Source organism: Natrix helvetica (genome assembly GCF_964273705.1).
Source record: "Natrix helvetica genome assembly, chromosome: 3".
Lineage (NCBI taxonomy): Eukaryota > Metazoa > Chordata > Lepidosauria > Squamata > Natricidae > Natrix > Natrix helvetica.
Window position 1 is genome coordinate 133,792,225 of NC_138549.1, and position 144,179 is coordinate 133,936,403.

A 144,179-nucleotide genomic window follows, 5' to 3' on the forward strand; every position below is an offset into this window, starting at 1 on the left:
AAATCAGAATCATATTGATGTGCCATCTAATCATAATTAATCAAATAGGCAAATTAGTAACATACAGGCACATGATGCAAAAATCACTCTCCAAATATTGCCAGATCCTCACATAAGTTCCTCTTTCATTTCCTATTCTGGTGCCACAGATCCAAAGAAACCTATAGATTAAATTACTAAACCAATTTGTCAGAAAGCTGGAGATTCATCCAGGAACAGAACAGCTGCTGAGGAAAGGATAGTCACAATAGATTCTTCTGATTAGCTATGACTTCTAGAATACTCCCACCTGGCACTTTGGCACCAATGCTGGATCACCTGTGGTCCTGACAATTACACCATTGTCACAAGTGAGCAACCAAGTCAACTTACTTCCAGCTTGATTGCTGGATAATGTGATTGCAGTCACATGATTGCAACTCCAGAGGAATTGCAAAATCCTCTTTTGAAATTAACAGTAGAATTTTATAGAAGTCTGTTTTCCCATTGGCAGGAGTGATTGCTTCATCCTGCTTTCCTGGCTTCTCTTTCAAAATTGCCATCATATGAAAGTGAAGGAATAGCTTTCGTGCTTTCCTCTCTCACTGACCATTTTGCTGCACTCCTTCAAAGCAAGTGTATTGTGGGAAAAAGCTTTGTATGTCACAGAATGCTGCAGCCATAGTGGACAAAGAATTTTTGGTTCCATTTCCTTCAAAAAATGATAACACACCAATAAGATGCTACTTCTCTTAGATGAAGTCATGATGGGCTGAATAATCACACCTCAAGCAGGCTCCTTAAGGGCTCCATCTCAGCTTGGAGGGAGGTATCAAGTGGAATTATCAGGAACTTGGATGAAGGAGTTGGGGTGATAGTATAAAGTTTGCAGATGACACAAAGTTAGATGACTTTAGATAAAAATGAGAAGGTTCCACAGGATATAGATATGTTTTAGCAGTGACCAGACATTAACAGGGTGAAATTTTAAAGAAACAAATATAAAATTCTGGACTTGGGATGAAAAAAATGCAAGTATAGTTAACAGTATCCTCATTGTGCCACAAATTAAACAAGAGATTGCAATTTGATGCAATTATTAAAAATATAAAATTTATCTTCAAGTATATTAACAAAAGCACAGAGTTTGGATCCAGTCAGAGACACCAGTTAAAAAAAAAGAATAGGGACAAATTGGAACAAGAAGGCACCAAGAGTGTAGAGATGTTGTCCTGCACAGAAGGGAGCTGGAAAGCAGGTTAGTGGGGTATGGAGGGAATGAGGATTTTATAGTATCCTTCCCCCAGGAGTGGTGTGGAAATGGATATTTTACAATTTCCTTCCCCTGGAGTGGAGAAGGAATGGAGATTTTACAGTAGACTTCCCCTGGAGTGGGGTGGAAATTGGGATTTTGCAGTATTGTTCCCCAGACACACCCACCAAGCCATGCCATGCCCACCAAGCCACGCTCACAGAACCAGAAGTAAAAAAAAAAAAGAATCCTACCACTGCACCACTTGTACAAGTTGATAACCAATAGAATAGGCTATCACATCATTTAGAGAGTTATCTTTCACTATAGAGAGATCTTTAAAGAATAGCTAGATGGTCATCTCTCAGAGATATTCAGTGGTTCCTGGTGTAGCAGGGGGCTGGACTAAATAATTCTGAAGTCACTCCCAATTCTACAATTCTCTGATTCTAAAAAGAGAAGGACAAAAAAGCAGTGAGTAGATGTTGATTTTTGTACCCCCATTGTGCTGCTTGGTCATCTGGAGTTCTCAGCAGCTACAGTGAGACAAGTCTAGGCTATCATGAAATTGCTTCACAGAGTTTGGGAAAGATTTAATGAATGACAACCAGGCTGTGAATATGCCCTTAGAGTTTTTAAATTGTTTGTTTTTAGTTTGCTTTTTTAATTATAGTTATTCTATAAACTGCCAGCAGTTGTAATAGATTGAGGCAGCCTGCAAATCCCTAAACAAACACATGTAAGTTTGTTTGATCTTAAGTCTGATCTGTGAATTCATAAAGCACTATTTAGTGAAATTATCTGTTGTTCCCTGTGCTAAGAAGTTTCTGAAGATTGGTCCAGTTGCAAAATAGCATCTTTCAAAGATTGATTATCTGTATCCAAATTCACAAATCTGAACAATGCAGAAGTCAGTGTATAATTATTAGCTCTCAGACCATTTTGCTGGAAGATGTTGTATAGACGATCTCTTTCCTTTTCCTGATTTCAGAGCTGCTGCAGTGGTTTTCATATTTGTCTAAACAGTATTCTTACACAGATTCTCTTCTGGAAGGTTAGGTTGTTACTTTGCTAGTGGAACACTTGGTTACATGGATGGTTTTATGATAAACTTATGTTTTTAATTTGCCATCATTGTCTCTGCTGATATAGATATCCAGGAAGGGTAGTGTATATTTTTGCTTCATTGTGAATTTTATTCCTTTGAAGAAGTTGTTGGTTGTTTCATGTGTCTTCTCCTGTTTATTTATTATTATGACAGATGTCATCTACATACCAGATTAATATTTTGGGTTGTATGTGTGGGAGAGCTATAGTTCCTAGACATTGCATGGAGTCTCTGCTATGAGACCTGAAAGTGGTGACCCCATGGGTGTTTCTCTGATTTGTTCATATGTTTGTCCATCAAACTTAAATATACTTGCAAAATTCTCCTTGCAGTTGGAACAATGCTTAAAATAAAATTTACATTCTGATTGACAGTTCAGTCAGGTTTACAAGAAGTAATGGCCATTTGGATATAAATGGAGCTTAAACCCCCAAATTCTAAGTGTTTCAAGTAGTCCTGGTAAATTATGGTTGCAAGAAAAAGCTGTAAGCATATGAAACATTTCTCAACGTTGCATCTTAAACAGCAGGTAATATTTCATAAATATTTAATGTCTCATGAAATTAATCCTTTAGCTTGTTAATTTACTAAAATATGCAGCATGACAGCATGTTTTGGTTAACAGATGTCTTTCATATTGATGTACTTTCTGCTGATGAAGTGAAGTGGAAGGGAATTGACCTCATAGCTGCATAAACATATTTTTTTCTTTAAGAACTATAACTACTATAGTCTCATAATTTAGCTTTTATAAACAAACACCCGATTTTAAGAGATAAATGTAACTAATCCATTGTAAATGATCATTCTTGCTTAAATACGTTTAGTGCTTTTTTAGGACTGGTCCAAATTAAATCTAATCTAGAATTTCTCATCCTTCTGTAGTTTATACATATTCCTTGGTTTCCAAATTAGCACGCCTAGTCCAGTGATGGCGAACTGTTTTCGCACCATGTGCCCAAACCGGAACTCACGCACCAGAAACCTAAAGACTGGCCCGTGTGCACATGCCTGTTTTTTGGCCGTTTTGAGGGCCGTTTTCAGGTTGTTTTGGGGGCTGTTTTCAGGTCATTTTCCAGTACTCCTGCACCCACAAAGATCAGCTGGCTGGCACACATGTGCGTACCGGAAATAACAGAACAGCTGACGATAGTGCACATGCCCACAGAGAGGACTCTGCGTTCCACCCCTGACACGTGTGCCATAGGTTCGTCATCACAGGCCAAGTCCATCTCACTGACCCTTCTGTAGGACTTTGGGGGAGGGGCTGTTGCTTTAATCAAGCATTCTACATAAAAGTCTCCAAAGAAGAAAGGTGGACAGAAACCTTTGGAAATAGACAAATTGGGAATCATCACCTACTTCTGCTTAGCTCTCTATTTAATAACTGAAAAATGCTAAAATAGTAAAATTTATAATCTCAAATTAAAGCAGCTTTTGTCTGTTATATTTTGATATAGATAGATAGATAGATAGATAGATAGATAGATAGATAGATAGATAGATAGATAGATGGGTGGGTGGGTGGGTGGGTGGGTGGGTGGGTGGGTGGGTGGGTGGGTGGGTGGGTGGGTGGGTGGGTGGGTGGGTGGGTAGGTAGGTAGGTAGGTAGGTAGGTAGGTAGGTAGGTAGGTAGGTACCGTAGGTAGGTACCGTAGGTAGGTAGGTAGGTAGGTAGGTAGGTATATTGAATTCAAGAAGAATGATTTCTTCTGTGCATATTTAACGGGCAGTTTAAATGATGAGTAATGTTTTTCAGTCCACATGGAAATAGGCATTGGAAACTAAAATCTCAATCAATCAGAATAGAGCTGGAAAAGACCTTGAAGGTCTTCTAGTCTCATCTCTCCAAGTCTTCTTCTCAGCATGGGATATGATCAGGCCAAAATGCTCATTAAATTGTGTGTAGCAAACACAAAATGTCAATGAATCCAACAGGTACTTTACTTCCCCTATGGCATACTTAAATACCAGAGACCCTTTACTCTGGCACAATGTCTAGAAGGCTGATTTAGGAACATTCCTTACCCCTTGCTCCTTTGCCTCTGGACACCAAAACAACAGAACTTGTGTTTTTCCAGTGATTGTATTACAGAAAAATTCATACTAACCTCAGCTCACCAGTATTTCACAAATACCTAGAGACCAAGGACAATTTTACACTTCCTTGCTGCTTTCAGATATCAACCCTGTTACAAAATACAGTGTTGCCAGGTTCTGAACAGTAGCACTTAAAATTCATCAGATGATGACTGGCCCATAAACTAGACATCATGAGCATCACCTTTGTCTTTCTAGAATGGTCTCTAATTTGATACTCTTCCACATACTAATCTTTATGCTCTGCTCTCCTATATGCATTTAATGCCTCCACCCCTCCTTTTAGAGTAGGTAGGTAGGTAGGTATGTATGTATGTATGTATGTATGTATGTATATAATTTTTATACCTTCTAGTTTTTCATAATGTTTATTTTAATGGATGAATCTTCTATTCTTTTTAATTGACTGTACCGCTTTCTTGAGCTGGTCTATGACCATAATAGAGATTTGCTTTGGTGCATTATATTTTCTCTCTAAATGGAAAGAGAATCTGTATATCCTTTTGGGGTTTCAGGAATGGTTATTTCATTCTAATTTGGGCATATGTAATAGGAAGTTTTAAATCTCTACTTTTGTTTTTAAAACTCTACTTTTTATTCTGAAAAGATGTGTTCAACTGTCACAAAATGACCATATCAGTATATTTGAGAAATTAACCCTATTTGTGTTTTTAAAGTGGCCCATACAATTGTTCCTTTGAAGGGCAACGAGGCTGAGGCCTTCACAGTCAGCTCAGTCTTCTAGAGCTGAGTTCATATTTCCACACTAGATTTTTCTGATAAATATGTGACAATTTTTCTTGTTTCAACTATGTTTCTTAACCATCCAAAATGTCCTGTAAATAGGCTTAATTAAAATTTTAAAACCCTATCTAATATCTTCTCAAAGGCCAGGGGAAAAAGAAAACTGTGGAGCCACTGATGTATACTGTATAGCAGGGCTGTATAACTCGCGGCCCACAGTCCGGATGTGTCACATGCTGACCACGCCCATGCTCAGTTTAGTAAAAAGGTCCCGATATGTCACATGATGCCGCCATGCCGCCATGAATGTGACACCCCTGTTGTATAGGGCTCCGTCCTTTTTTTACCATCATTGCCTTGTCTCTGCAGCTTTTGGCTCAAATTGTTAATGGTGTCCCCTGACCAAAAATCTGTGGGCAACGACAGTAAAATGATAAAACATGTATTATCACATAGATCACAATACAACTCCACCCCTTGCATATTTGTGTGACACATCCTGATACAAGTACAAAAATGTGCATCAGAGTGTAATCACAATGTAATGAACTATTCCCCCGCCCAAATCTTCATTCCCTGCAGCTGACTGAGCCACAGATGTCCGCAGAGGGGAAGGGGGTAGCAATGACATCACTTCACAAATGCTTCAACTTAATATTTACCTCAGACTCCAGGGTAAAAATATGCAAAGGTGTCATGTAGTGACGATGTTGTATTATGCATGTAGTCCTTTTGGCATGAATCCAGTTTGCTGCTGTTCCTCCTGTCTCTGCCGCAGATTAATCTTTATGATAGTATCATTGTCCAACTGGAGTGAAATCCGGAATTTCAGTACCAACTACTGAATTCTCACATCTATCTTAATGTCACATTTTCACACCATATTTGCACTTTACTGAGGTAATTTAAAAGCTGAGTAAAAATATCCTTCAATGGAATTTTCCAGATTTTTTTTTAGAGAAGACACTCACCATTGGATGTAATAGCCTCACAGTTTATTCCATTGGTTTGTTAGCATTTCAAGACAGCAATACGTATTTTGGCAATCTAGGTGCCATTTATCTTCTCCACATTGTCATGGATCTAACAATGTTTGGGATCTGTGTTTCTTAAACATTTTGCTCTCAGGATCCTTCTTCCTTTTAGAAATTATGGAGGCTCACCAAAGGGTTTTTGTTTTTATGGATTATATTTACAATATCTACAATTTTAAAAATTTTAATTCCTAGAGTATGCATTCCTACAATAATATTTAATCATGTAAAATATTTATTAAACCTATTAGATATTAATATATAAAAATATTCTTCATAAAAACCCTCTTTTAAAAAAAAAGGAAATACAGATAATCCTCAACATATCACAATAATTGAGCCCAAAATTTCTGCTGATAAGTAAGACAGTTGTTAAGTGGATTTTGCCCATTTTATGACTTTTCTTGCCACAGTTGTTAAGTGAATCACTGCAGTTGTTAAATTAGTAACATAGTTGTTAAATGAATCTGAATTCCCCATTGACTTTGCTTGGCAGAAGGTCACAAAAGATGATCACATGACCCAGGAACACTGCAACCGTCGTAAATATGAACCACTTGCCAAGCATGCAAATGACCATGGGGATGCTGCAACAGTCATAAGTGTGAAAAGGGTCATGAGTCACTTTTTTCATTGCTATTGTAACTTTGAACGGTCAGTAAATAAAATGTTCTAAATCGAGGACTACTTATAATAATAAAATTAACATTATTTTAAATTTTCTGAAATATCTTCAATATCAAATAATTATCAAATAATGTTAATATTGGGGACCCCTGAGAAGATCTTGGGGACTCCAGGGATTCTCAAATCCCACTTTAAGAAACACTGTTCTACATAATGTGTCATATCTATGTGTGCATGACATATCTGACGTTTGCATGATAAGCATATGTCAAAGTCAGGACATTAAATATAAAGTTTCATAATAAGGATTAAGTCATTTCCTGCTTGAAAAGGAGATTATCTTTCATCCCTATATTTCAGCCTGGAAACTTCTTTCAGGATCATTTCTAGATTCCTTCACACATAAAATTTTTCAGCTGCCCTGCAAAATTTGAATGGGATCAGGTCAACAAAATTTGATTTCACTTATTGGCCCCAGTTTGTGTGAGTTGGAAGAAAAGGTTCCAATTTCATCTCCTTGAGTACAGGTTCCCCATAGGATTGTGTCTTGAGTCCAATACTGTTCACCTTGATGACCCATGACTGCTGTGTCAAGACTGCTATGAATCATATTGTGGTGTGTGGATAACACAGCAATGGTGGGTCTTATCCAGGATGGCAGTGAAGATTCTTATAGGGAAGAGGTAAAGATTTGGTGGACTGGTGCAATAAAAATAACCTGGTTTTGAATAAAACAATACAAGATCATTGTTGATTTTAGAAAGTCAGCATAATCATACTCCACTTTGTATCAAGGTTGCAGTGGTAGAGGTGGTCAACAGTATTAAGTATCTGGGGGTGTAGTTGCTACAAATGTAATGGTCTCTTCCTACGTTACCTTTGGTGAAGCATATTGTGGTGTGTGGACAGTGTTTGCATTTCTTGCATCAAATGAGAAGAGCACAACTTTCTCCTTCTGCCCTGGCCACTTTTTACAGTGGCGCGATTGAGGTTTCAAAGTATTTATAGCAACACTACTAGGTTCTGTAACAGTTTTGTTCCTTATGCCATCTGTCTTGTAAATTTGCAGGATTCTTTTTTTCCCCAGCATGTATATGGCAAAACACCATGTACATTCAAACTAGATTGTGATGTTTCTCTACATACGTAAATGGGAATACGCATAATGGTCATCCTTTGAGAGATGAATGCAATGATGAATGCAATGATAATTTATTTTAATGCATGCTGATTTCTGTACATTTAAAGTGATAATAAAGTTGTATTCTATTCTATGCTGGATGTTCCGCTCCTACCTCTCTGGCCGGACGCAATGTGTGTTGGCAGGAGAGGAGAGGTCGACCGCGAGGCCCCTTATCTGTGGGGTCCCACAGGGCTCGATCCTCTCGCCTCTCCTGTTCAACATATATATGAAGCCGCTGGGTGAGATCATCCGTGGTTTTGGGGTGGGATACCATCTGTATGCTGATGACACTCAGCTGTACATTTCCACCCCAAACCACCCCAACGAGGCTGTTGAAGTGATGTCCCGATGTCTGGAAGCCGTACGGGTCTGGATGGATGACAACAGGCTCAGGCTCAACCCCTCCAAGACAGAGTGGCTGTGGCTTCCGGCTTCCCGGTTCAACCAGCATATGCCATCGCTGACCATCGGAGATGATCAATTAGCCCCGGTGGAAGGGGCACGCAATTTGGGCGTCCTCCTTGATGCCCGGCTGTCTATGGAAGATCATGTGACAGCCGTGGCGAGAGGGGCGTTCCACCAGGTTCGCCTGGTGCGCCAGTTGCGGCCCCTTTTGGACCGGGAGGCCTTGCGTACAGTCACTCACGCGCTGGTGACGTCTCGCCTGGACTACTGTAATGCTCTCTACATGGGGCTCCCCTTGAGGTGCACCCGGAGACTGCAGTTGGTCCAGAATGCAGCCGCGCGGGTAATTATGGGGAGATCGAGGTTCTCCCATATAACACCTATCCTGCGCGAGCTGCACTGGCTTCCTGTGGTCTACCGGGTGCGCTTCAAGGTACTGGTTACCACCTTCAAAGCGCTCCATGGCACAGGGCCTAGTTACCTGCGGGATCGCGTCCTGCCCCATACATCCCTGCGACCCGTCCACTCACACAGAGAGGGACTACTCCGGGTGCCGTCCTCCAGAGAGTGCCAGAGGGCAGTGCCCAGAAGTAGGGCCTTCTCTGTAGTGGGCCCCACCCTTTGGAATGACCTCCCCCCAGACATCAGAACTACAACCGACCTTCGCTCCTTCTGTATGAAACTGAAAACCTACCTGTTTCGACTAGCTGACCTGTTATAACTCTACAACCTCCCCAGCCCAGGGCATTTTTAATTGTAATTTTAGTTTTTAAGGGTTAATTTCACTGGGGTTTTAACTTTTTAAGTATTGTAACTTATTTATTTATTCTTACCTCCTCTATACGCTATATAATACCTTTGTACGTCGCCCCGAGTCCCTGTGGGGAGAGGGGGCGACTAATAAGTTCAAGTAATAAATAAATAATAAATAAATAATAAATGTCCAGCACAGGTGGCATGCGGACCCATTTGTCAGGGCACGCGAGGCGCTGCCCTGTCAGCTGGCCAGCGCATGTGCACACGCTGGCCAGCTGAGTTCACCCTTTTTTAAAGCCATTTTTCGCCCTCCCCAGGCTCCAGAGGCTTTATAGGAGCCTGGGGAGGGCGAAAAGAGCCTCCCTGCCACCCACCCTGAGGCCCTCCGGAGGCTTCATGAGCTTCCATGAAGCCTCCGGAGCACAAAAACCCCGGCCCTACGGGCAAACTGGAAGTTCGGGAACGGACTTCCGGTTTGCTCGGAGGGTCATTTTGACTGCTCCAGAGGCTTCAGGGAAGCCTCCGGAAGCCTCCGGAAGGCGTCTGGGGGGGGGAGGCTGTTTTCGCCCTTCCAGGCTCCTATAAAGCCTCTGGAGCCTGGGGAGGGTGAAAAAAGCATGTAAAAATGGGGGGAGCACCTGTAGTGCGTGCATGTGCACTGGGGGGTCACGCATTGCATTATGAGTGCGGCACGCCCACATACAACCCCCCTGCGCTCCCCCCACTTATGGCACGCGAGCCAAAAAAGGTTCGCCATCGCTGCTATATGTTGTGCTGTGCTGTGCTGTGCTGTGCTGTGCTGTGCTGTGCTGTGCTGTGCTGTGCTGTGCTATGCTATGCTGTGCTGTGCTGTGCTGTGCTATGCTATGCTATGCTATGCTATTCACATGTCATGCCACAAAGTGCTTTGGAATGTTTGGAGGTGTTCATGTAAGCACCTGTCTAAAGCTCTTTGATGCAACTGTTGCTCTCCCCTTGACTGTGTGATTACTTTCTGCAGCTGCACTGTGCTCTCACAAAAAGACACGTTTGCTTTAGGTCATTCCTACAAATAGTACCTATGCTTGTGTACCCTGAAGCACTTGCTCCGGCATCTCTAGTATATATTATATTCATCATTTTTCCTTTCAATGACATTAAACATGACAATTTGGTGATAATCTTTGGATGACACATGGTGGTCACATTTCAGATTTTCAGAGGCTCTTGAAGGTCTTAAGACCTTGGCTTCTGGACCTCTGCTATGGCTGAGTTCTTGTGCATGCATGAAACTTACTTAAAAAGAAAATACAGCCATTTTTCTTTTAAAACGCACATTTAGAAATGTTGCTTCTGAACCTTTAACAAACAGACAAGGTTATAAAGTTAAATAAATATTGACCTGGCAGGCTGGAGAATCTGTGTTGCTAACAAATACATACATGTTTACTTGGTTTTAACCTGAACATACGAACGGACGGTGTGCTTTTTTTTCCCCGGGGAAGCACTGTAGAGCTTATAGTTATATTTGGGACGTGGCACTGCCCTGGAGAAGACCTTCATCGGTTCAGAGGTAAAGAACTGTTTTGGGCTTAACAATGACTTATTGTAGCAGCAAGGAAAGAATGTGACGGAAGGAATGCTGTGGGGTGTGGCCAGGCAATAGCAGCCAGCCCTCTTACCTGCTCAGGTGGTTTAGCTTTAAAGCAGCTGAAAAGAGAGTTCCTCAGACTAACACCTGCTGGAGCTCTGTGTGCTAGGTGATAAGCGAGCAAACTGGAAATATGTTTTGCTAAACGGAGGAGCTAAGAAACATTAGGGAAAGCAGGAATAAGGATGAAGAAGCATAATTCGGTTCAGGGAACTTTTAGCCGACTCTTTGGGAAAAAGCATGCCTCCAACAATTCCACCAGCTCCCTCTTTGTCACCAACCCTCCTTGGATCTTCACACAAGAGATCAACTCTGACAGCCTGAAAAGCTCAGGTCAGTATGGCTTATTTGAGTTTTCAAGGGAGAGTGGGAAGGAAAAGGAGAACAGATGTATACTTTAGCTGTGGTCTTTCACCTAAAAGGGCTCTGTATTGTAGCAATGATCCAACCATCAGAGCTTTTACTGGGGTGGCAGTGCTGTGCACATTTAATTTGTACTCCGAGAGGTCTATATTAAGCAACAATTCAGCTAGAAATCTACACTTAAGTATTTGGTAAGAATGACTGGATGAAATAGAAACATGTTGTAACCTGTAAAATCTGGATCCTTGCGCCGTCTCAAATAATTAAACATAAGAATGAGTACAGCAGATTCCAATTGTAGCTCCTGCAAAAACACTGTTTAAAGAGCAGAATGAGAAGTTGATTTCCTGAGTCAATTTAATAAAATGTTTGTCATTTCATATGGGATTAGAATTGTTCTGATTGCAGCCATCAAGAGGCCTTTAGATGCCTATGCGCTAGTGGCCTCTGGTAATGACAGCAAAAGACTTGTTCTGTAGGTGGTAATTCTCTCTTGCAGCCTGTAATTGTGGTACAATAGCCTTCAGGCTCAGATGGGTGGGTACTAACTCTGAATTCACTTGGAATGCAGAGTGTCCATGATATAGAATTAATCTTGCAAATTTAAGATCTCTTCCATCAACATAGCCACGCAACACTTATTTGCTTCAGCTAGGGGTTGTCCAGACAAATTGAATGCAAATGCCAATGGAATAGATGGAAACTGCATATTGAAATTCTTCATAAGTGGTGTCTTTAAAGGTCACCAAATTATGCAACTTGTGCCCATATGTTAGCTCCAGAAACAAAATGTTTTGCTTCCATAGCATATATACTGTAAGTATTTCAGGATCCAGGAGTGCTGCTTCTTGGTCAGGGTGTAAGTATTTCAGGATCCAGGAGTCCTGCTTCTTGTTTAAGGCTTTTGCTTCTGAGATGCAAAAATTTGGACAACCACCAGATGGCAGCAAAGAGTTAGAGGTTTCTTGGCCACTTTCCTGATTTTTGCAGCCCAGATCTGAGACAAAACACCACCACCCCGCCGCCGCTTTTTTGGGGGGTCAAAAAGAGAGAGAGAAAGAGCAAACCCTATGAAATTAAAGAAATTGGAAATTTTATCCTTTGGCTTGTTCCTATTTAAGTAAAGTAGAGCTTGCTAATTAAAGACTTAAAACTATTTCAGTTTGAGATAGTATCTGTTGACATTTGATCTATTCTAGGTATGACTGTTAGAGATATGTGTTTTGAGATGCCCCGATTACATTCAGATATTCTTTCTTTGGTGGGCTGGTAAGCTGTCAAGATTGAATAAGTGTGCATATTTTGATTGAAAAGCTAAAGAATTAAATCTACAAAGGACATATTTGTTGCTATTCTTCACATTCCGTATTGGTAGTTATTACTCCTGTCCACATACACTTTCAACCCTCAGGCGTAAGGTATACCTATGATAATATGTCTGTAAAAATGAAAACACAGTTGAATTATGAGAGGCTTCAGTATAACCTATAACTTTGAACAGCCTAAGGGGCAATGCAATGCCCAAGAGGAAGGACATCTGACTGCTTACCATGCAGCCTAATTATGGAATTAGTCCTGAAAAAATAGAGGCCTCTGCTTCCTTCTTACACTTAATTTTCAGCCCAGGATTCCCTCTTCTGTGTCATTCCAAAATAAGCTCAAGAAGAAATGGGGATGACTGGATCAATGTTTGTTTTCATTCTTTGTTGCACAAATATCTCAAACTGGTTCCATGCTCTGTTTGTAATATATACAAAGCTGAGCAATCTGTCCCCTACACAACATGTTTCTTTCTCTCTTGTGTCAAGATAATTCAGGCTATGCGATATCAGATCTTCCCTGTGGAAGGAAGAAGAGCCGAATGAAGGGAAATATAAATGTATCAATGCATAGATTAATGCACTGTTTTTCACAAAGGGGAACTATAGCTGTCACAGGGAAATGAAATTTTAAAAGGCAGTATCTAGGATGTGGCTCAATGGAGGCAAAATTGCTAACGTGATTTTATGTTCATATCAAGGATGGAATAAACAGGGGACCCCTAAAAAATTATTTTACGTTAGGTTCCTTTGTAAATATTTAAGAGACAATTTTTGCTCACAAGATTTCTAATTGTTTACCTGAGACCTTGTTAATCTTAAAATAGAAGTGAACATTTATTTATTTTTTTGCCAGCAAGGACCGTGTATGGTGTGGATAATGAGTTGAGTAAGTCTGTGCCCACTGGGCAAGGTTGACAAAGGGAATCAAATTTAACGTCTCCTTCTTCTCTATCACATACAAAAATGCACAAAGCATGCAGTTTGAGCTCTCTCTTAAGGGAGATGAGGCAATAATACTCAGCTGGAAGAATAATAGCATCCCGTTTTTAACTTTTCCGTTTGAGTCCTGTAAAGCCATAGAAACATAGAAAATTAATGGCAGAGAAAGACCTAGTGGTTCATTGAGTCTGCCCTTTAGGTTTGGGTTTTTTTTTCTATATTATATATACAGATGATAGATGATAGATAGATAGATAGATAGATAGATAGATAGATAGATAGATAGATAGATAGATAGATGATAGATAGATAGATGAATAGATGATAGATAGATAGATGAATAGATGATAGATAGATAGATAGATAGATAGATAGATAGATAGATAGATAGATAGATGATAGATAGATAGATAGATAGATAGATAGATAGATAGATAGATGATAGATAGATAGATAGATAGATAGATAGATAGATAGATATTGTTTTCAATTGTTTTTTTTAATTGTCAGATGATGGCCATTTGTTTTTCCCAAGAATGTTTAAGCTCAGTTATTGATGATCTACTACCTCTGCTGGAAGCTGGTTCCAAGCTTCCACTATTCTTTCTGAGAAGCAATACTTTCTAATATTACTTTGTCCTTTCTGTCAGCCTGAGTTTATGTCATGGGTATCCACAGATATGTATATGATACATAGACTGCCCTGCATGCCTTCAGCAAATCTTCTGCCTTAGCTACAGTATATTAGTCCAATACAGGTATAGAAATAAAATTCAGTTAGAGTGCCATAGGTTCGCCATCACAGCTCTATATGATGTAACATTGCTCTGGTCCATCCATGCTTGTGATTAGCATGGAGTACTGTGGAAAATTACATCCAAAGCTTTAGTGCTTTCTTTGAGAAAGCTGTTTATTTGAGGTAAATGAATAGCTAAGCATAACACAGAAGATGCTCCATGCCTATATATTAAACAGCTCCTTGAATGAAATGTTTACAACATTTTTATGCTGCATGGACTAAAAAAGTTGAATTCAGCTTGAACCTCACCTTAGTTTTGCATAAATGAATTGCAAAGTAAACACAAGTTACCCAACTTGCAATGGGTGCGGACTTGTGGGTGTCACTGACTCAAAGATTTTTGGATCTAGTCTCTGGCCCTTCCCTCTTTCCTATACTTCCCTTAAAGCTATGGATGTACTCAACATAAAATACAGCTACACCTCTCATGTGTAATGCAGGAAAATGACACAACAGTGTTTTACATATCTGAAAAATATCCCTTATCTATCAAATTAATTATATAGTGATTAGGAAGATGTTGTCATTTTTTGTAAATACAACCCAATCTTCAAGAATGTTCAATTTTGTAAAAAGTTCCCTGCAAGTTCTCAGCAGATTTAATTTTTCTTCCATCTTACCTCTGAGAAACTTCGTGAAATATAGTCAAGTTTATCACTGATGAATTATTTCCACAAATGTTCCTGGGATATAAACCATTCTGTTGGTTGGTGCAATGTGCCTCAAAGTCGTCAACTTTGACATGTTTGGACTTCAATTCCTAGAACTCTGCCACCATGCTTACTGGGGAATTTTAAAAGTTGACAAACTTCTTAAAGATTTCAAGTTTCTGAAACACTAATTTAGTGTTTAATTTTTAACCTTGACAGCACACTGAGGGGAAAATTGGGTTTTCATTTTACAGTTTAACTCCAATAGTATAATAATCCTGAATGTTTTGAACTGACTTGAAAAAAATATTGTAAGAATAACTGAGAAATTCTCTTAACTAACAAATTCTATTTGTCCTTTTGCATTCCAAGTCAAATAAGCCTTCAAATGAGCCATTTAGGCAGCTCTGAATTTATATACAGGGTATATCTATCTCCTAATACTCATCTTCACTTGTGGAGTTATTCTCATTGATTCCTTATTTACTGCTTTCATTCTGCATAATGCTTAGAGTTAGAGGTTACGATTAGCGAGTTCTTTGGAAGATGTTGATCACATATGGGATATAAACATTAGAATTCAAGATTGTTTCCCAACTAAATACTGCTACCAATGAATCTAGAGCACTAGGCATATACATTTATTTACTTTTATTTAAAAAACACATGCACAGCATTTTCAGTGCCAATCACAACCAGAGGCTTGCCTAATTAATGACATCTCAAAGTGTAGCATGGCTAGGAATTCTGAGAGCTGACTACATTTGTTTCTAATATACCTGGCTACCTTTTAGCAAAAAGTGGTATAAGCTATATCATGCTAAGAGTTAGTAGAGGCACAAGTCCATTCTGATACATTTGTATGAAATGAGATGATGCACTTCAACATTGTTGACTACAAATCAGCAAATCACATCTTAAATTAGGCTTTTGCTTTTACACCTGGTGCAAGAATTATTTTTCATAATGATAAGAGGAAGAACAAATAGCAAAATGATGGTCATAGATACAGATTGTCCCAGCTTCACAAAAAGATTGATCTCCACGTGTCAACTTTTTAAAAACAAAAGTATAAAGAGATGGACAACATTTTTACTGCCTATAAATGAGCATCTCATTGGAATTTATTGGAATTCTTTTGTTATATACCGTATTAAATAAATTATTTTTATTTTAGAGCTCTGGGGTTCTTGTTCTTTGAGTTAACTGTTTCCTGCTAAATTGTAAAGGGAAAAGTCTAATATATGATTAAATTCATATAAAAGAGGCATATTTTTGTCTTTCCAATATTTCATCTCAACCTCAAGAAGATGGCTTAAAAATCTCTAAAGAAGGCTGTGAATCCTTGCTTTAAATAAAGATTAATTGACTTGAATTAATTGTGCTGCCACATTCCTGGTACATTAATTCTCTTCATGAGCCTATTAATGTTAAAGATACTACTATTTACTGCTCTAAAAATTAGGAAAGGATGAAAAATTCCATTTCTGAAATAAGATCATCACATCGCCATCATAACATCTGCATCTTCTTGATCACTGAAAGAAATCTATTAAATGCTATACTCTCTGGATGCAAAAATATTCTATATTACCCTCTGCTTTATACTAAGTAGACCAAACTGTTGCAATCAGATGAAGTTTGAGGAAATGAGGTTGCCTCATAGAAGATAGGGCTGACAGGGATTCTTGCTTCTTTTCAGTGTAAGCACATTTCATAGTTTTGGCAGTCTTTGGGTGAGAGATTTACAGACTGTCTACAATGTACATAATGTCCAAAACCCAAGAAAAAAAGCCAACCGAATTATTTCATGTTCTTCCATTTGAATAATCAGCTGATTAACAATATGGAACTTCGCCATGCCAATATTGCTGTCAAATTCTGCAAACATCATAGTCTTTGGTTTACTGCAGTATTTTAATCCAATCTCTCAGATTTTCAGCCTTCTTATTCTTTGCTACCTGATAAGGAAGAGGTCTCCCAGACATTCTTATTTTAAATTATAACAAGGGGATATACTTAGTTTAGTAAATCATGGGGGCAGATCAGCCTTCCTCAACCTGGTGCCTTGCAAATGTGTTTTGTAATCAACATACACAACTATCTTGGTTAAATAGAAGTTGTTGTACAGTTCATCTTCAAGACACCAGATTGAAAATGCTAAAGTCTTCATGTGTGGGAAAATCCATTCCTTTTCTTCAACTTCTAATTCCAAATATCCTTTAATCCCATTTAAAATTCATCTTTATCTTTGCTAGGTTTTATTTTGCATTCCTAGCATGAAAAAGCCATTGATAATAATAGATGGAGAAAAGCATTGGGGCTGTTCTCTTTCCAAAGTTTTCTATTTTGAATTCTTCTCAGAGATATGTTGCTTTCAGTAAAATCAGGTATTGAACATCATTAAATATAAAACTGTATTATATATTTAGCAATCTCATTTGTGGATATACAGTATATATTCCACATGTTTGTTTAATTGCCTGTTCATTAAATAAAATCATATTACATTCTTTATATACTGATCTGGCATTCTGTGACTTCCCCAACTCCCCCTATCATTTGTAGATGCATCACGATTTCCAAGATGTATTGTAACTACTCAGAGACTTTTTAAAATTACACAATTGACATAGATGCTGTCTTCCAATAAATGAACAAAGCTATATTCAATGGCTGGCTACTTTAGACTATCTTAAGCAGAGATGGGAACGGATTGGTGAATATAATTTGTGCCTGACTTCCTTGGAGCACTATGTAGCTAGCTGTGGTTAATAAATTGCAATACAGAAGTGATATAGAAGTTACCTGAATAAAATCTATGTGGGCAGAGGAGATTGAATGCTAGGCGAAAGGGGAAAAAACAGCTCTCGGGGTGGGGATTGTTACACCTGGGAAATCTTTTGATTATGCAAGGAAGAGATAAGGAATGCTTTGTAGTGTGTGGCATGTACAAATTTCCATCTACAATTAGCGCACTTAATTAAACTGAGTGTGAATCTAGTCCTAGATGTAGGCTGGACAATAGATGTATTGCATTGCTATAGGCAAGTCTGTTTTCTTCACATTTAGTTCTTCAAATGTAATGGCTATTGACAGTGGTCCTATGCATGTTTGCTTACAAAGAAATCCCATCATAGGACTCAATAATATGATGCAGGTAAACCTGAGGAATACACATAATAGGTACAGGTAGTCCTCAACTTATGACAACAACTGAGCCCGAAATTTCTGTTGATTAGTGAGACAGTCGTGGGCCTCCCCACTGACTTTATTCATCAGAATGTCACAAAAGGTGATCACATGACCCCAGGACACTGCAACCATCATAAATATGAATCAGTTGCCAAGCATCTGAATTTTGATCACCTGACTGGGAATGCTACAAGAGTTATAAGTATGAACAAAGATCATAGGTCATTTTTTTCAATGCTGTGTAACTTTGAACTGTCACTAAATGAACTGTTGCAAGTCAAAGTTTACATGTAGGGCCTCAGTACAATTTCCCTCTTACAGTGTCTTATTGCTGTGTTTTTTCCTCTGGAGGACTCTAATAAGATATATTTTCTGGTTTGGTAAAATTAGCCATTGTGTGGCAAGCTAGCAACTACCTATGATTTATTGGTTGTAAGCTAGATGAAATGGACATCCAAATGAAAACTTGCCAAAGTTTTAGAAAATTTCCAAAAATAAATAAAGGATGTGATGAATTGCAATTTGTGGGGGAGGGTATTGAAAGTATCATAAAGTCATCTCATTCCATGTCAGTTTGGGTTGACTGACTTCTTAGAATGCAGTTAATTTGGACAACTATTTTGAAAATGTATCTATTTTGGTTGTATATTTATTCTTTCTCAAATATCTTGTGTTATTTTTCGGGCCACTGAAGCCTTCTTAATTTTGTCCAATCCATATCAATAACTAGTTAAATCCTAATATTTTCTTGGTGCATTTGGTGCAACTTGATACACATAGCAGAATTCTCTGTATAGAATAGCCACCTTGAGAATCCACCTTTAGAAAATATTAAACAATTTGTGACCCTTTGGATCATTGTTTCAAGATATTACCTGACCAGATTCCTTAGTGCCTTTAGCAGTAGAAGAGCTTCTTATGGTCTTGGAAAGCTCTTGAAAATTCAGGGAAATAGTCAGAGATGTATCTGCCTTGAAAGTAGTCCATAATGGGAAATTGGATATAAATTGTAAACAATGATTAAGAAAAGAGGTCTAATTTTTTTGTTATTAAAAATAATTAATTTTTATTTTGAATGTGTTATAAAGGTATAATGTGGTTGGATGATATTGAAAATAGATAAGGGAATGCCACTATGTGGTTTTGTTTTAAATTTTGGAATGTTTATTATAAAGGGACGTTAAAACAACTATAGTCATATGAAGGATAAGGTATGATGATAGCAATATATATAAATATATGTGATGTAAAATATATAATTTGATATGAATCATAGATGTTGACTGTGGAAGGGATGCACAAAAGTTCTTTGTAACCAATTGACACACTTTTTACAATTTGTAGTGGAAGATGATTTTAAGGTGTTTGTTTGTGTTTATTCAAATATATATATATATATATTAGCCCATAATGAACTGTCTAGCACAGTCAAACACCAGGAGTGTTGACCTCAGGAAGTGTTTTATGGCATTTTGTGTTATGTCATAAAAAAGCTTCATGATAATCTTATGCTATAAAATGTTTAATAAAATTTGCCAAGTTTCAATTCCATGGGAATTGTCCTATGGTGCACCATTTTAATCTGTTTAAATTTACAGACATAAGACTTTTAGTAGTATATAGATGACTGCCAGGTATCAATAGACAATTAAAATAACTGGCACTTAACTTGGTTTATCTTTATCTTCCCTACCCTCTTCCTACCATTTCATCATTCCTTATCATTCCCAGAAATTAATATTTATTTTGAATTGAAAGGATCTTTCAAATGCTTTGCATTTCTGCTATTTGTGAGTCTACCCTGTTGCTTGTCCTTGCTATGAAATACTAAACTTAGTTTTGGACTGTAAGAAAAGACTGGAACAATGCCAGTTAAGATATTAGTTAAATGAGATTAATATATATATATATTACTCATGAGAAAAGAATAATACTTTATATAAGAAATACGGTGTCAATTGTGCTACAAACTTCTTGCTGGTTTTCAAAGCTTATTTTGACTATCTAGATGGAAAGTTGATCCAAGAATTCATAAAAGGAATGAATTTAGTGCATATAATCTTTATTGACATGACAATCCAGAAGAACAGGTATCTGAAGAATTTCAGGTGCATGCTCATTGTTATAGAAGAAATATTTAGATATGTATTCCATAAGAAATACATTTCTTCCATCTCTTTCCTAATTAGAAAGGGAATTAATGGGCTACATCTGCTAAAACCACATATGGTAGAGACAAGTATTTTGCAGTTGTTTTGCCCTCTTTTGCACATCTGTATAAGTCTGTGCAAATCATAACTTTTCTATTTATATCATGACCCAGATGCCTAAAATGGGCAGAGCTTAAAATGGTGCAGTGGTGCTTTAATTTATCTGACAAAAACAGCAAGAGCATAGAGATTTGCAGGTGGGTGGAGAGGGAGAGAAAGTACACATATGCAGATGCCCTTTATGTAATGAAATTAGGTTTAATTCCTTGTTTATTTCTGACTCTGAATCAGTAATGGAATTGCAGTGGGCAAGGATTTTTCTGCTTCTTTTACTGCTGATCATGCATACTCTATATGACTCCCTTCTTTTAATGTGCTTTAATGTTTACTTTCTTTGCAGCAACTTCCTGCAGAGCTTTCCAACAGAGGTGGGGCTTATAGATTTTGAGTGTGTCTGCTGATCATACTTGTTAATTCATGCTGTTCACCTGAGAATGTTGTTAAAGTAAATTATGGGCTGTATTAACTACTAGAAAACACAGCTTAGAGAGGTGTGATTATGTGGCAAGAATGTGAGGGTGGAAGCTAAGATGTCCACAGGTTCTGATTCGAGAATGTTCCAACATGGCCAAGATTTCTTCCCTGCTGTTTTAATAGGCCTTTAGTTGTGTTTAGATCCCAATTGTCATTGCAAAAAAACATCTGGAAAATATGAGGTCTGGATAATAAATATGGCCTAATCTCTATTATTGTCTTTCTGAACATGTTTTTGTAGTAATTTTGAATGATCATGATGATGCTAGCAACAGGATCATAATGTTTCCCAAACATTCCCTTTCTGTGAAACAATAAGCCACATCACACAGCTGTGTATACCAAACTGAAGTATACTTCAGTTCAATAAACTGTAAGTCTGAGGACAGGTAGTAAAAGAGAAAGAGCAAAAGGGCCGCCTGTCTTTCAGGAAACTGGTAAAATACAAGAAGTTTGTCCTTGGTTTTATATTGGTTCAGGACAGTCTATGCCATTAATCCTCATCTGTCAGGCCCAAACCCAAGAATGATGTGTGGTCATTCTTCTAAGCTTAGTTCTTTATTGTTTTAACACCTGTAGACAAAACCTTACCAGACTAAGGACTCTGCTATCTTCATCTACAATATACTTTGTGAACTATTAGGAAGGAGCTGGCTTCATCCTCTTTCTCACTTGATATCTGAGCTGAGTTGCCCTTTAGTCCTCTGAAATATACCACGTCCTTCCTGGGAGTCCACCTTCTTACTATAATCCAGGGGTGTCCAAACTTGGCAACTTTAAGACTTGTGGACTTCAACTCCCAGAATTCCCCAGCTCTCAGCAGAGCTGGCTGGGGAATTCTGGGAGTTGAAGTCCACAAGTCTTAAAGTTGCCAAGTTTGGACACCCCTGCTATAATCCATCACATTTTCTTAATTCTCATTCCTCCCATTTCCACTTTTTGTCATTCCTCCCAGTCCCACTTTTTTTCTTAATTCCCATTCCTCCCGTTCCCAACTTTATTTTCCTCCATGCATATTTTGGGCCCTGTAGTTTTGGCTACAGAAAAATAGATAAATTTGAGAGTTGAAAAAGGAAACAACAATGGAATATTTTGGTTCCTGCAGTCTTTCTTCCATTCTGCTAAGTCCTCCCTTGTGATTTCCTTCCCTTCTCCCTCAAGAATCATGAGCTTGCCTCATTCTAGGAGCATGTCAGCCCCCACTGAGCTATTTTGGGATGCCCTCCAAGAGCAGTTTTTCTAAATATTTATCAGGTGATAGAGATTTCTGTAAATCTTAGATTCCTGTCATGTCTTCAAAGTGGGCTGGGTCAAAACACAGACACCACAGAGTTTCCAGGAATGTTATTTTATTGTTGCAGTGTATAAATAACAGAATCTTGTCCAGGTTTCTCTCTGTCTCATCTTATACTAAACAAGAGTAAGGCGGGGTTATTTTGAGTTTCATACTTCCTTCTGCCTCTGGTCTTTCCAAGACCCCTTTTAATGGCTTGCTTATACCTTTCCTGAGGTCAGATTTAAATTCTTTTATATTTCCCAAATATTGTTCTAGGAGGTATGCAGAAAGATAATGAATAAGAGTGGCTTCTCCAAAACTTCAAGATATTTATATTATCCAATTAGCACTATTAGTTTGGATATATAATCAATTGTAAAAGAAAGGGAGAGATGCTAAAATTTAGGTTGCTAATGTTTGATAGGTTAAACAAACTGGACCAAGGAGCTGCCATCCAGATATACCAAATTTCCACCATCTAATTTAAGATGCTGGCTAGAGAATTTTGGGAAGTAGAAATCGCTGTCTTAAAATTGCTGAAGTTTAGAAACTCTAATCTAGAATACCAACCCAATATAATCAAATACTATGCTAGCATGGCATTCTGGAAGCCATAATTCCAATCCACTTCATCTTCAGAGGAACCAGGTTGTAAAAGTTTGATTTAAATCAACATTTAATTTATAATTTAATTAAAATGATAAAATATATCATTTATGTTTCTGATTAAACATGTATGTGTTTTCAATGTCTTTTTATGGGACTATTGGAATAAACAGATATTAATTCATTATAAGCTATGCAATCTAATACATATTAATTTGAAAGTATTATTTATTTTAAGGAAAGTCCTAATTATGCACGTGTAAAATTGTAGCCAAATAAGTAACTAAGGTATCCCAATTTTCAAAATGCATAAATAGAACTTCTTATAAAATGGTAGGTGGCAAACCTAGCTTTACATTTTTCATTTCCTCGTTGGTTTTGCAGACAAATGAATTTATCTTCTAAAGTAGTACCTATTTATATTTACATGCTAGGATTGTTTGAAAAAAAATACATATATTTAAGTACGCAGACATACATATTCAGAAATAGGCTTGGTTTACTCATTTGCAAATATAGAAACATGTAACTGAATTAATCAATCTATTAAATGGTTAAATCACATACATTAAGACTATAAATCTTTATAGAATTTCTTGTAAATAAAGTCCTGAAGTCTACTTGTAGATTTACACATGATTATAGTTCCTTTAGTTAAAGTTCCTTGAGTAATTTAACAGATTTAAATCTGTATTTTTTTCTGTCAAACTTCTATCAAGCCAATTTTGAACTCCAGTTGAGAACTTAAGATGAGATACTACAGTGTAAAAATAGATCTAATTATTTTTTTTTAAAAAAGGTACCAATTTAGAAGGAGACCGTTTAAGGTGAAAACTAAGGAACTAAGGGCTAAATATTTTGGTAGAATATTAAAGACAAGTCTATTCTTTGATGTGCTGTTATATTTTTATGATTGTAAAAACTCTCAGTCCTGATACTAAAATATGACTGCCTCTGGTCTGCATCCTCTGAGCTGTTTGCTATACTGCTAAAAGTTTTGTATCTGTAACTGGGCAAAATAGTGCATCATAGGGCAAAATATTCTCAATTAAGGTACATAAATGAACTAACTTACATAATGCATGCAAAATCTGGGATCCATAACTCCTGGGTAATTGAAATTTGCCAAACTTTGTAAAGCATGTTATGACATAAAAATACAATAAAGCATTTTGTGACATAACACAAGTGTCATAAAACCTTTCCTCTGGTTAACTCCTGATATTTGACTGTGCTACACAGTTCAACATGGGCTACTTTCAAGACGGATACATCTCTGAATATCTCCCTGCATGTTTTAAGAACCTTTCATGTCCTTTAGAAGTTCTGCCATTATTGAAGGCATTGAGAAATCTGGTCAGGAAATGTCTGAAATAATGATCCAAGGGGTCATAGGTTGTCAAATTGTATCAGACATGAATAACCAGACCTATACATGCAGAAGTCAAGTTAAGTATTTTATTAAGTTCTGCCTATAATACAAGAATGCCCTCAGTGTAGGAGATTGTTGGAACTTAATGGAGATAGGTCAGTTCTAACCCTTTGGTGGTTGTGCAGGGATTCTAGGCTAACTCCATGCTTGATCCCTCCTCTCTGGCAGGCTGGGTGTTCCCGGCAAGTTGCTTCTTATTCCCAAGAAATAGGAAACATTTCATCTATGTGCTCAATTCATCTTGAAATTGGTCTTCATGGGATATTATTATTGGGATAATGCATTTATTTTATCCAGCGAATGAACCAAGGTGAGCATTTCAGGTATTTATACATATTGTTGTTGTGACTATGAAATATTGTCTTCTAATTCTTATTGTTCCTCAATGCCTTACTTAGTAAAAAATGAAACATCAAGATAAAGAGCAAGTCTCTTTCAGTGAAGTCTCATCCTTTGAATGTATATGTATGATCCTGCTTGATGTTTCCTTCAAAGACACCAGACCAAAAGCACTATGGTGGATGCAGGTTGTAAATTTGCAAAACTGAAAAACATTAAGGATGTTTTGTCCTTCAGTCTTCTGAGCATAATTAAATGACCAAGATCTGTTGAGATGATAAAAGCAACTAAAGCACTTGGGTATGAGAATAGAGTCCCTGTCTCTGGGATTCTGCACTATCAATGGAAGAACATAAAGGAAATGTTGAAGCTTGGGTTTTGGGAATAGCAGGTTGGGAAGAGCAGGTTGTTGCTTGTTCTTTGACACCACAGTTTGATTGGTTGGTCTGTCAAAACCTGTCAGATAAGATCACGGGTAAAAAGAGGCTGAGTTATCAGTAGGATTAGCTACTCCACTTTAGATAGAAGGCTGATAAGAATAGGAAAACATGTTTTCACCACACTTGAAAAAGCTTTCTTGATTTCATTCTTTTTTCTGTTGCCACTAGGGATTCATCTGTACTCCATACTGCAAATAGCATTAAACTGAAAGTCTTATAGCTTAAAATGTCTATTCTCATTTTTTCCAACTTTCTTGCTTCTTCTGTACCCCCTGTTTTTATATCATCTTTCCTGCTGGGACACTGTGAAAAATTCAAATTTGCATACGTTCTTGCTATTTTTGTTAATCGTATTGGAAATATTACCCAAATTAACTTTTGGATTTTTTTTCATACACCAAAAGGGCCTACAATGGTTTTTCAGAAACAAGAGATACTTTGAAATTGTAATGCAGTGGCTGATACTTCTGACTGAGATGCAATTGCAAACACCCACTTTCCCAGCCAGCCAGCTAGCTAGGTAGAACTGTAAATAAGGGTGTGTTATCTTGATTGGGATATATTGATTGCATCTCTTTTAACTCACAAATCTTTATCGGTGCTTATAAGGAAGTAACCAACTTCGGTTTTATTTTCTTTCACAAGGATTAATTTAGAAATAATATGCTTTGATCTTTAAGCAAGAGCTGAATATCCAAATAAGACAGAAGTATGATGTGTAGGAGTTACAGAAACTCTTCATCCACAAATATAAAAATTGTGCTATTGTGAATAATAGTTCCAAAAGTAAGTGTCCATTAGAATATCTATATACTTCTAAAACTCTCATATTGTTTGGTTGTAATGGTGCCTCAAAGGGCAATGATTTTTAAACCAATAATTTATAAAATGTGTCTTAAATCCTGGACCTATGACACCCATGGGAGCGAAATTTGGGGAAGTTGTAGCCTCTTCAGCACTGCTGTGCTACTGCTGCGTCAGTTCTGCTGCCACATTGCCTTGGTCAGCCACAGTCATGTGATCTTCATTTCCAATGTTTCCTGATAGCTTCCTGATAGCAAAGTCTTTGTTTAGGGAAGCGCATAGGGTGAAAGTCAATGAGGATGTAGGCAGGTAAAGTTGCAAACTGTTTGAGTAAGTTTACTCCACCAGTGAACTTTTTCCCAGTTCCTCTGCACTTATGCTACACTGGCTATTCATGCATCCCTTTGCTCCCTCCCCTACTCACCTGGTGTAAAGTAAAGTAAACTGTAAAGTCAATTGTGATTGCTGAAACTCCCTGCCCCCTGCCCATTAGCAAGGGAAATTGGTTGCCAAAAGGAAGCACAAAAATGAATACTCCAATCAGTCCACACTCTTCTATTTGTTTCCCTCCTACTTTTCTTCTAGTAATAGCAAGCAGAAATGCCATCAATAAGTTCTGGAAGCAGAAAAACTCCCTGTCCAGTTGCTTATGCAGAACAAAAGTTGGTGTTATGGTGACCAGGCACATGGCAACAGGGTACTTTTGGCAATGGAAACAGTTCCACGCCATAGCCCAAGAGGAAGTCTTTACAGTCTTTTCTTTGGATCAGGAATTGAGCTCATCGTTAACCAACTCAGTTTTTAATTCCCACACAAGTTCTACAATGGTTGTAAGGATGCAAGGCTAAGAATGAAAGGATTTACACATTTGCTGGTTCATCTTGTGTCGTATTGATATAATCATGGAGAAGCTTCTGAGTACACGTTGAGGTTGTATTTTATGGCAAGTTTAGACTGCATCTTTAGAAGGATTCTAATGATTTTTAGATTCTATGCATAATGTAATTTGAAGTGGCTTCCAAGTGTTTGTGCTTCTGTTTTTAATGCCCATTACTTAAGGCCCTCTGTCAAAGGAATCTGATACATCTCATGGATAAATATTACTACAAACTATTTAGATGGTAGGATTGGTTTGAAAAAATACAAGAGTGGAATAATGAGGAAATTTATAACTCATCTCAAAAACAACATTTGGCCTTCATTCCTTTGCTTATTTATTATCTCCTTTGTTTTGTTTTAGGTGAAGTGGATGGCATTTATTATGGCGGCAATCGCTTTGGGTCAATGACAGATTCTGGAACAGCCACACTTAAACCACGTCCAAGAGTCCGCCCTCTGCTCACTTTTTTGCCTCTGGTGAGTATTTGCTACACATTACATGATGTCGGATTATATCCATCCATCTAACAATCTTATTGTTCTTGTAAGGGAAGATAGAGGACAAATTTATTTGTTTCAGTTTAATATAGCTGCTTTGAAAATAAGATGGGGAGGGGTTACTGGAGGAGAAGGGGGAAGTGAGAAAATTCCAAAGTTTTCATATATCAAACACATGTTTATAAGTGAAATTTTATATACTGGTTTTATGTGGATGAAGGAATAATCACAATCAACATAAAATATAAGTTGATATTATGGAAACTGAAAAGGGCTTCAGGTCTCATATTATATACATGCTGAAAATTGCAATTTGAACATATGGTTCATAGGAATGTTGAAGGGATCATTATTAGATACATCACTACTTGATAATCTAGTTTTCAAAATGAATCAGATAAATGATGAAAGCTGTGGCAAGAAAAAAACAAAAGGTCCCCCCCCCGACTCTTCTTTATAACAATTTTATGAAGATAATCAAGTGATTTTGAGTTGTATTATCTTCAGTGTATTTAGTTTTGCTAGAAAACGATTACTATTAGATAGTAAGCCTATAAACAACTTTGACCAATGCATTTACATTTGGAAACAAGCAGAGATGAAACAGAGAGATTCTGATACCATTAATGTTAACGGTACATGTATTTATAGAGTAAAAAAAATAACTTTTTTTTCAAGAGAGATTTGACAGGCAGATTTCCCTTTTCAAACCAGACTGGCACAGCTATCTGACTTCCATTTTGTGACAGGTCTATATAATTGATACATCCTTTTAACCTTGTCACAAAGATGTGTCAGTAACTATTTTTAAAAGACATATCTGTCCTTCATCTCACTCACTACTAAACATGGAGGTGGCTTATGGTTATCATAGTTCTTTGGATGTTAAGATAGTGTTCTTCTTTTCCTGATATAAGCCTTGTAGTATGAGTGAATTTGGCCTTGGAGAATTTACTAAAGGAACTTGGAATATTCAGTGTAGAGACAAAAAAGATAAGGAAAGGCATGATAGCCATGTACAGGGCCATAAAAGGAAACTTCAGTGAAAATGATCAAAAAGTGCTTTCAATGATCACATAAAATAATGTCAGAAATAATTATTAAAATAACTATAAACTGCATCCATCTAGATTTCATTTAAATATAAAGAAAAAGTTACTAAGAAATTCGCACTAGCAGAAAAATGTACCTGTGAAGGTTATTGGTTTTAAAGAAAAGGCTGGTCAGTTTTCTTTTGTGGTTGGTTTATTTCAGGGTCAATGAAGGGACGAGAAGGATCAACCTCTCTCATGTGCAAACTTGAGAACTTTAAGACTTGTGGACTTCAATTCCCAGAATTCCCCAGCCATGGCTGGCTAGGGAATTCTGGGAGTTGAAGTCCACAAGTCTTAAAGTTCTCAAGTTTGGACACCCCTGGTTTATTTGATTTTCCTGCACATGAGAGAGGTTGATCCTTCTCATCCCTTCATTGACAATGTGGTCAATGATACAATCAGATTTGTCTACCTTTCATTGGCTATTTTATGCCCTTGAATATACTTCATGCCTGCTGCTTGTCCATTCCCTGGGCAGTTTTTATTCAGGACTATTTTGATTTTGTCAGCAGGAGAGCCTGGTCCTTTTTCTCTCAACTCAAAAGCTATCTCTCCTCACTCTTACAGATAGGATAGCATGTAGAGTGGGAAGGAGGAGAGAAGAGGAACTGATATTTTCCATCCATGGACATCTGATGGCATGGCAATCTGGTGGTGAAAGAGTTTGCTGCGTGCAACTAGGACCTATGAACTAGCTTGAGAAGCAGCTGACTAGCACTGTTGGGTTACCATGAAGTAGGAAATCCTGCTTCATTACATGGTTTCCATTACACCCATCAGACTGTTTTAGACACAAGGAATGTAGTTTCTCTTCCTGAAGTGGGAAAGCACCTTCCTACTATAGCTACAATCCCAGATCTGCAGGATGGGTTGGGCACCCTGGTAAAGCAGTTGACAAGGGAGAATTGCAAAGTGGGGGGAGGGTTACCCTTATAACTGCCACCCCTCGCTCTATAAGATTTGGGTGTATCCTTTTGGAGAATGATTTAGTGCTTTTCCAAAATAGGGCTATTCATAAATCAGTTTGATCCTTGTCTAAAAGAAGCCACAGTATTGGCTGCACACCTGTACAAAAACACTGAAGTAAAACCAGAGCAAGCCTTAACAAGTCTAAACACCTGTCAAAGCTCACCTCCTGTCCAGATACAATCCATGTCAAAGAAAATGATTGATGGATGTCTCTCCCCCACCTCCAACAGCTGATGAGATGTGACGGAAAATAAACAGGGGTAGGAGAATCCACCAGTTGCTTTCTTTAACTTTTTCTGCATTAAAACTATAAGGACCGCACCCCTCCCCTTGCCTCATTACTAAAGCAAAACAGGACTCAGAATTGAAGGTAGTGCAAAGTCTGCAACCACACTTTACTATCAGCTTAAGGATTAGAGACATGACAGATGTAACATCATTGCTGACAGATGTAACTATCAGAATATCGGTATTCTAGGAATAAGACTACCTAGAAAGAAAATCTTGTGGAAGGTAGTGATACAGACCTAGTGAGATGTACATTAAGTTAAAGGAAATGACTTGGTTCACATACATAATTAATTTAATCAACAACCTTTCCTGGTTTGTACATAACTACACTAAAAGCCTGCTCTGGCAATATCAAATTTTCTACTATGACTGCATGATATTGGCCCCTTTTTTCCATTCCTGGTCAATTGTAGACTTGAATCATCCTTTGCTCTATCTAAAGCAATGTTTTCCTCTTTATTCATCATCCAAGAGAAGCCCCAAAATGCTATAAATCTGTTGGGCTTTGTCAATTATTATGTGAGAGAAAATGAGATGACTGTGGTTGATCAGGAAAAGAGGAATCAGCAATATGGACAATGAATTACATGTCAATATCATTTTCTGCCAACTCAAGGTTAAATAGTGCTAAGCCAGCAACAGAGAAAAAAAGCTTAATTGCAGGTTTCAAACTTTTTCTGACTTTCATAGACAGACTGTACTTTTGTGCCTAAGCCTACAGTATATACAGAGCAGCCTGCAAGTTTTGCAATGTTCAAATAACACAATGTGTCCAAACAAATCAATTATGTTATTGCTTAGCATGATGATCTGGTTCACAAAATGTAGATATGCAGATTGGAAGTGACTGGTACTTATTAACTTAAGGATGGAGGCACTTAAGGAGATGTGAGGTATGTGCACAAATAATGCAAATTATGTACTTGAGGCAAATTACAAAATACACATTTGAACGATGAAGTTACATCTGTGTGACATTATAGGCTCCAAGTGACCAGGCTCCAATTATCATACTTCAGACACATTATACAAAGATTTAGCTCTCTGGAGAATTCAATAATATTGCAAAACGTGCAAGGAAAAAAGAATATAATAACCAACTGCAAAGTGGATGGAGTAGATGGACTCAATTAGGTAGTTAAGGGAGCACCATGAAAGCACCATAAAAGACCTGAAGGACAATGCTGGGGACAGATCCGTCTGTAGAATATTTATCTGTACGGTTGCTAGGAATTGACACCTTGCTCTAATTTTTGACACCAATAAACTCCTGAATTTACCTACTCTCAGATTTTGACAGGCTCTGAACTTCAATCTCAGTCACATAGCTTCTTTCCTATCTTCTCACATGTTTACTGGACAATATTAGGCATTAAATAAGAGAGGAGATATTTGCTTGCCTTACTTGTTGTCTCTGGTTCCTGATGTCTATTGTTTTCTACTCCAACTTTTTTTACCCTTGCCCAGTGAAATTTACAATCAAATGTTTCTAATAAAGAAACAGCATTTGAAAAATTTGGAAGAGCTTCTTTTTGGGGAATAGCAGGAAAAAAATATGTTTCTTTTCTTTTTACTACTAATTTTTCAGAGAATTGCTTTTCTCTGATGTACACATGCTTCAGAATGTGTACATCATGCTTCAGATGTACACATGTTTCAGAAATATCAATGGATATGTGTAGAGTGAATTTAAAAAGTCAAAATGGTAGCTGTGAACCTATGATCAAAGTCCTGCCTGCTTTTTATTTCTATTGCAAGCTATCTTGACTGTTTTACACACACACATACACACAACAAATGCTCCCCGACCTGGTGTCTTGCAACTTAGGAGCAGGATTCTGAAGAGGAAATGGCTCATAATAAATATTTTTTCATTCCTTTCTGCTGTTTCTTCTACTCAAACATATTTGGATACTTTTAACTTTAAAAAATCAGCACTTCACTATATGTACGCATATTTACCTCTCAATTCATGTAATTCTACAAGAGGAAGCATACAGTGTTTTCTTTTTGATGTTACTTAACAAATATAAAAATATTCTTATCTTTTTCCTTATGCATTTGCTTTGTATGTAGTATGCATAGCAGATGAGCAGCTTTCTAGACTGAGGTGTGGATATATCTGGTACTACCCTCTTTTTTTAAACAGGTCTGACTGGGCGTTAGTTTTGGCTTTACCTTTATTATTAGTCAATGGGCATTAAAAATACAGATTTGAATGAGTCAGCAACAAATTAGTTATTTTCTCTTGTCAGTGTCTACTTCTTTACATAAAGCTAATATTAATTCAGTATGCTATACATGGGATATTGTTTGATTTAGAACATAGCAGGAACAATGATAAACTATTAAAAATAAATAAACAAACTTGCACCACCTGCCAATTATTTTCTAGCTATACTTCATAACTTGCCTTTTAAAACTCTGAATAGCATTGGCTACTGAAAGTTTGAACTCCTTTTCCTGGGCTTTATATATGCAAGGGAGCAAAGTTTCCTACATTGAGGTTCCATATGTAAAGTTTCTTCCCAAAATATTTTTCCAGGCTTCCAATTCTTTTCTCTACAGAAGTGTATTTATTTGTATTTGTATTTATTAGTTTGTAAAAAATGTACAAGATAGCAGGTATAAATATAATCATGGATATAAATGAAAGAAATGAATACAAATATATGGGGACAGTAGGACAGGGACGTTAGGCATGCTGGTGCGCTTATGCATGCCCACTTTATGGACCTCTTAGGAATGGGGTGAGGTCCATGGTAGAAAGTTTAAGATTGAAGCTGTGAGGGTTAGATGATGTAACAATGGAGTCAGGTAGAGCATTCCAGGCATTGAACCACTCTGTTGCTGAAGTCATATTTTCTGCAATTGAGTTTGGAGCAGTTTACCTTGAGTTTGTATCAATTGTTTGCCCATATATTATTGAGGTTGAAGCTGAAGAAGTCATTGACAGGTAAAACGTTGTAGCAGACAATTTTGTGTACTGTGCTTAGGTCATACAGCAGGCAGCGCAGTTCCAGATTGTCCAAGGCCAAAATTTCAAATCTGGTGGCATAGGGAATTCTATTATGAGTAGAGGAGTGGAGTACTCTTCTCATGAAGTACCTCTGGATCCGCTCAATTGTATTAATGTCCAATGTACAGAAGTGTTTCTCAATCTTGGCAGCTTTAAGAGGTGTGGACTTCAACTTCCAGAATTCCCCAACCAGGTATTTTTTTGTATATTTTCAATGTCATGGTAAGATATACATCACTTAACTAAGCAAAGAGAGCTATGACAGGAATTTGCTTACTGAAACAAGGAATTATCTAAAGGAAGTTAGTATCTCTCAGAAGACAGGAAATGCCTTTGAAACGTTATTTGGTAAGAAAACCCCAAAATCACAGCTCTACCCAATTTGACATCACCACAAAGAAAAGAGGTCACATTGGGTATAGCTGTAGTTTCTGTGTTTACTTGGCATGTTTACATGTATTAAGACTTTCACATTTGTTTTCTATTTTCTATTTTAAAAGTGGCAGGAAACTAGGAGACAGAGATCTAATCCTCCCTTAGGTATGAAAGCTTGCTGGATGATTTTGGACCAGTTGTTTTCTCTCAGACCAATCTACCTTACAACATTGTTGATATGAGGAAATAGGAGCATTAGACATGTCTGCCATTTTGAGGTGTCCCAAAAAATAAGGCTGGGATAAAAGTCTAATCAATGAATATATTCTGGGGCAATTCACTTTCAAATTATGGCAGCTTTGGAATCCCCCAAAAGCATCAGTGACTACATATATACAAATCATATGCACATACCTGCCAGGGGTGAAATCAACTTACCTTTGCTACCAGTTCGTAAATGTGAGCGCGTGCATGAGCGCTCTCTCTCTCTCGCTCTCTCGCTCTCTTTCTCTTTCTCTCTTTCTCTCTCTCTCTCTCTCTCTCTCTCTCTCTCTCTCTCTCTCTCTCTCTCTCTCTCTCTCTCTGTGTGTGTGTGTGTTTAAAGCCAAACTTCCCAAAGGTTAATCTATGATGTTCTTGATCTATTTCCTTTGGAATTTCATGGACAATTACTTTTTCATTAGAAGTACACTAAGAACAATTAAATGATCGGGAAAGGGGGAAAGAGCTAAGAAAAGAGTTGACATTCCCTCTATCCTGTACAATGCATTTTTCTGCCCCCCTCCCCACCAATTCATCAGAACCTACTTCTTCCCACCTACTCCCAAAACAAAAATCCAAGGACAAGAGATCAGTATGGCTTCGTGTCATGCATTTTTAGCTAATGCACAGGTAAGCTCTTAAATGATGAGTACATTTAATAAATGCATTTAAACAATGAAGCATGTGAATCTCAGCCCATGCTTTAACTGTACATTCTTGAAAATGACTGGCATTGAGACTTTCTCCTAATGAAGGCCTTAACCCCTGTACAATTCTACCCTAGAAAGGAATGAAGGTTTGACCAGCCACCTTGAATGTAGGAGTGAGTCAATATTTGAAATTGCACAGGAGCTGTGTACACCCAACATTGGAGAGAAGCCCATTTGTATTATTGTACAGTACTCTGAAAATACCCAATAAGAATGAAGCTTTCTGGCCCTACCCTTAGTCAAACTTGGCATCTGCCTTACTGGCTCACAATTTAGAATCTAAGAAGCCTGTTTTAAATTTGTTTTGGAAGCACTTGTTATGGTTTAGCCTTATGTGTGAATCAGACCATTATAATTGATTAAACCCTGGTTTAGAGACATGGCTTTGTGTTATACAAAAAAAAGTATATTTACTTATAGCTGTGGGCTTCTTACTTTTTTTTCTTTAAAAAAGAGAAAAGTTCAAAGCAATTATGAAAAAAAATGTATTATTGACGTAATAAACTTTTTCAAACTTGTGCTATACAGCCAGCCTCCCCAGTTATCAATCTAGCAGCTAAAGCAACAGCTCCAAAACCCATTAGTACAAATCAAATTTCATAACTATCAATTATTACATAAACAGCAATGTAGCCAGAGGGATCTCCTTTAGGATAAACAGGATGAAATCATGATCTTGGAGCTTAGCAGAAAAGGTCCTCTCCCTCATATCCTTTCAGAGCCTCATCAGATGTAATGACGAATGTCTTATGTTATCAGGGATACAAATTCAACCTCCAACATAGCATAATGAAAATCTGACTGAAAAGATGACTGATACATTCAAATGGTTGATTTAGACTCCACAAACCTGAAATACTAGTTTTGCTGACCTTTTTTATTCTTTCCAACCCGACAGAGTGTTGGAAATAAATTACGTTCTGTCTGCCTGCCCATCTTTTTTCATCAGTAGGATAATAGAACAAAAAAGGATGAAATCTAATGTAGCAGGAGAATCCAGCAAAAGAAAGACAGAGTTCCAAACTAGGTTGGATCAAATCAAGGAGGGGTAGAGAATTCCCCCACCCAAAAAATCATCCTCCTGGAAAAGCAATTGGGCAGTAGCTTGTAATGCTTTCAGAATTAAATTGTCTTTCTGGCAATTGACCCCAAAAGGACCATATGGAGACCACTTTGTGCAAACATATGGTAGTATGTAAAGACAAAGACAGTACATATGGACCCATCTTTATTAGACCCACACATATTAAAAATATTAAGAGATATAGCCAGCCACCCATATCTCTCTCTCTCTCTCTCTCTCCCTCCCTCCCTCCCTCCCCTCTCTCTCTTACACACACACACCAAGTTGTTAAGCAAAGATTTAAACACCACTGATAAATATATATGTTTCAATGAATCCCTAAAGAAATAAACACTAATATAATGTCTATATTGTACTGAATTAACACAATATATGTATTGATGAAGTAGAGTCATCTTAGGTCATAGTATTTTTGCAAAATAAAAAATAGTAAAGTTTTAGAATAAAGGTTAGTCTCTTAACATACACATTTCATCCAAATAACTATATAATAGTTGCATCACATTTTTGCTGAAAATAGGAACGTAACCAGTGGTGGGATTCAGCCAGTTCGCACCACTTCAGGAGAATCGGTTGTTAACTTTCTGAGCAGTTTGGTGAACTGGTTGTTGGAAGAAATCATTAGGGCAGAGAACCGGTTGTTAAATCATCACACCACTGAATGTAACTGTTTGTTAAAAACTAAGTGCAATTTGCAAAAAGTGGGGCTGAATTTGCCAAGTACAATTAGCATAGAAGAAAATAATGAGGCACGAGGGCTATGGGTTTGTTGTTTTCCCAGGCTGCATCTGGAGGGCAAGATTATTATTCAGTTTTCTAAACCCTCAAATGAGCACAGAAGCCCTTCAATGGATAAAATATTGAGCAATACTGTATAGGGCAGAAGCAGTTAAAAGCTGGAGCCAGCTCCTACTGACTCACAAGAGCTGATTATTAAATTTTCTGGAATTTTATGAGCTGAACTGAACCATCATGATTGTTGCGTCAATCCGTTGTTCAGTGGCTAAATGGGACAGTGCTGGCAAGGGAGGCAGCATTATCAATAGATGTTGGGATTTTTTTCCCAGACAGCCAGTTCTTAAAGATTTACCCGCACAGGATTGGCTATAAAAAATTTGGAGGCCATAAAGCTTTGCTTGATTCATATAGAACAAGGGTGTCAAACACATGGCCCGTGGGCCAGATGCATCATGTACTAGCCACCCCCACCCTCAGTTTACCAAAGGGGGAAAAAGTCATGATATCTCATGTGAAGACAATGTGATATCGCGAATTTGATCCCCCTGGTATAGAGGGATGAAATTTCAAAGGTCCAAATGCCTTTGAGTGAGCTGCTTGAAACCATGCTTAACAAAAGTCGTGTTTGAAGCCAGAACTAAACTTAGAGTTGATTCATTTTGTTTTGTTTTACATTTCAAATTAATTAAAATAAAATATGTGTCAGCCCTACAAGGTAGACCATATCACAGAGCAGACACCACATAGGCCTAACGTTACTTTTATTATAGTGGCTGTATTAACACAGTCTTGCAAATCTAAATGTGCTTCCCTTCCTCCCTCTTTTATTTTCATGTTAACTGGGAGAAAGTGCCTGTTTGAGATGTTTTCATAAATTCGTCTCTTTGTGTGGGCTTAAGCCACATTTATCTGATCATTGCCTTGTCAAGATCATCCTCTAAACTCTCCACAATATGGTTAGTACTCTCTGTTCCTAAATGGAATACTTTTCTCTTTTCTCAGTGCACCTGGAGGTGGTAGGTATAAAAACATCAAAATAGCAACCGTGACACTAGAATTGAGGTTACCATCTTAAATGTTTAAAGTGTCTCACTCTCCACTGAAAGCTAATACTTGTGTCATGTTAAAAAATATACTGTAATTTGGTAACAACCTTTGAAATTTGTCAAGCCTCCATTCAAGTCTTTTGGAGCATTCATAAACTTTTAATGCTTCAGGCTCCATGCCTCCTTTTTTGCACTTAATTCTGACATAGACTAGAGCAGAACAGAGTCCTAAACTTTTCTCCACTACTCCTCCTTTTAGTGTAATCTTAATGTACATACCTTCCCTAAAAAATCCAAACAAGAAGATGAATACAAATCAACAATGGAAACAATGTAAGGGAAAGGTGGAATTTTTTTTGTAACAATATAACTAACTGTAAAAGGTTCTTCACACTTCCCCTGAACGTGTATTGGTTTATTGAAATTAGTTTATTGGGGTGTGTGTCTCCGCCCCCCTTTGTTTTTTAACTCTTTATTTGCCCTTCATCATTTTGAGTTGAGCATTTTCATGTTCTGCTGAGTTCAGAAGACTTTGGCCTTTTGTTTCAGATAGCAAATGCTCATTAGAAAGCCCAGCCTTTGTTTAATCATTATCCAACCTTGTATTCAGAACAGTGCAGAAATATTCAGACAGAAAGAACACCACATTCCAGCAAGATGTTTCATTTCCTAGTTACTCCTTAAAGTTAACCCTTTTAGTCTCAGCATGTCTGTGGCTTATTAGTCCCTTTCCGCCACCTGTAGCTGACAGTAGAATGTTGTACTGATTTGCACTTCACTGATTTCCTGAATCCCTTCAGATGAACCTAGGCCAAGATATGAACGAAACAATAGATCACACCCATGTAATCCTTTCTTATGAACTGTGGTTAAAGTTGAAGGTTCCTAGCGAATTACATTCACTCTGAAACAGGAATCTAATACTAGAATAACACTAGGATAACAATACCAGTTTAGCAGAGATCCCATTTGGTGTAGTAATAGAGTAGTACCCTGTTTCCCTGAAAATAAGATATCCTCGGATAATAAGTCGAATCGGACTTTTGAGAGCATGAGCTAAAATAAGGCCTCCCCTGAAAATAAGCCCTCCCTGAAAATATTACAACGCAGCAGCAGCCATGAGGTGACCACGCTCGCCACCTCCTGCACCTCAAAAATAATAAGACCTGCACAAAAATAAGGCCGAAAGCTTATTTCGGGGGTCAAAAGAAAATAAGACCCTGTCTTACTTTTGGGGAAAGATGGTAGTATGTACAATAGTAGTTAGAATGCTGGCCTAGAAAGCAGGAGACTGTGAATTCTAGGCCTTCTTTGGACATGAAAGACGGCTGGGTGACTTTGGGCCTCTTTCACTCCCAGCATCAGGAAGTTGTTATTGTAAAGAAAACAGGAAGCAGGAATATTCAGTAGGTTTGCTGCCTTGAGTTATATATATTAAAAGGTGGGATAAAAATCTAAACATCATCATCATTATTATCATAATAGTGAATGTGAGTCTTATTTTATAACGTTGTGTCTGTCATCTTGCCTTTCCATACTTATGCCTACAAGGGGGGGGGGGTTTACTTCTTTATATTTCTTTTCTTTTTCTTTGCTATAGTTTTTTTTTTTAGTTTTCTTTCTATATTAATGTTTTCCCTTTTTTTCCACTTTCATTTTTTTCTTTTTTCTTTTCTTTTTTTATATATAATTTGAATTAGTTCTTAACCTGTGAACGCTAAGGTTTAATACAACTATTATAAAAAAACAGAATTAAACCTTTTCTTAGAACTCAATAAAACCTTAAATAGAGTTATGAGAAGACATTTTTACTTCTAGCAGAGAATAACGACAACATCTAGCCATAATAATTAATTGATTGCAGGTTAATGAGAGAGAGTAAAACTAATTATAAAGGAGTGTGACTGCTCTGTTTCTAGATTTCTGTTTCTGTATGGTGGAGAATCATATTCTTTATTTTTCTAGTTAACTTTGGAACAAGCCCTATAATTCTGGGACTTTCTTATGGGCTTCTATTTTAGTATTAAGCATGCTTAACCAAACATAACTTTTGGGAATCAACCAAAGTTGAATTGAAGCTGTCATTTGGTATAATTTTGCTAAATAGCTAGGAGAATACTCGTGTTGATCATTTGGATTTACCACAACGTATGGGCCATTTTGTTTCATGGGGGGACTGAGACATAATATATGCAATAAGAGTCTGAGAGGGTTGGTCTCTGATGTGGGTCAGTTGGATTTGGGTGAAGCTGAAATGTACTGCTACTAAGTAACTCTGAGTTTACTTAGGGACATAAGAAATGCAAGGTTGATTCAGCTCTAATTTAGATGTTGAAAGAACAGCAGACGCACCAACTTCAATTTTGTGGGATAAGTTCAAGAGTAAGTTTCAAGTTGTGGAGTGACAAATAGACTTTTTCTCTGAGGCTATATTGTGGCAGAAGCCCATTTCACCATTCCAAGCTATTAAGAGATATTTCAACTATTGGTGATATTAGCTGAAGTTTAAAACATGTAGCAGGGAAGGTGAGCATCTAAAATGATCCCAGATTGCCTTTTCATAACCATTGAATCTATATCCTCAGGCTTAGAATCACAGGATGAACTATAAACTTGCTACTAATGTTGACTATAAACTAGAAGTAACCTTTAAAATGGTAGGTAATTCATCTCCCAGCCAATTTGGCCATCATCTCTGTAATCTGTCTGCCTCACCTATTTCCTCTTTGTTGTTTCTTATCCTGACAAAACACCCTCAACTCATGTCAACCTTCCTTCATACTATTATTAATGCATTTGTTTTAACAGTATATATTATTATTATCATTATAGTTGGCTACACAGTCAGCCAAATGTTTAGACAGGATTTGGCACTTTTATCCCCTAGGAGTCCTCCCAAGGACCTGGGACAGGCAGATTGTGGTTTCATGGTGTGTTAAAAGTATCATCACAGGATGTAAATTGTTCCAAATAAAGCTGCCTTTTGCAAGTGACTGATGGTAATTTTTGTCAATGTAGGTAGCATTTAAATGGCACTCTAGATATTTTGGAATTGCATGCAAGGTACCTATTCGTAGTAGTACTATCTTTTGCCACAGTCGTTCTATTTCTATCTCCAGGTCTTTGTGTTTTGTTAGTTTTCTCCAGTTCTTTGATTCTGCTCTCTTCAGGTACTACAGCATTCTCTATTCAGACTTTATGTCTTTCTTACCAACAGTTGTTAAGTCTATGTGCCAGATGCTTATTATTATTGCTGTGGTATTAATACATAAAAATTATAAACTTAGTTTCCTGGTTTTAAAAAATGAGGAAGTTGAAATACCAACTATCTGCAAGGTGTGCTTTGAGTTTTGCAATAGTTTAAACAAAAATGTTGCCACTGGTGCTTGTCTTATTATGCAAAATGTTGTATAACTGCATTGAAAGCCAGGGCTGTCAATGACAGTCCACATCATTGTTCTTGTGAATATCATTTGCTTAAATACACCATGGGCCAGGACAAAAGAGGTGCATACTTCAAATGGATTGTAGGATTTGGATATCCCTAAACTGAATGATCTCTTTGCCTTGATTAGTATATCCAAACCATGACATACATTTTTGAAATGTTCAGATTTCAAAAACTATTTTATACGTGACACTAGAGAACGATAACTTGAAAAATGCTAGTCTAGAGTTTCTTGAACCCGTAGAAATAATTGCATAATTTATTGGATTCTATCCAAAATATTGTTGTATGCCATCCAATGTCACTTTCTATGAGATGGATGAATGGATGAATAAATATCCTTAACCTTCTTATTTGAATGGCTATAGAGACAATTATCAGGCAGACTTTGTAACTGGTAGATTCCAAGTCAGGATGAAATGAAACATATTATTTCTGCATTTTCTAGATTGCTTCCATAATTATGTGTGTGGATGCTTCCTGAAGTTTCCCTAGTTATAACATTTGGGGAAAGTTTAAAAGATTGCATTTTGTGAATTCCACTAATGTGAGTTAGCAATGTAGCAGAGTTGATTTATAAACTGAATTTGCATTTTCACTACAGTTTAAATAATATTTATCTTGTTCTTGAGCAATGATATAAACAATAAGTAATTTACAAATATTGCAGGAAAAATATTTTGGAATATTTAGAAAAATATTTTAAAAATGGAATAAGTAATAGTAAAGTTTGTCTCTCTGTGTGTGTTTATGTGTATGTATCTGTGTGTGTGGGGGTTGCATGCGTGCATCTGTGCATGTGTGTATTAATTAGATTTGTCTAATGAGCCATTTATGTTTACCACTTTTATAGAATGTTAATATTTTTCAACCTTTTTAGGATGCTCAAGAAGCACATGGGGTAGCTGTACCAACACCATCTGTTCCAGACAGCTTTGAGGGCAAGCTACCTGCAGGTAAAATGATAATTGAGATGGGTGATCACCATATCTATTATCTGCATATCATTAGCTATCTTTCATTATCTTATTTGACAGTGAAATCATAAATTTTGCTTTGGCATCAGTATATCATCTTGCAATGTTAGCACAATGTAGTTTTTTGTGGTGTTTCTGAACTTTTGTGAAACTGTATAATCTATCATTCCCATTAAGGACTGAAACAAAAGGCAACATATTTAGATGTTGACCACATTTTATGGAAAGGGTCTTTAGGTGGCATAAGGAAGGAAACCATCTACCAGGAGAATAGAAAGATCATTTCTGATTTCAGGGTCTATTATTCCTCTTAAGGTAAGTCAACCATGTGGTGGCTATAGACCTTATGGCAACTATGATTACTTTTAAGTAGTGACCATGAAAAAGCATATTTTTAAAAAAGTAATTGTTTTAAGCTTACTGTTGTTTTTGGTTTGGTACTGCTTTTATTGTTGTTATTTATGCTGTCTTGTAGTTTTAGATGATACCATGGATGTTTTAAATCATTCTTTTATAGTTTATACAGTGGCATGCTAGAAAACATTGAAGACCTGGCACCACTGGCACATCTGTCCTGGTAGCCACAGAGCAGTGTGCTAGGCATGTGGCTCATCTTTGTTCTCACCCAGCTTGCAAAATTCCAGAAAATGTATCAGTTTTTGTGAGCTCGCTTCAGCGCACTACTGAGTCTGCAAGCCACCAAAAGTGAGAGCGAGACCTGAAGCTTTGCAGAGGTTTACATGGATATTTCAAATTGTTCTTTTTATAGTTTATATAGTAGCATGCTGGTAAATGTTGAAGAAGTGCCTCCATTGCTGCCTTTGCCCTGGAGCAGATGGAAGGATCTCCAGCTAGGAGAGCTGGGAGTCTGGAGCTGGGAGGGAAGAGTAAAGAAGGTCAACACATTGGTTTATTGATGGTAGTGGTGACAGCATGGAATGTTTTGATGGGAGACAGAGGGAGGTCCATTTGTGGGTAAGGACTTCCTCATGTTTAGTACTGATGATGGGTTCTAGCCATCTGAGTTTTAGCCCAGGTCTGGTCAGTAGACTTACAGAAGCCTGGATCTTTGGCTGTTGCTGCTTAATATCAGATTGAGTAATAATAACGCTTCCTTAGTTGTGATCTTATCAGGGAGGAGTAGGACAACTTGGCAGGTGTTACTGAAACCTGGCTGAGACTTTAAGGGGGGAGTTCCCCTTTCTGAAATGTGTCTAGCTGGGTTCAGAGTATGGCACCAGGCAGGGGAAGGGGGGAAATAGTTGTCATTTTCTATTGATGTTTGGAGATGCTGTTGCCCCAAGTTGCCAGATGTTAGACACACACACACACACACACACACACACACACGTGTGTGTGTGTGTGTGTGTGTGTGTTGTATTTGTACTGATAAATAAATAAAGGGAGACTAGTATAGATCTATTTCAAGCTAATTAGCTCTCATCAGCTAGCCATAGCTCGAAATAGATCTATACTAGTCTCCCTTTATTTATTTATCAGTACAAATACAACACAAATATAAAAGGCAACATTAAAAATAAGAATATGGTTTTCTGCCTGCATGGTCTTCTGTGATGAAGCCGAAGGACAGAAAGAGGGAGTAGTGACCTTCCTCCCATATTTAGGCATACCATGGGTTGTAACATATATATATATATATATATGCAAATATGCTTGGGAGATCATTGGGATTATTTTGTTATTGTAACAGCCTCCCTGTGGCAGAGCAATTCCACTACATAAATAAATAATCTGTATATTTAATTACTATGTGACATTATCTGCTTAAAAAAGAACTGATTGGGTTTGAGTCAAGAAGGATCTGAATATCAGTGTTTCAGTTGATATCCTAGCCTTTGGCAGTTTTAATCAATCAAGAAGAATTCTACTACCTATATTCCATAACTAACAACCTACTAGATTTTTTAAAAAAATCTGAATTTAAATTTAGTGACAAATATGCAGCACTACAGTGCTCAGTTAAGCTTGGCATACCTATTGCACAGGATGCCAGTCATTTAAAGAAATGTCTTTAACCATTCCCTTTATAGCTAAGTACAATCTTCCTCTAGCCAGAACTTTTGAGTTGCATGAAGCTTACAAATCTGCTTCTCTGTCATATGTCATTTTTGCTTCTCTGTTTGATTGATTATATGCCATAAATCAGTGTCAACTCTTAATTATTATAAAGTTCCTTGGTCACACTGGGGCTTTTAGTGCAGAGCCATTATCCATGCATTTGGGATACGAGTTTTGCTCAACAAAACTGTAGGGTATAAAGGAAGATAACTTTAAAGACAACCAAGATTTTTAATGTGCTATCTGATAACATTTCAATACCCCCACATTATGTTATCATATTTTATTTTCAAATAAACACTTACTATTTATCTTTAAGTTCATGAACTTAGTTTTAATTTTCTGGCCTTCTTATTCTGAGATCTTTCAAAACATTTACTACAAATGGAAAATATTTAGCATTGCTAGCAGGAAGGCTTGGCACAGAGTTGAGGGGAGCTATCATTAACTTAAATCAGCCTCTTAAAAGCAAGTTCAGCTAGTTTCTGTAGTCAGGTAGCCATGGCATTAGCAAACTTTTTAAAACATACACAGTTACTTCCTTGTTAAAGAGCAGATCTATTTTGGCACGGTTCCTGTTTGCTGAGAATCAGAAAAAAATGTATTTTGTTTGTTCTTCTTTATAGCAACTCCTTATAGGCTTTCCAGCCTCTAAAGGTCTATTATCTGTGCCATCTCTGGAAGGAACATTTCCTGGATACCAAATAAGTGGGGTGCTGTGTGTAATTTCATACAACAGCTTCTAAAAATAATTATGCTGTTCCTTTTACATATTTTTTGTAGATCATTCAAGCAGCACTAAATGTCCTACTTACATTGCTAGAATAATATATCTGACTTGGTTTGCCATTGAACTGAACTGATCTGAATTGATTTGGGGCTATGTTGATCTGAATTGATTTGGGGCTTTTCTGTTGTGTGGGGGGGTTCCTTTTCTTATTTTTCTTTCTCTCCTCAAAACTAATGTTATCTTATTAGCTGAGAAAGTTGGGCTTCTTATCTGTAAGCACGAACTATTGCTTCCCATGGGAGCAGAAGCTCTTTGCTTTTAGCTTGGCTCTTATGCAATGGCAGCTTCCCCAACATAAGGTTCTACAGATGTTTAGGGATGCAGCTCAAAGTTCATCATCCATAATGTCCTCCAGTCGTGTTGGGATTTTGCCTTCTACATTTTGCAATCCTGATTCATTTGGAGGAAGACAGGTTACAGAAATCTACTCTCCTGCATCAAAAAGAACAGATTCAATTGCAAATTATAGACATGCCTCCTATTACAGGAATAGACCTTTTTATTGTTCAATAGAGATTCCAGTCACCATGTGAGCACACACTGCTCTCTTAAGTATGATAGAAAAATTTGATGTGGTTGCTGTAGTAATTATGTCCTTTCATAATTTGTCTCTTATGGCCCAAATGAACTTCCCCTAAAGAACGTGCCACTTGTTAAATTAGAAAAAGCATCAGTGACTGAAACTTCCATTTCCATTATAAAAACATCACTTAATTTACTGCAGCATCTTAAAGAAAATCAATTGAAAGCCAAAAATTGAAGGCATTATAAATGGATTTGTACTTGTTGTTTTTCTGAGTTTTCATCACCGGGGCATGGGGGTGGGGGGTGGAGAACTATTTTCTCTTATTCCCTTCAAAACCTTTTGAATGTATTTCTCAACATGGTTCAACAGAAAATATTCACTTAGATAAATTTACACTTTCAGATGTAAAATGAGAGTAATGCAATATATTTATGTTTCTATGTATGTATTTCTTCCTAGGTTCACAAATCAATGGCAGTTATAGAAAGTACAATTCAGTCATTGACCTGAGGACAAAGCCATTTGGGGATGATTATTTGGATGATGACTACATTCCTCCACCACCTTCAATTCCTCCTCCTTTACCACCACCGCTTTCAGTTGATTTACCACCAGTTTCACCTTCTGTGGTAGTTCTACCTCCACCACCAATGACTCCTCCACCTCCACCACCAATGACTCCTCCACCTCCACCACCAATGACTCCTCCACCTCCACCTCCACCAGCATTGCCAGCTCCATGTCTTTCAACTCTGGCTCCATCTTCATTCCCATATTCCGATGTGTCTTCTCCCAGTACTCCAACTCCACCAGACTTCATTCCTCCTCCCCCTCCTCCCCCACTTCCTCCTCCAGAGTTTATGGATACTGCAGTATCTTCTATTCCTCCAGTTTCATTACCAGTTCATACACAATTCTTCCCAAATGGTGTGTCCAAATGGAAATCAGAGACTTCTCTCAATTCTCCAGCAATACCTATTCACAAGGAGACACAGTTACTACAGTCAAGCCCAGAGCCTCATCTCACTTTCCCCAAATCATTAAAAGTACCCCCTCCAACTCCCATGAGAACCTCATCTATTTCTTCAGGAGAAAAAGACTCTAGTCCCAAAGAATATTTTCCTGCAATGGCACCTGACAGTCACATTCTTCTGTTACCTACTGTACAATCTGCTACCATAGTTTACTCAGAAGCAGAAGCTAGAGCCAAAACTACTACCGAAAAGCATTCTGCTTTAGTCACAGAATCTGAAACATCAGATTCCAAAAGTCGCCCACGGAAAAAAAAACAGAATTTATCTTGGTCCACCGAAGAAAGAACAGAATTTTCATCTCCAGATCGTGCATCATCTGATGATGATATCTGGAAAGAACGTGGCAATTTAGATAAGTTGAAGAATGAACTGTCAACCCTACTGTCCTCAACTTGCAGAAAGGATGAGCGGCCAACTGAAAGAATTACAGTTTCTAAAGCTAAAGGCTCAGATATTGATAACAACAATATTACTACAGATGAATTAAAATTAGTTAAGCATGATGTGAAAAAAACACATTTATCACAAGGAGCGGAGAATGAGAAGAAAGAAAAGAAATGTGCCAATAATCCCCTAGCCAAATCTTCCACCAAAGATGCTTTCTCAACTACAGACAAATTTCCCACCACTCAAGCAAATTGTGCTATGAAACTGAAAGAGGAGTTGGAAGCTTTATTGTCTCCAGTCAAGGAAGGAGGCCCACCTTTGGCACTTGCAAACCTGAGACATAATCCAGAAACAAGAAAACAAGTTACTCTTCAGTTTTCCAGCAATAAAGTCAATAATGGTGAGTTAAAATTTTCAACAGGAAAACTGGAAGGTAGAGAGAAAGAACCAACAATGCCTAATGATTCTGTCCACACATGCAAGTCACCAGTTCCATCTTTAAAACCCAAAAGTGAACTTTTGGCTCCAGCTACATCTTCCTCTCCTAATTCTGAGGCTACCTTAGTCACACAAACTGCTTCTCCTATCAAGGATATCTCTGTGCAATATAAGACTCATAGGTCAAGATTGGAAACTGTTGACAGCCTTGTCTCTGCAATGTCTTCCCAGGCTACATATGATGGACTCAGCAGCCCAAGGAATAATGAAAACCAAAGATATTCTACTGGAAACATGCCCTCAACATCCAAATTATCTAGGAATGCAGAGCAATTGAGCAGTGATATTCTGTTTCATCCTGTTACAGGAGAAAAAGTAGAGAAAGGCTCTCCAATGGCTCTTCTTCTGGCTGCACAATTACGAGCCAATAGAGTCAAGTCTTCTGTTCCTGCCTCTCAAAACAATAGTTCTGTTTTGGAGAAAACTCAGCTCAAGTTGAACAATAGCTGCCAATCAGAGAATGGGTTATCCAGCATTCATTACAGCAATTCAAAACCCAACACTATCAAGGTTGTCCCAAAGTCCCCACACAATGACTTATTGGCAGTCTCTGAAAGTAAGCAGTGTAATGGAGCAAGTGCATCCAACAACAATATCAGGAGTTTGTCAGGACAAAGTGAAAATATGCCACAAATATTCTCCAATGCTACCGAACAATGCAGGAGTACAGTGAAATTCAGGGAGATAAATGAGTCTCCGAGTCTTTCATCAAATAAGTGTGGTTCTTCTATTTTGCTTCAAAACTCAAACTCCAGTCACTTGAAGCAGCAAGGTCCACAGAGCACATCTGAAAGTCCCTTTCATTTTTTCTCTCCACCCCAAAACCATACAGTTAAAAATGATCAGGTGGAGGAAGGATTCAATTATGAAATAATTCCTCCACCACCAGAGTTCAGCAATGATACCTCTGAAATCCCAAAGTTTCCTTCAGATACTCAGGTCTCAGATATGCAACTTGACTTCAACAACTCAAGCTACAACTATGGCAATAGTTACTCTCTGACATCAGCAGTCCAAAGGCCAAGTGACTATAGTCACCATTATCCAGGTGGCAGCTACACCTCCAATTACTTTAGTAGCTGTCCCAATAGCCGCCCCCTAATTAAAAAACGCCTTTATCTATCAGAGACTGATGACTTATATAGTAGGACATCTATGTCTGCTCGCAGTATGAGCACACCTAACTCCTATGGCTACAACTCTTCAGCTATGGAAGGGATTCATCGAGCCAATCATCCTCACAGAAATGTTCCCAATGGTACACAGGGTCGAAGGGTATCCTTGGAATTACCTGGAAAAATTATAACTTACAATACTTCTGTCAATGATGCCCAGTATAAAAGCCAAAATGGAGACTATTCCACCAATGCCTCTGGCAGGTATGTTTCCTTTGTCATAAATATAGGAGTTGTAATGTGAGTAGGAACTGCATGGAAATGTTTTGGCCAGAAGTCAGCATGTAGGTTGACATTCTGCAGTTACTTTTGTCCAGTATAATGTAAGCAATCTGTTTCCCCCCCTCCTTTTTAGAGTTACAATGCTCTAGGTCAGGGGTGTCCAAACTTGGCAACTTTAAGACTTGTGGACTTCAACTCCCAGAATTCCCCAGCCAGAGCTGGCTGGGGAATTCTGGGAGTTGAAGTCCACAAGTCTTAAAGTTGCCAAGTTTGGACACCCCTGCTCTAGGTAGAGTATTTTCCATTTAAAATCAAGTTATTATTCAGTCAGGTGACCAGATGACTACCGCTTGAGCAAAATGCCTGATTCTTCCACACTTGTTCCTACAGCTAAGATCACTTCAAATTATATTTAGAGAGAAGACATGGGTACCAAGAAACTTACATAATTCAACAGAATCATTGTTTCCAGGTAGACTGGCACTTTAATTATTTTTGAAACAGAAGCAAAAATATTCAAACCACCCAGATTATGATTTATACTGGTAAAATAATCTTATTAGAATTTAGCTTAGAAAGCCATTACGCCCCACCCACCCACCCCAAAAAACCTGTATTAAGTATTTCATATTCGCTGTTCATGTTTCTGGCAATCAAAGGCTATCTCACTAACAAAATATCAAACAATATTGATTTGAAAAGTTTCTTCCTTTAACATTTTGATCTTGTACTTAGAATGAAATATACCTCTTAATTGAATCACAGGTCTTTATTTATTGCTAATAATTTCTATTGAGCTAATGATATTTTTTTATATTTCTTCTGTTTAGGCCTTTCCACGTTAGTCCACAATATGGAACTCTAAATACATTTACTGTCAGGCCTGGCACAAGGCAACCCATTTCTTATTCCTACCAAGGCCTTAATTAAGATCATTCTGTCAGAAGCTCTGCATCTGTACACAGCTTGTTACTACTCAACCTGGACCTCATTCTTTGTTCTGTATTATAACTCGCCTCTGTAGGGCCTGTATCTTTTTGTAAACGTATTAGTTTTAAGTTATTCAGACAATGTTATGAATCAGTCTTATGAAGCTATCTTGGTAACAAGTTTCTTTGCATAATGTAAGAATAGCTATGTAAGTGTCTTCATTCTAGGGCACCTTTGACTAATAGGTGTCTGCTTTGAAAGAACAGGCATGGAGTTTACCTTACTAGCACCGTCTTTACAAACATGCATTGGTCATTCAGAAAAAGCAAGTAAAGGAGGAAGAAGGCAACAGAAAGGTGAAGCAAAGAACCTATGATCCAAGACGAAGAATGCAGTTCAGTAACTCACTCATGGCTGCTCTAGATCAGGCATGCATGGCCTAGAAAGCCCGCTGTTAGCTAGAAGAAAATGGCACAGTTGTGGGAAAAGAAAGGAAGAGTTTAGAGGAATAAAGGATGAGCAAGAGAGAAGGATTAAATTTTTGTGATACTTGCAGTTTCAATAGTGCTAGCACCAAAGAAAATTGACAGGAACTTTTGTCTATGGAGATTCTCATTCATCCAGGTCATGGTTATCTCGAAGGTGTTTTTGAAGAAGTAACTGGACTGTCTGGTTTTTCTTTGAAGACTTTTTGCTTGTCATCCAGGAAGCTTCAGCTCTGAGCCTCTTTAAAAAGCACCTTTGGGATGACGAGCTTTTCTTAGCAGTGCCTCTCTAAGTTGTACCCACTAATTTTTTGTTTATCACACCATTGTTAGAATCCTGAATAGAAAAAAAGAGAGAGAAATCCAGGAGCCCTTGTCAAATATTCTTAGTTCTTGCGAAATATTTGAGACTGAACTGATAAAAATGATTTTTTAGAGACACAAATTTAATTCTTGCAGTTCCCTTTAAAAACACACAGCTGAATTTAATTTGGGAGCCATTTTTAATTAAAAACGGTACAATATTTAAATGAATCAAACAATATATAGCTGCTGGGATAACCTGGCAATTCATTGCTGCATTGTTTTAATTTTCAAGAATGCAATTGTTCTGTCTACAACCTTGCTTTTCTTTGTGGTTTCTTATTTTGGTTTAGGAGTTAAAAAATATTTAATGGATATGAGAGGTGTTTAGTACAACAGGTGCCGGCATGAAATTAAACCAAATTATAATTCTGTAATTGAAGGGGAAAGCAATGCATGCTTAAGGGTTACCTTGGAAAATGTCAAATAAGTTTGTTTGGAGATAAATCTTATTCAGTGGGATTTACTGCTTAAGTAGAAGAAAAGAGTTATAATCCATTTTGGCTTGTACTGGTTATATATGAGAATTACATGTAGTCTTTGAATTATAGCCATTTGTTGAGCAATTGTTCAAAATTACAGCACTGAAAAAGTGTCTTACAAATGATCCTCACACTTGGGACTGTTGCAGCATCCCTATGGTCATGCGATCCAAATTCACCTGCTTGATCACTGGCATGAGTTTATGACGGTTGCAACATCCTGAGGTCATGTGATTGACATTTGCAACTTCTCCAGCTGATAAGCAAATCAATGGAAAAACCACCTGATTTGCTTAATGATCACATGATTCAACTTAACAACTTCAACAGTTAACAACCATGGGCAAAAAGATCATAAAAGTGGACAAAGTTCATTAAACAGCCACCTTGCTTAACAATAGAAATTCTGCTTCCAGTTATGGTTTGTAATTAATGGGTTACCTATAGTCCAATTGTCTATGGATTGAATTCTAGTTTTTAGAACTGAGTGGGAAAATGGGCTTCTCAAATTATTTCTGTAGATTTTGCAAAGGAACAAGATTATAGCCATTATTTTTATATATTTAATAGATAATTTAGTTTAAATTATAAAGCATTCACGAAAGAGACCTAAAACCAAGTGGATTGACAACATCAGCAAGTATTGCAGGCCCAATTGGCAAAACAAAGCTCAGGACCATATTGGTTGGAAACAGGCGGAAGAGGCCTTCATCCTGCAGTGGATAGACAATGGCTAAAATGATGATGATGATGATGACAATGACAATGATGATGATGACATTATAAAGGATGTACATTCATGCTGAGTTTGCCTGGCAGCAGATTCATTTTTGGAAAAAACATTTTGGCAGAATTACGGTGTAGTTTGAGTTCAGTTTAAATCACTTATCAAAGGAGATGGTTATCTGTGCCCTCGGGAAGCTTCCCATTTAAAGCCATCAAATGTTTCCAAACATTTAAATCAAAAATGGCTGAAATAGGTGTCGTTTGCAAACCACCTTCTATATTGTATGTATGCACTCTATTTACATATTATTTTATTTCTTGTTTGTACATATCTCCGTGAATCTAGAGTAAAGCCACCTCTATCAAGAGTCGGAGTGAATCTACTTTAAACAGAAGAGGGGTGGAATGAAAGGAAGTAAACTGTTACTTATTTCATTTATATATTTTTTCCTTTGATTTTTTTTTCTGTATTTTTACTGCCTGGGTGGAAAGACGTACTTCTGTGATTTTTGCGTCAGAAGAACTTCCCTGCCATGATTAAGTATCCATTTGCTGCTCTGCTTCAGGCAAGGGAACAACTTGGACTAGCCCTGATTATAACCTTTGATACTAAGATAAACTGATTGGGAAAAAAAAGTCCTAACCCTCTTGTCTATAAGATCTAGGAGGCTTCTGACCTTCAGTAGAAGCAGGAGTCTGTCCACATGTCTAATAGTGAGAGATTCTGTTCAGGAAACTCCCCTTGCCTGCATTATGTTTTAAAATAGATACATTGAATATTTCCAGTATGCAAATTATGTAGCATTTTCAGTAATTCAGCGTACATGAAATTGTCTTAGATTTTACCTATATTGATCATTCATATGATTAGTTTTGACCAAACTCAAAGAATTAATAATTTTGATTGTAGCTCATTTTGGTAGGAAACATAAAAGCCATTTATTTGTATTCTCAGCATCTTTTCAAAGTTCTGAAATTCATTTCAGACTGCATGTTTGTAAACAATCATTGAGATACACTACAACATCAGCCAATTGCAAAACATTGTGTATTTTAAAGCCAATCATTATTTCTGCACTGTTTTTAAGAACCATCTGGCCTTCTCAAATGATTTATGCATTATGTCTATGGAGATTCTCAATCATCCAGGTCATGGTTGTCCCAAAAGTACTTTTTCAAGAGCCAACTGGACTTTCTAGTTTTTCTTTAAAGACGTTTCGCTTCTCACCCAAGAAGCTTCTTCAAAAACGTATTCAAAGAAAAACCAGAAAGTCCAGTTGCCTCTTGAAAAAACAACTTTGGGATTTCTGCATGATCTTTTATATGCTGGTTAATCTGTAGTTCAGAATGGTCATTCAGATAATAATTGCTTATTCTAAATTGGTCGACATCTGACTGCATAGAATGTCAGTCAATGAGGGGTCCTTCTGTCTCAAACTGGTTATCTGCTAAGTGTACGGATTCAGGGCTTCCAATGTTTAGTTAATTAACAAACTGACTTTTCCCCTTTCCATTCTAGAAGAAGCAGAAGTTTCTAATTTTTCTTGCCCCCAATAAAAGCAGTCTGGGTATTTGTCCTCATGAATTTGTATACAATTGTCTGTTTTTGTCTGTTTTTGTTTTGCTTTATTTTAAATAATTTAAAGTATCCTATGAGGTGGTTTGAAGGCAAGTTCAAATTGTAATATAATAGTATTGCTATAATTTTTAAATATATTTTATTGCTTTTAAAATAATGACAGCAAAAGGAAAAAAGCAAAGCACAAAAATACATTATCAAAAAATACACAAGTGCTTGTAAAATAAATGAAACAAATGCAGCAAAAAGAATAATGTATAGAGTATAAGTTCTTAGAACAATAAAGTTACAATTCTATATAGAATGATCAAATGCAAACATGTAAGTGTGTGTGCGTGTCTGTATGATTATCATGCTTTTCAACCTACTGTATTTTGTATAAATTGCTCCGCTTTTTCCTTGCATTTATCCATACAAAAGAGTCACGGTGGCTCAGTGGCTTAAAATTGCAATAAAAGGTTTATGGTCCTGCAATTCGAGTCTCACCACTGCACAATGAAATGAGCTCCCATCACTAGCCCCAGTTCTTGCCAACCTAGTAGTCTGAAAGCATGTAAATGCAAGTAGATACATAGGTACCACTTCAGTAGGAAGGTAACAGCATTCCTTGTTTTGCTATATGCTTTATGCTGTGTGGCATGATGTCATGCTGGCCAGATGACCACGGAAACATCTTCAGACAGCCTGGCTCAATGGCTTAAAGAAACGCAGATGAGCACCGCCTCTTAAAGTGGGCTATGACTAGCGGAGTAAAACCGGCAGGGACTCCTTTACCTTTTTTTATCCATACAAAGTCTGCACTTATAGACAATCTGCTCACAAATGGTGTAATCAGCCTTCAATCCATTGAGTAAGTGGAGCCTTATATTCATCTTTCCAATGTTGCAATATGAGTCTATCTATAATGACACAGAAAAACCACTTATGTTGTCCAATGCCATGCACAGGTATGTAATTCAAGAGAATATTATCCTCTGAAAATTTTAGCTCTTGTTGCACACTCACATTTATATACGGTAGTCTATTACTTTCTCCCAAAACTTAGGATTGGGTAAAAAAATCCTTACAATATAGGATATTGTAAAAAATATGTTTCAGAGAAGCATTGTCCTTATTACATCTTCAACAAAATGTTGTTCTAGAATTTTTCTTTTTCTATACAAATGCAATGGAGTCCAATAAATTCTAAATATTTTTTGTTGCATAACTCATAGGTGAAGGTCAATTGGCACTTTAGATGTAGAAGTTAAAACACTTTTTCGTTGTCTAGGCAATGTAGAAACCTCTAATTCTTTATTCCACTAATCTCTTAACATCTGCATGTCGAAGTGATTATTGATAACAAATATCTAAAGAAACTAATACATTAGTATGTGTTTTAGTTTTAAAAATTTAACCACTTGTTCTAGTATCCCAGGTGTCTTAGAAACTTGAATGTTGCTGGTCGAAACAATGTTGTTAACAGAAGTTGTACTGTAAATATTACCACTGAGCTATATCTGATATTTGTCTATTACTACAATTTATGTTTAATTTCATCCACACCATCAATTGATTAAAAGTGAATATTCCTGCTTCCATTCAATTTTTCCATATCAGCATCGTTCCCCCAATTTTTATTTTCTCCATAAAGTCAATTTTGCATAGCAAAAAGGATCAATTATTTTTATTCCATTCCATAACTTTCTGATGTTTCCAGAAATATTAGAGTTCTATTGTATTAGATCCTAATACTGTCCATGCAGTCAAAGGTACTATATATGTATATTCCAAAGTTGTTGGAATATTAACACCAATTGTTGGCTATCAGTGTTGAACATTTGACAGTAGGTAAGCCTGATGATAGCATTCCAGATTTGGGAAACCAAATCCTCGTATTAATTGGTAACAGCATTTTCTGTAAAGATATTTTCAGAATTGAACAACCAAATTAACATTTGCATCAACAGTGGAATAGTAGCATGAAGTTCAGAAATAAAGAATGCTATCTGCAGATAAAACCAAAGTGATGCACTACTCTGTAAATCTTCTTAGGTTGCCTAATAGCATAAGCCAACAATTCCACACAAACAACAAAAAGCAAGGGAGAAAGTGGGCATTTGAGGTTGGTTCCTCTAAAAATATAGGAGAGTAGCAGAAAATATATACTAATTTCAAAGGAAATACAAATCCATTTAATGCAGCAAACTTATACCACTTACATATTTTGTCAAAAACGTTTAGCAGATTGGTCTTCATTTTTATTCATACTACAGACACAAGGCCATGTTTCAGGGTTTTCAAGGAAATGCTCAATTTTTTAAATTAGACTTGCCTCTCTTATTGTCTTTCCTATCAATACTCAAGGAGTCATCTGAAATGGAGTGGCATAGCTGATGGAGCAACAAGGGCAGGGAATCTTGCTTTACTACTTTTACTGAGTCATACAATAAGCAGAAGACATATTTTACAAGCAACCTGTGCAACTCCTTTCAGCAAGCCCTAACCAGAGTGCCTTTTGAAATAGCAAATACATTAATCCTCCTCTGCAATCAAAGCAAAACTTTGGGAAGCTTGAAACAAGCCAGTTATGCCATAAAAACCCATAAAAACAGGAATCTTATGCACACAGCTCACACTTTTGCAGCACTTCTTTTAAAATAGTGGCAAAAGCATCAGAAATACAAGACACGTAGTAAAAAGAAGGCAGAATACAATCAAATCTACTGGATCAGCTACCTTGAGAATTTTCAGGCACTGATCTGAGTACCTATGCATTGATCTTTGTTAGATGCCATATTTTTTTAAAAAAATGTTTTTATTTAAACCTCAGCAAGGAAGGTTAGTCTTCCGCTTGGCATGGAGTCTACCGTGTGAAATCTCTGGTGCTGATAGATTTCCTCTCATGCAGTTTATTTTCATCTTTTGGGTTATGGTCCCCACAATTTCCTAACCTTGGCTATGCAAGCTGTTGGATTTGAAGTCTTAAATATATTTTATATCTTTCCTTTTTTAGTCCTTGGAAACTACAGCAACTCCTATAAAATTGCAGAAGTGCTCTAGATTTCTTCTTCTTCTTTGGTCCTAAATATACTAACTGCATGCCTTCAGAAACAAGTTTAAGAGTTTTTTTTCACAGATTTTCTCACACCCAAGTTTCTTGTTAATGGGAGATTCTAGAGGGAATTATTGTAGGGATTGCTAGAATTTATCAAATACAAGGATAAATCCAAATCTATTGACCTGTAGCCATGCCAAGTGTCTAGTTCACACACTGCACTAAATTATAATTTGGTTTGTTTGAAGTGAACAAAATTCAACCACTGTGGTTTATAGATCATAATATAGAGCTTAATGTATGATGTAAATACAGACATGTTTTATTTATTCAACAAAATAGTTAAACAATTCTTATGAGAATTGTCTCCATGACATAGACCTATTACTGTGAACAGGGGCAGTTGACAGAAGAAAGACTGGGTCACTGAAATATAGTTTGCCAGGGTTTAGTTTACCACCGGTGTGAATCTAGACCTGGGATGGCGAACCTATGGCACACATGCCACAGGTGGCACACTGAGCCATTTGTCAGGGCATGTGAGGCGTTGCTCTGTCAGCTGGCCAGCGTGCATGTACGCATTGGCCAGCTGAGTTCAGCCTTTTTTAAAGCCATTTTTCGTCCTCCCCAGGCTCCAGAAGCTTTATAGGAGCCTGGAAAGGGTGAAAAGCGCCCCCCCCCCCGAGGCCCTCCGGAGGCTTCAGGAGCTTCCCCGAAGCCTCCAGAGCACAAAAAAGCACCCCTATGGGCAAACCGGAAGTTTGGGAACTGACTTCCGGTTTGCTTGTAGGGTCAGTTTAAGCCCTCTGGAGGCTTAGGGTCATTTTTAGTACTCTGAAGGTCCCTGAAGCCTTTGAAGGGCTTAAACCAGTGCTTCTCAATTATTTTCTGTCATGCCCCCCCTAGGAAGAAGAAAACATTTCGCGCGCCCCCCCCCGCGCGACTGTAAATAGTATAATTTGTCTATAAAATTGTTATAAGTACACCTCTGCATAACATAGCACACCGGTCTTTCCTCGTCTCCCACCGTAGTCACATGCTTTCTTTCCTCTTTCCCTCTTACTTGTCTATCCTTCCTTCCACCCTCCCTTCCTCCTTCCCTTCCTTCCTGCCTCCCTTCCAGTTCCCTCCTTCCTCTTTCCCCCTGCCTGCCTGCCTTCTTTCCTCTTTCCCTATCCTCCTATCCTTCCTTTCTCCCTCCCTCCTTCCCTGCCTCCCTTCCAGTTCCATTCTTCCCTCCTTCCTTCTGCCTCCTTCCTGCCTGCTTGCCTTCTTTCCTCTTTCCCTCTTGCTTGTCTATCCTTCCTTCCACCCTCCCTTCCTCCTTCCCTTCCTTCCTGCCTCCCTTCCAGTTCCCTCCTTCCTCTTTCCCCCTGCCTGCCTGCCTTCTTTCCTCTTTCCCTATCCTCCTATCCTTCCTTTCTCCCCCCCTCCTTCCCTGCCTCCCTTCCAGTTCCACTCTTCCCTCCTTCCTTCTGCCTCCTTCCTGCCTGCTTGCCTTCTTTCCTCTTTCCCTCTTGCTTGTCTATCCTTACTCCCTCCTCCCTTTCTTCCCTCCCTCCCTGCCAGCAGCTCCTCCAGCATCCCAGCTGGAAGCAGCAGCACAACAGTCACCGTTACCAGGGGCGAAGGGGTGGCGGTGGCAAGATCGGGCGACCGCCGCCCCTTTGTCCCTTCCCCAACAGCGGCTGTTGCGCTTCCGCTTCCAGACGGAATCCTGGCGGTGGAGCTGCTGGCGGGGAGGCGAGCTACCTGCATAAAGACGCCGCCGAGGGCATGGCAGAATATATCCCGGCTTGAAGTGGCAGCGCCGGGGACTGCTCAGAGACTCATCAGAGCCGCGGGCTGGAGCTGTGCAAAAAGTCTGCTTGGGCTGGGAGGGGGGGAAGGGAGGGAAGCCTGGGACAGCCATGCTTCCCTCCCTCCCACCCTCGCCCGAGCAGGCTTCTTGCACAGCTCCAGCCTGCGGCTCCAATGAAAATCCGCAGTCCGAAGTGCTGCCACTTCCAGGCGGGATATATTATGCCTCGCCCACGCCGCCGCCGTTGCACCCAGATGGAAAGGGAGCCTTCGCGCCCCCCTTTACGGGGGCGCACCCCACTATTTGAGAACCGCTGGCTTAAACCGACCCTACGAGGAAACCAGAAGTGACTTCAGGTTTGCTCGTAGGGTCCTTTCTAGTCCTCCAGAGGCTTCATGGAAACCTCCTGAAGTTCCTTGAAGCCATGAAGGGCCCTCCGGTGGGCAGGGAGGCTGTTTTCACCCTCCTCAGGCTCCTATAAAGCCTCTGGAGCCTGGGGAGGGCGAAAAAAGCATGCAAAAATGGGAGGGGCACCTCTCATGCACGCATGTGCACTGGAAGGGGTCACACATTGCATTATGGATGCGGCATGGCCACGCACAACCCCCCTGTGCTCCCCTCCCTTATGGCACGTGAGCCAAAAGAGGTTCACTATTGCTGATCTAAACCAATGGTTCCTAACATGGGACCCGGGCCCCACAGGGAGGCAATTAGATTTTGAATAGGGAGAATTTGAACCTCGTCTAAACCAAGTTAATGGACTTTTAGGCTTCCTCCGCATGATCAGAGTTTAGTTTTTGAGTAAAATAAGAATTATATGTCACCTGGGGGGAGGGCAGGATTTTAGAGGTGCTTAGGTGGAGCAGGGGCAAAAAAGGTTGGGAACTACTGATCTAGACACAGTGGATTTATGGATCATTCAAACAGGCATGGAGCCCGTGGTGATGGAGATCTTAATTACATATAGATTTATTGAATGACAAATCCCTGCCAAGTATAGTCCTGGAAATATCTCACTTGTCATATTGATTTTCCCTCTAGAAGACCCTTTATCCTCTAGAAGATACAAGAGATACAAGAAGCTACAAAAAGTTAGCTATTCTTGGTGAGGTATTAACACGAAAGGAACATATACTTAGGGGAAAGTGAACATATAATTTGGGAAATATTTTAGTGAGACTTCGAGGTGAGGCCATTTGAATACTTTGAACTTCCCAAAAAAAAAAAAAAACCAGATTTCTCGAGCAGAACATAAGTAGGATTCTATACCAAGAGGTTAATGGGAAATAAAGCTCAAGAGGAGTAAAATGCAAGTCTCCTATGAGTTGAGAAAAAAACAAAAATTATCTTATTAGGCAAACAAGATGGCAAAATTCTTGCTTGTAAATTATATGGGCACAAGAATTTTGAACAGGAATCAGTTTGTGATATGCTTCATGAACAGTACATGTTTTAGACTGTATCAATATGATCTTCAAAACCATGGAAAATAATTATTTCTCTCTGCATAATATTGGCCAGAATGAAATATTTTTTAAAAAATTAAAAACAAATATTCTATGTATTTAAAGAAACATTTTCCGTTTCCTGAAGAATCAACAAAATACCTGAAGATGTATGAAGAAAGCCTTCACCTATCCTCTATTGTACTAGGATTCCTGCTATGGAATAATGACTTTAACATTTTTTTCCAGGTTCAAGTGGGAGTCTGAAAGACATAGTTTACTTTACTTAGCTGCAGAGATATCCTCTGACTGCACAAGGTCCATAGTTCCCCTTTGAAATAAAGAATGAATATCCCTGATACATAGGGCAAATTGCAGTAAAGTACTATATATTCAGCAAAGCTACATAACAACTATCTGCCTCCTTGTGGTACAACAGTAGAAACAGTAGACCATATTCATGTAGCAGAATGAATATTAGCACTCACCAAACAGTTTTGTTGTTTGATCTTATATTTCATGGGAACAAAGTAGCATTTGGATCTTGATCATTTGCAATGCAAACTTAATCAGTTTTAACCATGGGCTGTGGTTAAGTGACAAAATTTATGTGCAATTTGAAAAGTAATACAGGTACTGAAAAATGTGACTTATGACCATTTTTCACACTTATGAACTTGGAACATCCTCATGGTCACGTGATTTGCATTTGGATGCTTAACAAGTGACTCATATTTATGAGAGTTGAAGTGTCCTGGGATCATGTTTTGCGACCTTCTGACAAGCAAAGTCAATGGGGAACCTAGATTCGCTTAACAGCCGTGTTAGTAATTTAACAGCCAGAGTGATTTACTTAACAAACATGTCAAGAAAAGTCGTAAAATGGGGCAAAACTCATTTAACAAATTTCTCATTGGGCTCAATAGTGGCGGTTAAGTTGAGGACTGCCTGTAGTCCCCAATTTTATTAAAACCTGCAGACATCAAAAAGACAAGACTCAAACAAAAGTCACAAATTTAAAAATGAAGTCTATTTTAAAAATTGCCTTCCATTTGAGTATGGTTGTTATGCTTTTCAGATTTCACAAGTCATGGGACAGTACTCAATAGCTAAAAACATCAAATAACTATGTTTCTCTACCTTCTCCAGAACTTCTCCTAGCATTTCATTACAAAAGCATTATGTGCCACATCAATATGCTTATAACTTTTTTATTCCAGAATGAAATTAGGGGTTGAATATAGTGAATAAAATATAACATTTATAAAAGCTTAGATACATGCTTAGAAATCAACGGTGGACAACCCCCAACAACACATTTTACACCAAACTTGTTTCTATGCCTTTCCCAAAAATGTGGAAGTTCATACGGAAGACAGGAGTTTGCAAGATTTCAGACTTTTTAGACTCAAGGAATCCTGGAATGTTCGATAACTTCAGAATAGATTCCCTTTTCCATTTATATGCACGTCTATCTGGATCTGTTATACAATCTAAATTAAAGCCATTAGATTCAAAGTGTCTCCCTCCTCCCTCCATGCATACCTAAATGCTGAGCCAAAATAGGAGAATTCATAATGTAAACATATTCAAAGTCTTCTTGCCAAGGAGCAAACAAGGGAATCTGCAGAATAGTGTCTAGGATGCCCTGTAATTCCCAGAATTCTTAGCCAGCATATCCTATGGGAAGAGCAATCCCAATGTCTTTTGAGAAAGCCCATTTTGGAAGGCTTTTCTAATGATGATTGTACGACAACTTAAAGGCAAACTGCACTTTAAGGTGCATAGAACTTACAATACCATTTTTGTTATATTACTTATCAAAGACGGGGGGAGGGGAGTAGGGTGAAATAGTAAGTATCTGCTAAAAAAAGCCTACATACAGTCGCTTTTTTTATCTTTAGGAAAAGATGTGGAAACTTGGAAGGCTGAGTCAGGTCCAACAAGATACGCTATGCAAAACATTTTTCCCAACTATTGTCTCCGGCCTTTTTTAAACAGCACATCCTAAAGTTAAGATAAAAATTATTTTGCATGCATCTTGCTATTGTTACAAGTGAGGTTTTTTCTGCAATGTATGCTAGAGAACCGTGGAAAGAGTTGCTGTTCAAGAATCAGAAATCCAAGAAAACTATTAGATTTTATTACTGTACAGTTGAATGTATTAAGAAATTCTGTATCAGTAAACTGGAGAAAGATTTTTTTTTACTTCACACTAGAAGATTCCCCAACTGCAATATGTCAAATTGAAGCATTCAGCCTCACAACTAAACTGATGTATATGCACAGAATATATTACATTATAAATTCCGCCAAAATCTGGCAGGCAAATCCAGAAAGGCCTGTAAGATTTATTCCATAGTAAAAAAAAATACACAAAGAAAAATACGCATCTGCAACATTTTTGAGGTTGTATAAAAGTATTGCCAAATTTTTTTTGAATGAAACCAATTATTTTGTATTATTGTCCAAATCACTATAAAACTTCAGTTTCTTGCAGAATGTGACTGGCTGTAATAAGCAGCTGGAAGGCATCTCCCATTCATTTAACTTGAAATTGTTATCAGACCACTCTTTGCTGCATGGAACATTATTTAGCCCCATTACTTCTCCCCACAAAAAGACCCATTCCAGAGGAAAGGACCCCAGAAGTACAAATTATGCAGTGATAATATCATTTTTTCCAGAACGGTGGTTATTCTGCACTGGGATTGTGTGATGTAGAACTTGATGGTCCCATCCAACTGTTGTCAATGAGTTTTTATTCAAGGGAGACCATGATAAGCCTGTTACAAAATCTCGATGAGACCGATTCCTAAAACTGGGAAAGATAGGAGACATTTCTGCTGTTAGTTTAGAAATCCACAGGTGAGTTCATAAATAAATAATTATTAATACCAGACTACCTGCAAATTGCTAGAAAGATGTGAATTGCTAAAATGAGGAAGAACTAATGTTTCTAAGCACTCCACATGGGGTTTTCTGTAAACATTGACTATGTTCCTTCGAAAATAAGCCAATTAGCAAAAACTGTTTTGCTCTGTTCACAAAGGGCCATTCTCCATGTAGCAAAAGGTAGGACATTATTATTTGCCTCATACGCAGGAGAAACAAACCAATGAAAGAGCTTCTGGGGGGAAAACAAGGCTCCTCCTCACTAAAGTCCAACCCATTTCTCCCAAGATATTCAGCCACTAGAGTGACATCAATCCAGCTTTCAGTCTGCATTCAATTTCCCAATTTTAGATAAACCCTTATTAGTGAAAGCTACAGGAATGCGCTCTTGATTTATTTAAAATATTTATAGCCCACACATTATCTATTGGGATCTTCAGATGGTGGAGATAATGTTGGTGTTCCACCATTTGAAGATCCTAGTGGATAGTGGGTGGGCTATAAATATTTCAAATAATATAATGGCTCCAGAGAAGGGAATACTCAACCATTTCTGAAGCATCAATGTAAGCAAGTTTCTAATTTTCTCTTCTTGTCTAGAACAGAGGTGGTAGCTATTCTGAACAGAGTCTACAGACGTACTACCTCCCTGCAATGCAGCGTCAAATTTCCTACTGAGGAAAATGCACTGTATGGAATTCTTCATTTTACCGTATTATCCTACATGCAAGCTGCTTTCATTGGGCAAAGATCTGGATAAATAAACTCTGGATAAACTCTGTTCTACTCTTGCATGGATCCACTAATCTGGTAGACCAATTATGAGACTCAGGTGATTTGCCTTTGGCAGCAAGATCCACCAGGATAAAAATGGGCATGCTTTGTTCTGATCATCACTTTAACCAGAGGGGGCAATTTGAGTATGAACTGTGGTACACAATTATTTTTATATAAATATATGCAACTTTTAACCAAGATGGCAATCATATCACTGAGAGCCTAAGTGACTATATGGCACAGAAATCTAGAGAATTGCAAGAGAGAAGTGGATTGAACTCTTTTGTAACTCACATTTCTGAAAAACTGGAATCAAGAACAACGACAGAACAATCTTCACTGATAGAAGCCAGCTGAGATGAACTAGAAGAAAAAGCTTCTATTAACACATACGATATTTTTTTCTGTTTGTTTAAATGTGACAAACAAATATGAGAGCTTATTAATGACATAAATAAACATGTCATAGCAAAGAAAACCTTATAATCTGTATGTTAAAACTGGAGAAGAAACAGAAATAATTATCAGATTAATGCATGTGAGCAAACACAAAGATGTGCTTATGACTGATATAGGATAGACTAAGGCAGTAATGGCGAACCTATGGCACGCGTGCCACAAGTAGAACGTGGAGCCATTTGTCAGGGCACGCGAGGCGCTGCCCTGTCAGCTGGCCAGCGCGCAAGTGCACGCTGGCCAGCTGAGTTCACCCTTTTTAAAGCTATTTTTCACCCTTCCCAGGCTCCAGAGGCTTTATAGGAGCCTGGGGAGGGCGAAAAGAGCCTCCCCTGACCCCCACCCCCACCCCCGGAGGCTTCATGAGCTTCCCTGAAGCCTCCGGAGCGCAAAAAACCATCCCTATGGGCAAACCGGAAGTTTAAGAACGGACTTCCGGTTTGCTCGGAGGTTCGTTTTGACTGCTCCGGAGGCTTCAGGGAAGCGTCCTGAAGGTCCCTGAAGCCTTCGGAGCACTCAAAACGACCCTCCGAGCAAACCGGAAGTGACTTCCGGTTTGCTTGGAGGGTCGTTTTGACTGCTCCGGAGGCTTCAGGGAAGCTCTGGAGGCTTCAGGGAAGCGTCCTGAAGGTCCCTGAAGCCTTCGGAGCGCTCAAAATGACCCTCCGAGCAAACCGGAAGTGACTTCCGGTTTGCTCAGAGGTTCGTTTTGACTGCTCCGGAGGCTTTGGGGAAGTGTCCTGAAGGTCCCTGAAGCCTCCGGAGGGCTTCTGGGGGGCGGGGGAGGCTGTTTTCACTCTCCCCAGGCTCCTATAAACCCTCTGGAGCCTGGGGAGGGCGAAAAAAAGCATGCAAAAAATAGGGTGTCGCGCCTGTAGTGTGCACATACACACTGGGGGGTGTTGCGCATTGCATTATGGGTGCGGCACACCCGCACACGACCCCCCTGCGCTCCCCCCACTTATGGCATGCGAGCCAAAAAATGTTCGCCATCGCTGGACTAAGGGATAAAGCAAACAATGTCATCCAAGAGGAGAGGTATAAGAGATTGCCTGAAGTGAAAAAAAAATACACTATATATTTAGTGAGTTCCAGAGAGAATGAATGGATTAGCTTTACATACAAGAATATTTTTTGTAACAACACAACACAAAATGAGCAAAGATAAAGTAGCTTTTGTAGTTTAAAACTGAAATTAAAAGATTAACAATATCTTAGTAAAAGCCAAATGTGGTTAGGTAAAATCACTGTTGTATTTTAATTTTAGCCAAGCGTACCAATCAAGTCCTTTTTTGTTACAAAATAGCATCAACTGAGAATAACGATACCAAATCAAATTTATAGAAAAAGAAATTATTGTGCAGAATCTAGAAGAATTTGTAACTTTTTAGCTTTCATTGTTTCAAACGAAAATCTAAAGTTGAACGACAAATTTCTAAAGACGACTGTAAACTTGAAAAAGACTTTCTGTAGCGATTTCCCTTTCTGTTGATGACTGAAGCAGAATAATCTTCCAGGTCCCAAGTGATGACAACCTATAGCCAAAGCCATATACTTCTGAATTATATAGATATTTGTAAATTGAAATGGCCATGGGAAAATCCTTCTGGATGTAGTAATTTTAGAAAACATCAGGGAAGAAGCTTTTATCACCTTTAGCAGGTAAACCATTTTTACATCCACTTGGAAGAGAAAAAGCTGTAGCGCTTTTATAGTGTTTGTAATTGCAAGGCAGGATTAGTAGACCTTTTATATATCATGCTGCTGTTTGTACAGTTTTTAGAAAGCTTTTCTTTCTCTGCTGAGTGTACATGTAATTATTAAGAGACTGAATCAGCCCGCTGCAGGATGAAGTCCTGTTCATTAAGATTATAGATTAGAAATCAATAGATTGGTAGACATTTTTTACTTATTTAATTAATTTGTAAAATTTCTTGGCTACCCAACTTACCGCAGGATAATTCTGGGTGGCTTACAATCTTAAAGCGATAAAAACTATATAGGGACATATATTCACTGAGCCACCTTCCATGACTAGAACCCAACTCTCCACATTCCCAGTCCAGCCCCTTAGCAATTACCTAACATTGGTTCTCATACGATTATGAGATAATGTACACGTACACATGAATGAGTTGACATCCAAGAGTGATGGCACATACATTTGTATATAAAAATAACAAACTGCATATAGTTCTTTCTTTTTTTTTGACACTGCAGTCCTACCTGTGTGCAGAAAAAGCAAATCCTGTGATACTACGGGAATGCACAGTTGAACTGATGACGGTATCTGGATTCTTTGTATCTATAAGTGCAATCATCCCACTTTCATCACCTTTGAAATAACAATGGAGAACAAACAGCTGGAGGTAAATGGGCATTTAATATGTAAAAAGGATTTTTTTAAAAAAAATATTCCTTACCCAAAACAAAAGTGTCATTTTGATGTGGATGCCACGCCAGTGAGGTAGCAAGATTACAAGAGGCATTGCAGGCTGAATATATGTAATGGCAGAAAAAAATATAATTAGGTTCACAAGCCTATATCAGAGAAGACAATTGATTACTAGCAAATATTCAAAAGAAAACACACACAAGTAGACATTTCCTCCTTTAAACACGTTTAGTTAGCTTATTTCTAAAAAAAAAAAGCAGTTTAAGACTTTACTCATCTATCTAAAAATACATGATTTTTACCTATAACAAAAATACATTGAGAGAAGTTTTACATATTTATTGATTTATTGCATTAATATTCTGCTTTTTCTTTGGGATCTAAGGGCAGAATTAGAATTGCGAATTCCCCTAATTTTATTTCCAAAGCTACCATGGAAGGTTGGTTAGTTTGAGAATGCTTCACTGATCAAATTTAAGAGGAAATGTGAATCAGTCCTATATTTTATGCTACACTATTTCTATTTTATATCTTTTGATTTTCCTTTTAGAAGGCCAATATCTAAGAAAAAAGACGGATATAAAGGAGGGGGGGGGAACACTTAAATCTGCTGTTCAGAAGTAACTTGAGGACTTAATTAGATTACTTGTTACAATACTTCTGGATCATGCATGCATTTCTACAAGAAGGACAATTTAACATAAAGATTTTTAGAATTCATAATTGGATTTCCTTCTTGAATTACATGATTCAAGTGACTCCATCTGCTGCAAATAACTAAGTACTAGGGTGTGAGCTGGCTTTTAGACATACTGATAAACCACTATAGCCTTGAACGTATTAATATCTCCATCTGATTACATCATGCTCAGTGAGCCCCTCTGACCAAATCCCACCTCAAATCCATTTTTCTTTTTTTACTTACTTGGAATAATGTTATATTTCTGCATTCCACATCCAATAATTAAAGCCAGGTTTTAACTCGAAGTGAGAGTGCAAACCACAACTTAGTGATCATTAATATCCACTCTGTGTATCTATAAAACTGCTCTAATGACTGGATTAAAGCATTCCTACCATGAACTATACTTTGTGATTATAATTTTTACACAGGGCAGTGATTCAATCAATGTTAAGAATGTATGGTTAGAAAAATTCATTTCAGGGGAACAACCACGTTTCTCTCTAACCTTTATCATAAAGATCTTTAACAGCTCCTGCTGGAAAGTATAGTTCACTGACATTTGAAAGTTACAGGCTGCAGTCACTTGATCCTTTGAGCTGTTCTCCTGAAATGTATCATTCCCCCCCCCCCCCCGAGACTGGAAGGAGGGGGTCTGACCCTAAACAGGCAAAATCTTACATGTCTCCATTCCCTGCTAAAAAGGCCATCATGCAGACTAGGCATTATCCTAGGCACAGACTAGCTTTGGAATCAAAGACTTAAAACTTTTCCAACTTTTTGCCACATCCAACTGTCCAAAAAAATAAACAAACACTAATGTTTATTTAGGCCTTTTTCTGATGGAAATAGATGAAATACTCTATCCACCTCCACCCAGAAGTGGGTGTGCAGGAGTATATTATTTATTTATTAAATTTGTTAGCCGCTCCCTCTCCACAAATAATAAATATGAGAGTATGAGTATATAAAAAATGGTATTTTAGGACTTTCCAACTGGCTACTGTTCTGTCCCGTGATTCCAATGAATATGCAGACACTGGCTTGGCTGTCTGCCACGACTAATTACGTAGATAAAGCCACCCCTTGGCTAGGAGCCTAGAAAGCTATCTTCAAGAAACCAAGATTAAACTTACGGAATGCTTTCTCAACGGCTAGAAAAATGGACTGTTGTTTCCTGCAAATATTCCACTCCCGTCACTACACCTATAAACTCTTTGGGAGGGGCCACAACCTTAGCCAGCTGTCCCTACTTCCTTCTATGACGTCTTCTCCACAGCTGTTCCTTTCTCCTCTCAGCTCTACGTACACGCACATCAGGGACAACCTCCCTCTGTTCCTTCTCACTGCTCCCTGACTCAGATGCCACCTGGTGGCCAACAGGCCTCTCTAGTTCCTGCTCTGACTCCAAACACCCTCCAGAGTCTTCCTCATCCTCCAGATGGTCTGAGCTGTCAGAGTCCACCAACAGCTCAGCCGACCGCTGCTGGGCCACAACAGCTACTGAATAACCCACTCAAAGGTTATATTGGAGGAGAAAGAACCAACATTTTTTCTACTTAAAGGAGAAACATTTCCAAAACTATCAAGCATGAGACATACCAATTCGAGATGCTGGCTTTGGAGATCTGGTATCCCAGAGTAAAACCCTGCTGTCCTAAAGAAGTACAAAATTAATAAAACAGAATTAAAAGTGAAATTGTCGACCAAAATATACATTCTAGCATTCCAATTTTGCCACATTTTCCCCATTTCTTTGCAATACTGTGCTATTATTTTTCATCCCTTTGATTATTTCTAACATTCCATTGACTTTGGCCTTGAGAATACAGAGGTCAAGTCTGAACCTATATCTACGGTAATTCAGAAATAGAAAATGGAGTTTACCTCAGCGCAGGACAGGAACATTGTATCCTTTCCAGGGCAGGAGGCCACACAGGCCACTTGACCAGTATGAGCTAGCCCAAACCAAAACAAAAATTATCATATATCCCATTCATAGAGTTTGCTTATGATTTAAATCAACGATACTCCAGAAAACATCATTGGATTCACACAAGACAAAAACCTTTCTACACAAATTCAATTCAAAAGCATTAGTGCTGCTCAGAAGGTGAAAATAATAACATTATATGTACATATGTGTGTGTATGTGCTACAAACAAAAGTTCAAACTCCATTGATTGTGAAGTTCAGCAGATAACATTACTCAGCCCAATCTACTCCTTAAATGTATGAAGCCACAATGGAATGAATATGTCTGTGCATATGTGTGTATGCATATAATAAATAAATACATAATGGGAATAAATAGTCATAAACAGGATTATTTAATGAATGAGAATACTTCCAATTCAGACATAAAACCATAAAACTCCTAGAGATGAAAAAATACATTTAGATCCACATTTCCTAAAACATTGCATTCAGTTTAAAGAAGGCATACTAAAAAGTTTTAAAATGCATATAAAAAGTTTTAAATGTCTATATTTAAATGTTTAAATGTTTATATCTATTCATCAGCGGCCCTGCCCGAGCTCCTCGAGCTGATCGCGGAGACGGCAGTTGATACCCCCAAACTTGTGGTTATGGGGGATTTCAATCTGCCGTCGACAGGTGAAGTATCCGAGGTGGCTCGGGAGTTCATGGCTTCCATGACAGCCATGGACCTGTCCCAATTAATTCAGGGCCCCACACACGAGGGTGGACACACACTGGACCTTGTTTTTGTATCTGGACAGTGGCCGAGTGATCTGGGAATAGGGGATCTAGTTATCACACCCCTGTCATGGTCAGATCACTCTTCTCTCTGGCTCGACTTCCCCGGCGCTACCCCCCACCGCGGGGAGGCGGAACCTGATTGTCCCAGATGGTTCCGCCCCAAGCGACTGATGGAACCGGATAGGTTCCAGACGGAGCTTGGGCCACTTCCTGTAGCCCTGACCCGCTCCCGGACGGAGGACCTAGTGGCCGCTTGGAATAAGGCGGATGCGGGGGCCTTGGACCGGGTAGCGCCTTTGCGGCCTCTCTTGCGGCAACGAACCACCCTGGCTCCTTGGTTTACCGAGGAGCTGAGGGTGATGAAACGCCACAAGAGACGCCTAGAAAGCAGGTGGAGGTTCTCACGCTCCGAATCTGACCGAACACAGGTAAGAGCCTATTTACGGACCTACCTTGTGGCTCTAAGAGCGGCCAAACGTAGACACTGTGCCGCTCTTATTGCGTCCGCGGATAACCGCCCTGCCGCCCTGTTTCGGGTGACCCGCTCTCTCTTATTTCAGAGGTCGCGGGAAGCCCCTTTGCAGGGTAGAGCAGAGGAGTTTGGGGAATATCTGCAGGACAAAATTGATCAGATCCGGAGTGGATGGGCCCCCTTCAGTGGACCAGGGGAGACGTCGGAAGCAAGTCTTGAGACACCATGCTGGGAGGAGTTTGACTCTGTTGCCCCCAAGGACTTGGACAGGTTATGTGGGCGACTGCGAGCCACCTCATGTTTACTGGACCCGTGTCCCTCCTGGCTTGTACTGGCATCCTGGGAGGTTACACGAGGCTGGCTCCTGGGTCTGGTAAATGCTTCACTGGAGGTGGGGTCCTTGCCGACCGCCTTGAAAGAGGCGGTGGTGAGGCCCCTGCTTAAGAGGCCTTCCCTGGATCCGGAGGAACTAGCTAATTACCGTCCTGTCTCCAACCTTCCCTTTTTAGCGAAGGTTGTAGAGAGTGTGGTGGCGCAACAGTTCCCACGTCACCTGGAGGAAGTAGTCTATCTTGACCCGCGCCAGTCCGGCTTTCGACCCGGTCACAGCACGGAGACAGCCTTGGTCGCGTTGGTAGATGATCTATGGAGGGCCAGAGATAGGGGTTGTTCCTCTATCCTGGTCCTATTAGATCTATCAGCGGCTTTCGATACCATCGACCATGGTATCTTACTGTGCCGGCTGGAAGAGATGGGCGTGGGGGGCACCGTTTTGCGGTGGTTCCGCTCCTATCTCCCCAACCGGACGCAGTGTGTGTTGGCAGGGGAGCAGAGGTCGACCCTGAGGCCACTCACTTGTGGGGTGCCTCAGGGTTCGGTCCTCTCGCCCCTCCTGTTCAACACATACATGAAGCCGCTGGGTGAGATCATCCGTGGTTTTGGGGTTGGATACCATCTGTACGCTGATGATACACAGCTGTACATTTCCACCCCAAACCACCCCAACGAGGCCGTCGAAATGCTGTCCCGGTGTTTGGAAGCCGTGCGGGTCTGGATGGGGGACAACAGACTTAAACTCAACCCTTCCAAGACTGAGTGGCTGTGGCTACCGGCGCCCCGATTTAACCAGTTGACGCCATCACTGGCCATAGGGAGCGAATTATTGCCCCCCGTGGAACGGGCGCGCAATCTGGGCATCCTCCTTGATGCCCGGCTGTTGATGGATGACCATCTGACAGCTGTGGCGAGGGGGGCGTTCCACCAGGTTCGCCTGGTGCGTCAATTGCGCCCCCTATTGGATCGGGACGCCGTACGCACAGTCACTCATGCGCTGGTGACGTCTCGCCTGGACTACTGCAATGCTCTCTACATGGGGCTCCCCTTGAGATGCACCCGAAGACTACAGCTAGTTCAGAATGCGGCCGCGCGGGTTATCATGGGAGGATCAAGATACTCCCATATAACACCATTCCTGCGCGAGCTGCACTGGCTGCCTGTGATTTTTCGGGTGCGTTTCAAGGTGTTGGTTACTATCTTCAAAGTGCTCCATGACATGGGACCTAGTTACCTGCGGGACCGCATCTCACCTCATACATCTCTACGACCTATCCGCTCTCACAGGGAGGGACTCCTCTAGGTGCCATCCGCCAAGCAGTGCCAGCGGGTGACGCCTAGGAGTAGAGCCTTCTCTGTGATGGGCCCAACCCTCTGGAATGACCTCCCTCCCGATATTAGAACTACTAATGACCTCCGCTCCTTCCGACAGAAGCTCAAGACTCACCTGTTCCGACTAGCTGGCTTAGCCGATTGATAGTTCCATCTTCCACCTCCTGGCAAACATTTTATTGGGGAATTTTTTAAGGGAATTTTAATTGTATTTGTAGTTTAACTAAGAATTGTACAGTATATTTTTACCTCCTCCGTCCACGTCCATGTCTATGTTCATGTCTATGTATTTGTATATGGTTTTAACATGACTGTACACCGCCCCGAGTCCTGCCTAGGAAAGGGAGCGGTCTAGAAATAAAAGTTTATTATTATTATTATTATTATTATTATTATTATTATTATTATTATTATTATTATTATTATTATTATTATTATTATTATTATTATTATTATTATTATTATATAATTTTAAAATTTAAAAGCTTGTATTTTTAAAGCTTTAAATATTTATGTCAAGCATTGGATCTTTAGGCCTGCCACATTTAGTCTATGGAAAACTGGGAGAGGGGGTTGTATGGAGCTGGGGAAGATATATAGTCATAACAACAATCCTTTCTCCGAGAGTCAAAGACATTCTGCCAGGCACCTGGTGTGACTGGGAGGCATCTCCAGTTGGGACGGTGCTTTGATTGGACCATATGATGGACATGTGGGTTCTGATTAGGTGCTTGGACTTCTTTTGGGTGGGGAAAACCTGGAGACTTTCAGATTCTTATTTTCCCAGATGTGCCAATATGACATCTCTAATTAAAAAAAATCACATCAAGTTGTTTTGCAGTTAATTTTAAATACGGTGCCTGAACAATTCAAAAAATTCATATAACTTTCTGTCTCCAATCCATGCTGGACAGAACTTGAAACATGCTTCAGACAAAGGAAAAGCAGCAGCTACATGACTACTTCTTTCAAACTCCCTGTACAATGAAGCAAATCAGTCCTGTCCAGCATGGATGGCAGTCTTCACCCCACTGAGATGATTTCAGCTAAAAAAAAATGGATGGATAAGACCAATTGAAAAACATAACAAAAAATGATTTTTGAAAACTACTGGGTGTGTGAAAGCACATCGATCTTCTGTCAAAGTATGTACAAAGTATGACAAAACTCAGATGCACTGACTGTAAATAGAGAAAAGAAAGTAACTGGACACCACCAGTGAGTTGAAGGTAGGCATTTTGATTAAACTCTGCTCATTCATGAAGTTTATTAGATCAGATTGCGATAACTGTCCTCAAACCTCCCATATGAGAATATACTGTGACAAAGGTGAATCGCTTGCAATTTACTTGGGAAGAAAGGCAGGATGAAATAATTGAGTAAGGAAATATTTGGCAAGTTTGGCTCTTACCTCTATATGTGCTGAGTACTGTTTGTTGAGGGATATCCCAGATCTTCACACTAGACATAAAAGTCAGATCAGGTTCATGATTCAAAAACATAAGATGTTTTTATATAAAGCAGAAAAACAACAGCACAAGAGTCACCTGAAATCTTTGCTGCCACTGATGGCCTGTGTGTTGTTGGAAACAACACTCACAGTTGTCACAATGTCGTCATGCTCATATTTACAGAATTTGTTCACTATCAAAGTCTCATTCTCATCCAGCTCCCAAAATTCCAGAGCACCTGAGCAATAGGGGAGAAGAAAGTCAAATTCATACACTGCAGCTTGCATTATTTCAGTGTTTCTCAACCTTGGCAACTTGAAAATGTCCGGACTTCAACTCCCAGAATTCCCCAGCCAGCTGGCTGGGGAATTCTGGGAGTTGAAGTCCGGACATCTTCAAGTTGCCAAGGTTGAGAAACACTGCATTATTTGATTGTCTTACTCCAAAAACTTCAGTTTGTATATAACTTGGCAGCTAGGCTTGTCCTGGTAAGAATGTAAAAAGCCCATATTACACCTGAGCTTAAAGCACTCCAGTTGACAATTTTAAAGCCCTTCAAGACTTAGATCCAGTCTATCTGACAGAACCATCTTGTTTCATACGAACATCCATGCTTTTATAGATTGTCTACCTTTGTGTGGCTAAAGTTGCTAAGAGTTTGTCTGATTTGGAACCAAGCCTTCTCTTTTACAGTCTCAGCTCTTTAGACCACATTTCCTATAGAGATGGGTCTAATATTTCCATTAGCCTTTTAAAAAACCCATTAAAACGCGTATGTTTCTGTCAACCTTTAAAAGTCGATTTTCAAATTATTTTAAAATATGTTTAAGTGTGCTATGTTCAATGTTTCTAATTTTTTCATTTAAAACAATATTCAATTTAAGTCCCTGAAAGATTTCAGTACTGAGCAGTGTGTTGAAATTAAATCATAACCAAGTTGCTCAGCTGTGATATGTGGTATTTTGATTTGTTCCATCAAATGTTCATTGAAATATGGAATACCCTAAACTACAATAAAACACAGCTTCATTACAAAAAGGAAGAGAAATTACTCAAGCACTCACAAGATCCTTCAATAATTTTTACATCATTGATTGTTTGGCTAAATCACACATATGGAACAGGTAAGGCAGAGAGAAACAGACACTTTTAATTTGTCACCGGCTTTAAAAAAGAAATAAAGCAAAATCCCAAGTTTGCATTTTGTATCCAAACTCCATTGTCCAGTTTCTCCAGAATATTCGGATTTTCTATACGATCATTCTGCTATTTTCTGGAAGTGATTCTTCCAATATTGGAAGTAGTTTTCAGCATTCTTGAATCACCATGTTCTAGGAAATTTCATTCTATCTTTGATACTATCTTTAAACTCTAACAGGTTTTAGGAGGCAAATATCTTTTGACACTCACCTGAATCTGATGCTACCAAAATTCCTTTGTCTGCTACCCACTTCAGATCTGCTATTCCTGCTTCAGTTTGAACACCCGCAGAGCAAAAGCCTTCATTAGGAGCTCTTGATGTATCTTTGAATACCCAAATGGAACCAACCCAGCAACGTCCACTCAAACTGGATGCCCCCAGGAGCAGAGAACCATCTGAAAAGCAAAATTAAAACAGATTAGTATAATAAAATATTTTAATGTATAATGAATGAAGCATACAAAAAACTTGAGTTTTGCATTTTACCCAGGACCTTTGTTCTTCAGCAGAGAACTGTTCCAATAAAAAAAATGTAGCTTTGTCTTGAATGACGTTCTTAAATTCTTAGTCCAGTTTTGGATTCTACTCATAGTGAGAGAGGGAAGTATAGGCTTTTTTTTTTGGCATATACTCTCAATTTACCAAAATGAGTAAAATGAGTATATGTTTAAAGTATAAAAATATGAAGCAGCTAATGGAATGCTGAGGACAAAGGTATATTTCATGACAGCACTAAAATATCTGAGTAATAGAAGGGAATTCATTCAAAGATGATCTAGCTGATTGCCAAGGTGAACATTTAGACTCAGAGTTCACCAAACTGTTATTTAAGTTTTTTTTATAACTAAAAAAAGATCACAGGACTGTTCAACTCAGGTAAGGTTTGAATCTGATTTTTAAATGACAAAAGTTTATCCATCTTTAAATGATGATAAAATTGCTTCCTGAGCATAAGAGGTGCCTTTCAATCAACATTCACATGGATGGGTGTGTATGTGTGTGTGTGTACCTTCACATATGGAGAAAATCTGTCTTTCCTGACTGGTGTCCAGGTTTACAAATAATGCTTTACCCATGAATACTTCAATACACAACTATAGAAGCAGACCAAAGCACAGTGATTGCTACTAGCAGTATGTATTCCTAAAAGTGATTGATAACCTCAAAAAACTTTCAATAGCCAGGTGATGTCTATATTTACTGTATTCAAAACTGAAACAGAGAGTTTAAAGTATTGTTTGGGAATCACACTTTGAAATCGACTGATTTAGACTAGAGCACCCTTGCTTACATCAGACTAGGATATCTGCAACTGCTACTGTCGATCCTCATCACTTGCTATGAAGGATGGGGATTGTAGGCAAGGATAGCTGGAGTTTGAAGTGTGGGAAGACTGATCCAACAGTAAAAGTTTTATACTCTGTAGTGCAGAGGTCTTCAAACTTGGCAACTTTAAGACTTGTGGACTTCAACTCCCAGAATTCTGGGAATTCAAGTCCACAAGTCTTAAAGTTGCCAAGTTTGGGGACCCCTGTTATAGCGATTCAGAACATCGCAGCATAATTGTTAAGTTTCTGCCGTTTTTTAAAAAAACGAGTAAAAATTATAAACACATCAAAAGGCGGCAGATTTAAATTGCGTATGAGTACTATATAAAATATATCAACAGAATGAAACTCGGCTCACATGGCAGAAATGGCCAATTTAAGAGAGGCTCCAGCTAACAGCGGAATTCACGAGAAAGATAACGTGGGCAGGGCACCCACAAGGCATACGACATCCTCGGATCCCCAGCCACGAGAACCCCGCAAAAGATCGCAAGATCTCTGAAATGCAGGCTGCAGGATTCCGCAGCTTGCTGCCTTTCAGACGTTCGGGGCTACACCTGTCATTATTCCCAGGCAGCGATGGTGATGAGTTGTAACGAAGGGCGCCTGGGGACACCAACTTGGTAAACACTCAAGGGGTACCTGTTCGGTAATGGGCCCCGTCCAGGTGGCGCTCCATGCAGGCGGGAGCGTTGGGAGGAATATTCCACTCGGGTCCGGCTTCTGCCTCCACTGCATGGCCGGGACTCGCCTTGGCTTCTTCCATAGGTGCAGCAGTGAAATGCTTTCCAGCAACTCCAAAAATGCCCGCGTGTTCCAAAAAAGACACTCTTACCGCTCCGATAGTAGTCTCCCTTATCTCGCGAGAGCTTCCAAAATACCCTCAAGGCGGAATTCAAGAGTGTGCCTGCTTTTCTCGCGATATTTGCCTAGACCGTATATAATCGAATTCTATAGAGCTAGAACCAAGTGTTTCTGAATCGTAGCCATTTAAACCGTATGGACTTCAACTCCCAGAATTCCGCAGCCAGTATCTCGCGAGAACTTCCAAGATTCCCTTCCAGGGAAGGAGTCAAGGCAGTAAAAGATTTTCTTGCGAGATTCTCCGAGACTACAGAATTAAACTCTATAGAACAGAATAGGAATCAATGTTTCTCAACCTCAATAACTTAAGTTGTGTGGACCAACTCCCAGAATTTTCCGGTTAGAGAAAATTTCCCATGGTGGCTAGGGAATTCTGAGAGTTAAAGTTCATTCTTAAATTGCTGAGATTCAGAAACATTGAAATAGAAGACACTTTGAATAATCAAGACAAGACAATTTACGTTATGGAGCTTAACTTTTTCCTTAGTGCAGAAATGCAGATGGGTACCATGTCTGCACTTGAGCATATCATGGAGAATGCTATTAAAATTAAGTCATATTTTAATATTCATATAGACTTGGCCCTTTTCTTATATAAATGCATGGCTTTATAGCTATATTTTGGAATGATGGAGAACAGGACTATAGGTAGCTATTATGAATCTTGATGTCAAAATGATCAAAGTTGTCATATCACAATGCAAACTTTCCCTTTTTGTAGCTGTATACTACTACTGTATTATAAAAATATGCAATCAACTACTATTCCAAGATACTTTTCATTATAACTTTTGCCAGGCCAGGGATCCCCCAATCCAAAGTCTAAGTGAAAATGTTAAACTCCATTCTGTCTGTAGTATTCATCTCCAATCTATCAATGTAATTTGAACTGACATTTATCAGGTATGATTGCTGTAAAACCGGAAGATGGATTAAATGGCTGCAATCATGTTGAATTCTGGAATCCTACTATATGGTTCTAAATAGCTGTATTTTGAGACTTCCTAGTACATTACTTTACCAAGTGCTCATAAATAAAATTTCACCTTCAGCTGTGCAATGCATGCACAGCTGTGTTTTTATTTTACATAATTGCTCATTTATTTTGGTTTCATTGTTAACAATTTTGGAGATTCGTTTTAGAGGTGAAAAATGATATAGACATGTTTTATAAATGAATGAATGAATGAATGAATGAATGAATGAATGAATGAATGAATGAATGAATAATAGTGACATTGCCTTGCCTTGAAGTAATCTCAGCTACAGCCTGGAAAAATGAGAACAATGATACATTTAAATTGTGGGGTGATACGAACCACTGCCAGTTTACCAATTGTTTAAAAGGGTCTTATCAGATTTCCCCACAAACTCAAGCTTGAAAAAGAGCATAATATTTCAGCATCAAAGAAACACAGTCCTGCATTCACCAATAGATATCCCTGTCGAACTTTTTTTTAAGCTCCGCGGGTATTCCCCCCACCCCTTTAGCTTTTTAACTACTCTCCCTTGCCTTGCCGTAGCTCTATGGTGATAGCCCTTGAGTCGGAGGCGGCGCTAAGAGGACACAGCGCGAGGCCGGTTTTCTCGCGAGACTCTAGTGACGGAGGCGGCCATTTTAGTGCTGTGACCGGGGGGTCACAGGGACGTTGGGCAGTGCGGGGGAAGGCAGGATGTTCTCTCGGTTGGCGTTGCGTGCCCTGGGTGAGTAAATTGAGAGAGGGGTGGCCCAGGAGGCGCGAAGCCGGGGAAGGGGGGGGGGGTTGCACTGTGACCTGATATTTATTTATTTTTTTTGCTCTCTGCAGCCCCGGCCGCCCTGAAGAGCTCGGTGGCTCTACCCTCCCTGTCATCGGGGTGAGTATAGTTGGATCAGAGGGAAAGGGAATGAGACGCGCTGATGGCCTTGAAAGCTGGGGCTGGGCACCTGGGGCTTCTCTGTTAAGAACACCGGTTTGTTCCTGCCTCGAGTGAACCCACACGCCATTTGTCCTAAAAGGTGCTTTTTTTCAGGAGGCAACTGGACTTCCTTGTTTTCTCTTTGAGGACGTTTCGCTTCTCATCCAAGAAGCTTCTTCAGCTCTGACTGGATAGTGGAAGGAATGGAAGGATTTATATTCCCTGCAGACAAGCTGGTCATTTGCATCCTTTTAGAAGGTCATTGAAGCACCTGAAAAGTGCTCCTGGTTCCTGTAGCCTGCAATTTTTCCTCTGGAAACCCATTCCGTCTCCCATACCATTCAAAGGATGTTTATCCCAAATTGTATAGCTAAAAGTCTGAACAGATTCTCAGTCATCCAGGTCATGGTTGTCCCAAAGGTGATTTTTCAGGAGGCAACTGGGCTTTCTTGTTTTTTTCTTTTGAAGATGTTTTGCTTCTCATCCAAGAAGCTTCTTCAGCTCTCACAGGATAGTGGAAGGAATGGAAGGATTTATATTCTTTGCAGACAGCTTGTCACTTGCATCTTTTTAGAGGGCTGTGGGAGGCTTATCTGAGTAGGGCTCCTGGTTCCTGTAGTCTGAAATTTTTCCTCTGGAAAAGGACCCTCTAAAAGGATGCAAATGACCAGCTGTCTGCAAGGGATATAAAGCCTTCCATTCCCCACTATCCTGTCAGAGCTGAAGAAGCTTCTTGGATGAGAAGTGAAACATCTTCAAAAGGAGAAAACAAGAAAGTCCAGTTGCCTTCTGAAAAAGCACCATTGGGACAACCATGACCTAGATGACTGAGAATCTCTACAGATACATGCCAGGTGAATATCATCATCATTTGGATGGCAAAGGCCTTTTGATTGAAAGCCTTAGATCAGGGGTGTCCAAACTTGGGAACTTTAAGACTTGTGGACTTCCAACTCCCAGAATTCCCCAGCCAGCCATGCTGGCTGGGGAATTCTGGGAATTGAAATCCACAAGTCTTAAAAGTTCTCAAGTTTGGACACCCCTGCCTTAGATGAAATTAAGGAAATTGCAATGAACCCTGCGGTTGGTCAGCGACTCTTGGCCACATTTACTGTGGTTTATACGTTGATGCGGATTTATTATCACAAAAGATGGGAAACAAAACCTGCTTTCTCTACTTAGGTGGAATTGAAAGGTGTAGTGAATTGCCTGGCTACAAGTAATCCAGCTCTGAAAAATGTAACTGTGAAGGAGGATACATTTATTGAAGTCTGATCTGCATTAGCTATAGGAAAGATGGTCTTTGTAATACATGTTCTTGCGTGGACATAACACATTCATAGTGATAATGAATTGATTAAAACATTTGTGTTTCTCCTTAAGATTGTATCTGTATTCATAGTATTCAATATGCAAGGTTTTTTATTTGCATTTTATGTCCCTTGAAAATTATTGCCTGGTTATTTTTAGAAAAAAATATGGAACATGAAGTCAATATTGTATTTCCTTTGTAAAAGTTCAGTTGGGAGGTGAAGAATTTGGGAAGTTATGTTTATATTTGCATAACCTGGCAAGATGCAATGTACTTACAAAGGTTAGAAAATATGCTGACTTCTCCCATGGCAAAGAATGGCTAACAAATAATGAATGATATATTATGCTATGCGAATTAGAAAGCCAGATTTTCTTTTAATAATAGATGTACTTTTGAACATTGTCAAGAAAACAATTTAAACTAAAATAATTGGATTTATTTAGCAAAATTATTAAATGACTTTTTTAAATTACAGCATCATTCATGTATCAAGATCACTTCACACAAGTCAGCAACACTTGGCTCCGGTGCCATCTCTTCCAGAGAAAGGTGGAAAAGTTCGCCATGGAATAATCCCTGAAGAATTTTTCCAATTTTTGTATCCTAAAACAGGAGTCACAGGTATTCTAGTGTTAACACTTAATTACTGATTTTTCAAAGTATTTTATATATGCATTAGGGAATATTGAAGTTCTGTCATTAACAGAGGGATATTCTATTATACTAATTAGTGGCAGTGAAATGATAAATATTGTGAACTTATGATTTTATTTTTAAATTATGCATTTAAACATATTTGTGGCAAATGCAGGCTTGTGCAATACATTTTTAAAGGCATGTATTTACTGTTAGGAAATAGTCAGATAATCACAATAAAAACTGACAGTCTGGGGCGACACATTCCCACTTATCCGCCTTCTACATTTCTGGGTTTTAACTTTGTTCTACTCCAGCATTTGCAGAAGTGCCAAGACCTTTTGGGTTTTTGAGTGAATGGTGTTTGACTGGCAGAAGCAGAAAAGGAGAAGAAATGGTTTCTAGGTCCCACTATATGACAATAATTAAGGAATGGGACCTGGGACACACTCACCCTGTCTGACATGGTGGGATGGTTAGATATCCTGACGAAGAAACAGTCCTGTAATTTTTCTTTAAAAATTGACAAACATTTTTGTAGTTAGACCTGTGCATTTATCAACTCATTTCAAAGTTAATATAACGCAGCCCCTCTATCATGTGGGAAAGCCCTATTACAAGTTGACTCTATTACTATTACAGAGACAGGTTGATGTAGTGATTTAGTGATTTTTGTTCAATTTTACCCCCCAGCCCCCAGGAGCATTCTATAAGCCTCCTAAAAGCTATGCATGCCCTTTTTTTTTTTTTTTTTTTTTTGGACAAAAAAGGGCCTGTCTTCTTGAAAAATGGGCCATTTTTTGCTTGTTCTTTGGGGGGGGCACCTCCTAGGACAGTGATGGTGAACGTATGGCACATGTGCCACAGGTGGCACGCGGAGCCATTTATCAGGGCACGCAAGTTCACCCTTTTTTAAAGCCATTTTTCACCGTCCCCAGGGTCCAGAGGCTTTATAGGAGCCTGGGGAGGGCGAAAAGAGTCTCCCCCGCCCCCCTGGAGGCCTTCCGGAGGCTTCATGAGCTTCCCTGAAGCCTCCAGAGTGCAAAAAAACAGCCCTACAGGCAAACCGGATGTTCAGGAACGGACTTCCTGTTTGCTCGGAGGCTCGCTTTCACTGCTCTGGAGGCTTCAGGGAAGCTTCCTGAAGGTCCCTGAAGCCTTCAGAGCGCTTAAGACGACCCTCTGAGCAAACCGGAAGTGACTTCCGGTTTGCTCGGAGAGTTGTTTTGATTGCTTCGGAGGCTTCAGGGAAGCCTCCTGAAGGTCCCTGAAGCTTCCAGAAGGCTTCAGGGGGGGCGGGGGAGGCTGTTTTCACCCTCCCCATGCTCCTATAAAACCTCTGGAGCCTGGGGAGGGCGGAAAAAGCATGCAAAAATGGGGGGGTCATACCTGTAGTGCGTGCATGCACACTGGGGGGGGGGGTGTCGTGCATTGCATTATGGGTGCGGCACGCCTGCAAACGACCCCCCTATGCTCCCCCCACTTATGGCACGTGAGCCAAAAAAGGTTCGCCATCACTGTCCTAGGAGCACTCTACAAGCCTCCTAAAGGCTATTCATGCTCTTTTTGAAAAAAAACGGGCCCTTTTTGGGAGGTCTGCAGAGTGCAAAAACTTTTTTTTTAATTTGCCTCTTCAAAATCTTGGTGGGTCTTATACTCTGAAAAATACAGTACCTTAGGCAAAAGCACAGTAAATAACCTTGAAGTATTCACACTCTTGCAGTCCTAGAAAGCAGGCAATAGAAAATCCCTTCTGAAATCTTGTCCTGAAAACTACAGAGGCTAGCCCAGGCAATCTCCAGGAGTCAAAACTGATTCATATAATCAGTAGCATTTTAGAGAAATTTGTGAAGTGATAAGGTCCCTGAAATATTACTTTAACCTTTGAAAGGAATGTTAATTAAACTTGCTTAACTGCTATAGCTTGATGAAATTTTGTAAGAAAAAACCAACAAATTAAGGTTTGCACTTCTTTCAGATTTATGTGGCCTGCCTCAAGAGCAATAGCTTTTGCCTCTTGCAGTTTACATACAGGGGGAAAGATAATGTGCATAATATTCTCGAGAATTATGTTTGCTCCTTTCTATTATATTCAGTATTTCTGCCCTCTGTATAATATTATATTTTGCTTATTATTAGGTCCATATATGCTTGCAACTGGACTGACACTCTACTTGCTGTCTAAGGAAATTTATGTAATAAATCATGAAACAATAGTTGGTATTACTGTTTTGGGTGTAATAATCTATGGAATTAAGAAGTATGGTCCTCTCGTAGCAGCTTTTCTTGACAAAAAAATGGACGTAAGTACAGTGCTTCAGTTGTATTATACTTTGTTGAATAGCTTATTTTGTTGCAGGTACAGTATATTCCCAAGAATATTATAACTTAATATATTCTGCATAATGTGAAGCATTTTAAAGTGATCTTTAGAATACAGAATACTTTTTGGTATTTGCAAGCACTATTGTTGTAATAAATAGCTCCCAATTTGACTTTGGCCTTTCTAATTCCTATTTTAATTATTTATTACTGAGATTTCTAGTTGCTGTAGGCTGGTTGTGAATCTTTTGCAGGAAAATACAGTGCATTAATAGCAACAAAAAAGACAAAAACAATAGAATAAAAAATAATATCCATCATGGGGAAGACCCAAACTAACATCTTCCCAAAGCTTACAAAATATCCATGTTTGTACAGCCCTGGAAAGCCCAGATTTATAAGGGCAAGCAGTTTGACAAAAAATATCATACGTGTGTTTACATAGGTTAATTCCATGATTTTCATACAGGCTGCCCCTAAATATACATTTATAGGATTGTAACAATCCTAATTTTTATGTTATTCAAAATCACCTTGCAGATAGTCCTTGGATTGTAGCCCTAATTGGAACTGGAATTTGCATCACTAAGAACAGCACTTGTTAAGCAAAGCATCACATGGCTACAATGCTTAGTGATAGCAGTCCTTGCAATCCAGATTGTAGTCATTAGGCCACAACTGTGTGGTTGTTAAACAAGGACTTCATTCTTCTCCTGTTCTGATTGAACCTCCTCTGCTTCACTTCTCCCTGCTTGCCTCTTTTGACTGCCTGTACTCTACTGCCACCTCTGCTGTTACAGTTGACTTTCATCATTCTTTTCCTCTCAATGCTGGCCTGGAATCCAGGTGCTGGGAAAGGACATAGCCTTGGTGGTGCATCAGAAACATCTGCTGAGGAAGCTTGTCAGACTGGGTTAGGGAGGTAGCAAGACAGAGCTGGCAGATGAGCAGTGAGGTAGTGTGACTTGAGGAGCCCCATTTTGCAACACAAAGAACAAGCCCTCAGATTGTAAAGAGCGCAGTGAATCAGGCCAGCAAAGTACAGCATACTCTGGCTGGGTGGGGCAGGAGAGGCAGAGGTGGTTCCCGGGGCAAAGATAGCTACTGTGCAGGAGGAAGGTACTATTCGATGTGGTGGAACAGTAAGAAGCAAGTAGGCTCTTTTGATGCTTGGCTCACCTCTACCCTTGCTGATGCCTACATGCTAGTTTCCTGCATATGCTCCACAGCATGCATTGGAAGCTGCTGGCCCTTTACAAGGCTTTGCAAGAGTAATGCTGGACTGAATGAGCAGAGGGTGTGTAGGTAGCCTCTTTGGGTTCATGTCCATCCCTCATTGAAGCTCTCAGGCTGGTTCTTTATGAGCAGTTCAAGATCTGGAGACAATGCTCTGTGCCTCTGGGAAGCCTTCAACCCTCTGCTTCCTCTGGTTCCTGTGCCATCCTGAACAGGACTTCCGGTAGAATCACCATCTTTGCCCAGGGATCTCCTGCTTTGCTCAGCAATGGAGGCTGCAAACTGTCCTGCAGGTGAAGGGAATCCCCTGCCCACAAATGCCATCTTGCCTATTCCCAGCTGGGTCTGGCAAGCTTTCTTTGGCACATAAGATTCTGCTGCTCTGCTCACAGTACATATCCTTGGGCTGTATCCTCATTCAGTGCCTAGACCCGGAAGAGCAGGAGAAGAAAGGAAGGAAGGTCAGCTCAGAATAGGAGTGGCAGAGTCTAGGGTGGCTGAAAGGACAGAGATGTGTGTGGAGAGAGAGAGATAGAACTGGCTGGCCCATTGGCAGACAAGGCTCTCTCACATTGCCACACATGTCCAGGGATGCATCCTTACAAAGCACATGGATCCCAGACCAGCGGTGGGAGGAAGAGATGGTTAAAGTCAAGTTGGGGTGACAATGGCATAGCATGTGGTGAGTGAAAGGTGTCCAAATGGGCAGAGATTGGGGGGGGGGGGAATAGATGGGTGTTGAAACTGAAGCAAAGGTGCTTCTCACATGGTAGGAGAAGATGACTGGGTGCTATGATGAAAATCCAGATTGGTTGCCTAGTGCTCATTTTGATCACGTGACACTTCAAAGATAAGTTGTAACTAGCACCATCCTAATTTCATATGTGAAATGTCAAGAATTTCAAGGAGGTAATAAAGCTACCCAGTAAAACAACTTACAGAATTTAACGTACCTGAATATTCTACGTGTGTGTGTTATTACTAGAACTGTTGTCCAGAGTTAAGAGATGCCATTGCAGTGTTATTATCTGAGTCAGGATGATAGGCCCAGACATTACTTATCTGTTCAAGTAGAGAAAAATAAATGAAAACTGATATAATAGGTTGTTTAATTATAAGCAACCAGCATTCTTTGCTGTTTAACTAATGGGAGAGGCAATACTGTCTCCTGCGTTATTCAACATTATATGAACTGGAAAGTCTGTCATGGTTGTCTCATAAACAGATGTTAATGATTCCAGCTTCTTCTAACAAACTACGGTTCTGTGTATCATATAAATGAAACAGAAGTAACCATCTTTATGTGCTTGGCTATTTTTACTAGTAGAAGGAACCAAATGAGAAGTGACCACCTGTATTCTGGTTGTAAACTGTTAAACCAGAATTCAATCTGAATGCAGCCTATGATGTTAAATTGCTAATGTTTTCCAACGTTTATCTATAACTTCATATTTTTTCAGACTAATAATTATACTTTATTTTGCCAATAGTATTGTGTTAAGGTAAAATTGGCATGTAGCAAAATACTGAACATTTTGATTTTTTTTAGGATTAAACTGGCTTATACTTCTTTCATTGTAGGATGAACTTGCTACTTACGAGGACTTTAAAACTGCTTGTATAAATATATGCCAGGAGGGAATTGAGGGGGAGAAGAAAGAACAATGGAGACTTGATGGTCGCCACTATCTCTTTGATGCCAAGCGGGTAAAGTAGGAAATGGGACAGTTCTAAAAAATGCTTGGAAACAACTCTCACAAACACTTTGCTTGTCCAAACCAGCTAGGGCTAACAGAAATTAAAATCCAATCTTCTGGATGTTATCAAGTTATCTTCCCTCACTCTAGAACACAGCCTTCTGGTAACTATTACAATAATGAGTACATGGTTTCATTTTTATGATCATACTTGTGATTTATGAGAGTAGTACTCAGTTTGTTCATACCTTAGTCATGTTATGGCTGGATTGTTCTGACATACTGTACATGGATTGAGTACTAAAAAGTACAACTGGCACAGAACGGTTCATCCAGGTACCCTCTTCTCTGTGAACTGCACTTAATCATCTTATACTTTTTCATACAAGATTCATATGTCTCGCTGTCCCATTTTCACACTTATTTTTCCATTGTCTTCATTTCTTTGTGTAATTTTCTATGCTTGCTTTGACATCATCAGAACATTGCCTATCACTACTTGTGTTTTTTTCACTAGCTGTATCATTTTCCTTATAAATAATTAAATCAGCTATGCTTTTTTATTTACATTCATTCCTTTGCATCTGTATGCATGAACATATTTGTTTCAACCACATACTCATTCTTATACATCACATAAATAATATAATATAATAAGGGATCTCATGTAATAAGGAATCTCATCCAAAATAATAAGGAATCTCATGTTTTCTTGTGACTCTAGAACAATATTGCTATGCTCCTGGAGGCCAACTATAGAGAAAGGCTTCTCACTGTATCCAGGGAGGTGAAAAAGAGGCTAGACTATCAAATTGCATTACAGCAGCTCAAACGGAGTATGGAACGAGATCATATGATCAACTGGATAGAACAAAGCGTTTGGCAGAGTGTTACAACCCAACAGGTACTTAGCAAGTATTCCCTTACAGGTGGCTTGTGGACATTTTACTGCTGCAAAAGCCACTAGTTTTCCCTTCCTTTACTCCATAGTGAAAAAAATAATATTCAATTAGGTGATAGATGCATCTTCTTGATCGAAGAATTAATGTTTCATTGTATTGGTATTACACTTTTGTATTTTGTTGATGAACCATTTTAATCAAAATCTATTTATGTTCATGTGTACTATATTGTTTCATAGTGTGTGGTGTAGATACATGTAATAAGTATATGCTACATATTTTTAATGTTGCATATTCTTTGAAGAGGTTTTGAGAATATATGCTGGACTTGCAGACTCTTCAGCTCATCAACCTCTTCATGAAGTTCCAAATCGATATTTGGAGATCGATTGTTAATTGATCCCCAAATATATATGGAAATAATTTAATAACTATTGCTTTAATTAATATTAGTACTACACTAATAACCCAATATTTACCTTTGGGAGTTAGTATTGATCACATTGGGGGATGCTCCTGTAAGGCAACCATGTCTTTTTTGAAACTTCCACAGACTGAAAAGAGAACACTGCTGCATTCATGGCCACACAGAAATCTAAAAAAATGTGGCTTGGCTGCTCTAAAGATATCCCACAGTTCTGAATTCCAGCGTAGAATTAATTTCACAGCATACAGAGTCTCTTTGTACATCTTTTTTGAAGTATACAAGACATAAAAACAAAAGCAACTCTTAGATATTACCTATTAATACTTATTGAGGAATGAGCAATATTTTGGGGCTAGTGGGAACTACTGTAATTTTAAGGGGAAGTTGTGAGTGTCACAAATGGTTGTCGTGGGCTACAAATAGTAGCTTATAGATAAGTGCTATTTTACTTTCAAAGTTGCTGTGTGATGTGATGTTCTTACAAATAACATATCAAATTTCTTTTTTTTTAGGAATTTTTTTATTGTTTTAATTAAACAAAAACACAAAAAAACAATTCTTCATTACATCTTGTAGAAAGCATGTCGATTGGTTACAAATAAATTTTGTGTGTTACTATACATCCCTCATATTTTTAATTTACATTTTAAAATCGAAAATCTTTATGTATTTTGCCATCAATGTACCATCATTCTCATTTAGCTATAATTATTTAAACATGCTTTTATCTAGAATCATTTGTATTTAAAGACACAACCACCTACTGGCATTCATTAGCTATTCCTATAAACCTCCAATAATTACCCTTTTATAGCATATTACCCTTTTTTTTTCCAACTCACTATTTAAGGCTTATATCTGATTGCTTTTACCAATGCCAAGACATGTAAAAATCATTAAATATTATCCATTAACATTTTCTTATTATTATTATAGATATCTAAAGAAAAAAAAATTTTTTTTGCCATTTATATCACATCTCCTCCCCTCCGACCCAAGAAAAATTACATCTTTATAATAAAAATCTAAGCAAAAGTTTGTTAAAGTTTATAAATGCCCAAGAGAAATTACATCTTTATAACAAGATTTAAACAAAAATGTATTAGTGAAATTGATAAATCTTTTCCCCAGGTCCCAATTTACAGTTTATAACCCAATTATTTTTACTAATTAAGATTATTATTCCATTATTATAATGAGTTAACAATTATAACAACTTTCCATTTTGAAACTAATGGTCAGGCAGGAAAGAAACTACCGTATTTTTCAGAGTATAAGACACACTTTTTTCCCTCAAAAAAAAGGGTGAAAATCTGGGTGCATCTTATACACTGAATACAACATTTTCGGCCTCCCGAAACCCCACCTCATCACCAAAATGGCAGTGCATAGCTTTTAGGGGGCTTCCAGAGTGCTCCCGGGGGCTGGGGAGGGTAGAAATGAGCGAAAAATGGGCCATTTTTTGCTCGTCTTTGTCCCTCCACCCTCAGGCCCCAGAAGCACTCTCTAAGCCGCCTAAAAGCTATGCATGCCCTTTTGTTTTGACGAAAAACGGACCCGTTTTTGCGAAAAATGGGCTGTTTTGGGGAGGTCTGCAGAGTGCAAAAACTTTAAAAAAAAATATTTTTTTTCAAAATCTTGGTGCGTCTTATATTCTGAAAAATAGGGTAGATGCCAGACTCCTTTCTCAATCTTGGTTCTTTTATTTTATTTTAAATATAGCAAGCTGTAAAACGAAGTACATACTTCTTTACTGGATTCTCCATAGCAGCTGGGCTCTTCAAAATCATGATTACAAAGTGATGGATGACAGTCCGGTATTTTATTTGGAAGGGAGTAAAGACAAACAAATTGAGATTCTCATTCTTTAAAAGTAAAGGAAGCATGGGAAAAAGTTTCCTTTCTAATAATATGTGTGTCATGGTGACCATGCCCACCATGGCAGCTATTTTCGGAGAGCCCCTAATAACATACCTCAAAATCTTCACCAATCTCCACCCTGTAGAGATTGGGAACTTCACTGTCATTCATTGTTAGAATGACAACTATTACTTTTTAACTTATTTGTTAAATCACTCAATTGATGCTAAGAACCTCAATTAAGTGAAACTGCTTTGTTTTGTTCTTTATTTTGCAAGTTTGGCAAAACATGGCTTACAGACTCAGCCAAGTATGAGCTATTCAACAAATCATGGTTAAGCATATATAAAAGTATGTGGAACTCCATTGGAATTTGGAATGGGAAGTTTTTAAAAAATATTTCTATATAAAATTAATAGATTTCAATTATTTCTCTAGAGGTCTAAACCAGATTTTACTTTAAATGCATAGTTATCAACCATAACTTCTGTTTTTCTTAGCTTTTTTTAAATGAGATTAATCACTGTATTTGGAGATAATTTTTCATTATAATTGTGATGGAAAGGCATGATTAATTATGTCTTTTTCCTTAGCTCAAAATGCAGAAATCACTGAAAATATGATATGGCACTCTTTTTCCTCATCAGATTGTCTTTTTTCATATCAGTCCATGCTAAAAAGATTACTTCATATACCAACATTTTAACAAAATGTTTTTATTCTAAATACAGGGAAATTGGTCTAGGGTAGTCTTCATAAATCTTATATCTCTACATTCTAAGATAGCAGAAGTTTTCATTGAGAGATTGGGTAAAGAGTTAAATATTTTTCATGATGCCAATTGGATTCTCTATGAATGGGTTTCTTTAAGTTACATTTTTCCTTCATGGACCTGAATACTTTATTTAAGAACCATGTATGTTCTTATTTTTTGTGTAGTTTTATATCTGATCAGTAGATGATTTTTTTAATACTGGTTTTTGGAAAGGTCAAATGCAGTTTAAGTAACTTCATTCTTGGATCTTAGTTGACTAGCCATTGGGCCATATCAAAGTGCAAAGTTCCCAAAACAAATTATTACTAAAATTTGATAAAAAGCAATTTAAAATGAAATTGGAATAAAATATGATTTAAAATGAAATTGGAATAAAATATAGTCTAAAATGAAATTGGAATAGAATGCAATAATTTAAGATATGGATAGAAGATGATAAAATTATATTTCGGTGTCACCCCTGTAATCTACTCCAATTAGTCCCACATATGCAGATCTCAACTGAACCATTTTGCTTAAGTATTGTGCTGTGTTAAATGTATTTTTAGATTCTGACCGCACATAAGTTATTTTGGTATGGGGATCCCAATGGATCATTTGTTTGGTATATAGACCGAGGTACCTGTCTCTCACCCTCTTGTATAGGCAACAATCAAATAGGATGTGAACCAGATCTTCTGCCTCTGCCGCTCTGCAAATGCAGAGATGTTCATTGTAGGGTAGAGAATGAATTTCCCATATCTGACCATTGTGTCGAGCTGTTCGAATATCATTCGCGTAAATATCTTCCTCAGATATTTTGGCAGTTGTAACTTCAAATAGCTGTCTATTTGAAAAGTACATTTGTATTTGTTCAGCCATTTCAGGTTACCCACCTTACTAAGGATAGCTATGTCATTTTGTGTTTCTATATCCTTAATTCTTTGGGCAGTTCTTTTTTTAAATTAAATTCTTAATTTCAGTCAAGACTAAATGTTTTAAAGTTTGTGTACATTTAATAGCATGTAATTTGTTTTTGTACAGAAGTCAGTTGTGTAGAATCATAAAGCTGCAGTGAACTTCCAGATCTTGAATATTTTCTGTAGGTTCTTTAAACTTAAAATGTTAATTTCTTTTCTATATTATAGGAGAAGGAAAACATTGCCAAATGCCTTTTGGACCTGAAAGCATTATCAACAACTGCCCAAGCATCTCTTTAAGTCAAACGTTACTGAAACTTCCAAAATTGTACAATTGCTATCTTTAATTAAAACATATGTATCATGGTTTGGTTTACTCTGAAAGTTCCTTGAATGTGTTCCTCTCCTTATATTTTCACATCATAGTATTCAGAAAAGAGATACTTTTGAAAATGTAACCACAAAATAATGTAAATGAAATTCATATTTGTCTTCTCTTAATATGGCTAATACGTTTCACATACAAATAATTCAGAAGTGTTTTATCAGGCCTCTTCACAAACTTGGAGAAAGATTTTCCTGTTTTAAGAAATCGACTTATTGTAGTTAATGCTACTCTTAAAATAGTAGCACACTGGTAGCATAGGATCAGAATTTATCAGGTTGCGATTTTACGAAATAACAGTAACAGCTTGATATTCAGTTGATCGGCAAATAGCACTTTTTAAAGATTTAACACTGGTCTAGTAATATCTGTTAACTGCTATTCTTCAAATGAAGTAAGTGTCTAGTGCAACCTTGTGTGGTGGAATGTAGTAAGGATGTGGATTCCCAGAAGGAAGAGGTGCATTTCAAGGGAGTAAGAGGCAACTCAGTCCAGATATGTGTGAGAGAAAATGAAAATGTTTCCTAATAGTTCACAATGTATATTGTAAATGAAGATAGTAGAATGCTCAGTTTAGCAAGATTTTGTCTATTGTAAAACAAAGAACATCTTAAAAGAATCACATGTGTCAGTCTTGGTTTGGGACTGACACCTTAGTACTTGGCAGTGTATGTTCATAGTAATCTAACAGCATTTATACTTCGTGGCTGAACAAGTATTCACATGTGTATTTAATAGAGATTAAAATCTAAAATACAGGATTCATTTCTGTATATAAGTAACAGATAACAGTAACACAGTGATATCAAATGGAAAAGGTAATTGAAAGTAATTACAACTACCTACTACATATTCGCCAGGCATTTCTATACATTTCTAAATCCATTACTTAACATTAAATATTAATTGTGTTCATATATATGAATGGAATTTCTCTTATGATCTGATTCTGAATAAATAGCTACACTATGAAATGTGGAAGATTTCCTTAGATGTGCAGTTCCCTGGGCATTTTTATTCTGCTCTAAATCAAAGGCTCATACTCTAGATACAGATTTTGTTTTAGAGCAGTGGTGGCATGATCTGGAAATTTTCTTTTGCATTGGACAGGTCACTTCCTGTTAACCGTGAAGTTTTGTGTGGGATTCCTTCGCTGCAAGCAAGAACATGTTAGATTGATCCAATCAAATACCTAATAGTCCCCATTGGTTTTGAGAGGATATTGGGTTGTCCAAGAGTGCTTATGCATAGTTTGACTGAAGGAGTTGTTATTGAAAATAGGCAGGCAACTGCATCATTGGATCAGATCATGCCTATGCAGTCTCTATATGAATTCCAGGGAGCCCTTTTTCAAAGGTACTTCAGGAGATGAAATTACAAGAGGCGCATAGAACGGGGGACCCCAACCCCAGGTCTGGACCAGCACCAGTTTGAGGCATACCAGAAACCGGGCTGTGCAAACAAGTGGAGCTCCATCTGCGGAATGCAGGCAGCACATGAAACCAAACCCCCTCCAGTCCACAGAAAAACCTCTCCACGGAACTGGTCCCTGGTGGCCAAAGAAGAGAAGCCTTGTTGGCCTTTTATTCATTATAGCCTGCCTAACTAAATGTTCACAAAGTTACTGCATGATAATCTGTTGAAAGACTGTTCGATTCCCAGTAAAGGTATGGCTAGCTGATGAGAGCTAAATAGCTTGAAATAGATCTATACTAGTCTCCCTTTATTTATTTATCAGCACAAATGCAACACAAATGTAACAAAGGCAACATAAAAGATGGTTTTCTGCCTGGATGGTCTCCTGGAGTGAGCCGAAAGACAGAAAAGGGAAGCAGTGTGTCCCTCCCATATTTGGGCATACCAGGGGTTGTGACACAATACATACCTATTTCCCTGGCTTATCTGATAAAGGAGAGAGCCTGTGGCTTAGTGGCTAATACAACTGCCTAATGTGTAATACAGCCCAGGTTCGATTCCCAGTAAGGGTGTGGCTAGCTGATGAGAGCTAAATAGCTTGAAATGCTTGATGGTTGACAATAAAAGGCAGAAGCCAACCACTGGGATCTTGCCAATTCTAAGGCATCTCTAAAATCACATCATGCCACAGTGAAAAGAAAAGCAGATATAAATGACCACAAGGTGGCAACAATGTCCCATAGGAACATTCTCCTGTAAACTATACTTGACCTGTTAAGGAAATCCAATGTGCTGATTTCTCAGCCAAGTGGTAACAAGGGTGTGTCCAGCCTATATCCTCCCACACCGTTTTTCTAGTGGTAGAAAAAAAATATTGTCTTCTGAGTTGCTTCTACATGCTCTAAAAATCTATACCACAATTGCTTGCTTGTTCAGTTACTCTTTAAATTGCCTCACTATTGGATATTGAATAATATAATGTCTTTGTTCTTATTTGTGTACATAATCATTGAACTAAATAATTGTGGATTTGGAAAGGATCGTAAGTATGTGCAATGTACAGGAAAACCTATTAAATCATCCTTGAGAGCTGGCCATTTAGCATCTTAAAATTTCCCAAGATGAAGAACCCACAGCTTCCAAAATAGAGTATTCTGGTGACAATAAGACATCTTATTGTCAGGAATTTTTTCTTTATGTACTGTATAAGCAAAATATAGAAAGCTGCAATTTCATCCATTATTTCTGGACTTAATTTCTGCGGTATTAGAAAATAATTCTTGATCATTTTCTCTATGCCATCCTTGTATCTGTCTCAGATCTTCCCACATTCTCTCTGTGTTTCATATCCAATTTACATTAACCCAACAGACCTCATGAGTGAACTGAACTACATCAATTGTCAGAGTAATTGGGTCCATTGCTAGGAGAAAGTGGCAAGAAGGTGACAAGCAACAGGGAGAAAGCAGAACTATTTAACTCATGTTTTGCATCTGTCTTTACACAAAGGGATAAAACAGTCCAATCTGTCAAAAGCAGCACCACAAAAATCAGATTAGGAACACAAATTGAAATAGGGAAGAAAATGGTAAGTGAGCACCTGTCTACCCTAGATGAGTTCAAATCACCAGGACTGGATGGATTACACCCCAGGGTTCTGAAGGAACTAGAAGACGACATCTCAGAACCACTGAATTATATCTTTCAGAGATCCTGGAACACCGGGGAACTACCAGAGGACTGGAAAAGAGCTGATGTGGTTCCCATCTTCAAAAAAGGGAAAAAATTAGATCCAGGAAACTACAGACCTATCAGCCTGACCTCAATACCAGGAAAGATTCTGGAAAAAATAATCAAGCAACGAATTTGCGAACACCTAGAAGCAAACAAAGTAATAGCCAAAAGTCAACATGGATTTGTCAAAAACAGATCATGCCAGACTAATCTTATTGCATTCTTTGATAATGTGACAAAATTAGTGGACCAGAGGAATGCCGTTGATATAGTTTACTTGGACTTCAGTAAGGCATTTAATACTACTAGATAAAGTAGAAGAATGTGGGTTAGACAGCATCACCACCAGATGGATTCGTAACTGGCTGATCAACCGCACTCAACGTGTAGTCCTCAATGGAACTGCATCTACATGGAGGGAAGTATGCAGTGGAGTACCCCAAGGCTCTGTTTTAGGCCCAGGACTCTTCAACATCTTCATCAATGATTTGGATGAGGGAATAAATGGGGAACTCATCAAATTTGCAGATGACACCAAGCTGGCAGGAATAGCCAACACTCCAGAAGATAGGCTTAAGATACAGAAGGATCTTGACAAACTTGAACATTGGGCACTATCTAATAAAATGAAATTCAATGGTGAAAAGAGTAAGGTTCTACATTTAGGCAACAAAAACGGAATGCACAGGTACAGTATAGGTGGTACCTTGCTCAGTAGTAGTAACTGTGAGAGGGATCTTGGAGTTCTAGTGGACAATCATTTAAATATGAGCCAGTAGTGTGCAGCAGCTGCCAAAAAAGCCAACACAGTTCTAGGCTGCATCAACAGAGGGATAGAATCAAGATCACGTGAAGTGTTAATACCACTTTATAATGCCTTGGTAAGGCCACACTTGGAATACTGCATTCAGTTCTGGTCGCCACGATGTAAAAAAGATGTGGAGACTCTAGAAAGAGTGCAGAGAAGAGCAACAAAGATGATTAGGGGACTGGAGACTAAAACATATGAAGAACGGTTGCAGGAACTAGGTATGCCTAGCTTAAGAGAAAGAAGGACTAGGGGAGACATGATAGCAGTGTTCCAATATCTCAGGGGTTGCCATAAAGAAGAGGGAGTCAAGCTATTCTCCAAGGCACCTGAGGACAGAACAAGAAGCAATGGGTAGAAACTAATCAAGGAGAGAAGCAACTTAGAATTGAGGAGAAACTTCCTGACAGAACAATTAATCAGTGGAACAGCTTGCCTCCAGAAGTTGTGAATGCCCCAACACTGGAAGTCTTTAAGAAGATGTTGGATAGCCATTTGTCTGAAATGGTATAGGGTTTCCTGCCTAGGCAGGGGGTTGGACTAGAAGACCTCCAAGGTCCCTTCCAACTCTACTATTGTATTGTATTGTATAGAGTATTAAATATTTTAGCCACATGAGCTGTTTCACTCCAGGTTATGGTTTTTATATGCTAGATCTGTCACACCTAATTTAGTTCTTTAGTCCTAATTTGTGGCTCATAAATCTCAGCATAGTCAACAGCTGTGCTTGGCAGTATAGAAGCTGACATTTCAGATTGGAAAGATACCAGATTGGAAAGGTTGAACTGGATAATAGTTTGGATGGAGGACTTGTGTTTGGAGAGGACAGATGTGTTTGGATGCTACCACATGAAAAGCTCTAGTTCACTTGATTACCATATTTTTCAGAGTATAAGACACACCTTTTCCCCCCTAAAAGAGGGTGAAAATTTGGGTGCGTCTTATACACCGAATGTAGCCCGACCCATCTACCGGTCCCCTACCCTTTGGCCTCTGCCTCCCAGCAATTTACCTCTTTGGAGCAAATGGGGGCTTGCGGAGGCTTCAATAAACTATAGCAATACCTGCAGCCTCTAACAGCTGATGATTGGGAGAAATTGAAATTAAACTAGCTGTTAGCTCCACGTGGCAAATTGTTGGGAGGCAGATTTTTTTTTCTTGTGCTAATCAGGCTGTTTGCTGCAATGAGGTAAGTCAACCACTATAAATGCCTATAGAATGTTCAAATTATTCGACTTATTTTTTAAAGACTGCTTTATTATTGTTCTAGACAACAAAATGAAGAAGCTTTTTAAAATAAATGCTCGATCTTAAGAAGCCTAGTGCTATTGTTTTAAAAAGTGCTATTCTTTTAAATAGCTGAGAATAACTATACTTCTAAAAAGCACATTTTAACAGCATCTGTACAAGTATAGTTTGAAATATAACACTACAAACAGTGTATATTGTCTGTTCTGTTTGTTGCAAGGAGGCAAATTGCTGGGAGGCAGAGGCAGATATTTTTCCCTTGTTTTCCTCCCCAAAATAGCCAACACTCCAGAAGATAGGCTTAAGATACAGAAGGATCTTGACAAACTTGAACATTGGGCACTATCTAATAAAATGAAATTCAATGGTGAAAAGAGTAAGGTTCTACATTTAGGCAACAAAAACGGAATGCACAGGTACAGTATAGGTGATACCTTACTCAGTAGTAGTAACTGTGAAAGGGATCTTGGAGTCCTAGTGGACAACCATTTAAATATGAGCCAGCAGTGTGCAGCAGCTGCCAATAAAGCCAACACAGTTCTAGGCTGCATCAACAGAGGGATAGAATCAAGATCAAGTGAAGTGTTAATACCACTTTATAATGCCTTGGTAAGGCCACACTTGGAATACTGCATTCAGTTCTGGTCGCCACGATGTAAAAAAGATGTGGAGACTCTAGAAAGAGTGCAGAGAAGAGCAACAAAGATGATTAGGGGACTGGAGACTAAAACATATGAAGAACGGTTGCAGGAACTGGGTATGTTTAGCTTAAGAGAAAGAAGGACTAGGGGAGACATGATAGCATTATTCCAATATCTCAGAGGTTGCCACAAAGAAGAGGGAGTCAAACTATTCTCCAAAGCACCTGAGGGTAGAACAAGAAGCAATGGGTGGAAACTAATCAAGGAGAGAAGCAACTTAGAACTGAGGAGAAATTTCCTGACAGTGAGAACAATTAATCAGTGGAACAGCTTGCCTCCAGAAGTTGTGAATGCCCCAACACTGGAAGTCTTTAAGAAGATGTTGGATAGCTATTTGTCTGAAACGGTATAGGGTTTCCTGCCTAGGCAGGGGGTTGGACTAGAAGACCTCCAAGGTCCCTTCCAACTCTACTATTGTATTGTAAAATCTAGGTGCATCTTATACTTTGGAGCGTCTTATACTCCAAAAAATACGGTACATTTTTTCCAATGCTTAAATATAAAGGTGCCACTAAGAACTGATTTGATTGCCTTATATTAATAATAAGAAAAAAGCAAAGGCAAACCATTTAGATCAGGGCTGTCAAACTCATGGCCCACAGTCTGGCCACATCCATGTCCGGTTTAGTGAAGGAGAAAAAAGTCCAAGCGACACGAGTTTGACACCCCTGCTTTAAATTCTGGATCAATTGAACATTATTCCAATCCAGCCTTTCCAAAGTTTTTCTTTACATACAGGGATTTCAGTTGTCTTAGTTCCTAGCTAGCATAGCTAAATTCCCTGGGATTTACCTGTGTAGAAACCTGTCTAGAGACCATCAAGTTGGGGAAAGGCTTATCTAACCAGTATTAAACAAGTAGTGTGTTCTATTACGTGAATTGTTTTTGTTTCATAATACCTATTACCTTAGTCAGAAGTATATCCTTCTGTTATTTCCATCTCTGTTGAAACCATCACTGGTCCCTTCTCTCTTTTTCTTTGCATTGCATAGCAAGAAATGTCATTTCAAGGCAGCATCTTGAGAAATTCTCTCTGAGAGCTGAATGGCCCCCACCCTGCTAGTGTTTGGTGAAGGGCCTCTTCACGCAGGCCGTTGGAGAGGATCACTAAAAACCCATTTTTTCCACTCATTCTGCCATCTTTACCCTTGTTTCTTATCCTGGTTATTGTTTCTTGTTTCTTTTAATATTTTAAGTAATTTGCAAACCACCGTAGTTGTTGGCAGTTGGTAGTGTGTAAATGTTAATAATAGAAATGCCAAATCAAGTTTTAACATCTGGCTGGCTGTGCGATGAACCATAATAAGGCCAAATTTTGATATCTGAACAAAGAATAGGCATTGTATTAAATATGAGGTTTAAAAGTGAAGCAAATTCAGTAAATACAGACTACATGCTAATTCAAACTGTAAGGGTGGATCCAGGTGAAACAAGTCCACTGGCTCCTTGCCAAATGACCCCAGCTATCTGCCTATGGGATAGATGTTTTCCCTTAGGCAATATCTGTTTTTTGTTCAAAGCCAAGCAATCTACTAACTGGAGACGTTACTCTTAGGTTGTGCAGCAAAGAACGAGAAGTTATTCTCTTAAAAATTCAGGTGGGCATCTCCATTACTTGACATCTGGGTTACAAAATACTCAGAGTATCTCTGTGTAGCTCTCTGTGAAAGTGTCTCTGCGAAAATGTCAATACGTTCCTTTCCGCCCCACAAGCCACTCATTTCCTGTTTCAATCAGCACCTTCCTTCTGGTTTCTAAAATGACATGTTTGCAGAAAGATTATAAAATAACCTTTCTTGTATTGAAGTCAGAGCAGAGTTAATTCTTTGGTTTGACTGTCTCTCTTTTCTTTTTTATTTACTCCATTGAAAAAATTTGCCTCTTTAAGTCATTCAGATATCTGAGAGTGGACTCTTTTTTTCATTACCAGCTTGCAGTTTAATTAATTCTGGAACTTGTAAACATCCAACCTAGATACCTCTCATTATTATCTCATAAGTGATCAAGCACAGGAGAGAGGCCAAGTATGGTGCTGGCTACTGAAATTCATTGCACTGTAATTGAAAATTTATAGTTGCACTCATTTATCCAACAAGGGAATCTCATATAGGATAATGTTTTATATGAAGGTGATAGGATGTTTTCAGAGAGAAGGCTGCTACCACACAATAAACCTCTGCAAAGGTATGTCTCAAAGGGGCTTTTTCCTTAAGGAAGACATTTTAATTTTCATCCAAGAATCATCTCCAGTTATGACTGATTCAGGGGTGGGTTCTGGCAGCTGCTACTGCCAGTTTGCTCATGGTCACGCAGCACACACACTTGATGCGCGCTGTGTGCACAGGCACAGTTCTATAAAAAAACAAGATGGCGGCGCCTATGGTGCCGTCGGGAGAACTGGTTCAGGGGCGTGGCAGGCCTGGGTCGCTGCTGGTTCCACTGACCCAGACCGCCAAGAGGGGCGGTTAGAGAGAATGAAATAATTTATATTCCTTTGCAGGCATCTGATCATTGGCATGCTCTGAGAACTGTTGAGGCCACTGGGGGTTTATCTGTTTCCCCAGGTTCACTGGATTCAGCGTTCAAATGGGTGTGGAGTCTTCTTTTAACTGCTGAAAGGACTGTGTAGTAAACAGGAGATATTGTAAGTGGTGTCACATTCTTCTCCCTTTGTTGAGAGAGGGCTGTTCAATTTTAACATAGACAGCTGTAGGAAGTTAGCATACGCACCCCTCCTAGAAGAATGGAATATTCTGAGAAATATTAAAAAGGCAGGATATTACATTTCCCTGGATGAGAAAAGGAGAAACATGTTTTTAAAGACAAAGCAGCTTCCTGCAGCTCCCTGCCCTACCTTCAGATCCAGGTTGATGAGATTAAGGCATGGCCCTCAGGACATGATAGGATTAGCCCTCTACCCATCTCACCCAGATTGCATCACCCAGCAAGGCTCAACCAACTTGGGACTCAGGACGGCCTACAGAGTTCCCGCTGCATGGCCCCGTGGGAGGCTGACAACCAATCAGAATACAAGCTCAAATTCAAAAGCCCAGAGAGGGTATAAAACTCAGGCATTCTCAGCAACTCTATCCTTTTTTTCTTCACCCAACATCTTCAAGGCATGTGATCCTATCCACGAATAAAACCATATTTCCAAACAGCCACCATGTTTCCAGTGTCTTTCTCCCTACTTGGAACTGAACCCAGAAGGACATTTCTTCCAACATGGCCTCTTTAACCCCTCTTTCGAACTAGTGGTCCTCTCTGTCCAGATGACTGCAAAGGAATACGAATCCTTCCATTTCCTCACCCCACCCCACTGAATCTCCATAGACATCTGCACAATTACTTTATTTTTCACAGTTTATGTTGTTTAAAAAAAAAGTGATTGACAAATGGGGAAGATTATAATCTGGATTACTTGCAAAGTGTTATTTGAAGCATCTAAATACACAACGAAGGTTTCATCTGGGAGTAGCCCATCTAATATTGACTAGAATAATTAAATAAAAACTATATTTGAAGACAAATTTCAATTTTGGAAAACAATTAGGAAAAGATTGGATAGAAAGAATGTATGAGATGCAATGAAAAACAAGTTATTTAAGCAGCTTCACACAACTTTATTTTGACTTTACATATGCTTAATTGGAATTATGGCAGCACAATATTTTGTAATGGGTTGCTTTTAATAGAATTTTATTCAGCTTCATTACTAAAAAAAATTAGCTTGTTTTGAATTTCAGCAATTAACACTGTATTTTTCATATGCCCTTGACATATATTAGTATTTCACTCATGTTACTGATTAGCCACTATCTTATGGTAATGGTGATGTAAGAAGAAGACAGTGACAAACCAATTCCTTACTGCATTAAGAAAATTACGTGGGCATACCCACATATTCACCAGGAGTTGCACTTGATTTTAGAGATTTGGTTTTAGAGATTTTTTTTAAAAACCCTAATAGTAACTTTAATATATTTATATGGCTCTGTGTTACTTGTCTGAATGTTTACATATATAATGACCCATTCGTAGAAACCATCACTTCAGCTGTTACTCTGAATCCTCATAAAAAGCATATTGCTGTCTTCCTACTAGAAATACATTAGCCTTTCTTTGTTTTTTTTTACAATCCCAACAGTATTCTGAAATAGCGACTGCAAGACCAATCCCCCCATTAGATGGAAGTAAGATATAGTTTGACATGGAATTATTTTATTATGATTTTATTTTTATTGCCAATGATGAGAAGAGAAATAAATAGGTTTTTCTGCTTTCTGTTGGTTCATTTTGGACAAAGTATCTTGAGCTAAGATTTTGCAAGGGAACAAGAGCTATACATACTTACACATGGTAGCTAAGAAACCCCATGTATCTGTCTCCTATATTGCTGGGATTCTGCCTCCTTAAAATTTATCACGGTCTTTATGCCACTTTTTTTATCAGCTCCTTCATATCGCAGGATAAGATTGATATTCCTCTATTTTTTTTTTATTTCCCATAGCTCACCCCAGTAAATGCTTCTGGCTTCACACAAATTATTACTAAAGGGAATCTGACTGGACACTTGATTTTGCATTTACTTCCTTCCTCTTATGTAGCATCTCAGAGTTAATTGAGAATTTCATCTTTGTCAGTTTGTAACTTCCAGTTATTTCAGGCAGCATTTTTTGTGGTATACATCTGAGTTCATCCAATCAGCACCATCTAACTCAACTCCTTTGCATTATTATTACATGGCATTTGTTTCAATGAACTAGTAGTGTTAAGAAAAAAAAAAGTAAAGAAGTCCCCGTGGATTTTACTCCACTAGTCGTTGCTGATTATAAAGGGTGGTATTGATCTCTGTTTCAAGGCCATTGAACCAACACTGTCGAAAGACATTTCCATGATCATGACATCATAGAATGCTGTTACCTTCCCACCAAAGTGGCACCTATTTATCTACTCACAATTTACATGTTTTAGAACTGCTAGGTGGGCAGGAGCTGGGGCAAAGATGGGAGCTCACCTCATTGCGTGGTGCTTAGGTTAGCATTTTAACCACTGAACCGCTACACTGCCCCATGTTAAAAAAAGAGTTACCCACAATAAATTATTCTAAAGGGAAAGGGATAGTCAGAGCTGATTCTTTGAAAAGATTGACATTCAGTAACAGTCATGACATATATCATAATTGATTACAGCTCTATTTCTGTGGCATTTAAACTTGACTAATTCTGGCCTTGAGTCAGTTCTGCTGTCCAGAAATGTTTACATAATTCTTTCCAAGACTGATAAAATGTATGGGGACTGAAACTTTCTGGTTATTGCAGACTCCTCAAATGGAGATTAAACATATACTGTATTCTCCACTCATTGAAGGGCAGGTAATATTACAGCTTGTATTTAACAATGATAGGGTGATAGAAATTCATTCTCAATCTTTGCCTATATTACTGAACTCAACTTTAGAAACTAGCAGACATAGATTCAGTCATGTGTGTAACACCTTTTTCAGGCTAATTTTAACTCATTGGCTAGCTGACTTGTCATTATATTGAAAGATACTTTTTCTTTACCATGCAAAATCACCAAAGATTCACATGGTTCAAATCTTAGGTCGAAGCAACCAGATCTATTGATATACTTTTCAGAGGTGTCAAACTGGCAGCCCGCATGCTGGATGGGTCACATGCAGGCCACACCCACCTCAGCTCCATGAATGGGAAAAACGCCACAAAACATCATGTGATGGTAACGTGATGTGGTAAGTTTGACACCTGTGCTTTACATTATTGGCTATCAGCGGACGTTTTAAGTATGCAAATAGTCAAAGGGACAGTAGGTGTAAGTCCACCCAAGATGAGCTAGCAAACCTACTGAGAACTTTGGGACAGTTGTTTTACCTCAAACTACTTCACAAGGCTGCTGTTGTTCAAAATGGAAAGAGGGAAGATTATAGTACAGGGCATGTTTTTCAACCTTGGCAACTTTAAGATGTGTGGACTACAATTCCCAGAGTTCACCAGCTACCCTGTTCCCCCCAAAATAAGATCTTCCCAAATAATAAGCCCAATTGGGCTTTTGAGCCCATGCCCTAAAATAAACCCTCACCTGAAAGTAAGCTCTCCCCGAAAAAATTGTAACACAACAGCAGCCATGAGGTAACCACTCTCGCTGCCTCCTGCACCTCAAAAATAATAAGACCTTCCTGAAAAGAAGGCCAAATGCTTATTTAAGGGGTCAAAAGAAAATAAGACCCTGTCTTATTTGGGGGGAAATATAGTAGTTCCTAGAATTCTGGGAGTTGAAGTCCACATAGTTTAAATTTGCCAAGGTTGAGAATCACTGCTATAGGTATACAATACGAAGAAGTACTGTAGGAAATGATGATGATTGATGAAGGGGTTACTACTCTGGCAAAAAGTTAGGATTATGGTATGTGGTTTAGCAGTGCAGCTCTGATCTTAGCATCAGCTGTTCTGTGTTCTTGACCATTCCCCAGTTACAACATTTATTTCTTAATTCCACTCCAGAACAATTCATTCATTCTAATAAGCACAAAAGATGATTAAGTAGGAAGACTTGCCATTTGGTCATTAGAAAGAGTGATTCATTCAGACCTGTTGGAAATTACTGCCATGATTCATAGACACTACATTTAGAATACATTTAGAACCTGTGTTGCTTTAGTTTCACAGATACATTGGTCGTATCTGTGACAATGGAATTCCATATATGAAATCAAAGCAACACAGGTGAAAAAGAAATGGGGTTTTGATTGTCACACACTGCCATCCTGACTTTTTTATTCTTAAATTGCTGATGCCGACAGTATCAACTAAAGCCTTTATAAGATTCGGGGGGAAATGGCAAATAAATGATGTTTGAGCATTCTTCTTTCTTCTATGTCAATGCATTTTTTTCTCTATAGAAGTCAGAGAAAAATACCTTTACTACCATAAAAGAAAAGTATTGACCAACTGATCATTTCATAAATGATCCATGGCCTGATGCAACTCCCCTACATGTGTTGAGCTAGAATAATTGTTTCTGTCATTTCTCTTTTTTTAAAAAAATGGCTTCAACTCAAGGTACAGTAAAAGAAAGTCAAGATTGATTAGATAGCAATAGCACTTAGACTTATATATCGCTTCATAGTACTTTAAAGCCCTCTCTAAGCGATTTACAAACTCAGCATATTGCCCCAAACAATCATTCCTCCTTAATGACTCTATAAGTTAATTCCATAATTCCTTTGGTTCTCTATCAATGTTCATCACTTCCAAATGATTCCTGATGTTCTCCTTGAAAATGGTACATGTATATTAAGATCACATGGAAGAAAGTCAGAAAAATATACATATATTACTATAATGCCGGTTTTACTTGGAAGATTGGCATGGAGAATTTGGATACCTCTTTCCTTTAGGAGGATGAGAACCGTATATTTATCTCTAATAGTTGAATACATATTATAGAATTAAACAAGCATTTATTTTAGTCCCTACAGCAGTGATGGCTAACCTTTTTGGTGCCAAGTGCCCAAAACGTGCACGCAAAACCCCAAAAAGCAATGTGAGCACCTCCCACGCATGTACCCCATCCCACCTCCTGTTTTGGCTTCCAGGTTGGTGCAGGAGATCTTCCAGGCCCAAAACAGGGTGCAGGGGTCATGCACATGCATGCAAACCCCCAACATGCAATTTGAGCACCCCCCACACATGCCCCCCCATCCCCCATGCATGCCTGCCAGAGACCCGAAAACCAGGTGGGAGGTGCACGCAGGTGTGCGATGAACCTGGGTTGGGGCAACAGCTGACATGCCTGCAGAGAGGGCTCTGCGTGCCACCTGTGGCATGCATGCCACAGGTTCGCCATCACGGCCCTATAGGATTATATTTCAGTCAGACTTTGTTTTATCCTGTCCTTGGAGGGGAGGTACTTGTATAGAATAGAATGATGTTTTTCATTGTTACTTCAAAAGGCTCGAGAAACAGATGCTTCTTAACTTTGAGATGGTCTCATTGCCTACTGCCATAAACTAATACTCCTTAACATTGATGGTCTCATCCTTGGCAGATATCCATAACCTTGAAACAATTCTCATTCCTGGCAGGACAAGGCAATGCATTCTAAGATAAGATAAATTCATCCTCCTTGTCCTTAATCAATTCCAGTGAGATGTGGCCATCAAAAACAGATGTCAGTCATGCTATTTAAGAGCTATTTAAGCTGTCAGAAATCCACCATGGGGTGTCACTTCAGTTTAGGTCTAACTAGAAGAGTGCTGCATGTTTGATGGCTTTAAAGAGTTCCATTCTACTATAACATGTTTAGGTGTCATGATTGTCAGAAAGGGCATAACATCTTTCTTTCTTTCTTTTGTCTTATTATATTCTTGAATATTTTTTATTGCTGCCTCATGTTTTGTTACTTTCCTATCCTGTTTTGAAATAAAACCTTATGTACTCATACTATATGACCAGTTCCAAAACCCAAAGAACCAATGGTATCACCCTCCTGGGCTCAGGACCGAGCAATGCAAGACCTGACTAAAACACGTTATGGTCGGGATGTGCAGTAACTATATAAATAAAATCGAAGGGTCAACAGTAAAAAGTAGGTCAGCCACACTGAGCGATCACAAAATGTTGCCATTGTTTTTCTGAATCCTGAATTGGTATTTGCTCAAATTGCTTGAGTAGCAGGAAAGACTTTTTACTTTGAGTAAAAAAATCTCTCTTGATAAACTAGCTCTTGGTGTGTACATATGTGCTAGGTATAAAGATAGCTTCCTCCTGGCTTAATTCCAGTCATAGCAATATGTCAAGATAAGCTACTTTGATGCAATGAGAGTGAGAGCATACCCTTCCCTTTTTGGAAAGTACAACTTTGCAGACTTGGCAAATATCATCCAAGCCTGGAAATATTTGACATTGTAAACAATTGCAGTACCTTTTGCAATGCATTGCTTTTTAGGATTTTTTTCAGGCTCGGGACAGATGACTAGCATGAAAACTTTGACAGCTTTGAAAAACATAGATGTTAACTTCCACACTTTCAGGGGCACAAAAAGGGAATGAGAGAAACTAAAATATTATGGGAGTTTTTGGGCAGAGAGCCTCCAAGAGAACTGCTGCCAGGTCAATGTATTGCCTCCACTGTTAAATGAGTTAGCTCCTTGTAAGTCCAGAGTAATTGTACATTCATTGCTGCTTCCATTTAGGGATATGGTATTCTGTCACAGGGAAGAATTATCTCACTCCTAACCAAGGGAAGGCTGTTAGAAATCTTTCTCAGAAAGCATGAGCAGATTAAAGCTAGCCCCTTTTTCTCACTGACAAATGCAAAAGTCAACATTACTAAAGCCCATTGAACTGTTAGCAGCAATAACACACTGAATCACAATGAAAAACTCCATCTTCAGTTGGTTGTTGTTTTGTTTTTCAATGTCATTTTATGGTATGAGATTTACATGTCCAGCCACTACCAAATCTAAAATTCCGGTGGAAAAAAAAATAGATTAACATCCATGAGCCAGGATCGACTAATACGGACCTAATTACAAAAAGGTTACTTTTCTCAATAATGACTGCAACTGCTTTTGCCTATTCAAAGCTAGTCTGAATAAATATCAAGCTGGAATATTGATTGCACTAGCCTAATAATCACAGCTAGAAGGAAAGCAAATTAAAATTTTATCCAGTGTCCACAATGCCTCCTAGAAATATAGCTCCATTGGCAAATAATCATAACTCACATTTTTAGAATTTTATTTTCAACATAACCAAGAATAGGCATTGACTGCTAAAAGTTGTACACCTCATGTATGCCTTCCTTAGAATGGTTGCTTTAGAAATCATCAAATTTGGTTGGACAATTAAATGGGAAAGAAAGATTAAAAGAAGCTTAGTTAACAGACCATTGATATGTGTTATATTTTTAGAGATTAGCATTACTATCTATTTTGAGAAAAGCATCAGCATGAATTTAGCCAGAAATACAAGGCGTTGAAATGAACGAACGAATGAATGGCTTGAAATTGCCCCCCTGAAATGTCTATGTGATATTCTTAATTCTACAATACAGCAACATTATCCAGAAGGATAGCTTTAAATGTGCTAACCTAAAATTTGGGTAGAAATTATGGTTGAATTTTAAAATGTTCTTACTCCAAGAAAGGTGTGGGGTTTGTGTGTGTGCGTGTCATAGAAAAAAGAACATTAATTAGAAGGGAGAAAAATTATATTCACTATATTTTAATATTAATTAAATTAAATATTAATTTTTTTTCACCTAGTTTCATTCTCAGTATGTAGCTGACAGCATAATACTTAAAGTTCAAGTGCCATTCTTGCCTCCCCTGGACACAAATTGCATAATTGAAGTCTAAGGACAGCTTTTTATTATAGATGTTATACAGTACTCTGCAGTACTGCAACACTGTTCTGTAGCTAGTTGATGCTTGTAGACTGCAAGCATTATATGGAAGTTTCTAATTATCAGAAATCAGAAAACCATATTCTTTATGTTACTCAAGTAAAAAGGTAAATATGTCACTTTATAGTATTTTATTTGTTTTTTCTTCTAATTTTTTTGTTTTGAGGGGAGTATTTTCTCTACTGGAGAAACAATTCCAAAACTATCTTGTCTAACGACATTGACTGATTATGGGAGCTGAGCTGGTGGATTTCTCCCTCCCTCCCTCTCTCTCTCTCTCTCTCTCTCTTCATCATTTCTTACTATCTTCTGGCAAATTTGAACAGGGACATCCAGCTTTCTCTGTATCCTGGTCCATGAGACAGAGGATTTCTATACTGCATAAATAATTCTCTTTTTCTCTTGTGAATTGACTTTAGGCTAGTTTCTCTCTTTTTGAAGTAGCTCTTTGACTGCTTGTTTGCATTACAGTGCAAAGTCTGCTATGTGTGCTTCACATCTCCCTTCATTTCTGTAATCATGATGATAGGCAAACAAATGCAAATCAAAGTGCATGTGTGAGTGAAAATATGCATAAAGAGAAAAAAATGCTATGTAGTAAGCATTTTAAAATACACATATGCCTCTTGCGTCAAAAATCAAGCTGTTTTTAAATTATAAACTTTTAAATTAAATAGTTATTAATCATTACTTGCAAATAATTAAAAAACAGCAACATGGACTTGAGCCTCTTTTACCATCTTCTTTATAGCTTAATAATATGACTAATTCATTCTGTACATCTATCCATCCTTTTGTAATGTTATGAGTTCTGCAGTTCTGTACACCCACCACTGTGAATAAGATTCTTGACAGGAAAGCCAATACGTACAGAGCATCAGTTTGTGATGAATGTCATGGTTTTTTTTTTAGGGAACAGAAGTCCTTCAAATTGGACACCTTGGAATTTGATTCAAACTGGGGGCTTGTGCTGGAGAGGAGAGGTTGTCCTTCCACTTCCAAAATGTTGGTGAAATATATTTCTATCTGTAAATATATTAATTGGGATTATTGCTACACCTTCAAAATGGGGATAACACTTCCATTATTTACAGAGTATTTGCTTTGATATCAGAAAAAGGTTAGCAGAGGAAACTACGGTAATAGGAAGAAAAGGATGATCCTTAATGGATATTGGGTATCTCATAATGAGCTGTATCTTACTCAGCCAGTGTTCAAAACGAAGCAGAGATTTAAAAGACATCCTGACTAAAGAAAACAAATCTGTAAGATGTTTTTCTCCCTTCTTACATTAACAAAACAATCTCCTGCTAATGAACTACCTGCAGTTTTTCAGAAAGTGTTGTACTTTGCCAGTAGATAGGCAACTTTAATCAACTTTGATTTTTCCTCAGCTAAGGTTGGTAGATCAACTGGTAGATTAGTGAATTTTTGTTGTTGATGATCATGTGAATTAGACCCAAGTTATTCAGTTTTTCTCAGGTTTCTTTTATTTGGTATTATTAAAATAAGGTATGACCTTTTTTTTCTAGATCTAAAGAAATATCTTTCTTTACATTTCTTCTTCAACAGTAAGAACTACCTTCTGATCATTGAATTCAAAGCTATCTCACCCCTCAGTATGATTTGGGTCTTCAAAAATTTTAGCAAGGGGTTCTCTTCCCGGTTGCTGGGTGGGTGTGGGTGTGGCCATGGTGAGTGTGGCCTAGTTAGCCTCCTACACCATGGTGGTGGGGAACCTTTGCCCTCCCGGGCTCCAGACACTTTCCTCAAGCCTCTGGGGGAGTGAAAACAGCCTCCCCAGGCTCTGGAGGCCCTATAGAGGCCAGAAATGGGTCCGTTTTTTGCCCTCCCAGAGCCTCTGCGCGGGCCCTGCATTTACCTGAATCCAAAACGGGCCATGTGGGGACTCCTGTGAGGGGTGGGTGAAGTCAACCAGGAGTGGGATTTGGGGGTTCTCTGAACTGCACAGTATTTTAGCTAGAGGTTCTCCCAAACCCCTGCAAATCCCCAGCAGCCCATCCCTGATTTGAGGAATATGCAAATGTAATTGAGCAATTAAATATTAAGGACAATTAATACAATTTAAAAAAATGTTTTAAGTCTACCAACAGACTGACTAAAAATCTTGTAACAATTCACATCATTTCTGAAGCAAATTATTTTTTAAAAAAAATCCAGAGCAAATTATCTTGTAAAGGTATGTTTTCTCTAAAGATTCCACATCTTATTCATTTGTGCCTGAACAATGTATAACATTCAGCAAGCTAGAATAGCACATCACTAGCATATTTCTTCTCCCAGTGCGTCTGCTCTTGACCTGAAGAGCAGAACAGAACTAGTTCAGGAAGGCTATAAGTACCGATTTTGTGGTATCCTTTCACCCTCCTTTCCTGCAGCTGTACTAGATTAACTGAAAGGCATGTCAGTGATCAAGGATGCAGGTATTAACAGTGTTGTAGCAATAGTGAGAGTGAATTCTGCTTATAATTTATGATGGAATTGTTTATCTTATGCCTCAAGTCAGCCATATTTTGGGTGTTGTTTCCTACCTTCATAATTGTCAGACAGTTGAATGTTCTGGGTATCAGTTATGGGAGCAGTAATTGTTGTATCCCAGGTGTCAATCTGTGCAGTAAAGAGCTCTCATTGGACAAGACGCACTGAGTATGCAGGCGGGAGAATTACACGTTCTAATTGGTTGCTGGTTTGACAGCTGCCTTATAAAAAGCTGTCAAACTGAAGTTGCTTGTTCTGTTTTTTAGAGTTATAATACAATACAATACAATAGTAGAGTTGGAAGGGACCTTGGAGGTCTTCTAGTCCAACCCCCTGCCTAGGCAGGAAACCCTAGTTCTTGAATAAACACTTCTGGTTGACTTGCCTCTCGCCTCAGTCCGTGATTCCTTGTTCGGAATACATAAAAGTAATCTTAATAGTCCTAGAGACAAGCGGGATGATCTGGATTTTTTGTTGTTGTCTTCATGGCAAAGACTTCTGATTCTAATCCTGTTTAACAAGAACTTTTCTTTGAAAATAAAGTACTTCTCTAGCTGTGTAGCTGTGGTAATGGATTTCGTACATTATCAAGAAAGCATGCAAAAATCATGGTCTATCATTCATTTTTTCCTACTGCATCAATAAGAACTCCAATACTGCCATGCAAAATGCTTCTAAAAGAAATGTAATAGTGTTGTATAAATTTCAATTTCAATTATTAAATATGTCAGAGTGGCAACGATATTAGATGTTGCCACAAAGGTTGGCATCCAGTCTAGATTCTGGAGAAAATGATGTTAAGAGATTTTCCTCCTTATTGATATTTCTATCAACTCACTTATCTAGAAGTGCTATTGTTTCATTTATCACTTCCCCAAATCCTTCATTCCTTAAGGGTTTTTATTCTTATCTACTTTGTGGGTGAAGACTTATTTATCCCTGAGCTCTCAAATAGTGGCTAGAAGCTCCTTTTATTTCATAAATCTCAAGACTATCATTATTGTGTTACAGTGATGACAAATAATACCAGATTCCACACCTCAAAGCAACCATCAGGACCAACAGAAGACCCTTGTGTATCACTGTTGCTGCAATCTCTATTATACCCTCAATAAAAAAAATCCAGAGCTATATCTTTTACTGCGTGTCCTCTTTTTTAAATTTTGTATCCCCATAGAAAGCCATTATGTAATTATGTGTAGGGAGTGCAGAGGTAAAATTGAAATTTAGAAAATTCTTTCTTTTAAAGTTTCTTTTCTAATGTTTTTGGATCAGGATACTTTGTACTGAAAGGTAACTCCTGCAATTGTTTTTTGCAGATGTATAATGTTGTACCTGTTATAACTTTTTTTTTAATTTCCCCAAATTCTTTCTACTGATTTGCCATTATATACCTGACAAGCAACTATAATAAATACTCCATGAGGGACCACACAGCTGCCATTCACAACACAAAAGCCATTAAATATATTACTGTAGAGCAGTGACGTGCGGTGAGGGTTATGGCTGGGGAGGCTGGTGACGTCATCAGGAAGGTGGGGAATGGGACCACGTGTGCAGACCACGTGTGCAGACCACGTGGTCTTGTTCTCCGCCTTCCTGAGTGAACATTAAGGGGACCGCGGCATAGCATTACTTCCTCCACCGGCACCAGTCCCTTTCACCCCGCTCAAGCCTTGCCGCCTGCAGCCACCGCCCGCCCTCGCTGCTCCTTTCGTTGCTTGCCCGCCCGCCTCTAAGGCACGCCAAAGCCTCCTTCGTCCCCCCCCAGCGCGCGCCCTTTTTATTTCCCGCGACACCCCCCCCCCATTTTGGGAAAGCTTTCCCCATTGCCTGGGGGGTGAGGGGGGCGGCTCCTCTCCCCCCACTCCCTCCGTCCCTGCCTCTCTCCTCAGCCCCAAAGCTCCGTCCGCGCGACTCACTTCCAAGGCGGTGGCTGCTCCATCCCGCTCCGGCTCTGGAAGCGACCGAAGATCAGGCTGCGTCGCTCGCTCGCTCGCCGGACTGCTTCGGCGCCATTCTGGCTACCTTCGTCCATCCGCGCCCGGGAGACGCGGAGGCAGAAATGTTGTCGGCGCCTCCAGATGACGAACCAGTCGCTTGCTTTCGTCATCGGGAGGCCGATAACATTTCTGCCTCCGCGTCTCCCGGGCGCAGATGGACGAAGGTAGCCAGAATGGCGCCGAAGCAGTCCAGCGAGCGAGCGAGCGAGGCAGAGAGCGAGGCAGCGAGATCTTCGGTCACTCGTCCACCGGACTGCTTCGGCGCCATTCTGGCTACCTTCGTCCATCCGCGCCCGGGAGATGCGGAAGCAGTCCGGTGGACGAGTGACCGAAGATCTCGCTGCCTCGCTCGCTGCCTCGCTCGCTTGCTCGCCGGACTGCTTCAGCGCCATTCTGGCTACCTTCGTCTATCCGTGCCCGGGAGATGCGGAAGCAGTCCGGTGGACGAGTGACCGAAGATCTTGCTGCCTCACTCGCTGCCTCGCTCGCTCGCTCGCCGGACTGCTTCGGCGCCATTCTGGCTACCTTCGTCCATCCGTGCCCGGGAGACGCGGAGGCAGAAATGTTGTCGGCCTCCCGATGACGAAAGCAAGCGACTGGTTCGTCATCCGGAGGCGCCAACAACATTTCTGCCTCCGCACCTCCCAGGCACGGCCGGACGGATGTATATAATATTATATATATAGTATATAATATTATATACTATTATTCCATGAAGAGAGGTGAGGCCCTGCCTCCCTTGCCTCTACTGACCGCACGTCACTGCTGTAGAGGCAAAAAGGGGTTTTCCCTTCTATTTATATGGAATAAAAGGTAGTGAAAAATGTCAGTGGGAAGATGTTTTCCTTCTTTGCATTAATCTAAGAGACAATATCCCAGTTCTACAAGCTATCAAAATAAAGTTCTTATCATAGTATCAAGTATTTGTGCTAATAGCTATGTTCTGTTCTCTCACATAAAGAATCATAGGACTGAAACTCTGCAAGAGAACTATGGTATTTAACCACCCAGTGCTGATATCAAAATCTGGTATTTATTGATTCTGTCAATATTCTGGAAATTTAGCCATCATAATGCTCCCTTTCTTTAAACCTATTAAGCGATGCTGGGCGTATAGAGTTAGAGTTGGGCAATCTTTCTCACAATGCTTCCAAATAAAATCTTACAGCAACTTATTTAAAATTGATGTCCTCTAGAAGATTTGGATTTTTTAAAAAATGCATCATTCCTCAGTTAGAAGAGCCAACGATTGAAATAAACTAATGAATATTGTGTAGAAATGTGGACTTCATCTTTCCCAATTTTCAGTGTTAGCTAGGAAATGTTTACAATTGAAGTCCACATTTTTTGATGGCATCAGGTAGCTAATCTCAGCATGGTGAGAATAGCTACAAGGAATTGCAGTTAGCTAGTAAAGTCACCATGGCACAGAATAGACAACTTATTTTTACTTATTTGGCTAACATGTCCTGAAACTGGGGTCCACTAGTGCAATTACTATGCTACAGACAAAAAGAAGAAGGGGATCTATAATGAAATAGCTTTCTTTGTAGATGTGTGTGCACATGCATGTAGTAATATAGCCTTTAAACAAAGAGGAGAAAATACCTTTCAAAATGTAAATATCACTAATTCTTTTTTTAAAACAAGTTTTATTGGTTTTTACAATTTTTTTCAGGGAAAAAGGGTTTAAAAGGGTATAAAATTTTTTGACAGCTACATAGTGCGGGGGAGAGCAGTCCCCCCAAGTCTCACAACTTTTACAGACAAGAATAGAAATACATCAACATTTGAATAGAGATTAGCAGTTTTAAGTTTAACACTAAGTTATCAGTATATTTCAATCATTTTTTTGTATCACTTCCGTTAAGGTACATTATAACAACAATTGCAATAATGTTTCAAGTCACTTTTGTGATCTGAGTCTTCTAGTTGTTGCATCCTCCCCCCCGTCCATTGGCAGAGCCTCAGCCCCTCCCTCCCTCATCTCTTGTGTACCATCCCCCATTTCATCTAGGAGAGCACTATGTTTTTTAGTGAAAGTCTCCGCCTCCACAACTGTATTGATTCTAATTCTGCTGCCCTCCCAGAAAATCAACATGCCTTCTGGTAATAACCATCTAAACCAGACCCCTTTATTATATAATTTTTTTTGCTAAAGAGGAATATTTCTTCCTCTTATCTCTTACTTTCTTTGGAATCTGTTTAAGAATGGTTATTTCTTTATCTTTATATTTTAGTGGTACTCCCCTTTGAGCTCCTAGAACCTCATCTCTTGTAGTCTTTCTAAGAAATTTAACATGAACTTCCCTTGGAACATTGTGTATTCTTGCATATGCTGAATTAATCCTATAAATCAAGTCTATATCCCACCACAGCTGTTGTTTATCTCTATTAATATATTCTGCTAGTATTGTGGTCATAATCTCCTTAAGAACTTCGTTCTCAACTTCTGGCAAGTTTTCGAAGCTAAGGAAAAAAGACATCCTTTCAAATTCCATTTTTATCATGTGGTTTTCAAATTCTACATTCCCCCTTTGGATTGTCTTAACCTCGTCCCTCATTCCAACCGCACTCTCCTCCAGTACATCTATTCTCTGTTCATTCCATGTGGCTTGTTGTTTCGTTTCTCTGAGCTGATCATTTAAGTCTTTCAGTTGTTTTTTCATTTCGTCCTGTCCCTTTAAGATAGATTGAAGCATCTGGTGAATAGATAAGTCCTTTGTACTCTCTTCAGGGGCTTTAGGTTGTAGAAATGACCCCAGTTGTGACTGCTGAGTAATTGGACTAGATGTAGAAGATGTCGGGGCCGATGAAGCCTTGCCAGGCAGTAATTTACTAATATCACTAATTCAAAGAGAGGAAAAATTGTCAGTTTAACAGAGGCACCATTGGTGTCATGCTTCACATTAGGCTTGGCTATTAATGTTGGCTCTTCAGATGGTTGGTTTTTTTAAAACAATGTTTATTTGTTTTTGAACAAGGACAGACAAACATAAAAATAAAAAAACTATCTTCCATTACAAATTGTAGAAAGTGTGTCAGTTGGTTACAGTATTTCCATGCATCTCTTCCATAGTCACCACCTGCTTTTCATATCAAATCGCATATTTTAAATTCACCTATATTCATGTATAATTTGACTATAATTGTTTTTACATCCTTTTATATATATAATATTCAAAATCTAGAATAGGATTATATCATAACATTCCATTAAATCATCCTAAGATCATCCAATCACAATACATCTTTATAACATATTCTAGATAAAAATTTTAAACGTCCTCTCATAAACTCCATGTGTTGTTTATATAAAATTTCATATTATCAAACTAATATATCTATATGTATTGTTATCAGTATTAATCATTATTTAACTATAGCTATTGTCACTTCATTTTATACATACTACTAGTAAACTGAATTTAGCTAAATTTTTATTATACATTTTCATTGCATCAGCCTGTATCTTTCCAGTAATAGTACGGTCTTATATCTCTTGCCATTTGTAGCATTAATGTTCTAGTTACTTTCATAATAAATCTTGTATAAACTTCTCTTGACAACTTTGTTGTCAGTATCCATAGTTTTCTTATCTCTCTGCTCAGTTTTTTCTTTCATCTTTTGAACTCTGTCCTCCACTTTCTTCATTTAGTAAACATCCTCAGTTTCTCCATCATATTTTTCTGTTTTGTATTCCATATTCTCCAATCTCTTTTCAATTCTCTCTGTCACGACTAATAGATTTTGAATTTCAAACATAATCATTTGCAATGTTACAGCTTCTTTTTCCTGCTAAGCCATTCTTTCAATTTTGCAGACACTGCCACTATAGGGTTCAAGGCTATTTTAATAAACTTCAAACAGGTTCATTTATTATCTTTCAAATCAAAATGTTGCCTTCCCTCCAATAGCTAGTGATAGAACTTCCAAAAGGCACCTGTATAAACAACTTGTGCTCTTCCTACTTTCACTGTCAGTAACCAAACTGAAAGAACCTTGAATCTCAAGTGATCAAAGAGAAAGAAGAAAAAACATGTATACAGCCTCCAGTCTCTAAGTGGCAGTGTAACTGCTTTTCCTCCTGTTGTTACAACCCTCTTTATAATTCTTATTATTATCTTCTTTATATTCCAAGTTTAAGAAAGAAAGAAAAACCTTAAATGGAGATGAAAAACAATCCAATCAATCAAACCAAGCATTATAAAAAAAGAAGGATAATTTTAATCCATGGGTATAAGCAAAAGTGAAAAAAGAAGAAGAAAGAATTAATCCATTCAGTTTAAAAAATAGGGAGCCCTTGCAAAAGTTCCATCCATGAAAAAAAAATACTGGATAACACACTAAGTTCAATGCAGATCAATCTTGTGCCTATAGTCTTCTATCTTCAATCTTAACTTAATTTTTTTTTCTTGGGTAGTCTCTTCCTCTAATAATAAAATTTCCTCACCAATTCGACATACTTTCTCTTTCCGCTTTCTTCCCTTTCCGGAGCTGTCCCAACTTCAGCAGCTTCATTAGCTGCATTTCTGTTGCCAGAAAAAACGGCTATCCTGGATCTTTCAGGGACTTTGTGGTGTCCCTGAGATCAGCAGGAGGTGCCCTTCTCAATCACCATCTCTGTGGGACGGTTTAGGTCCAAATGGATCATCCAGTGGCAGAAATTCGACTGCAATCTCGGAGCACCAAGATCGCATGTCGTGCCGTCGCGACGACAGCTCTCCTCCAGGTGGTTGCTGATTTAGACTGAAATAGTAATAGAAGAAGCATCAGAAACAATAAATCCAGGTGATCATAAAGCTTCTTGTTCTTATAGAATCCAAACTATTTTTCTTTGTTTCTAATTGACCTTTTCTACATCAAAAGCTGGGCAAGGGTGAAACCTTTGAAAACCTGCTTATACAAAACAGTTCCTTGAACGTCAGTCAGATACCATGGTGACAGATATGGGGGCTGAGATCACCATGATACAGGTGATGCAATGACTTTGTTCCTTTCTTTTTCTAAGCAGAAGACAGACTGAGATCTGTTTAATGTTATCGTGCGTCTTTACAAATAGTTTTCTGGAGAATTTTAAAAAAATTGCTAATTAACAAATAAATGGAAATAAATATGTGCCCTATATATCAGCACAAAAGAGAGTGAATATAAACGGTAGAAACTATCAAGTTTGGAGCACACAAATTAATTTCAAGTAGAATTCTGCATCCAGAACTCAAAATCACTGAACATTGAGCAATTCCAGACTGGCTGTTTGCTTTCAGGAATGGAATTAGTATGTTGGTTCGTCTTTTATTAGACGTTTTCAGAATGATAGGTTTACAGTGGGAAAATCTCTGGAAAGGAAATGAATTATCTTATTTCAGATTGGCCTTGTGTATTTTGGATCCTGCCTATGAGACAGTGGAAGATGAAGTATTGTTCAGTATTTAATTAATTAGTTAGTTTTTATATTCCTTTAACTAGCAAATGGTTCAGTACCCATTGTTTTCCTTTAAGCAGGAGTGTGTAATTTGTTAGGGCCAAGAATAACACTTCAAAAATTGTGAAGCATAAATACAGCTTCTATTTGCTACTGTAGTCTCTAACAGTCATATCTGTATTTAGGATCACATAGCTAGAGTAGAAGCTTCTCCACAGCAGTTGTATAAGTCTAGGAAAAGATTTGACTGATTTAAGGAGTTTCAAAAAGATGGTGTGTGTGTGTGTGTGTGTGTGTGTGTATTCACATGAAATCTGAAGCATTTCTTTCCAACTAAATCTCATTATTGCACAACTATAATCTTTATTATTGCCATACTCTATTTAATATTTTCTCATTTTTAATGTTGGAAACTATTTTTGGAGGCCACTGAGAGACACTCCTAAAGCTTTCAGAGGATGTTGGAGCTTCAGGTTTTGGCTTTAAGGAAGAGCTGTGCTCTGGCTCAGTGCGAAGCCTGAAAACAATTGGAATGAGGTCATTTTGGGACGTTGCTTAAGTAATCCAGGGCAGGAAAGGAGATATATAACTCATCCTGTCTCCAAATCAAAATCTCACATGGATTTCCATCTCTGGCATATAATTTGGAATATAGTTTGCAATTTGTTAGGCAACTCTGTGTACCAAAACCATTTTTGAGGTGGGATTCACTTACCTTCCCTACCGGTTTGCAAATGTGAGCGTGCTCAACACATTTTTTGAATTATGGCAACCAGAACTAGACACAGTATTTCAAGTATGGCCTTACTAGGGCAATATAGGCAGTACTATCCCTTCTCATGATCTTGATGGTATCCCTCTGTTGATGCATCATAGGACTGCATGTGGCTTTTTTGGCAGCTGCAGCACACTGCTGGCTCATACTTAAGTGATGGTCCACTATGGCACCTCTCAAAGTTACTACTGTGAGCCAGGTAGTACCTATTCTGCACCTGTCCATTTGATTTTTCCTGCCTAAGTGCAGGACCTTATTTTTCTGAGCACTGAATTGCAGCCCATTGTTCAAATCTGTCAAGATCCTTTTGTATCTTCAGTCCATCTTCTAAAGTGTTGGCAAATCTCCCCCCACCCACCCAAGCTTGATGTTGTATACAATTTTGATGAGTCCTTTTATATCCCCTCATTAGATCATTTATGAAGATATTGAAGAGTAATGGTCCTAAGACAGAGCCTTGAACTACTCCACTGCATTCTTCCCTCTGTGTAGATATACAGTAGTTCCATTGAGGACTAGATGTTGAGAGCGGTTGGTCTGCTAGTTGTGAATCCATCTGGTGGTGATGTTGTCTATCCCACATTTTTTTAACTTACCAAGAAATAGGCTATGATCTACTTTGTCAAATGCCTTACTGAAATCTAAGTAAACTAAGTCCACAGTATTTCTCTGATCCACTAATTTAGTCATTTTATCAAAGAAAGCAATAGGGCTTGTCTGGCATGACCTGTTTTTAACAAACCCATGTTCACTTTTTGTAACAGCTTTGCTCATTTCTAGGTGCTTGCAAATCTGCTTCTTGATTATCTGTTCCAGGATTTTCATATGTATTGATGCTAGGCTGATTGTCCTATCTGTCTGTATGCAGTAATATCAGGTGAGACTCCTTTGTTTTAATGTAGCTAAGAAGTGACATTACAATGTATGCACTTGGAAGCACATCTCACCATATTTGATAGGGATTTAGTTGTTTTAGTTACCTAATTGTTATTTTAGCAATCTACTTTACTGTATTTAGGAATGATCTGTTGATTTCAAGTAATCTTTACATAATTTAATTGGGCATGAGCATCCTATAATATATCTGACTCTAAACCACCAATGGCAATCTTTGTAATACTTAAAATAGCTCTAGAATCCTAATGAGTATCCCCATTGGGTAGATATAAATTTAAAGCAGTCTTTCCCAAGATGTGCCCTTCAGATTAAGACTCCAGCTAGTGTCAGGGGGAAGAAAGTTGTACTGAAGTCTTAAGATGACAATTGGGTCTCCAAAGGAAGAAGCAATAATGATTATACTTAATGAATTTGTGTACTTTTTCTGTTGTCTCTTATATGTCATACTGGTATGGGGTGACTATAAACTAAACTGTATGATGTAGGCAGAAGTCTTTGGATAAAATAGCAAAGAAAAGGTAGTAAAAAAATAAGTAAGAAGGAATTTGCAACCAATTCAGCTAGGAACAAAAATAACTGGAAAGGGCCTGGGAATTTGGTTGCCTGAGATATTTCTATCCTTAATAATAAAAACACAATAAATTAAATAACTATTTTGTGCTTATTTGCAATATTCAAGATCTAGTATCTGAGATGGCCACCTCACTTTCACTAGTGGTAGACCAATCTTGAAAAGAAAAAATACAGCATACAGGATTAACAACTGAATATAGGCCTCCCTGTATATATGATGGGAGTCAGTTTTATGAATGAGTAGCTTGCTCTATCAAAAAGTACCCAGTTCTTTTCTTGTTGCCTTATTGCTCTGAAACCAGAGTCATACCTAATCTTACAAGTTTAGAATGTTTTTTTAAAAATGTATTTAGTTTGCACCTAGGTAGAATAAAAGATTATAGTGACATTTACCACACTTTATCACTCTGCCTTTTATATGGCTGTTTGCTGAACGCTGTCAAATGTTTGGCTTCCTTATCACATGGAAATCCAATTTATGGAATAAAGTCCCCTTCTTTTGCTTGACTGGCATGAGTATGACTTCACAGATTGCATGCCTGTTTTACAAAAGGATACTCAATTGATTTTTATTGTAGCAAGGGTGTAACTCCCAGCATTTCAGGTTACTAGGTGACCTAATGCAAATGTTTAAAAATAACAGCATAGTTGTATCAAATGGATATTTATAGAAAATGGAAAGTAGTCCCTAGTATTACCATCTGGTAACCATGACGAGGTAAGTGACATGAAGTGGTAATGGCTACAATCCTGCTTCAACAATGTGTATGAACATAGAAAGATTGCACAGTGTAGTTAGATTATACAGTAATTTCAAATAGTAGCTAAACTGAGTCAGCCAGGCACTTTATTTTTTTTTAAAGAATTTTATTGGTTTTTCAACATTTATGGGAAAAGGTAAAGGGGTACATAGAAAATTTTGGCAGCTCCCATGCTAGTGGTAGAAATCCCTCCAAATCTCACAATTTTTACAATATTAAAAACAATGTATAAAAGATAAGCAAAAAGCAGAATCTTATTCTACATTGTATCAACCATGTGTTCAATCATTTTTCCTTTGTCACTTTCTAGTATATCAACAATTACAAATATTTCAAATACTTTTATTTTTGTGACCTGAGCCTTTTAGATATTGCTCCTTCCTCCCTGTCCCCAGGTGAAGCTACAGCCCCTCCTCCTTCATATCTTGTACCTTGCTACCCTTTTCACTACTTTCCCTGTGTTCGTCTTCTAGGAGAGAGAAATGTTTTTTAATGAAGGCTTCAGCCTCCTGCACTGTATTAATTCTAATTCTATTTCCCTCCCAAAAGATCAACATTCCCTCTGGCAATAACATCTAAACCAAACTCCTTTATTGTATAATTTCTTTGATAAGGAGAAATACTTCCTCCTTCTTTCTCTTATCTTTTTCGGAATTTGCTTAAGAATGGTGATTTCTTCATCTTTATATTTTAGTGGTCCCTCCCTTTGGGCCCCAAGCACCTCATCCCTTATGGTCCTCCTGAGAAATTTAACATGTATCTCCGTTGGAACATTATGACTTCTAGAATATGCTGAATTAATCCTGTAAACCAGATCCATATCCCACCACAGCTGTTCTTTGTCTCTCTTAATGTATTCTGCTAAAATTGTACTCATAATATCCTTAAGGTCTTCATTTTCTGTCTCTGGTAGGTTCTGGAATCTGAGAAAAAAGGACATTCTTTCAAATTCTATTTTTGGTATAAAGTTTTCCAGGTCTACATTTCTCTTCCGGATTGCCTTAACCTCCTCCCCCAGCCCAGCCGCTCCCTTCTCCAACACCACAATTCTCTGTTTGTTTTCTGAAATATGATGTTTAACATCTCTGAGTTCATCTTTGAGATCTGTCACCTCTTTTTTCAACTCATTTTGACCCCTCATAATTTCTTGAAACATTTGGGTAACAGATAGCTCTTTTGGGCTCTCTCCAGACCCTTCTTGTTGTAACAATGAAGTAATTTTCGTTTGCTGCATGCTTGGACTGGAGGTGGCAGATGCAGGAGCCGAAAATGACTTGCCCGTTGGTGGTTTCTTAGGCCCCATTTGTCTAAGTTCAGAGATGTATATAAGTCTTTTACAAAGAAAATGGCGTCAGCGGATTGCGCAGCTGTGCGGGTCCAAGGAGGTAGGCAAATCCCAAAGCGAAGAGTTAATTCTCCTTCACAGTTCCAAGGCACCGAGGCACACCAGAAAGAGGAAAGTCAAACAATCAAAGTCCAGAGAGACCACGTAACAGGGGGGGGGGGTTCCCGGTCTCCCTCAGAGAGGGTAATACAACAATACCAGAGAGTTTTTTTTTCGAAGGTAGTTTCAAAAGGCAGACTTCATTTGTAAGTGCAAAAACAAAGATGGAAGGGAGCCATCTTGGCTCCTCCTTTCACAGGGAGAAGAACGGAGATCTCTATAAAGTTTTTTTTTAAAAAAAAGACAACTCAGCAATAACCTCTTGCAATTGTGATAGCGATCTTTCTCACATAGTTAGTTCAAGTGACAAGTCAGCCTTTGTTCTATCTCCATTCCAATATTTTTTTAATTTTTATTTAATTTATAGATCGCCCCCTCTCCCCAAAGGGACTCGTGGCGGTGTACAGACCACAATAAAACAATATACAAACTTAAGTAATTATAAATACCCATTAAAACAAATTATATGACAGGCTGTACATTATAGTTAAAAATTAAAACAACCTATAAAATCTACCCCTAAACATTTAAAATTTAAAATACAGGCTAGAGGGACACAAAAGCTACAGTTAGGCCAGGCCAGCTAAATTAAACAGGTGGGTCTTTAGTTTGTTACGGAAGGAGCGGAGATCGGTCGTTATTCTAATGTCGGGGGGGAGGTCATTCCAGAGGGTCGGGCCCATCACAGAGAAGGCCCTACTCCTGGGCGTCGCCCGCTGGCACTGCCTAGTGGACGGCACCCGGAGGAGTCCCTCCCTGTGAGAGCGAATCGGCCGCAGGGATGTATGGGGCAGGATGCGATCCTGCAGGTAGCTAGGTCCTGTGCCATGGAGCGCTTTAAAGATGATAGTCAATACCTTGAAACGCACCCGAAAAGCCACAGGTAGCCAGTGCAGCCCGCGCAGGAGAGGTGTTACATGGGAGTATCTGGTACCTCCCATAATTGCCCGTGCGGCCACGTTCTGGACCAACTGCAGCCTTCGGGTGCATCTCAAGGGAAGCCCCATGTAGAGAGCATTGCAATAGTCCAGTCGGGACGTCACCAGTGCATGGGTGACTGTGCGCAGGGCGCCCCGGTCCAATAGGGGGCGCAATTGGCGCACCAAGCGAACCTGGTGGAACGCCACCCCTTGCCACGGCCGTCACATGGTCATCCATTGACAGCCAGGCATCCAGGAGGACGCCCAAATTGCGCGCCCGCTCCACGGGGGCCAGCTGTTCGCCCCCAATGGCCAGTGATGGAACCCACTGGTTGAACCGGGGCGCCGGTAACCACAGCCACTCCGTCTTGGAGGGGTTGAGTTTGAGTCTGTTACTGCCCATCCAGACCCGTACGGCCTCCAGGCACCGGGACATCATTTCGACGGCCTCATTGGGGTGGTTCGGGGTAGATATGTACAGCTGAGTATCGTCAGCGTACAGATGGTACTCAACCCCAAAACCGCGAATGATCTCACCCAGCGGCTTCATATATATGTTGAACAGGAGAGGCGAGAGGACCGACCCCTGCGGCACCCCACAAGTGAGCGGCCTCAGGGTCGACCTCTGCCCCCCTGTCAGCACACATTGCGCTCGGCCAGAGAGGAAGGAGGAGAACCACCGAAAAACGGTACCCCTCACCCCCAAACCCTCTAGATGGCGCAATAGGATACCTTGATCGATGGTATCAAAAGCAGCCGAGAGATCTAATAGGACCAGGATGGAGGAGCAACCCCCATCTCTGGCCCTCCAGAGATCATCCACCAACACGACCAAAGCCGTCTCCGTGCTGTGGCCGGGCCGGAAACCGGACTGGCGCGGGTCTAGATAATCAATTTCATCCAAGTGGCGTGGGAACTGTTGTGCCACCACACTCTCTACAACCTTTGCCAAAAAGCAAAGGTTGGAGACAGGACGATAGTTAGCTAATATAGCTGGATCCAGGGAAGGCTTCTTGAGTAGGGGCCTCACCACCGCCTCTTTTAAGATGGCTGGCAAGAACCCCTCTCTCAAGGAGGCGTTGACTAACTCCTGGAGCCAGCCTCGTGTGACCTCCCAGGATGCCAGTACAAGCCAGGAGGGACACGGGTCCAGTAAACATGTGGTGGCTCGCAGTCGAACACGCAACCTGTCCATATCTTCGGCAGTAACAGAGTCAAACTCCTCCCAAGATGGTCCCTCAAGACTCGCCTCTGGCGTCCCTCCTAGACCACTGCAGGGGACCCACTCGCTGCGGATCTGAGCGATTTTGTCCCGCAGATATTCCCCAAATTCCTCTGCTCTACCCTGCAAAGGGGCTTCCCGCGGCCTCTGTGAAAGGAGGGAGTGGGTCACCCGGAACAGGGCAGCAGGGCAGTTGTCTGTGGACGCAATAAGAGCGGCACAGTATCGACGTTTGGCCACTCTTAATGCCACAAGGTAGGTCCGTAAATAGGCTCTTACCTCTGTTCGGTCAGATTCAGAGCGTGAAGATCTCCATCTGCTCTCTAGGCGTCTCTTGTGGTGCTTCATCACCCTCAGCTCCTCGGAAAACCAAGGGGCCTGGGTGGATCGCTGCCGCAGGAGAGGCCGCAAAGGCGCAACCCGGTCTAAGGCCCCGGCAGCCACACTGTTCCATGCGGCCACCAGTTCCTCCATCCGGGAGCGGGTCAGGACTACAGGAAGTGGCCCAAGCTCCATCTGGAACCTATCAGGTTCCATCAGGCGCCTGGGGCGGAACCATCTAGGACATTCCGGTTCCGCCTCCCCGCGATGGGGGGTAGCGCCCAGGAAGTCAAGCCAGAGAAGTGAGTGATCTGACCATGACAGGGGTGTAATAGCTAGTTCCCCTACTCCCAGATCACTCCTACACTGGTCAGAGACAAAAATAAGGTCCAGGGTGTGGCCTCCCTCGTGTGTGGGGCCCTGAATTATTTGGGTCAGGTCCATGGCTGTCATGGAAGCCATGAACTCTTGAGCTACCTCGGATGATCCCCCTGTCGACGGCAGGTTGAAATCCCCCATAATCAATAGCTTGGGGGTCTCAACCGCCATCTCGGCGATCACCTCGAGGAGCTCTGGCAGGGCCGCTGATGCATAGCGAGGAGCCAAGTATGCAATCAGCAAGCCCAACTGTTTCCCTGGGCCCCACTTCACGCATAGAGACTCACACCCGGATATCTGTGGCACAGTGAACTCTCTCGGCTCCAGCCCTTCCTTTACAATAACCGCTACCCTGCCACCCCTACCCAGGGTCCGAGGCTGATGAAATGCACGGTACCCCGGTGGGAACATTTCCACGAGGGGGAGACCCCCCTCGTGGCCCAACCAGGTCTCCGTAATCCCTGCAAGGTCCGGCTCCCCCTCCAAAACTAAAACATTAATGAGGGGGGGCCTTATTGACAACGGACCTTGCGTTGCACAACATCAGCCTCAGGCCCTGGCTCTGTAAGTCCTGGCCACCTAGGGCGCGGGGGTTGGGACAGATGACCGGTCGTGTCCAACGACCACGGTCTCCCAACCGGCAACAAGATCTACGTCTGCCCTCGCATCTACCCCTCCCCACGACCGTTGTGATGGAAGAAACGGAAGCTGAGGGGATTTTTATCTAAATGTTTTGTATTGTTTTTAGGGGGTTCCAGGGAGGGGGGGTGGGTCAACCAGGCCGGGAGGGAAGCCAGTGCCAGACGAACAGGTGAGTCCAGGAGGGAAGTGAGCGGGGTGGGGGGGGAGAGGGAACAAGTTATTCCAGCAGAGGGTTGTTTTATTACAACTGTCGCGGGGAGGGGGGGATGCGAGGACAAGAGAAGATCACAAGGTCGGTTGGGAGACCGTGGCTGCTGGCTACGCCCGGTCGTTTGTACCAACCCCCGCAGTCAAGGTGGTCAGGAACTACAGAGCCATGGCCTGCGGCTGATGCTTTGCAATGCAAGGTCCGTGACCAACAAGGCCCCCCTCATTAGTGAGTTGATCTCTGAGGGGGAGCTGGACCTTGCAGGGATAACAGAGACCTGGTTGGGCCACGAGGGTGGTTTACCCCTCGTGGAAATGTGCCCACCGGGTTTCCATGCATTCCATCAGCCTCGGGCCCTGGGTAAGGATGGTGGGGTGGCGGTAGTTATACGGGATTGTCTTGAGCCGAGGGAGTTCACTGTCCCTCAGATACCCGGGTGTGAGTCCCTAGGTGTGAAATGGGACCCAGGGAGGCAGTGGGGTCTGCTGATTGTATACTTGGCTCCTCGCTATACATCAGCAGCCCTGCCCGAGCTCCTCGAGCTGATCTCAGAGACGGCGGTTGAGATCCCCAAGCTTTTGGTTATGGGGGATTTCAACCTGCCGTCGACGGGAGCAGCATCTGAGGTGGCTCGGGAGTTCATGGCTTCCATGACAGCCATGGGCCTGACCCAATTAATTCAGGGCCCCACACACAAAGGTGGCCACACACTGGACCTTGTTTTTGTATCGGAGCAGTGGACGAGTGATCTGGGAATAGGGGATTTAGTTGTTACTCCCCTGTCATGGTCAGATCACTCATGTCTCCGGCTGGACTTCCCTGGCGCTACCCTCCACCGCGAGGAGGCGGAGCCAGACTGTCCAAGCAGATACCGCCCCAAGCACCTGATGGAACCGGATAGGTTCCAGACGGAGCTTGGGCCACTACCTGTAGCCCTGACCCGCGCTCGGTCGGAGGACCTAGTGGCCGCCTGGAATAGGGCGACGGCTGGGGCCTTGGACCGGGTTGCGCCTTTGCGACCTCTCCTACGGCAGCGACCCACCCGAGCTCCTTGGTACACCGAGGAGTTGAGGGTGATGAAGCGCCATAGGAGACATCTAGAGAGCAGGTGGAGGTCCTCACGCTCCGAGTCTGATCGAACACAGGTAAGAGCCTATTTACGGACCTACCTTGTGGCATTGAGAGCGGCCAAACGTAGACATTGTGCCGCTCTTATTGCGTCCGCGGATAACCGCCCTGCCGCCCTGTTTAGGGTGACCCGCTCCCTCTTGTCGCAGAGGATGCGGGGGGCACCCTTGCAGGGAAGAGCAGAGGAGTTTGGGGAATATCTGCAGGACAAAGTCGCTCAGATCCGGAGCGGATGGGCCCCCTCCAGTGGACCGGGCGAGCCGTCAACGGTGAGTCTTGTGAGACCATTCTGGGAGGAGTTTGACTCTGTTGCCCCCAAGGATTTGGACGGGTTGCGTGGACGGCTGCGACCCACCACAAGTTCAATGGACCCGTGTCCCTCCTGGCTGGTACTGGCATCCTGGGAGGTGACACGAGGCTGGCTTCTGGGCCTGGTGAACGCCTCGTTGGGTGAGGGATCCTTACCAACTGCCTTGAAAGAGGCGGTGGTGAGGCCCTTGCTCAAGAGGCCTTCGCTTGACCCAACAGAGCTAGCTAATTATCTTCCAGTCTCCAACCTTCCCTTTCTAGCGAAGGTTGTTGAGAATGTGGTGGCACAGCAGTTTCCGCGACACCTTGACGAATCCGAATATCTAGACCCACGCCAGTCCGGCTTCCGACCCGGGCACAGCACAGAGACAGCCTTGGTCGCGTTGGTTGATGATCTCTGGAGGGCCAGAGATAGAGGTTGTTCCTTTATCCTGGTCCTATTAGACCTCTCAGCGGCTTTTGATACCATCGACCACGGTATCCTATTGCGCCGGCTGGAGGGGATGGGAGTCGGAGGCACCGTTTTGCGGTGGTTCGGCTCCTACCTCTCCGACCGGACGCAATGTGTGTTGACAGGGGGGCAGAGGTCGACCCTGAGGCCACTCACTTGTGGGGTGCTGCAGGGGTCGGTCCTCTCGCCCCTCCTGTTCAATGCATATGTGAAGCCACTGGGCGAGATCATCCGTGGTTTTGGGGTTGAATATCATCTGTACGCTGATGATACTCAGCTGTACATCTCAACCCCAAACCACCCCAACGAGGCTGTCGAAGTGATGTCCCGATGTTTGGAAGCCGTCGGGGTCTGGATGGGGGACAACAGACTCAAACTCAACCCCTCCAAGACTGAGTGGCTGTGGCTACCGGCACCTCGGTTCAGCCAGCTGACTCCATCGCTGGCCATAGGAGGCGAACAATTGCCCCCTGTGGAACGGGCGCGCAATTTGGGCGTCCTCCTAGATGCCCGGCTGTCAATGGATGACCATGTGGCAGCTGTGGCAAGGGGGGCGTTCCACCAGGTTCGCCTGGTGCGCCAATTGCACCCCCTTCTGGACCGGGATGCCCTACGCACGGTCACTCATGCACTGGTGACGTCTCGCCTGGACTACTGCAATGCTCTCTACATGGGGCTTCCCTTGGGACGCGCCCGAAGATTGCAGCTAGTCCAGAACGCAGCCGCGCGGGCTGTCATGGGGAGTACTAGGTACTCCCACGTAACACCTCTCCTGCGCGAGCTGCACTGGCTGCCTGTGGTTTTTCGGTGCGTTTCAAGGTTTTGATTACCATCTTTAAAGCGCTCCATGGCACGGGACCTAGCTACCTGCGGGATCGCATCTCTCCACACACATCCCTGCGGCCAATTCGCTCTCACAGGGAGGGACTTCTCCTAGTGCCGTCCACTAGGCAATGCCAACGGGCGGCGCCAAGGAGTATGGCCTTCTCTGTGATGGGCCCAACCCTCTGGAATGACCTCCCCCCCGACATTAGAACCACCACCGACTTCCGCTCCTTCCGGCAAAAATTGAAGACACACCTGTTCCGATTGGCTGGCCTGGCATAATCATAACTGCTACCTCCTGGCAAACATATTAACTGGTATTTTAGGGGAATTGTTTTTTAAATTTGATTTTATGGGATATTTGTAGGGGTTTTTAAACTATTTACTCAGCTGTACAGTTCTGTTAAACATTTTTATCCTCCTTCGTATCTATTTATCTATTTAATAATTTTAATTGCTTAATTTTATAGTTATTTATATGATGTATTTCCGATATGGACTGTACACCGCCCCGAGTCCCTTTCGGGAGAGGGGGCGGTCTATAAGCGCTCAGTAAATAAAATAAATAAAAATAAGACCCTCTGCTGGAATATTACTATTTCCCCTCTCCTCCGCAGCTCCACTCACTTCCCTACCAACCTCACCTGTCGGCCTGGCACTAGCCCCTCCCTCAGCCTGATCAATCCCACCCCCCACCCTGGGACCCCCTAAAATATATATAAAACATTTTATTAAAGAACCCCTCAGTTTTTGCTTCCTCCACCTCTCTGGATTAATAAATCCCTCATCAAGGTGGGCCCTCGAAAGGGCGGAGGGCCATACTTGCGAGAAGGGGGACTCCCGCAGTAAAATCAGGTCTGTCCTCGAATACATAAAAGACCATAATTCAGCAGGGCCTCAGATCGAATTGAGGATGCTACAGATGTTAAAATGGTGTTGAGAGATATTAGAATAAATAGTACATAAGTCCAGTGGTATACAGAAAGCCAGAGCTTGGGTACAGATGGTAAAACCAAACTCCTAGGCGGGGATGGTGGGGATGGTGAACCGATCAGATGGTCTGCAAGTGGTAAGTGAAAGGTGGACAATGGGTGGTCAGTCAGTATGGAGAGAAATAGTTCAAATGCCGCTTAATCCGAGGGATGGGGTTAAAGAGAAGAAACACCCCCCTCTAATCTTCAGTTTCAAATAAGTTGAACACAAACTTACAGTAGTCTGCTGCTTATCCTTTAATGACGATTAAGGAGATCAGGATGGCTCCCCCACCATTAGCACTCAGCCGCTCTTCCTTGGATAAACTCCTTCCTCCCGGAGCCCATTCGGCGAAAGCCCGAAGCTGTCCCAAAGCCCCCCTTCCGCTCCTAGGCGAGGCTGAAAACACCCCCGCTGGCTGCCGCCGCTTCTGGGGGATTTCAGCGAGCCGCCCTTCAGCAGGAGACCCCTCCAAGGCCCCCTGTGCTCCTTACGGAGCCAACCGAGGAGACGAGCGGTGGACAGCACGTCCATTGCCAGCAGGAACCGGAAGTGTTCTCCAGCCAGGCACTTTATTGTAGTTTCTCATATACTCCCCAAGTAAGACAATTATTACTTCTGTGGAAAACAGCTTTACATATAGGATCAAAAGATAAACAGACTACTAGGTCCTTCGTTTAACCCAGCAGAAACTCAGCTGACATACTATCTCAGTTCTTCTTGTGCAGCAATGAGAATAATGGAGAGGGGAGAGTTGTATTGTTTAACATTTCTGAAATGGGGGTGGGAGGACAGGTAGATGCCTTCAATTGAATTTAATTCCTGCAAATTATATGGAATAACCATTGACGATTTTTGGCAACAAGTAGTAGTTTTACCACTGCCTTTTTCCAGGATGTTTTTCAGTTTCCTGGTCTAGTCTATATTATCTAGTACACGTATATGCTTATAAAGTTTTGTTTACTGTTTCAAAAGTTTCCAGAAGAATGGCCCTGTTTCATTATAATTCTTCATATATGATCTAGGTCCGTGATGGCAAACCTCTGGCACACATGCCCAAAGTGGTACACAAAACCATGTTGCCCAGCATGCGCGGCCTTCCCTGTTTGTCTTCTGGGTTTCTGGCGTGCATGCGCGTGCAACGATCAGCTGTCCTTTATGCGTGAAGCAGTGCTGAAAATCAGTGTGTGCATGCACACCAGCCAGCTGATTGTCAGGTGCACATGCATGCCAGAACCCAGAAGTTCAGCTTTTATGGAGCATGATCCCTTTGTGTGCCTGGCAGTGCCAGAAACCACCCTGTGCATGTGCACTGGCCAGCTAATCTTCAGGCATGCACACGTGCTACAACCCAGAAGTTCGGCTTTTCCGGACTTCCTGACGAGTGCAACACGTGCAACATTTCCGCATGAACTTTTTGGCACTTGGTGCCGAAAAGGTTCGCCATCTCTGATCTAGATCTTTAAGTGGGTGATTCATGAACAGTTCCCATTTATTTATATGGGTCTGAAAACAAAATCATATCTTGCTTCTATGAACTTCAACAAAAACAAAAAGCCAAAGGACTGTTTTTCTTCTGGGCCATTTTAAACATGTAATGTTATTTTTTTAATCGGGTGTTTCCTTGGGTTTTCCCATTTCTTTTTAATATTTGTGATATAATTTCATGATACATCAACGGAAGAAGGAGAAATGATCAAGTCCAATCCAAAAAGATTCTCTCTCAAAGGCAGTTCTACACCCTCCCATTACCACCACTGCTTTCTCTCACAAACACCAGGAAAGTAACTGTGACCAATTTTACTCCTGGCAATCGTAATACGGATAATGAGGGAAAGAAAGGATGTGGAGGCAGAACAAGCCAGAGTTTCCATTAATGAGAAAGCAGACTCTCTATCAGCTTGGTCAGATTGCAGTGACTGAAGACAAAAAGGCCATCTTTGGTATAATTTTACATATACTGTGAAACTGACTCCTCTCCCAGACTACAGAACTGGAGGGTAAGGCAGATCTGGAGCTGATTCTGAAATCTTACAAATCTCGCCTATGGAAGCATCCTCAGCCTCTGACTTCATCTTCTTATGGAGTAGCTATGTTAACAGATATAGTATATATACCCATGATGGCGAACCTATGGCACTCGTGTCACAGGTGGCATGCAGAGCCCTCTCTGCAGGAATGTGAGTCGTTGCTTCAGCTCAGTCCCACTGCACATGCACGCACGCCTCCCACCAGGCCTCTTTTTGGGCCTCTACCACACATGTGCTGGAGCTGGGTGCATGCATGGGTAGCATGCAGGGGTGTGTGGCCCATTTTTGTTCCAAGGAGGCTGCAGGGAGGCCTTTTAGGCCCAAAATGGGGCACAGGGGTCATGTGCGCATGGATGGGGGGTCATGGGGCACTTGTGCAAGGGGCGGGGCACTCACACACATTGCATTATGGGTGCGGGCGCACGTGCTGTCCCGCACATGTGCTTTCGGCACACGACGGCAAAAAGGTTAGCCATCACTGGTATATACTTTGGAGGGGAAAGAGGATAGCAAAAAGCACTATGTGGCTAAGCCCTCTACCCTCGTAATTAGATGGTGAACCTTTGCCTTTCTTTCCATTTTGAAAAGTTACTTATCACCCATCTTTGCCTCATGCTAAATTTCCCCTTCTCTTTCTGTAAGTATTTTGGTTCCAGTGCCTTATTTCCTTTGTTGTGGTGGAGAAATAATCTCTCTTGAGTTTTGTATTCCTTTGGTTTGAGCATACACTTCGCAAAGGGAAAATTAACTACAGATTCCTGTAGGAGTGACCTGGGTTGTGGAACTGGCCATGAGCATGCCTAGATTGCAAATATCTCCTGACTGAGATCTGGAAAGAACTGAAGTGAACATGACTGCTAAACAACAACAAACAAAACCCTAAGCTAATGCCTCTCAGTAGTATACAGAGAAGTTTTTCCAAAATCATTTAAAAGGAAAAATTTGTAATAGAATGCTACTATAAATGGGACAAAGCCTGGGGAGTTTAATGGGATTTACTTCCAAGTGAACAATCAAAGGACTGAACTATTAAATCCCTGGGCGTTTATGCTTCTCTTTTCTAACAGTAGTGAGCTCCCCATATTTGTTTCAGTAATGTACAGCATTTTAAAATGTTTGCAGAGCCACAACTGTGGAAATAAAAAAACTACTGCTTTGGGGTTTGCTCTGCTGTGACTAAATAATAAAATAAATCCATATTCTCCAGTCGGGAATAAAACAGCCCAAAGGAATCCCGCCTTTTCGGAACAGGCAACCCACTCAAATATTTGCTGCTTGGGGAAGGAAGTTGTTCTACTTCACTCCTGAGCCATCTGTGTTATCTCTTCCAAGCATCCTAAGGGAAACAGCAGTACATTTCTGGTGAATCTTCTTGAAGTAATTTAACAACAACCACAGATCTCATGTGAGCTGTGTAGGCGAAAGGGATACCCACTGAGAATGTCAGCATAAATTCCCAGTAGTAAGCTACTAGCGCAAGCCTCTCCTAATGTACGTAGCATACACAACTACTGGTGGATGCAAAGTAGCAATTGCACTAAACTCTTAGGAACATGCCTGTAATGCTCACAAACAAGCTGGAGGTAGAGGGATAAGATAACAGTTGCTAAAGGTTAATGGGAGAAATGGTATTGGCACACTGAAGGGGAAGTGCAGTAGCATTTTTGATCTAATTCGCAACCCAAATCAACCACAAATTTGACCATATCTATGCTTAACAACTAAGTGCACCTATACTCATGGTGCTCATACTGGCTTGACTCTTTTAAAAAATCCCTTTTGACTAAAAGGCCTTGGCAATGGCTTTCAAGATATTTAGAGCTGGATATCATGTCCTTCCAATTTACAATTTCCCTGGTGCTCAGTCCTCCCATTTCCAAGAACGCAACAACAATCATTTTCCTTCCTAGGCAATTATGATAATACAGATAGCCCTCGAGTTGTGACCACAACTGAGCATAAAATTTCTGTTGCTACATGTAACATTTGTTTTGCCCCATTTTATGACATTTCTTGCCACAATTGTTGAGTGAACTATTGTGGTTGTTAGGTTAGTAATGGGGTTGTTAAGTGAACTGGCTTTCCCCATTGACTTTGCTTATCAGAATGTTGCAAAAGGTGATGATATGACCCTGGGATAGGCAACTGTCATACACTTTTGTCAGTTGCCAAGCATCTTTGATCATGTGATTGTGGGAATGCTGCAATAGTTGTAAGTGTGAAAACTGATCATAAGATAATTTTTTCCAGTGCCATTGTATCTTTGAACAGTCACTAAATGAACTGTTTTAAGTTGAGAACCACATGTAGTTGATAGTGAACTAGCTAGCTAGCTTTCATGACCCATGGAGTTACCAATTTTAGGAACTATTTAAGAAATAAGGCATGACTTGCAGCCATAAGTCACTTTCCTTTCTTTGTTTTGGCTTTAATTTAGTCAGGTTCATGTAGTTTAGTATATCATCATCATTTTAGCCATTGTTCTATCCACTGCAGGATGAAGGCCTTTTCTGCCTGTTTCCAGTTAATACGGCTTCCTTTTGCCAATTGAGCCCACAATACTTGTTTTAGGTCTCTTTTGTGGATGCTTTTTATCAAGTGGGATTCATTCTATGACTGCCTTGGTCCACCTGCCATCGGTTTTTCTTGCTATGCCGCTGCTGGCCCACTTCTTCTGCGACTGCTGGCCGCCAATGGCACATGTTGCCCCCAGCCTCCATTTTGCCATCAGAGGCCTTCAGGAAGGGCCTCTAAAGCTGAGAAATGGTCTGCAGATTGATGCATGCAGCATCAATCTGAGAAACGAGCTCTGTATTGATGCATGCATCAGTCTGGAGCTCTTTATTGGCTGCAGAGGCCTTTCCTGAAGAACTCTGACACCCTGTGCAACCAGGTATAATGGAGTGGGTGGGGTTTTAACTAGGGCTTATTTGGGGAGGTACGGCGTATATTGGGGACACGTGTAAAAGTCAAGCTAGGATTTATTTTTGGGATACACCTTATTTTAGGGAAAACACAGTATAAAATCTACTATTTTTACCTTTAGCTTTTTGATTAAGTAAAGCCAACTCATTAGACAGTCGGTAAGATTTATAATAAAATTGCAGGAACTGTGAATTCAACCTCTTGCTCTCCTGCTGCCAGAAAAGTTGATGGAAATCTTAAACAAATACATAATATCCTCAATCCCTTTTCTGCTCTGCTTTCTTCCCATAACCACCTAGTCTGTAAAGGTCACCATCATAACCTTCCCACCCACATGCTGTTCACTATTCACAAACTCACATTTGTAAGTTGTCCAGTGAACTCCTTCTAATTTGCTGGACTAATCTTAGAAGTGAATGTTTCTTTGCTTTACAAATTTTTTTAGAAACAATGAGTCTTTCCCAGGGAGTGGCTAGCTACACCATTACCCAAGGGCCTGAAACCTTCTCATTGGCAAGCTGTTCAACCCTGACAACCCAAAAATAACATCCTTGCTCTGGATAGCTTTGCTCTAGCTATATAATGGGTGGTTCCACCTTCTCTGCAGGCTCATCACTTCCTTCCCCCACAGGAATGGAAACAGTCCTCCATCTATTTCCTGCCCAGTGCATTTCCTTAACACACCATCCAGCTCATGTATGACTAATCTTGGAGCTGAGCTGAAACAGTGCATAATAGGGGTTTAAGGCATGAGTCAGTGGACTAAACTGGAATCATGAGACAAAGTTTCTTTAGTTTCTGACTCAGGAAGGCAACCGGGATCAACTGCTGGATTGAGAAAGCACTTTATGACTTTTGCCTTGTGGTGGAAATAACCATGAAGTGAGTCAGAGATTACCATGATTTTTACATAGACTAAAACAGGAGCATGTGTAGTTTATTTAATGAACCCACATGTATTTATTTAATCAGAGTTTTTTAAAAATAATAATAATAATCTGGAACTATTGCAAATTTGAAAAATCAAACTGTGAATTAGCTAATGTTTAGGTTCTTCAAGAGAAGGTCAATGTATGAACCTGACTGAAAATCACCTCCTACAATGAAGAAAGTATTCTTGTAATCTTAGGCTCAGTTTAGAAAGAAAGAAATCCATGAAATCCAAGATCCTGCAAATTACTTCACATGTTATTTGAGAGTTACTACGTAGTGGTTTGAAGGAGAGGCTCAAAAACATACAAGTGACTGAATAATTCATCTTTGGTAGATCAGAGATGGTTCTTTGGCCTCAATGGTTATCTATGGACATATGTCACAGGAGATTACAATGCTGATGAGAATATAGAATTAGAGGATTAGTACAAAACTACATGTATTATAATTGTTTAGGACAAAGATGAGAAGACAGATTTTATTCATTAGTGCTGAAGCAATTATGAGTGGCAGCTATCTATAGAATACAGAAACTTTGTAGATTGATTTTGCATGCTGGAAATCACATATATCAGGTAGTAGGATTATTAGCTTGAAAAATGCAGATGTGGAATAGCATGAAATCTTTACTCAAGATGAATAAAGGAATGATACTGCAATGCTAAGTATCATACTGAAAGAAAACCTTAAGTTATTCTGGAACATAGCATTTATTCTGCCCCTTGAACACAAATTGCCCATTGTCTAGTTTAAATTGCAATGACAGGCAAATATGGAAAATAGAAGCAGGTGCAACATAAAACTTATCTGTGCCGAAAGAGTAGGCATTGAACTAATGTTTTTAAGCATGCAAAGTAAATGTGTTGATATTCAGCTGTGCTCCTAATTCCTTTTCCCTTTGATTGCAATCGAGCACAGATTCTCATGTAGACCGTAGCTCAGTAGACATCACATACAAAAATGTGATAATTCCCAAATCTTAGGAAAATGGGAAGTGAGAAATTTCATACTCACACTAATAGAAGTGGTAGAGATTCTCCAGAAAGCAGTATGCAGGCCATAATTTTCCTGCATGTTTCAATTACAGATATAGGAGCAGCTTAATCTGAAACAGCGTCTGTATGCAAACCATGAGCCATTTCTAAATGCATATGCCTATTTGTCTGATGGCAAATATTGTAGCAGAAAAAAAAGATAGCTAAGGAAACTAGGTATGTCTAGCTTAACCTTGGGGTGATATGATAGTCATATTCCAATATTTGAAGGACTGTTGCAGAGAAAAGGCAGACAATTTATTGTCTAAAGCACCAAAGCTAAGGAAAAAAGCTTTTCAAGCCTGCCATATCTACAATCTTCAAAATTTAGAGAGAATTGACATCACCAACGGGGTTATCAGCTGAACAGTAGGCTGAGAAGTATATTAAATAAACCATTATATGATAGTTTATTTATTTATTTATTTATTAATCCATTTTATATGCCGCACCCTCTCCACCAAGGGACTCAGGGCGGCGTACAATTTACTACACAACAAATAAATAACAAGGAGGAGATATACAAAAAGCATTATACAACACATAATAAATAAATAATCAATTAATTAAAAACAGCAAAAAGCAATTAAAAAACAATTAAAACACCCAAAGTCAAACCTAATTTAAAATTTTATCCAGAGGGATTAGAATAGCTATAATTCAGGCCAGGCCGGCTAGTTGGAACAGGTGGGTCTTGAGTTTCGTAATATGTGTACTGTATATGATAGCATACAGAACAATCTGATGTGGACAGATTTAACATGATTCTTGGTATTTGAGTACATTAAAGACAAATAAAAATCTTCTGTGGAAGGTTTTGAAGACAGACGTGTGAAAGCATAGAAAAATAGAAGAATTGTGGGTAGGAAGAACAAAATTTCAGTCCCAGACATGACTCTGAGACATTGGGACAAACGTTTATTCTCTAAAAGGTTTTTTTTATCCCCCCCCCCACACACACCTTCACACTTCTACTTACTAGAGTAAGATGTTTAACTTTATTTTCATCATTAGCATCTTGGTGTGAACTGATTATAGTAGGATTGTCTAAGCTATCAGATCTGGGCTGAAAAAAGGTTATTTATTTTAACAGTTTATACAGTTATCCGTATTATAATACAATGACTGTAGTGTAGATGATGAACAAAAAGATTAAAATAAAAGCACAGTATAAAAAAAGCAACCAGAACTGATATTAAACAATGTATACCAGATTGAAAAATACATTCCATTTCTAATCCAAGGATTGGAATAAAATAAATTAATCAACAAATCTTCCTTCAGCTCTGGTTTCAAAAGTCATTAAAGACATGGGACAACAATCAGGTCTTTACAATAATGCTATATGAAAGATCCAAAGTGGTTAAGAATATCTGATACTCTTCTAGGGGGTAGCTTTATCAAAGATAAGATACAACGGAGATCGCTTCCGGCTTCCGAAGGCGACGGACGTTGGTCCGCTGTTCGCTTCTCCGGTGGGCTCCTCTTAGGAGCACAGGCGGTCTTGGAGGGACCACCTGCCGTAGGGCGGCTTGCTGGAACCACCTGGATAGGCGGCAGCCATGGGGGGGGTTCCAGTTTTGCCACAGGAGCCGGGGAGCGTAGAGGGTGCATAGCAGCACCTTCGCTGAATGGATTCCGGAAGGAAATAATTAATTACATGCAGCGGCTGAAGTGCTGGAGGTGAGAAGTTCGCTCCAATCTCCTTAATCACTTTTAATTGATGAGCAGCAGCTTTTTGTAAATTGTGGATTCAATCTGTTTGAAGTTGGAAGATTGGAGGGGGGTTTCTTTTTTTTCTACCCCTCTCAGGCAAAGCGGCATTTGGACTATCTCTCAATCTCGGAATGGAGAGAGAGAGCAAAAGTTGAATTAGTCACTTGAACTAACTATGTGAAAAGATTTATATCACAATTGCAAGAGGTGATTGCTGAGATGTTTTGAAAACTTTATGGAAATTTTTGATGTTCTGCTCCTGGTTTCCTGTGAAAGGGGGAGCTAAGATGGCCTGCTTCTGTCTTCTTCTTTGCACTTATAAATGAAGTCTGCCTTTTGAAACTACCTTTGAAGAAAGTCTGGCTTTATATTAACCCCCCCCCCCCTGAAGGACTCCTGGAGCTTCTCCTGTTATGTGGTCTTTCTGGATTTGAATTATTTGATTTGTGTGTGTGTTTGTGTGTGACTTCTTGGCTTGGAACTGTGACTGAGGATTAACTTTCACTTTTGGATTTGCCTGTCTTCTCGGACTCGCTCAGCTGCGCACTTCACAGACGCCATTTCTTTTGCAAAAGATTTATACTCATCTCTGAACTCAGACAATGGAGCCCAGAAAACCACCTTCAGGCAGAGCAGCCTTGGCATCTACTTCTTCTACATCCAGCCCAATGACTCAATAGACAAAAATTTCATCATTTTCACAACAAGAAAGGACTGGAGAGAGTTCAAAAGATTTATCTGTTACTCAAATGTTCCAGACTCTTATGCAGGGACAAAATGAGTTGAAAAAGGAGGTGGCAGATTTTAGAGAAGAGCTCAAAAGTGTACAGCAACAAATAACAGAAAATAAAAAGAGAATTGGTGTGCTGGAGGAGGGTGAGGTCGGGCTGGGGGAAGAGGTTAAGGCAGTCCAGAAGGAGAATATAGAATTGGAAAAATTTATGGCAATTTTATCACTTTAAAAGAGAAGTCTAAAAGGTTTGTGGCAGGTGGTGTCTCACAAAGCCAGAGGTGGTATTCAGCCAGTTCTGACAGGTTCTGGCGAACCGGAAGCAGGAATTTTGAGTAGTTCTGAGAAATGGTAAATGCCACCTCTGACTGGACCCACCCCCATCTATTTGCTGCCTCCCAAGTCCCAGCTGATTGGCTGGGTCTTCTTCTGTTGTCCTGCACTGGAGAACGGAGCTGGAAAGCAGGCTAATGAGGTGGGGAGGAGGAGGAGCTTCCGGCGATGGCAGTCGCCTCCTGAAGCTCCAGAATACCACGGAGCTCAGCGATGGGCGAAAGGTTATTTCCGACCCTCATTTCCATCTGAGGGTCGGAAGTCAGTTAGCATGACCACCCTGGCCCATTTTCGACCCATTTGGGTCCGCTAGGGTGAATCAGAAGACGGGAGGGAAGGACAAAGAGCGAATGATCTGTGGAATGGGGGAGACCTGCATCGGAAATGGCGGCGTGTGTGGAAATGGCAACGTTCGGAGCGTTGTTCCTCTATCCTGGTCCTATTAGACCTCTCGGCGGCTTTTGATACCATCGACCATGGTATCCTGTTGCACCGACTGGAGGGGTTGGGGGTCCGGGGCACCGTTTTGCGGTGGTTCGGCTCCTACCTCTCTGGCCGGACGCAACGTGTGTTGGCAGGGGAGCAGAGGTCGACCCTAAGCCCCCTTACTTGTGGGGTGCCACAGGGGTCGGTCCTCTGCCACTCCTGTTCAACACATACATGAAGCCGCTGGGTGAGATCATCCGTGGTTTCGGGGTGGGATATCATCTGTACGCTGATGATACTCAGCTGTACATTTCCACCCCGAACCACCCCAACGAGGCCGTCGAAGTGATGTCCCGGTGTGTGGAAGCCGTACGGGTCTGGATGGATGACAACCGACTCAAGCTCAACCCTTCCAAGACGGAGTGGCTGTGGGTTCCGGCCCCCCGGTTCAACCAGTTAATTCCATCTCTGGCCATTGGGGGCATTCAACTCGCCCCCGTGGAGCGGGCGCGCAATTTGGGTGTCCTCCTGGATGCCAGGCTGTCCATGGATGACCATGTGACAGCCGTGGCCAGGGGGGCGTTCCACCAGGTTCGCCTGGTGCGCCAATTGCGCCCCCTATTGGACCGGGACGCCCTACGCACAGTCACCCATGCGCTGGTGACGTCTCGCCTGGACTACTGTAACGCTCTCTACATGGGGCTTCCCTTGAAATGCACTCGGAGACTGCAGTTGGTCCAGAATGCGGCCGCGCGGGTGATTATGGGGAGTACTAAGTACTCCCATGTGACACCTCTCCTGCGCGAGCTGCACTGGCTTCCTGTGGTCTATCGGGTGCGTTTCAAGGTCTTGATTACGATCTTTAAAGCGCTCCATGGCTCAGGACCTAGTTACCTGCGGGATCGTATTCTGCCCCATACATCCCTACGACCCATCCGCTCGCACAGAGAGGGACTTCTCCAGGTGCCGTCCACCAGACAGTGCCATGGGGCGGCGCCTAGGAGCAGAGCCTTCTCTGTGGCGGGCCCAGCCCTGTGGAATGACCTCACCCCGGATATTAGGACCACTACTGACCTCCGCTCCTTCCGTATAAAGCTCAAGACCCACCTATTCCAAATAGCCGGCCTGGCTCAATCATAACTTCATAATGCTCCTGATGGGTTTTTTAATTCAGTAATTTTATTTAATGGGATTTTAAATTGTGTTTTTTAATTGTCTTTCACTTATGAGTCTACCTCCTCCATGCACATGTATATGTCTTTGTTCTTTATGTATATATGTTTGTCTTTATCTGTATTTTATCTGTTTTGATTGTACGCCGCCCCGAGTCCTTCGGGAGAGGGTTGCGGCTAATCAAATAAAATTATTAATATTATTATTATTATTATGGGGATCAGTGGTTTTTTTCTTTGCGAAAATTTTCTAAATGAGGATTGGCCTGAAGGAAGGCTTAGTCCTAACCATTATAACTGTGCGTCAAATTCCACAGTGAAAGTTGTATGGGAACGAAAATGAAGATAATTGCAGAATTATTATTTCCCCTTCCTTTTTCATGTATTACTAGACAACCTGTGCCTTGTTGGGTCATCCTTTCAGAGGTAATTCCTTACCTGAACAAAGAAACAGAATGACCACAGGGCAGAACACCCTCCCCCGCCCCCCAGTGATTTCTGAAATCCTGCCAGCTTCCCCATTAATATTGCTTGTGAGAAATTAGCAGAGAGTGTTAGAAATCACTCTTCCTCCTCCTTGGTTGACCTGAAGAACTTTCTGCCATTTTGTTCAAGGACCATGAAAAATACTCATCCTGCTCCACATCCCAACATCTTCCAAAAGGACCCATCCTTCCTGAGAGGAAGTGGCTTATCCATCAACTGCCAGCATTCCCCAGTCAGCTCTACCACACAGCAATTATCTGATTTGCACCTTCATCCTCATAACCCCACCATGGTTAAGAGATTTGTTCCTGATTCCAAAGCAGCTAATTGCCACTCACTCATCAGGCTCTTCCACCAGCCAAATAGGCACAGGGGAAGGAAAGAGGGTGGGGACATACTCCTCCCATTTTCAATTGCACCACATAATCTATGAGTTTTGGGGAGGTATAGTTAGTAGTGCTGAAGCTGCCACAACTTTGTCAAATTTAAATCCCACAGGAGTCATGGATCCCAGATTTTGGATGCATTTTGCAAGTTAACCCATCTGAGTTACATTGATTCAAAACCTGTTGCCCTATAATGCACAATTTCACCCAATTGAAGGTTGCAAACAGACACAGGAGCTTTAATAATATAATAGTTTGGAGAATATTAAATTGATAGTTGAATAATGCAAGAGAAAAGGATTAAATTTTATCTCCCTCAACACTAGTCTTAAACCACTTCATTTTTTTCTGTACTGGATGATTTAAAGCTACAAAAAAATCTGGCAGATTTAATACAATGTTTTCAGCATAGCCTTAATTTTTATGCCTTTATTTACAGCATCATTCTATTAGGTATGGATCTGCCCAAAATTATTTACTCTGCATTGCTGTGAAATTAGAGATTTACTATAACCATTGGGGCCATTAAAAATAAATTAAATTTCTGCAGTTTACGTGTTTAGAAAAGAAAGCAGGTAACTTAGTTCAAATTTTATCTACGCTGTTTGTATATCCACAATTACATTTCTTGAAAAATAGTCCTTGCCTACGTTGCTTTTAACAGTTAGGGTTTATCACTTAGTTTTTCCAAGTGTGTAAAAAAATAAAACACACCTTGATATTTTAAGGAGCAATTTATACGTAATTTTGAAAAGTCAATATATATTTATGTTAAAGCACATACATATCATAAACATATATTCCTGTATACAACACAATAAAATGTAAATTATATTTGTAGAGTGAACTATCTGTTCATAAAAGTGAAATCTGCAGAATTGTATTGTACGGTTCCTTACACTTGAGGGCCATTGTCTCATCTGGCTCATATGTAAAACATCATTAATTGTGAGAACCACATGATGGGGTGTGTTTTCTGAAGTTATCTTTTCCCTTATGATGCAGAAGATGAAAATTTCAAAAGGAAGCCTTTCTGTCTCTGGGCCTGGTTCCTTAAGTCTCACAGATCTTAACTTTAGAACATTGTGTTTTTGTTTCTACATTTGTAAGACAGAAGACTTTATATCCCTTGGGATATAAGGATATCTGCACTAGATCAAAGAGATTCTGCTTCTGGGTAGTTATGTATCTAGAATCAGAAATTGGTGATTTATTAGGGATTGTTCACAGGTAATTGGCTCACCTTTATCAGTCTTGTGAAGAACTAGTTTGATATTAAAAGGTATAGAAAGAACGTAAGATGAAAATATTGTCAGTGTTTTGCAGATATTTGAGGAGGGTTTGTCATTAGTGGTGGTCTGTGATGTGGAACAGCTTGCCTCCAGAAATTGTGAATGCCCCAACACTGGAAGTCTTTAAGAAGATGTTGGATAGCCATCTGTCTGAAACGGTATAAGATTTCCTGCCTAGGCAGGGGGTTGGACTAGAAGACCTCCAAGGTCCCTTCCAACTCTACTATTGTATTGTATTATTGTATTGTATTATGTGTGGTGTTTTTCCAGAACCTAAAATAACTGGGGCTGCAACATCAGGTACATTTGGCAAATCTTGTTTTAAAACCTCTAATATTTTATCATAATGGCTTTTTCTTGGTAGTTGAATAAAGATTTTGGTTCCTTCTTTAAATTATCATTTCTTCTGGAACTATATTTGGCATTGACAGAGTTAAAAGTTATACAGTTAATATTCATTGTCATTGTTGAAGGCTGACTTATCCAGCACAAGTATGTAGCATTTGTTTTACTCTCGGTTTGGGGTCTTAGCTGCACACCTCTGATTTATACTAGGTAGTGATGGCTTAATGCAGCTATCACAAAAAAACACAACTGAGAACATTTGAAAGAATTCCAAGTCGTTTTTCATTTCAAGAAGAATGAACAGGATAATTAAAGTTTTAAAATTAATTATCCTACTGTCTTCAGAGGAACTAGAAAGCCATTCTTTTGTCTCTGGGTCAATTTGAGGAACTGGAAATCAAAGTAATTAGCTGGAAAAAAAAATGTCTTACGGGAAGTCCATTTGTTCTTCTTGGTGGGGTTTCTGATAGCAAGTATTATTAGTACATACATAAGAGGATTCAGCCAGCAGATAGGATATCATGCTCCTATTTGAGTCAGTACTTTGCATTCTTTATGTGGAAGTAAGTTACACCTCTCCCCAGCTGCTAAGGGTTACCTTCAGCAGACACATAAGTGGACAGATGATTTAGAAAATGATGTCTGTCAAGTTTGTCATTAATGGAAGCAAGATGGATCAAGGATGCGCTGTCTGTGAAAAAATAAAAGCATTGACTTTAGAGCTGTTCAGAATGGGAACAAGCAAGCAGTGGGAATTCATGTGTGGCTCATCTTGACTGGGCTGTTATTATATTTTGTTAATGTATAAAACACTGAGAAAGGGAAGAGGGCTCATTGTTTATTACAATAGCTCCAATTTTAGTTTCAGTTAGAAGTAAGCAATGAGATTGATTGTTTAATATGAATAAATAATCTTGTCAGGGTTCCATGTAACACCCCTAATGAAAGAAGGCTCCAAGGCTTGAGGTTCTTCGAAGTTCCATTTTATTAGAGATGTCATATTGGCACATCTGGGAAAACCCAAATCTGAAAGTTTCCAGGTTTTCCCCACCCAAGTGAAAATTCAAGTGCCTGCCAAGCACCCACATGTCCATCCCATGATCCAATCAGACACCACTCAGAACTGGAGATGCCGCCCAGTCACCTCATCACAGCTGCAGGGCAAGGTGTCATTGACTCTGTGAGAATTTTTATTTTTAATTTGACTATTTATCTCCCATACGCCATATAATCCCCCCTCCCATTTTCCCACAGTAGAAAATGTGGCAGGCCTGAAAGCCCAATGTAAAAGATGGCTTCCAGGTCTGACACATCTTTATTTACTAAGGTATGCAATCCACCACTGGAATTAATTCATCAATCTTCACTTGTTTTGAGGCTTTCATGGGCTTGGGAGTATGGAATTTGTTTATCCCTTCTTCCTCTCTGCCTACATTGCAGCTGATAGTAGGCTTCCAAGAAAAGCAAGTAACTAAGAAAGAGCGGGTAATTAAAAATGAAATGAAAGTAAAATAAAATTAAGCATGCCAAAGCCTACAGAGAAATGCCATGAATAAAACAGAGGCACGTTACTGCCTTGTACAAATCAAACATATACAAATCAAATACATGGCATAAAGCTACATATTTTCACTATACCACTGTACTATACAAAGTTGGTATTACATGCTAGTAATCATATACTTGCACTAACAGCCTTTCCTTCCTGCTTTCCGCTGTCCATACAAAGCAGGGGTTCTCAACCTGTGGGTAGGGACCTCTTTGGGGGTCAAATGACTCTTTCAGAGGGGTCGCCTAAGACCATCGGAAAACACATATTTTTTGAAAAAATACAATAATTTTATGGTTGGAGGTCACCGCAACATGAGAAACTGTATTAAAGGGTCGCGGCATTAGGAAGGTTGAGACCCATTGATATAAAGTCTCCAGAATGGATCCTGAACAGAAAAATAGTCAATCACACAGAAGATAAAGCAGGTTTCTTATCTTTGTTTTCAGTGCAGAAATGGGAAGAAATGGCGGAGAAGCATAGTCTGATGAAATGTTAGATGAACCACCCAAATTGTCTTAGTGCAGGGATGTCCAAACTTGAGAACTTTAAGGCTTGTGGACTTCAACTCCCAGAATTCCCCAGCTGGCTGGGGAATTCTGGGAGTTGAAGTCCACAAGTCTTAAAGTTCCCAAGTTTGGACACCCCTGTCTTAGTGACAACTATATAATGTCTGATCTTTTTGAAACATTACTCTGCATAGTAGAGTGAGAAGTCGAGGTTGTATTTATGGCTATTTACATGGTGTGCACAATGTATACTCTACTATTAAGCTTTCATCTCTCCTGAAAGATGG

The 144,179-nt window shown here is 39.7% G+C and overlaps 3 protein-coding genes and 2 long non-coding RNA genes across 6 annotated transcripts; 4 read left to right on the forward strand and 1 right to left on the reverse strand.

The window, feature by feature from the left end:
• Positions 1-9,897: 9,897 nt before the first annotated feature.
• Positions 9,898-90,909, forward strand: LOC309388654. The gene is made up of 2 exons (XR_014174826.1): positions 9,898-9,956; positions 90,342-90,909. It is a non-coding gene; the product is annotated as an uncharacterized lncRNA (long non-coding RNA).
• On the forward strand, positions 10,777-53,966 carry LOC309389056 (uncharacterized protein C6orf132 homolog). 2 transcript variants are annotated; one of them, XM_081946981.1, is made up of 5 exons: positions 10,777-11,151; positions 26,968-27,083; positions 41,020-41,095; positions 44,971-47,809; positions 48,658-53,966. In XM_081946981.1, the coding sequence occupies exons 1-5, from the start codon at positions 11,004-11,006 to the stop codon at positions 48,755-48,757; spliced, it is 3,279 nt and encodes a 1,092-aa protein (XP_081803107.1). In that variant the 5' UTR covers positions 10,777-11,003; the 3' UTR covers positions 48,758-53,966. The 2 variants fall into 2 exon arrangements, with proteins under 2 accessions (XP_081803107.1, XP_081803108.1); XM_081946982.1 differs by lacking the exons at positions 10,777-11,151; positions 26,968-27,083 and adding an exon at positions 39,277-39,348.
• Positions 59,871-75,723, reverse strand: WDR77 (WD repeat domain 77). Its single transcript, XM_081947850.1, has 10 exons — positions 75,361-75,723; positions 73,600-73,785; positions 72,286-72,427; positions 72,150-72,199; positions 67,768-67,838; positions 67,483-67,537; positions 65,227-65,298; positions 65,030-65,138; positions 62,642-62,710; positions 59,871-61,496 (listed from the first exon to the last, which is right to left on the reverse strand). Exons 1-10 carry the CDS (start codon positions 75,482-75,484, stop codon positions 61,334-61,336), a joined length of 1,041 nt encoding a protein of 346 aa, XP_081803976.1. The 5' UTR covers positions 75,485-75,723; the 3' UTR covers positions 59,871-61,333.
• On the forward strand, positions 77,143-89,916 carry ATP5PB (ATP synthase peripheral stalk-membrane subunit b). The gene is made up of 7 exons (XM_081946153.1): positions 77,143-77,286; positions 77,391-77,439; positions 79,272-79,417; positions 81,572-81,735; positions 84,572-84,697; positions 85,412-85,591; positions 89,779-89,916. Exons 1-7 carry the CDS (start codon positions 77,256-77,258, stop codon positions 89,848-89,850), a joined length of 768 nt encoding a protein of 255 aa, XP_081802279.1. The 5' UTR covers positions 77,143-77,255; the 3' UTR covers positions 89,851-89,916.
• Positions 90,910-97,361: 6,452 nt separating the features above from the next.
• On the forward strand, positions 97,362-107,384 carry LOC309390137. Its single transcript, XR_014175071.1, has 3 exons — positions 97,362-97,440; positions 101,450-101,597; positions 107,186-107,384. It is a non-coding gene; the product is annotated as an uncharacterized lncRNA (long non-coding RNA).
• The last annotated feature ends 36,795 nt before the right edge of the window (positions 107,385-144,179 follow it).

Excerpts from the sequence above, each read along its gene's own strand:
- LOC309389056 (XM_081946981.1), top strand. The coding sequence starts at position 11,004 with ATGAAGAAGCATAATTCGGTTCAGGGAACTTTTAGCCGACTCTTTGGG. Across the intron at positions 41,096-44,970 it reads TGAGGGCAAGCTACCTGCAG|GTTCACAAATCAATGGCAGT; the intron begins GTAAAATGATAA and ends ATTTCTTCCTAG. Across the intron at positions 47,810-48,657 it reads TCCACCAATGCCTCTGGCAG|GCCTTTCCACGTTAGTCCAC; the intron begins GTATGTTTCCTT and ends TCTTCTGTTTAG.
- WDR77 (XM_081947850.1), bottom strand. The coding sequence starts at position 75,484 with ATGGAAGAAGCCAAGGCGAGTCCCGGCCATGCAGTGGAGGCAGAAGCC. Across the intron at positions 73,786-75,360 it reads CGGGGCCCATTACCGAACAG|ATGGTTCTCTGCTCCTGGGG; the intron begins GTACCCCTTGAG and ends TTTGCTTTTCAG. Across the intron at positions 72,200-72,285 it reads AGTGGCAGCAAAGATTTCAG|TGTGAAGATCTGGGATATCC; the intron begins GTGACTCTTGTG and ends TTTTATGTCTAG.
- ATP5PB (XM_081946153.1), top strand. The coding sequence starts at position 77,256 with ATGTTCTCTCGGTTGGCGTTGCGTGCCCTGG. Across the intron at positions 79,418-81,571 it reads TCCTAAAACAGGAGTCACAG|GTCCATATATGCTTGCAACT; the intron begins GTATTCTAGTGT and ends GCTTATTATTAG. Across the intron at positions 84,698-85,411 it reads ATCTCTTTGATGCCAAGCGG|AACAATATTGCTATGCTCCT; the intron begins GTAAAGTAGGAA and ends TTGTGACTCTAG.